The sequence below is a fragment of the Tamandua tetradactyla genome, chromosome 7 (genome assembly GCF_023851605.1).
Source record: "Tamandua tetradactyla isolate mTamTet1 chromosome 7, mTamTet1.pri, whole genome shotgun sequence".
NCBI lineage: Eukaryota > Metazoa > Chordata > Mammalia > Pilosa > Myrmecophagidae > Tamandua > Tamandua tetradactyla.
Window position 1 is genome coordinate 31,918,891 of NC_135333.1, and position 128,838 is coordinate 32,047,728.

At 49.9% G+C, this 128,838-nt stretch overlaps 2 protein-coding genes, 1 long non-coding RNA gene and 1 pseudogene across 6 annotated transcripts; 2 read left to right on the forward strand and 2 right to left on the reverse strand.

The window, feature by feature from the left end:
* Positions 1–2,066: 2,066 nt before the first annotated feature.
* Positions 2,067–9,674, reverse strand: LOC143691003 (uncharacterized). The gene is made up of 3 exons (XR_013179308.1): positions 9,226–9,674; positions 6,431–6,472; positions 2,067–3,721 (listed from the first exon to the last, which is right to left on the reverse strand). It is a non-coding gene; the product is annotated as an uncharacterized LOC143691003 (long non-coding RNA).
* Positions 9,295–50,256, forward strand: TAB1 (TGF-beta activated kinase 1 (MAP3K7) binding protein 1). 3 transcript variants are annotated; one of them, XM_077168869.1, is made up of 11 exons: positions 9,298–9,451; positions 34,304–34,440; positions 34,819–34,972; positions 36,065–36,151; positions 36,704–36,842; positions 37,904–38,017; positions 38,669–38,780; positions 41,126–41,270; positions 42,735–42,957; positions 44,846–45,008; positions 46,688–50,256. In XM_077168869.1, the coding sequence occupies exons 1-11, from the start codon at positions 9,419–9,421 to the stop codon at positions 46,893–46,895; spliced, it is 1,515 nt and encodes a 504-aa protein (XP_077024984.1). In that variant the 5' UTR covers positions 9,298–9,418; the 3' UTR covers positions 46,896–50,256. The 3 variants fall into 3 exon arrangements, with proteins under 3 accessions (XP_077024986.1, XP_077024984.1, XP_077024985.1); XM_077168870.1 differs by lacking the exon at positions 9,298–9,451 and adding an exon at positions 9,674–9,924; XM_077168871.1 differs by lacking the exons at positions 44,846–45,008; positions 46,688–50,256 and adding an exon at positions 43,341–44,836 and having other exon boundaries at positions 9,295–9,451.
* Positions 50,257–57,037: 6,781 nt separating this feature from the next.
* LOC143690406 (general transcription factor IIH subunit 1 pseudogene) lies at positions 57,038–63,250 on the reverse strand (annotated as a pseudogene).
* Positions 63,251–75,578: 12,328 nt separating this feature from the next.
* Positions 75,579–108,318, forward strand: MGAT3 (beta-1,4-mannosyl-glycoprotein 4-beta-N-acetylglucosaminyltransferase). 2 transcript variants are annotated; one of them, XM_077168878.1, is made up of 2 exons: positions 75,579–75,782; positions 103,783–108,318. In XM_077168878.1, the coding sequence occupies exons 1-2, from the start codon at positions 75,673–75,675 to the stop codon at positions 105,386–105,388; spliced, it is 1,716 nt and encodes a 571-aa protein (XP_077024993.1). In that variant the 5' UTR covers positions 75,579–75,672; the 3' UTR covers positions 105,389–108,318. The 2 variants fall into 2 exon arrangements, with proteins under 2 accessions (XP_077024993.1, XP_077024992.1); XM_077168877.1 differs by lacking the exon at positions 75,579–75,782 and adding an exon at positions 100,815–101,833.
* The last annotated feature ends 20,520 nt before the right edge of the window (positions 108,319–128,838 follow it).

The following is a 128,838-nucleotide window of genomic DNA, read 5'->3' on the forward strand; positions in this document are numbered from 1 at the left end:
GAGTCTCTTTTTTTTTAAAATTGAGAAATCTTCACACAGAGACAGTCCATGCATGGTGTATAATCAATGGTTCACAATATCATCACATAGTTGTGTATTCATCACCATGATCATTTTTAGAATATTAGCATCACTCCAGAAAAGAAATAAAAAGAAGAAAACCTCATACATCCCATGCCCCTTACCTCTCACTGATCACTAGTATCTCAAGCTCCCTCATATTATTTATTTATTATCCCTATTTTTTACTTATCTGTCCATATGCTGAATAAAAGGAGCATCAGACACCAGGTTTTCCCAATCACATGGTCACATTGTAAAAGTTATGTCTTTATACAATCATCTTCACGAATCAAGGCTACTGGAACACAGCTCAACGGTTTCAGGTACTTCCCTCCAGACACTCTAACACACCATAAACTAAAAAGGGATATTTATACAATCCGTAAGAATAACCTCCAGGATAACCACTTGACTATGAAATGCCTCAGCCACTGAAACTTTATTTTTTCTCATTTCTTTTCCCCCTTTTGGTCAAGAAGTGTTTGTCAATCCCATGATGCTGGGTCCTGGCTCATCCCAGGAGTCCTTAGACCCCTCAGTTTCTGCAGTTAAGATCTCCTCCTGCTGATCAGCCAAGGCCTACTAACATTATGGAAGATTATTTCCTTTACTTGAGGTCAAGTGATTGTAGATGCTGGTGCCATCCATGAAATACTTCTAGAGAGAGACATATAGGCCAGAGTTTGACCAAACAACTCGACACTATAACCGTGCCAGATTGATGTGTAGAATTAACCATCATAGCACCATCATGGAGGGGTGCTCTCCTGCTTTCTGGATGTGTGACCTTGGGCAACTGAACTTACCTCTCTGGGCTTCAGTCTTCAAGGCTGTAAAATAAGGATGGTGTGTATAATTGAGGTTCCTACAGAGGTTGTGTCACCCCTGGGCCGATCCCAGCTAGTGGCTGAGCACCGGATGCTAATGCAGGCCAGTCCCTGTGAGATACAGGACTCCTTTAACAAGGGGCTTTGGCTTGAGGACCCCCACCTCCACCCCAATACCAGCAATACCATGGGAGACTTCCTCGAAACTGTACCCTCCGTTATTCCAGTCTCTTGCACAGAGGTCAGACCCACATGGTAGGTTGACGACACTCTCACTTTCTCTGGCTCCCCCTCCTTTTCCCTTCACAGGTGTCTTCCTTAGAAATCTTGTCTTATTGTCTACTTCCAAAAGAACCTGAACTAAACCAGGGACAATAGTAGCACCTTCCACACAGGGTGGCTTTGAGAACCATACCTATAAGGTAATATGTGCAAAGTTCTTAGAATCGTGCCTGACACTCAGTCAGCGTTGAATACATTTCATTCATTCAAAAAGCACTTATTTAGTGCCAGCTGTGTGATGAACACTGGGGTTGCAGAGCTGAGTAAAACCTAATTCTTGCAGATGTGGCCTCTCTCTCTCTAAGCCCAACTCTGCGAGGAAAATTGTTGCTCTCCCCACTATGTGGTACAAGCTATTCAGGGATGAAAATCTACCTGAAAATATTGGATGTGACTCCCAGGGATGAGTCTGGCCCTAGCACCACGAGGTCAACACACCTTCTCTGGGTCTCCTAGATCAGTACTGGTGCTTATTGGGCTGTTTTGCTATGGCCTTGTTCCTTGCTTGTTTCCCCACTGGCCTGTGAGCTCCCTGAAGACAGGGACTGTGCCTGACACCTATAATTTAAATTTTTTATTATGAAAATGTTCAAGCATACACAAAAAGAGAAAGGATGGCACAATGAGACCCTATCTAACCTTACAGAATGCTAAACAACCACTGCCTCACAGATTTTGTCCCATTGGCTCTCCTTCTTTTCTTTTTTCTTATTTTCCTTTGCTAAAGTATTGTAAAGCAAATCCTTCCCTCCCCCTTTATATTTCAGTGTGTGTCTCTAAAAAAAAAAAATCAACAATTTTTAAATGAAAATGAATGATTGATCATTGCAGAACTATTATAACCCTCCCCCAAACTGGAAATAAATGTGCCAACTATTTGAAAATGATGGTTTATTCAGTCAAAGGAATTTAATGCATCCATTATAATGATCAACATGAAGACCACAAGGCCACAGGCAAAATCCTCGCGATCAGGAACAAACCAAAAGGTGAAGGGCATGGTCCAGGGTGGCCCCCGTGCTCTCATTTGACAATCAGTCAAAATGTCCACACGGGTTTCAGTCCAGACAAGGGGGCAGGAAGGAAGGTGAGAATAAGTGTGGTGGGATGATGGGCAAAGCCTTTACTCTCCTTCCAAAATATTCTCATGTGTCCTTACGCTATCTTTCCAAGCCCAAGTCTGCAAACCTGAGCTGCTGCTGCGGCTGTCCGAAGAGGCTGAGCAAAGGATTGATTGGAATCTGCTGGCTTCCAGCGGAAGCAGGCTGGGGGCGGGGAAAGCCTATGGCAGACCTTATCGGGAGTGTTTTATGACTGGGGGCGGCTACGGCCTTCCCTGCAAAGTCCTTTTCAGTTCCCAGAAGGTGGCCTGACCCTCAGCCGTGGCACTGGAGGGCTGTTTATTCTCTCTGGCGTCTGGGGTTTGGAAAGGTCACCGGGTGGTGGAAGCAGAGTTAGCTGGCGTCCGTCCGTCCATGTGCATACCCCGCGGTTGGATCCGGCCCTCATCCACGCCCATCCGGACCCCCGCGATGGAGCTGGGGATCACTCTGCCTGTTTAAACAGTCAATGAGATCGGCGTCCTGATGTCTTTGTTCCTTTGGTAGAAGCATGTCTTGGACAGACTGCAAACCCCAATGTGACCCACAGTTGTCCTGGGGGAAATCAGGATCCGTCTTACAGCTTGGTTTCCAAGCACACCATCCCGGGAGAACGAGCAGACTTCCTTATATCCACCCCCATCCGCTGGCAGCTCAGAGTCCCCAAACAGGAGGCGCTGACTTTAACGCTTTTTTTCCCAAGTGCTGTGCTGAGTCTAGTACCTTCCCCTCTCCTTGCTTCCTGGAAAACCAGACTTGAGGAATTCTGGAAGAAGGGCCCCCACGGTACATTGTTTGGGGGTGTGGGAGTGGCAGTTAGGCATGGACAGAGCATTGGACGGGAGTCGGAAAGCTGTAGGCCCAGCTCCCCTTAAATAGTTTGGGGACCTTGGAACTGCCCAGGCCTCAATTTCCGCATCCACTGATGTGTCCATTCATCTCTGAATCAACCGATTTGATGCCACAAACATTTACTGAGGGATGTCTGAGGGATGGGTGGGCATGTGAAACCAGACCCAGAGCCAAACTGCAGCAGTTCCTGCCCTCAGGCTGAGCTATGAAGGACCTTGTGGGGTCTGCTTACCTCACAGGGTTGCCAGGAATTGCCTTGAAGTCAAGGTCCAAAGCCTGACATCAGTTTGTTGGGTGATTTGTTGAACTAGAGTTTCCTGCCTTATAAATAAGAATAATTTCTTATTCTTATTTGCAAAATTGAAGGAGAAATAAATAAGGATATGGATGAAAAGGCATCCAGCAAACTGCCCGGCATACAGTAGGTACTCAATATATGTTTATTAAATCTTCTAAAACATTAGTGCCCACCACAGTTCAGGTCTTTCTATCACATTGCATTTAATCCTTGCAGGAATCATGCCAGGTAGCTTATCACTCCCATTACACAGAGGACGACACTGAGGCTCAGGGAGGGGAGGTAGCTTGTTCAAGGTCCTGCAAGTAATAGGTCACAGAGTGGGATTAAAATGAAAGTGTGTTGGGTTCTAAGTCTTTCTAGAATCTCTCTAGATTCTCCCTCAAAGGTGGACAAATCACCTGCCCTTTTCCTCCTTCCCTCTTTATGACACTGCAGACTCTTGGTAGCTGCCTATTATCTATTCCCCACTCCTTTAGTAACAGAATCTGTTTGTAGTTGGGCACATTGCAGCTCAGTCCAAAGCCTACATTTCCTGGCCTCACTTGCAGCTAGATGTGGCCATGGAGCTAAGTCCTAACCAGTGAGATGTAAGTGGAAGCATGATTGGAATCTTCTGAGGTCTCCTTAAAGGAGAAGGAAGAGCAATCAAAATGGTGGAGTAAGAGACTTCAGGGCTCCATGACTTCCACAGAAGCTCTGAACAACCAGCAAGAACTGGCTAAAACATCTTTCTCAAAGCTCTGGGAAGGAGTTAAAAGGGCCAGTGCAGAATCAAGAAAAAGTTCACTTAAAAGTTGTAGCGGGTGGGCCACGGTGGCTCAGCAGGCAAGAATGCTTGCCTGCCATGCCAGAGGACCTGGTTCGATTCCTGGTGCCTGCCCATGTCAAAAAAAAAAAAAAGTTGTAGCATCCTGTGGCGCCCTGGCTGGCCCCTGCTGTTATTCCCTCACCGGCCTGGTTCAGAGCTGGCCTGTGCTCCCGTGCAGATCCCTGGTCCTGGTTCTGGAGGGAGCAGAGTAATCCTTGTGCACATACTGGGAGCATGGATGTCTGGCCCAATCTGTCTGGTGGTGGCCTGAGGAACTCGCCCAGAACTTGGCTTGCATGCAGAAGGCAGCTAGCTATCAGAACTCTTTAATGGGATGGGAGTCGCATGGCTGCCTGGGGCAAATGGTTGCTGACTGTAGGATACACTGTGAAGTGGCCAGGACTATGGGGAAACTGTCTCCTAGGGAAGAGGGGACAATCCTATCTATGTAAATAAAGGAACGCCTTGTATGACCAAGATAAAAAACCATCCTTAGAAGGAATTGAGGTGAAGGGTACCCTATCCTGAGTTATTCTCTAAATTCCTTGTATAGATAAGCTCTGAAGGAGAGTACTCTCACAGCTCAATCTGCAAAGACAGGGAAAGGTGGGGTTTTTCCCTTTCTTCCTTTTTTCTAAGTTCTGAGCACTCAAGGAAAGCTCTGTCATAACACTTGCTGGATTCAAACGTAAGAAACAGACTCCTCACAGTCTAAATTCCAGGGATAGCACATTAAAATATCAAAAGGTCTGTATTTCAACAAAAGATTACCAAACTTGCAAAGAAACTGAGAACAATGCTCAGGCAGAGGATTAAAGCATTAGAAACTGTTGATGACAAGGATGAGATCTGGGACATACCCAACAAAGACTTTTAAAAAATGGTCCTAACATCGGTGGCTAAGAGAGATCAAATACAGTCAAGAGGCTATACTGGAGGCTACTCTTATGCAAGTTTCAGTTAGATAGTGCAAATTGGCATGGTTTGCTAAACCCCAATCAACATCACTCTTGTTGACTCTTAAGAACACCTAGGGCTTGGACCAAGAATCTATAAATGTTTCATGCGCTAGGTTTGCCTTTCTGGAACATATAATTCCCAGGGGGTTCCTAGGTCAGCTAAATCCTGAAACTCAGAAGGACCAGCCTCTCCAAGATTAGCAATTAATTTCATCCCCATATCTTTTAGTGTTGACATCCCTTCTCAACATGGAAAAGTTAGAATGGGCATTGCCCAAAGATCCCTATATATTGAGAGAAGGATTAAAGAAGGAGAAGGTATAACAGAAGAAATGGGATTTAACAAACAAGTATGGCTGCTGAATTACTATATTAATATTCCTTCTAGCCTCCAGTGTTTTGGAGCAGTTAGAAGAAAAAAATCTGAGATAGTGGAATGGTAGCCCATGCCAAACTCTGGGATCTGTTCTGTAACTACTTGTTGACATGTGCTTCGAAAATTATTGCTTTTTTTCTTTCTTTGCTTTGTATATATATTTTTTTCAATAAAAAAAGTTTAAAAAAATGGCCCTATATATGCTCAAAGAGCTAAAGGAAACATGGACAAAGGAAATCAGGAAGATGATAGATGAACACAAAGAGAATATAAATAGGAAGATGGAAATTATGAAAAGGAGCCAAACAGAGCTGAAGACCATAGTAACAAATTAAAAATTGCCTAGAGGGCTTCCATAGCTGATTGGAGCTGGCAGAAGAATGAATCAGCAAACCTGAAGATAAGACAATTGAAAGCATCCAGTCTGAGGAGCAAAAAGAACAAAGAACAAAAAGTGAACAGAGCCTGAGGAAGATGTGGGACACCATCAAGTTGCCATTATATGCTTTGTGGGAGTCCCAGAAGGAAAAGAAAGGGACAGAGAGAATATTCAAAGAAATAAAAGTTGAAAAAATCCCACATTAAATGGAAAAAATGAATATACACATCCAAGACATTTAGTGAACTCCAAATGGGTTAAACCTAAAAAGACCTACACTGTTCCAAATTATCAAATGTTAAAAATAGAGAATTCCGCAATTCTGATTTCTCATTGGAAACCATGGAGGCAGAAGGCAGTGGGAGGACATACTTAACGTGCTAAAAGCAAAAAAACTGCCAACCAAGAATTCTATATCCAGCAAAACTATCTTTCAAAAATGAGGAAGAGGGTGCGTGGATGGTTCAGTGGTAGAATGCTCACCTTCCACGCAGGAGACCTGGCTTTGATTCCTGGATCATGCACCTATAGGGAAAAAAAATTAGGAAGAGATTAAGACATTGCAAGATAAACAAAAGCTGAAGGAATTGGTCAGCACTAGATCAGTCCTACAAGAAATATTAAGAGGAGTTCTGCAGGTTGAAAGGAAAAGACACTGCATAATAGGCTGAAGCCACATGAACAAATAAAGATCACTGGTAAATTTAATGACATGGGTATATATAAATACCAGTACTATTATATTTTTAAATTTGTAACTACATTTTTAATTCCTACAGGATTTAAAAGGGAAATGTATAAAATGTAATACTAAATAAATGGTTTTGGATTCGTAACATATAAATATGTATATGGGGGAATGGAGGGCTATAGGAACATAATTTATGTGTGTTACTGAAGTTGGGTTGGTATCAAATCAAAAGTGGTTGTTATAGATTTAGGATGTCAAATTTAAGTTCCATGGTGACCGCAAAGAAAATATCAGAGAACATGCAAACACAGAGACAGAAAGTAGAATGCAGGTTATCAGGGGTGGGAGGGCAGGGGCAATGGGGAGTTAAGGAAAAATTATTTCAGGTTTTCTGTTTGGGGTAAAGGGAAAGTTTTAGTAATGGGTGGTGACAAAGGTTCTGCCATAGTGTGAATGTGATTACTCCACTGAATAATAAGCCTGGGAGGGGTTGGGATGGGAAGATTTATGTTTTATATATCTTTCCACAATTAAAACAAAAGAAAGAGAAATTAAAGAGAAAATGACAATTAAATGCAACACATGATATTGGATGGGATCTAAGAATAGAGGAGAAAAGACCCAAAAGGACATTATTGAGACATAAGAAAAATTAGAATATAGAATGTAAGCTTCATATCAATGTTAAATTCCTTGAACTTGATAACTGCACTTAAGGTGATTACGTAAGTATCCTTGTTTGTAGGAAATATACATGGGAGTGTTTTGGTTCAAGGAGTACCATGTGTACAACCTATTCTCAAATATTCAGAAGATAAATAGATAACAGATAGGATATAAAACAAAAGTAGCAAAATATTAAAATTGGTGTATCTATGCATCTGGGGGCTAGGGGTATGTTGGAATTCTCTATATGGGGTTTGTATTATTTTTGCAACTGTCCTGTATGTTTGAAATTATTTAAAATATTCTTTAAAGTTTTTTAAAAAGGGAAGGGAGAGGTGATGCTTGCACATAAATATTTGTTTAATTAAAAAGTCCATGACTGAGCATGGACAAAATGGCTGGAGCCCTAGCAGCTATTTTAGGCCATGTGATGCTACATTGGTAGGACAGTGAGATGAGCCACCACCACAGCCCTGGATTGCCTCCCACTCTTTCTCGCTTCTAAATCATCAACTCTTCTCTATTAAGCCTTTTCTTTAGCATTTAAATAGGCTCAAGTTTCTCCAAATGTAAAAGAAAATCTCTCCCTCCATTCCCTGTCCCCTTCCCATGTCCTCCTTCTCTGACTCTTCTTCACCTTTCACCAATTGGGAAGAATCACCTGTTCTGAAGGTTTCCACATCTCTATTTCTCAGCCATTCCTTGACTCACTGTTTTGGGGCTTCTGTCCTACCATTCTGCGTGAATTGCCTGGGCCAAGGTATTCTGCACTGCTAAATTTAATTGATTTTTTTTTTCAGTTCTCTTCTAACTAGGTCTCTCAAAAGCAGGGCCTCCCTGGACACTCCTCACCTTGGCTTTAGTGTCACCTTATGCTCTCCCTAGCTTACTGGCCGCTTGCTCTCTGTTGTCTTTGCCAGCTGAGCCTCTGCTCTGAGCTCTTGTCCTCTCTATCCAATGATTGACTTGACTTCTCTACCTGCGTGTCTCAAAAGCACTTCAAATTCGACATGTCCAAAATGAACTCATGTTCATTACCTTCTTCCTTCCCCCAAACCTAGCTGCTCTTGCAAGGAATCTGGGAGACACCTTTGAAACATCTCTTCCCATGACTACCCACAACCAATCCATCTTTAGGCCCTTACAATTTCATCTCCTAAATAAAATCCACTCACTGCCGTCAGCCAATTCAAACTTCTAACATTTCTCACCTAGAACTCTTACAACAGTCCTCTACTTGGGTCTTCCTGCTTTGCTTCCAATCAACCCCCCTAAAAATCCATTTGTACACAGTAGTCAAGGGATCTTTCTACCAATGGGATCTTGTCACTGTCTTGCTTAGAAGTTGTCAATGACTTCCTCATGTCTTCTGGGTAAAAAGCCAAACTCTCGCCTGGAGCCTGCAATGGTCACGGCTTGACTACCACCCCTTCATCTCACCCTCCTACACCTCCGTTCTCACCCCACACATTCTGGCAACTCCTTTCCTTGGAGCTTTTGTACTCGCTGTCCCATCTGCCTGGTCGGCCCTTCCCTGTTGCCAGTTAAAGCCTATTCCTCCCTCAGAATTCAGCTCAAGCGGGACTTCCGCAGACTGGATCCTCGTCAATACTCCCACGCTGCTACCCATAAACTTCTTCCAAATTCTTTAGCACCATTTGAAATGCTAGCTCCTTGAGGGTTTGTCTTTCGCGGTGCGGTCATCCAATGAGTATTTGCTGAATGAATGAATGAACTCCTGCTCTTCATCCCCGCCCCCCCGCCCCCTACTCCTGTCTCATTGCGTTCATAAAGAATCCTAATCCGGGGCTTTAGGAATCCCACCTGAAAGGCGTTCTGGAGAAAGTGAGCAAATAAAGATGGGCGAGAGGCAATCACTTAAGGTAAGTGACCATCTTTGCTACATGTTATCTCCCTTTACCTCTCAGAGAGAAAAGGTGGAAGAGCGCGCCTGCGTATACGCCCCTCTGCAGTCCCGTCCCACTTCGGCCGTGAGGTGGCGCTGGGCGCATGCTCCTGGCAGCGCGGTCCTCCACGCCTCCTGCAGGCCACTCTAGCCGCCTATTTCGCCTGCTCTGCCGGGAAGCTGGCGCGTCCGCGGGGGTCCCTCCAAGATGGCGGCGCAGAGGAGGAGCTTGCTGCAGAGTGTGAGGAACCGATCCGCTCTCCGGGCCGAGGGTTGGGAGCCCGGGAGGGGGCCTTTCCGGTCCAGGAGCGTCTCCTCTCCGCTTTTGGACCGCCTCCCTCTCCCGGGCATGTTATCGCCGCCTTCCTCTCTCCCAGGGCTAGCCCCCCTCACTCTTGAGGTCGGGGGTACGCGTTGCGTGCGCGACCCCGTTCGGCGAAGGGAGTCCCGCGCCTGCGCGCTGCTGGCCGGGAGGTTGGGGTGAGGGGGTGTTCCGGGCTTCCCGGTCCCAGCGTCCCCTAGCGTCAAGGGTGCCGGGCTCCTCACTGCGGGGCGTCGAGGGTGGAAGCGTTCTCCCAGCCCGAAGAGAAAGTCCGGGTCGTGAGGCCACCCCGGCACAGAGTAGTTGTGCAATGACAATAATGCCAGCAGCACCCACTCATAAACTGCTTACTGTACTCCAAGCAGTGTGCTAATTGCTTCATGTTTGAAAATGTAAGTTTCATAACAGCCCCATGGAATTAGTGCTGTTCTTCCTGCTTTACAGATGAGGAAACTGAGGCACAGAGAGTTGGTCATTTCCCCAAAGCCACTTGGCTGATAGGTGGCAGAGGCAGGATTCAGTTGATTGCAGAAGCCCTTCTTATCCTCTAGGCTAGACTGAAGGAATGACTGGGATAGTGGCAACCTGGCTTCTAGTCCTGGCTCTGACTTATTGTATCCTTCCGTCTCAGTTTCTTTATCTGGAAGGTAGCATGGATGAGATTCCCATCTGGACACCCATGGGTTTGGTACTGATTTTGCCTCAAGCCCCTGCATCCTCCTAACATGCGTGCACAAATAGGTGCACACGTGTCCGCACCACAGACCTATTTTGACCTATCAGAGTTGAGCCCTGAACTCCTGGGTCCTCTCAGCTGTGGCACTCTTGTAATTGCTTCTGGATTTGTCTGCTTCCGGTACTAGAAAGTGAACTTGAAGACCGGGACTTGTGGTCTCTTGCTTATCATCATGTCATTAGGACCCCATTATGTGCCAGGCACGCAATAAATATAATGATTAAAGCATTTGTAGCCAGGCCCAGTGCCAAGCTTTGGCCTTAGAGATGCATTAACACTCCCCTCCCCCCACCCCGGAAGGAATTGAGGGTGGGGTGACCTTCACTACTGTATACTGAGAATTCATGTAGACTGTCTGGAAGCAGTCTTGAAGTTGCTCCCCCAGGAAACCTCCCCAGGTCTCCCTGGTGGGGATAATGCTCTTCTCCTCCACAGTCCTATATTTTACTGCTGCTCCAGTTGGTAAGTTAGGCCTGGCATCTTCTACTTTGTAACCTCCTGGAGAGTAGGGGCCCCTTATGAATGTTCCCATTGTAATAAGCATTCCCAAAATGCATGCTGGATTGTAGTGTTAAGAGAATGGTTTATAACTGATAAATTCTGCAGGCTGGCTTGGATTTGCTAGGAGAGAGTGGCTGTCTGGGTTGTACAGACGAGGTTGGCTGCCAGCTTCTGTCCCCTCTAGGCATGATGGAGACCAAGGGCCTTGGGTTAGATAGAAGGCACGCTTTATTAGCTCTGGAATGTATTTCTGGGGGTGGTTGTAGAATCTTTCCTGGTGCTTTTTAAAGATAGACTAGTTAACTTTAAATATTTGTCAGGGTGATGAAAGCAAGGGGGTGTCAGGGATGTCCACACAAGGCCCCTTCTACCCTCTTTTACTCTGATGATGAGCAGCTCATCTCTGCTGTCCACAGAGGAGAGGGCCAGGTGGAAGATGGGGCTGCTTACCTGCCCTCATGTTGTCCTGAATCTGTGCCTGGAGATCTGAAGGTGGAGTAAGATCAAGTGTCGACCTTCACCATATTCCTAGTCCAGCTTGGGAGAAGGAGCCAAATGCTGCTGAGACAGTGTGTTAGGTTCTCTGGTGTCAGTGTGAACATGTGTTGGGAGTCCTGCAGAGGCAGCAGAAAACTTTAAAGTCTTTAAAGGAGGGTGGGAGTTTTCCAGGCAGAGGAAAAGGGAGACATTCCAAGAGGATAGTACTACATGTTTTTGTGCTGAGGGGCTGAGATGTGGCCTAGTTTGACCAGGTCAGAGTGGGCTTGCAGGAAGGGCAGGGCTTGTGGGAATGGCAGGGGAGTTGCTGTCAGAGGGCTGGAAGAGTGTACGGAACCAGGTAGCAGAGTATCTGGTATCATGGAATGTGGTCCTGAGGAATTTCACCTTTCATTCCCAGCTAGTGTGGCACTTCAGAAGGTCTTTGAGCTGAGTGTGCTGTGAATAAGTGAGAACATACTATTCATTCCTCCAGCATCACTGAGCACTGTTATGTGCAGGCACTGCAGAGATGCAAAAGACACTACCCTCAAGGAACTTTCTAGAATGTAGACAACAAACGGTGAACCAATATAGCTCTTATATGATAAGAGAATATCTACAACAGTGTAACATCAAGAGGTGCCGTGAGGATTCAGAGAATGGTGGAGGGGCCATTTTGGACAGGGATGACCCGATGAAGTAGCAGAAGCAAGCCTAATGGATATGGGGGGTGTTCCTGCCTGAGGAAGCAGGGGGTGCAAAGGCCTGTCTGTTTGGAGGCCACAGGGCTAGAGTGGAGGGTGTTGAAGGGTGGGAGTGGGTAGTGGTAGGAAGATCCTAGGGAGCTGGGGGCCATATTGGGCCTTGCGGGTCCTGATAAGGACTTTGGGTTCCATTTTAAGTATAATGCAAAGGTCTTGGGTGGTTTTGAGTGGTTTTGAGCCGGGTCTAAATGTGATCTAACTTTGATTGGAGAAAGACCCCTCTGTTGAAAATAGATATTCGAGAAGTGAGGCTGGGAGACCAGGGCCTGCAGGGGGGCCTTTACTAGTTGTCCAGGTTCAGGATGGTGGTGGCTTGGCCCTGGGTGGAGACAAGAGTGTTGAGAAGTATCACATTCTGGCTGAATTTTGGAGGAAGGGCTGATCTAATATGCTGATGGTAGGATATGGGTGCAAGACAGAGAAAGAGAAGTCAAGAAGAACTACAAGGTTTGGGATTGAACAACAGTAGTACCATTTACTAAGCGGGGAAACCCTGGAGGGAGGAGAACATTGGGGCAGGAACTGATCTTTTCTTTTTTTCCTTTGACATTTCTTAAGCAAACATATCTGTAAAATCACGGGTGTTAGGTATATATTTTTTCTATTGGGCATTAAAATAAATAAATGGCCATTAAAATAAAAATGTCACTAGGCCATCACCTACAGCCATCTCATACACCGTCAGTAATGTCCAGCTGTTTGCACATATTAGTGTTCCACAATTATTAATGACCCCTTCAGAACATTTTAAAACTCTCTTTATGATGAAAACAGAAAGAACCTTTGATTAAAACCCTAATGGGAGGCTCTCCACTCCTCCCAGTTTGACAGACAGCGTCATCTTTTTGTGCTGTGCCAGCCACATCACTGAGACATGATGGTGAAGGTTGGAATAAATGGATTTGGCCATGTTGAGTCCCTGCTCACCAGGGTTGCTATAAACTCTGACAAAGCACAGATTATTGCCCTCAGTGATCCCTTCATTGACCTCAACTACATGGTCTGCATGTTCCAGTATGATTCCACCCATGGCAACTTCAAGGGCACCATCAAGGCTGAGAATAGGAAACTTGTCATCAATAAGACTTCTCACTTCTCAGAACAAGATCCCGCCAACATCAAATGAGGTGATGCTGGTGCTGAATATGTTGTGGTGTCCGCTGGTGTCTTCACAACTCTGGAGAAGGCTGAGGCACACTTGAAAGATGGTGCCAAAAGAGTCATCATCTCTGTCCCTTTGGCTGATACCCCCGTGTTTGTGATGGACATTGTATTAGTTTTTAAGCTGCCAGCATGCAATATACCAGAAATGGAGCGGCCTTTAAAAAAAGAATTTAATGTTACAAGTTTACAGTTCTAAGACTATAAAGATGTCCAGACTAAGGTGTCCAGGAAAAGATACCTTGGCTCAAAAAAGGCTGATGGGTCTGGAGCACCTCAGCTGTGAAGACATGTGGCTAGCATCTTCTGGTCCCTTGCTCCTGGGCTCCATCGCTTTCAGCCTCTGTTCCTGTGGGAATTTCACATTTTGCTTCTCTGGGGCTGGCTTTCATCTCTTAGCTTCCTTTGGTTTGTGTGGTTCTGCTGGAGAACAAGGTGATGTCTGCTGGGCTCCAAGCATCTCCAGACATCCATGTCTCTGTTCTGAACTCTCCTTAAAATGTTTACTCTTTTAAAGGGTACTGGCAAACTAATCAAGGCCCACCTGGAATGGGTAACTACTTCAAAGCTTTAAAAAAAAAAAAAGGTCACACTTAACAGTTTTCACACCACGTCTTTGTGGAGATATTTATTTAATCAAAAATTCCTACCCTACAATATTGAATCAGGATTTTTTTTTAAAAACTGCTACCCACAAGATTGGATTAGGATTAAGACATGGCTTCTGTGGGATACAGAGTATTTTCAAACCAGCACAGATATGAACCATGAGAAATATGACAACTCCCTCATGATCTTCAGCAGTGCTTCCTGCACCACCAACTACCTGGTCCCCTTTGCCAAGGTCATCTGTGACAACTTTGGAGGGACTTAGGACCACTGTCCACAGCATCACTGCCACCCAGAAGACTGTGGATGGCCTCTCTAGGAAGATGTCATGTGATGGCGATGGGGCTGCTCAGAACGTCATCCCTGTGTCTGTGGATGCTGCCAAGATGGTGGGCAAGGTCATCCTGGGCCTGAATGGGAAGCTCATTGGCTATGACTTTTTGTGTCCTCACCTCCAATGTGTCCATCTTATATCTAATCTGCCATCTGAAGAAAGTGATCAAATATGATGATACCAAGAAAGTGGTGAAGCAGGCATCAAAGGGCCCCCTAAAAGACATCCTAGGTTACTCTTAAGAACCTAGTTCTTAAGAGTAACTTAAGACTTTAACAGTGTGTGACTTTAACAGTGTCACCCACTCTTCCACCTCTGATGCTGGGGTTAACATTGCCCACAACGACCACTTTGTCAAGCTCATTTCCTGGTATGACAGAGAAGTTGGCTACAGAAACAGGGTGGTGGACTCCTTCAAGGAGTAAGAGCACCTGGACCACCAGCCCCAACAGCAGCATGAGAGGATGAGAGAGGCAGCCAGCTGCTGGGGAGTCCTAGCTCCAACTCGATCCCCTGACACAGAATCATCCATCCTCTGCAACTTCCATCCCGGATCCCTGAGGAAGGGGAGGGACCCAGACAGCTTGACCTTGTCATGTACCATCAATAAAGTATAGTGTACCCAGCCACAAACAAACAAACACTAGTGGGAGAAGTGGGGCAGGGAGTGGAGTTGGTCCCAGAGAAGCAGAGAAGGAAAAGTGGGTCATCCCAAAAGACAGCGATAGCAGGAGGCATGGGGTGTTTGAAGTTCCTGAGAGAGAAAGAACTGCTGTCCCCCACCCTGAGCCATCTGCCTGGGGGCGTTTTTCTCCCTTTCTGAGCTTCCTTTTTGCCTCTAAGGAATTAGGGTGCTTTTGTGACAACAACACTGAGCCTTTTCATACTATAATTTGATATTCAAGCTGTGGCCTGAACTTGGAACTATGCTTTGTCCAGTTGCGCCCAGGAGTTTGAGTTGAGCCTTTATGGAGGTTTTTATGGACTATTTTTTGCGTGACGCGGTCGCATATGCCTATGAAGGGCTAATGTTTATTGCATGGGTGGACACAAGGTGTTTGTAAAGTTTTCAGTGGGTTAAATACAATTGGATCACTAAAGAAACTTTTTATACCAAAATAGAAATTTGGGAAACACAAAAATCCAGTGAAAATTAGGTTTTTTGATGCTGTTTTCTTTCTTTTTTATATTTTTCCATTAAAAGTCTTGGGAGAAATTAATTTTTAACTCACCAAAGAATTGAAGTCCTCCGTGTTCACTGTTGTATGTGTTTAGAACAAGTCTGTGATGAGGCTGTGCCAAGCGTGAGACTCCCCCTTCTCAGCTTCTCTGCAGACTCAAGTTCCTGGCGGGCCTGGTATTTGTGGGTGTGGGAGAAAGTATGCATCATTGTGTGTGCAGGGGTGGAGAGGTGGGTGGTTTGCGTGAATAGAAAATACATGACCTTTCCGAAAATTGCTCAGAAATGTGGAGGAAGGAAGCTGGAGACTTGACAGTCTGGTCGTTTTAATAGAGGCAGCAGTGGATGCTAAAGAGGGAGAGGAGTGGAAGAATACGACAGGCGTGCTCCCAGCCCCAGCAGCATGAGAGTGATTTCCAGTCTACTGCCAAAGCCACTCTTTCAGTCCCACACTGGTCACTGGCAGAACCTTCTGGAATTCTCCAGCCATGTGTTTTTCTGTTGTTGCTTTTTAAAACATATTTTTATTAAAAATAAATAAATACATATTTTTATTTAAGAAGACAAAACACTTAGAATCACCAAAAATGGATATTAGTTAGCTTATCCATAGTCATATTTAAATGAATATCTATATAATCATTATAAAGCCTGTTTGTACGATATGTTTCATAAACCAATTTGAAATTAAAGCAAGGAAGGAAAAAATCTAGAGATACAAATAGATATCAGAGTTTCTTAAATTCTAAATAGTAAACACTATCTTAAATACCATTGATTATCAAAACTGCACGTTCTCAAAATATCAAGTAGAAAGTTACTATAAATATCGACTTTGCTATAGTAATGTCTATATTACTAAACATATTCAAATTTTTGATTTCAGGACTTTATTTTATTTGATATTACTATAGCTGCCTATAGTTTTTTGTTTGTTTGTTTTTTTACCTTTTTTATTGTAAAATAAGTGTATATACAAAGCAAAGAAAAAAATCAGTTATTTTTCAAAGCCCACTTCAACAAGCAGCTACAGAACAGGTCCTGTATTTTAACATCTCTGAATTCTGTGTATTACAAGTTAATTACCAGTGAGTTTTCTTTCTTAGTTGTATATAAAATAATGATGTTTTATAATTAATGGATCCAATGACTACTTTTCTCATTTACCTATAGAAGGCTCTTCAGTGGAGAGCCCTGCCTGAAACGCAGTCCCCACAGCACCTCAGAAATTGATTTAAGAAGACATGGCTCACATAATGAGCTGCTCACCTTCACTGACTATAAAGGAGATGCAAATTAAGATGAATTAAGATGACGGTGAGATATCACCTCATACCTTTAAGAATGGCTACTATTAAACAAACACAACTGAAAAGTGAATAACCGCGCTTTGTAACAGTGCGTTTTATTTAATGTCCCTTTTAGCACATCTCATAGCCGCCTCATTCTGTGTGTTCCAGACTCTGGGCCCCTTCCCTGAGCAATCCGTGCACACTGGGCACCCCACTCACTGGCCATTAACCATGTGGCCTTGAGCCGTTAACTACATTATTGCGCTGATTCTCAGGTACATGTTTTCTGGTATGTTCTTAACACCTTTCTGATACTTGTTTTATTCTTTTTTTTTCCCTGATACTTGTTCATCTCCTTTTTAAACAGAGAACAGAGCTTCCATCTCCTCCTAGAGCAGGCAATAGGTTCAGCTAGAATTGAATAACTATGTTTTGTTTTTATTTTTAATTATCTTTTAGACATGGCAAATACTGGTTTTCTTATAATACTGAACTATTTTATATTCATAATGAAATCGTTTGAATAAAAGATAATGTGGTGATTTAAAGAAATAAGAGGAAATAAATAATTGAAAATGGTGAGTGAATGATTGAGATTTGGGGAAAATGGGGCTTAAACACATATTCACGTTCAGCAGAGTCTTTGGAAAAGGGGATAGGATTTGGAAAGACGAGGCCATGTCTCACTGTGGATACTTTTAATATACTATTTGGGTAATTTTTTTCTTTTTTGTCCTTTATTTTAATAGCAAGCCAAGACACCTTGGCTAGGAACTTGATCTTTAAAGAGTGCCATTGTAAAATAAATTGAACTTTGCTCAGCAGGGTGCATGTGTAAAAATAGTTGGTTTATTTTAACGCGTTTGCTTGTCTCTGTGACCGTACAGGTGGTGTCAGCCTCTTCATTTGAGGGCCCCAAAATACATTTGTCTTCTCAAATAGGCCAGTCCTTTGGGGTAGGTGTTATTTCTCTCCTGTGTTTGGTGTGGGTACATCTTGCCAGAAGTGGGTTATTTTCCCATGCTTTTTGTTCTGGTCACAATTTTTTAGAAATAGGAGACTATATAGAAGGCCTTATCTGTACAAGATAGACAGCTGAGTGAGATTGTTTGTCTGTCAAAGGGCAAGACTCAAAATCATGTCACCAGGCTGGAAGGCTGGGGTGAAAGCAATAAGATGTAATCCAACCAATAGCAGTTTAGGTTAAAAAAATTCCTCACAGAAGTATGGATGGGGGAGACTGTCTCGATAAAAGCTCACAGGAAAAAGACCTTTGATTTTAGTTGAGAGTAAGAAGGAATTTTCACATGGAGGCTAGGCACCCTACTGTTATTTGACTATATAAAGGCTATTTATTTTATTTATTTTTAAATTTTTATTTATACAATGTACAAGCACATACATTTTTAACATAAAACATTCCATACATGCTGTACAATCAGTGGCTCACAATATCATCACATAGTTGTATATTCATCATCTTGATCACTTTTAGAACATTTGCATCATTCCAAAAAAGACATAAGAAAAAAGAAAAAACTCATACATACCATACCCCTTACCCCTCCCTCTCATTGACCACTAGTATTTCCATCTATCCAATATATATATATTTTAATTTTAACATTTGTTCCTCCTATTATTCATTTATTTTTAATTCATGTGTTTTGCTCATCTGTCCATACCGTAGACAGAAGGAGCATTAGACACAAGGTTTTCACAATCACACAGTCACATTGTGAAAGCTATATCATTATACAGTCATCTTCAAGAAACATGGCTACTGGAACACAGCTCTAGTTTCAGGCACTTCCCTCTAGCTTTATATGCCTTAATCTGAAAAGGAGATATCTATATAATGTGTAAGAATAACCTCTAGGGTTATAACCTCTCGACTCTGTTTGAGATCTCTCAGCCAGATACTTAATTTTGTTTCATTTCTCTCTTCCCCCTTTTGGTCAAAAAGGTTATCTCAATCCCTTGATGCCGAGTCCCAGCTCATTCTAGGATTTCTGTCCCACATTGCCAGGGAGGTTTACACCCCTGGGAGACATGTCCCACATAAACAGGGAGAGGGCACTGAGTTTGTTTGCTGTATTGGCTGAAACAGAGATAGGCCACATCTGAGCAACAAAAGAGGTTCTCTGGAGGTGACTCTTAGGCCTAATTTTAAGTAGGCTTAGTCTATCCTTTGCGGGGATAAGTTTCATGTGAATGAACCCCAAGACTGAGGGCTCGGCCTATTGATTTGGCTGTCCCTAATGCTTGTGAGAATATCAGGAGTTCTCCAAATGGGGAAGTTGAATTTTCCTGCTTTTTCATCATTCCTCCAAGGGGACTTTACAAATACATTTTTATTCACTGTTCAAATCACTCTGGGATTTATTGGGACATCCTTCTGGTCAAACCTACAAAATCTCATGCCCTATACAAGGTTCCATGTACTTATGGTGTTCAATTAAACTGTCCATATAAGTTATATTAGGAAATTCACTAGTCTAAATATAAATTTTGTGCCAAATAAACATTTTTTGCTTTGGTCTCACACATAAGTTAAAATTTTAAAATGTGAATTACTATGTAATTTCAATATCCTGCAATATTGACATTTCTTTCTTCTTCCTCATGCAGAAACATTTTTTTAATTTGTACATTTAGTCATTATCATTGTACACTCTAGGCATTCCTAGATTATACCATCTCAGTCTTTATCGTCTTTCTTTCCTTCCAGTTTCGTTTACTCCCCCTAGCCGTCCTCCATCATTCTCACATTCAGCTTCATTCGGTGTACTAACATTATTGTACTGCAATTAGAAAGTATTGTGCTATCCATTTATGAATGTTGACTGTCAGTCCTCTTGCACAGTATGTATCCCTTCAGCTCCAATTACCCAGTATCTACTATATTTCTATCTCCTGATGGCCTCTGTTCTTAACTGAAATTCTCCGAGTTCATTCATTAATGTTAGTTCATATCAGTGAGACCATACAGTATTTGTCCTTTTGTTTCTGGCTAATCTCACTCAGCATAATGTCCTCAAGGTCCATCCACGTTGTTACATGACTTTATTCTGTCTTACAGCTGTGTAATATTCCATTGTATGTATATACCACAGCTTGTTTAGCCACTCGTCTGTTGGTGGACATTTGGGCTGATTCCATTTTTTTGCAGTTGTAAATAATGCAGGTATAAACATTGGTGTGCAAATGTCGATTTGTATCCTTGCCCTCATGTCCTCTGAATAGATACCTAGCGGTGGTATTGCCAGATCATATGGCAGTTCTATACTTAGCTTCCTGAGGAACCACCAAACTGCCTTCCACAGCGGTTGTACCATTTTATATTCCTACCAACAGTGGATAAGTGTGCCTTTTTCTCTACATGCTCTCTGGCACTTGTCATTTTCTGTTTTATTGATAATGGCCATTCTGGTGGGTGTGAGATGATATCTCATTGTGGTTTTGATTTGCATTTCCCTAATAGCCAGGGACATTGAGCATCTTTTCGTGTGCCTTTTAGCCATTTGTATTTCCTTTTCTGAGAAGTGTCTGTTCATGTCTTTTGCCCATTTTGTAATTAGGTGGTTTGTCTTTTTGTTGTTGAGTTGAACAATCTCTTTAAATATTCTGAATACTAGACCCTTATCTGATATATTGTTCCCAAATATTGACTCCCATTGTATAGGCTGTCTTTTTACTTTCTTGACAAAGTTCTTTGATGCACAAAAGTGTTTAATTTGAGGAATCCCCATTTGTCTATTTCTTTCTTCTATGCACGTGCTTTGGGTGTAAGATCTAGGAAACTACCTCCTATTATAAGATTTATAAGATATTTCCCTACATTTTCTTCTAAAATTTTATGGTTTTAGATCTAATGTTTAGGTCTTTGATCCATTTTGAGTTCATTTTTGTATAGGGTGTGGGATACAGGTCCTCTTTCATTCTTTTGCATGTGGATATCCAGTTTTCCAAGCACAATTTATTGAAGAGACTGTTCTGTCCCGGGTGAGTTGGCTTGATTGCCTTATCAAAGATCAATTGTCCATAGATGAGAGGGTCTCTATCTGAACACTCTATTCGATTCCACTGGTCGATATAGCTATCTTTATGCCAATACCATGTTGTTTTGACTACTGTAGCTTTGTAATACGTCTTAAAGTCAGGTAGTGTGAGACCTCTGACTTCATTTTTCTTTCTCAGGATATTTTTAGCTATTTGGGGCACCCTGCCCTTCCAGATAAATTTGACTATTGGTTTTTCTATTTCTGAAATGTAAGTTTTTGGGATTTTAATTGGTGTTGCATTGAATCTATAAATCAGTTTAGGTAAAATTGACATCTTAACTATATTTAGTCTTCCAATCCATGAACACAGTGTGCCCTTCAATTTATTTAGGTCTTCTGTGATTTCTTTTATCAATTTGTTATAGTTTTCTTTCTATGGGTCTTTTGTATCCTTAGTTAAATTTGTTCCTAAATATTTTATCTTTTGGTTGCAATTGTAAAAGGAATTTTTTTTCTTGATTTCCCCTTCAGATTGCTCATTTCTAGTGTATAGAAACAGTACAGATTTTTGAGTGTTAATCTTGTAACTTGCCACTTTGCCATACTCATTTATTAACTCTAGTAGTTTTGCTGTGGATTTTTCAGGGTTTTCAACATACAATATCATATCATCTGCAAACAGTGAGAGTTTTACTTCTTCCTTTCCAATTTTGATGCCTTGTATTTCTTTTTCTTTTCTAAGAAATGTTGAATAACAATGGTGATAGTGGACATCCTTGTCTTGTTCCTGATCTTAGGGGGAAATTTTTCAGTTTTTCCCCAATGAGGATGATTTTAGCTGTGGGTTTTTCATATATTCCCTTTATTATGTTGAGGAAGTTCCCTTGTATTCCTATCCTTTGAAGTGTTTTCAGCAAGAAAGGATGTTAAATTTTGTCAAATGCCTTTTCTGTATCAGTCGAGATGATCATGTGCTTTTTCTGCTTTGATTTGTTGATATGGTGTATAACAGTAAGTGATTTTCTTATGTTGAACCATCCTTGCATACCTAGAATGAATCCTATTTGGTCATGGTGTATAATTCTTTTAATGTGCCACTGGATTCATTTTGCAGGAATTTTGTTGAGGATTTTTGCATCTGTATTCATTACAGAGAATGGTCTGTAATTTTCTTTTCTTGTAGTATCTTTGTCTGGCTTTGGTATGAGGGTGAGTTAGGTAGCCTTCCCTGCTCTTCAATTTTTTTGAAGAGTTTGAGCAGGATTGGTACTAATTCTTTCTTGAATGCTTGGTAGAATTCACATGTGAAGCCATCTGGTCCTGGACTTTTCTTTTTGGGGGAGCTTCTTAATGACTAATTCAATTTCTTTACTTGTGATTGGTTTATTGAGGTCGTCTATTTCTTCTTGAGTCGGTGTTGGTTGTTCATGCCTTTCTAGGAAGTTGTCCATTTCATCTATGTTGTCTAGTTTGTTAGCATAAAGTTGTTCATAGTATCCTCTCATTACCTCCTTTATTTCTGTGGGGTCAGTGGTTATGTCTCCTCTACCATTTCTGATTTTATTTATTTGCATCCTCTCTCTTCTTCTTTTTTTTTTAACTTTTTAAAATTTATAGTATAATATATATGCAAAGCAAAAACAGAAAAAAGCAGTAGTTTTCAAAACACTCTTCAGTAAGTAGTTACAGGACAGATCCCAGAGTTTGTCATGGGCTACCATACCATCATCTCAGGTTTTTCCTTCTAGCTGCTCCAGAACATTGGAGACTAGAAGGAACAAATATTTTTTTCTCCCCTCTCCCCAGGGTTTATTGTTGTTGCTGTTTATTGTTATTATTTATGTAGTGACTTTATGAACAAGTTGTATAAAATCTGTATTCTTTGTAATGTGCAGCCACTGAGAAGTCTCTGCTCGGTTAGCTTAGTGGTCAGCTAATGATTGGATTTCCTTAAAGATCTAGAGCTAATAAAACCTCCCAGTCTTTGTTGAAGGTCTCTGTGTATATGTTAGGGTAAACCATCAAGTCTCAGCCAGACAGTTGACAATTCCTCCTTAGCCTTCAACTGTAGGTTATGCAGAAGCTCAAAGTCTACTACAGGTGAGAATTTAGGACTTTCTCATGTCTTTCCTGTGCATATGCACAACCTAGAAAGAATAAATATTTTTTAATCGTCACTTTTTTCCTTTTCTGTGAAAAATAACATATACACAAAAAAAAGCAATAAATTTCAAAGCACAGCATAACAATTAGTTGTGGAACAGATTTCAGAGTTTGGTATGGGTTACAATGCCACAGTTTTAGGTTTTTACCTCTAGCTGCTCTAAGATACTGGAGACTAAAAGAAATATCGATATAATGATTCAGCAATCATACTCTTTGATAAACCCCTATTCTCTGTATAATTTCACCATCACCTTTGATCTTTGTCTCACTTTTTAGGGGTATATGGGCTATGCCCATTCCAACTTTTTCATGTTGGAAGGGCTGTCAATAATAAGGGGTAGGGAAATGGGACTAGCTGATATTCTGGAGAGGCTGGCCTCTCTAGATTTCAGGGTTTATCTGGTCCAGGGATCCATCTGGAGGTTGTAGGTTTCTGGGAAGTTTCCGTAGTGCATGGAACCTTTGTAGAACCTTACATATTGGCCTAGGTATTCTCTCTTCTTTTTGTCAACCTTGCTAAGGGTCCATCAATCTTACTGATTTTCTCATAGAATCAACTTCTGGTTTTGTTGATTTTCCTGATTGTTTTCATTACTCAATTTCATTTATTTCTGCTCTAATCTTCATTATTTATTTCTTTTTGTGTGCTTTGGCATTAGTTTACTATCCTTTCTCTAGTTCTCCCTATTGATTTTTTGTTGTTGATTTTATATTCTACTACTGTTCAGATTTCTTTTATTGTTTTAGTTGTTTTATTTTTATTTTTAATTTTGAAATAATTTCAAGCTTACAGAACAGTTGCAAAAATAATACAAAACCCATCAGAGAGCTGCAACATACCTCCATGTAGATAACCCAGATCCACCACCTTTTAACGTTGTAGTACATTTACCGTATGATTCTGTCCATGTATCTATGTCTGTCTGTCTGTATAGCTATCTTCTAAACATTTGAGAGTAGACTGTATACATTACACTCCTTGAACACTTAGTAATTCCATGTTCAATTCCTATGAACAAGAATATTCACTTGTGTAGCCACCTTAAATAGTTATCAGCTTCAAGAAATCTAACATTGATTTAAAGCTTTTTGTCTATATTACAATTTTTTCCTATGTCCCAATAATATCCTTTTAGGCCTTTTGTTCTCCATTATTAGATCCAGTCCACAACTGGATGACCTGGTAACCTGTAATCTACTTTCTGTCTCTATGAGATTGCATATTCTAGCTATTTCAGATAAGTGGAATCTGCAATAACTGTCCATTTGTGTCTGACTTATATCACTCAGTGTGGTGTCTTCAAGATTCATCCATGTAGCAGCATGTGTCAAAACTTAATTTCTTTTCAAGGCTGAATAATATTTCATTATATGTACATACCACAATTTGTTTATCTGTTCATCTGATGATGGACATTTAGGTCACTTCCACCTATTGGCTGCTGTGAATAATGCTACTGTGAGCATTGGTGTACAAAAATCTGTTCAGGTCCCTGATTTCATTTCTCCTGTGTATATACCTAAAAGTGGGATTTCTGGGTATATAGTTGTTCTATTGAAGTAGTTTTATCATTGATTCTTAGGGCTTTCCAGTCCTGACAGCTGTGAAGAGAGACAGCTGAATTTCTTACCCAAATCATGTGGTCTCCTTCTTTTCTCTTGTCTAATTGCATTGGCTAACAACTCCAGTTCAGTATTAAGTAATGGAGATAGTGGACATCCTTGCCATATTTCTAATCTCAGTGGGAATGCCTTTTGTGTATCCCTACTAAAGATGCTAGCATTAGGGCTGAAGTATACATATGATAGCAATGTTAAGAAAGCATCCATCAATTTCTGTTTTCCTGAGTAGTTTTTATCAGGAATAGACAGACTTTCTTTACATGAAGAATAGAACTGAAGTCCAGTTGACCTGAACACCAGTTATGTTCATTGTAGTAAACAAAATAAAATAGTATACTTCCAGTATCACTAATTCGCCATTATGAAAATCGGATTTCAAAACACCCTTAACTTTGTAGAAGTATCCAGACACTAGTCAGAAGTGCTTTATGAAGAACAAGGCACTTGTTAAGTAGATTGACTGCTGTCTTACACACAGGCTTTCTAATTTGGGAGAGTTGATCTCCCCACATTGGCCACATAAGGCTTCAGCCGTCCAGATAGCATCAGCCCACTCATGATAACAGCATTGTGGGGTCCTATCATGAAATTTTCAAGATAGAATTGTTCTTGTGCTGTCATACACTGAAATGGCAAGTATCCCAGTCACTTACTAGAGTTTATTTACTTCTTTCCTTGCTTGTGAAAACTGTTTCACTAGTCTTTTTAATAATTGTATCTCTCAATGGCAAGTAGGCTCATTCATTGCTTGAATAATATTTATTTTTTGCTGGAAAGATTCAAATACAAAGCCTGTCTATTGCTTATGAGAGTTAGATAATGGCATAGGAAGCATTATGATTGCAGTATCGATTACAAGTTTTGTATTGTGGGTGACAAACTCATATTTTGTGTCTCATGTTAAAGGATGATTTCAGTCCATCTTAATCTAATTTTTAATCACATGCAGGATTCTAAAAAGTATAAATTTTTTTCTGCCCCACACTTAAAACAGCTGTAGCACTTTGGGGTGCTGAACATTGATCCTTGGCCCATCTTTTCAGGAGGAGGGCATGGGATACTTCTGATTTGGGGAGGTGCTTAATTTTATGCTTAATCTTAAGTTTAATTTTATTCCAGTTGGAGGCAGAAAACAGACCTTAGAAAAAGGAGTTTCTCTTGGGAGTTTATTTGCCAGGTCATTGGAAACCTCTGTGAGGTCCCTGGTGATGGAGGTATACTAGCCAGATCTAAGACAAAAGTGATGATTGGCAACAAATCAGTTCCTCAAAACATAATTAATTCCTTGGTAATTACCTCTTCACCATGGCCTCAAAGGCTTACATGATCCCCCCTTATATACATACCTAGATACATACATGGACATGGTAGTGAGCCACTTTCCCTTGTGAGCATGGCAGAGAGGCCATACTGTTCTCTTGTGCTTCCTTAAATCGAACACGCCTTTTTTCTCCCTGATGGCCTTTGCTTGCCCAGAAAGCTCCTGCATCCTTTTTTTAGAGTGGTCATTACTCAGTAGTCATTGGGGGCATGGCTTGCAGATCATATCCCCAGAGAGGCCTGCTTTTTTGCCCACCTCATCTGAAAGGGCCTGCCCCATTGCTCTCTGTCTCATTACTTTTTGTGGTATCCCTGTCTGAAATTGCTTGTTTATTTATTGGATTACATGTTTAAAGTCTCTCTGCCCCCCAGGAAAGAGGCTTCAAACAAGGACCTTCTCTGTTTTTCTGTGCTGTGTCCCTAGGACCTAGAATAATACTGACCTGCTGTAAATGCTTGGTAGATATTTGCCAAATGAATGTATATATTAATTGAATATTCTGCAGTTGTATAATATCACATGAGGAGTCCAAAGACAGATTTGCATTTGTGTTGAGAGACATTTGCTTTGCTTTAAAATGGGGCATGTTAAGATTAGAGCTAGAAACAATTTTGTCTTACTGTGTGAAACAGTTTTTCTTTGCCATTGCTTAACCTGAAAGTCATTGTCTGAAAAGGCATTCATAGGAATTTCAGCTTTTATTGCTGTTTCTTTTCTGTTAGTAGTTTTCAGTTATACCTGTTTTCAAAGGCAGTTAGTAGGCATTAGTTGCTTTTCAGGCCTTGTAGTAAAATTGTATGAATGAAAAAATAAATTCTACAGATAAGATCTAAATAAGTAGACATACCATCTTGATGGATTGGAAGATTCACTGTAGTGCAGATATCAGTTCTCCCCAAATTGATTGAGAGATTCAAAACAATTATAATCAAAATCCCAGAAATAATTTGTGGACACAGGTGAGCTGATCCACAAAGAAACTAGAATAGCCAAAACAGTTTTGGAAAAGAGAATAAGGTTGGCAAAATCACATTACCTGGTTTTAAGATAGTGTGGAATTTGTTGAGGAATAGATGCATTGATCAGTGGAGTCAGAGACTCCAGAAAGAGACCCTCACAAATATGGCCAGGTAATTTTGGACAGACAAGCAAAGGTAATTCAATTGAGAAAGGAAATGTTTTTTCACAAATGGTGTTGAAACAATTGCACATCCAGGTACAAAAAATAAAATAAAATAAAAAAGAGCATTGACCTGCATCTCTTACCTTATACAAAATTTTGCTCAGAATGTATCACAAGTCTAAATGTAAAATGCAAAACTGTAAAACTTTTAGGAGATATTTGTCCTTAGGCCTAAAGTAAAAATTTAGAAGATCTTTGTCCTTAGGCCTAAAGTAAGTCTCTTGTAGACAGCATTTGGGTGGGTCCTGTTTTTTAATCCATTCTGCCAGTCTATGTCTATGTCTTTTGATTGGGGAGTTTAATCCATTAACATTTAATGTTATTACAATAAAGGCAGTACTTCTACCATTTTGTCTTTTGGATTTTATGTCATACCTTTTTTTTTTTCTTCCTCTTTTTACCTTTACCGATAGTCTTCATTTCTACACTCTACTCCAGACCTCTCTCTCCTTTCTTTTCCTGTCTGCCTATAGTCCTCCCTTTAGTATTTCTTGTAGAGCTAATCTGCTTAGTCACAAGTTCTCTCAGTGACTATTTGTCTGAAAATATTTTAAACTCCCTCTCATTTTGAAGGACAGTTTTGCATGGCAAAGGATTTTTGGTTGGCAATTTTTCTCTTTCAGAATCTTAAATATATCATACTACTGTCTTCTCACCTCCATGGTTTCTGCTGAGAAATCAGCACATAGTCTTATCAAGCTTCCCTTGTATGTGATAGGTTCTTTTCTCTTACTGCCTTCAGAATTTCCTCTGTCTTTGACATTTGACAGCCTGATTAGTAAGTGTCTCAGGATAGGTCTATTTGGATCTATTCTGTTTAGGGTACGCTGCACTTCTTGGATCTGTAATTTTATGTTTTTCATAAGAGATGGGAAATTTTCAGTAATTATTTCCTCCATTAGTCTTTCTGACCCTTTTCCCTTCTTTTTTCTTTCTGGGACACCCATAACACGTATATTCATGTGTTTTGTATTTTCATTCAATTATCTGAGCACTTGCTCATATTTTTCCATTTCTTACCCTATCTATTCTTTTGTGTATAGGATTTCTGGTGTCCTGTCATTTACGTCACTAGTCCTTTCTTCTGCCTCTTCAAATCTGTTGTTGGTCTCCATTGTTTTTTGTTGTTTGTTTGTTTGTTTTTTCATCTCTTATATTGTGCCTTTCATTCCATCAGTTCTGCCATTTGTTTATTCAACCCTTTGAGTTCTTCTTTATGGTTACCCAGTGTCTTCTTTATATCCTTCATCTTTTTTTTTTTTTTGCCATGTCTTCCCTCAACTAATTTATTTAATTTTTTATGTGATTTTTTATGCCTGTTCAAACATCCTTAATTAGTTGTTTCAACTCCTGTATCTCATTTGGTTTGTTCCTTTGACTAGGCCATATCTTCAATTTTCCTAGTGTGACTCATTATTTTTTTGCTGATGTCTAGGCATTTGATTTCCTTAATTAGTTTATTCTGGGGTTGTTTTCACTCTTTACCTAGGGTTTTGTTGTTGGTTGGCTTTGTTCTCTATCTGTTCTTTAACATTCAGTTCAACTTATTCTAGACCTCTAGCATAGCTTCTGTTTAGCTGATCAGAATTTTTCAGCTCTTTTTTTATGGTTCTTGCCCTGCCTGTATGGAACCTTTTTTTAAGGATTATCTCTTCAGATGTGATTGACCCCAATCAGATTTTCCCAGACTAGCAGGCCCATGTTTAAGGAAGATGGTGTAATTACTATCATGTTTCCCTGAGGGTGAGTCCAGCATGTTGTCAGACTTTCCTGTGAAGCCTCTAGACTCTGCACTTTTCCTATCCTGCCCATCAGGTGGTGCTTGTCAGCTTACAGCTCCCCACCAGTATAAAGTGATGAGGTACCTTTAATTCTCAGCAGCCTCTTCCTGCCAAGTGTGTGGTTGAGACAGAGGCTGAGATAGAAGAAGGGCTTAGGTTGCTTCTGTTTTCCAGGCCCTGGGGCCTGAATTCCATGAAGGAGGGCCACCACCTGAGCTAGGGTCTGCATCTCTTTTCTTGGGGAAGATATACCCATTAGGGAATTATCTCCTCCACTTGATTTATTAGTCTGTCTCAGACTTATCTTAACTTAGCCCTTGCATGGGTTCCACTGGCAGTTGAGAATGCCTGGGGCTTTCTCCAAAGAGCTACCTGGAATAGTTTAAAATAAAAGAATAAAAGAAATCCCTTTTCAGAGTCAGTCCCCAGCCCCTATTACTCTGAGCTCTGCCAACTTCAAAATCCTCCATCTTTATTCTATTTTATTCTATTTCACTTTATTTATATTTTTCTTGTCATCCTTGCCTCCTCTCTGCCAGGGTTAAAATCGCAATTGGAGCTTGGCTGAGCCATCTCCCCTTGCTACCAGTAGAAACTACTTAAAGATGTACTCTTTAGCGAATTATCCCTATTCACCTGACTAATTACTTTGTCTTTTTGACATGCTTTAATTGTGCCCATGCCTGGAACAGTGCTGATTCCTGAGGATGCCTGCAGTTCTATCTAATGGGCTGTTAAGAAGTTAAAAAAAAAAAAAGAAAGAAAGAAAGAAATAAAGGCTTTCATAGCCAGATCCCCGCCCCCCGGGTTTGCCAGTCAAGAGCTAGAGTTGGTACATGCCTCTGTGTGCCCCCTTTTCTTGGGGCCCAGCCCTTTTCCAGTATTTTGTGCTGTCCAACTCAAAGAACCTCTGTTGTTTTGTTTTTTCACCCTCAGCCCCGCCCCCTCTCTGCTGGCATGAGAACTCTTGGTTCCTTTAGTGCTTACTCCAGGTTTATCTGTGCTCAGGGCCTGTTTTCAGCAGTCCAGATTTGTTAATTCCACAACTGGACTTTGGTTGAGCTACCTTCCTTGTTCCTAGTACGGTCTCTTTCTTTTTCCCTGGGGATACCAGCCTGATGTGCCTGTGGGGAAGGGACACTGGCCTTCACAGTTTCGGAGACTTTGAGTTCTGTGTGGGATATCAACTTTTCTACCCATTCCAGACAGGTATACAATGTGTGTCTGATCACTGAAGTCCCCCCAACAGTTGTAGTTCCTGGCTATTTGCTAACTGCCCTTGAGGACAAACTAAATTCCATACCTCACTATGCCATCTTGCCCCACCTTGAGAAGATTTTTGTGACCTGGAGCTGACCAGAGAGTTCTTGGACATGATACCAAAAGCATGAAACACATGAAAGGAAAAATTGATAGAATGAAATTCCTCAAAATTAAAAACTTTTTCTCTGCAAAAACACCATTAAGAGAATGAAAAGACAAGCCACAGTCCAGGAGAAATATTTACAAATTACATATCTAACACAGAACTTTAATTGAGAATAAGTTAAGTAACTCTCAAAATTCAACAGTAAGAAAAAAAAACAACCTGATTTTAAAAGGGGTATGAGACTTAGACACTTACCACAGAGGATATATGGATGGAATTAAGCACATGAAAAATGCTCAACATCATTAGCCAATAGGGAAATGGAATTAAAGCCACAGTAAGATATCAATACACATCTATTAGATTGGCTAAAATTAAAAAAAAAAAAAAAGATAATGCCATTGTTCATGGGCATGCAATGTAGTACATTCACTCTGAAAAACAGATTGATAGTTTCTTACAAAGTTAAGCCTACATTTATCATCTGACCCAGCAGTCCCACTTCTAGGTAATTTACCTTAGAGAAATGAAAAGTTATGTTCACACAAAATTCTATACGTGAATGTTTATAGAGCTGGATTCCTAATTGTCAAAAACTGGAAAGAGCCCAAATGTCCTCCCATGGATGAACAGATAAGCAAATTACTACAGTCGCACAGTGGCATACTATTCTTTGATAGGGAGAAACATGCTCCTGATGCACACAATAACATGGGTAGATCTCCAGGATAATGCTAAATGAAAGAAGCCAGACTCAACAGGTTATATACTGTGTAATTTCATTTATAGGACATTCTCGAAAAGACAAAATTGTAGTGATGGAGAACAGGTCAGTAGTTGCCAGTGTTTAGGAGTGGGAGAAGGTGTGCTTCCCAAGGGGCAGAAGAGGGAGGTTTTTGGGGGTGATGAGACTTTCATATCCTGGGTGTGCTGGGGATTACACGAATTTATGTGTTAAAATCCATAGACATGCACACCAAAAACACAGTCATTTTTACTATCTGTTAATTTAAAAAGAAAAACAAACTCCCACACCTTGCTGAAGTTGCTTTATGGTGCAAAGCACAGAACTAAAGTTCTAAAATAGATGACGGCAGCATAAAAGCAATTAGAATTAAAAAAAAATCTATAAAGAAAGTCACTACCTGTCGGAATGTAAATAAACCAGAGATGAAATTTGCCACAAAAACTAACCACAGGCTTTTTACATATCTGATTGCAGAAACCTGTTGAAGTAGTTTCCATATCCTTTTTTTGAAGGCTGTTACTGCTAACCTGAAATAAATTGTGCCCAGTATTCTTGCTTGTTTAATATTTCAATAAGGCTTTTAATCTAAGTTTTAATTATTTTTCTTGAAATTGAGTTTTGATTCTCCCAATTACTTTAGTCTGCTTTAGTTTGATATTCCTTCCCTTGAGTGCTCACCTGGGTGGTCCTGGGATGCCCCCTGTGGTTCCCGGGGCTGGTGCAGTGTGGGGAGGCTTTCAGTGAGAGGCAGGAGTTCCCACCTGGGCCTTGTATCAAAGTCATTTCTGACTTAAAAAAAAAAAATAGAAATGCTCAGGGTATGTATACCCCAAGCAGATTCAGGAAATTCAGAATCAGAGTGTATGGGCTGCAGTTTGGGCACTCGTGTGTATATATGTGTGTATTTTTTAAGCTCCACAGCAATTATGCTCAACAGCTTGGTTTGAGAACCTGTGGGGTAGGATAGGAGCCAAGCACACAGGAAGGAGTGACGGAGGGTATACATGAAGGCTGTCACTCAAGCCCAGGAAGGGTCTTCCTGAAGGAAGACTTCCTGGAGGTGATGGCTTGAGCCCGAGTCCCAAAGACTAGGGAGAATTGCTAGGCTGGAAGCAGGAGGGAGTGCCACATAGCGGGAAAGGGCAAGATGGACAGGGTACAAGCATTCAGTACTAAGGGAGGAGACCATGGAAGGGTGCAGATGGGAGAGGATACCCAAGCAAAGGGGGTCAGGTGGTGGAGGCCCCAGATGCTGGAGAGAGTGACTGAAGCTGCACCTGGTAAGTCAGAGTATCTCAAGTCCTGATCCTGGGCCACCTGAATTGGAGTCACTTGAGAGGAGTAGCCTAAAATCCCAATACCCTGGGCCCCACTGTGGACATGTGGGACAGAAATTCTGAGTGTGGAGCCTAGAAATGTGCAATTTTAGCTCAAGGAATTCCTAAGAATTCCTTCTTACTCAGAAGTCTGGGAATCCCTGCTGGGGAGGTGAGGAGCTGTGAGAGAGCTTTAGATGAAGAGCTGGATCATGTGCATATGTTTTGCTTGTGTTTCATAGCATGTCTCACCAGTGGAGACCACGTCTGAGGCTTGCATTTGGAAGGTCTGTAGTGTTTTTCACAGGCTTGCTGAGCGTATCAATTTCCTAGCTGCTAAAACAAATACAGTAAATGGAATAGCTTAATGACAGGAATTTATTGGCTCATGGTTTCAGTGGCTAGAAGGCTTGCTTCCTCCTTGGATGGGTATTTCCTGGCTGGCCAGCAATCATGGGATGACTTGCTTTTTCTGTCACATAGCAGTGCACATGGTGGCGTCTTCACCTTTCTTTTCCTGGTTCCATTGACTTCCAGCTGCTGGCTGCACCCGTGTCCATTTTCCTTTGCTTATAAGGACTTCAGCCATATTGGATTAAGACTCACCCTCATTTAGTTTGGGCACACCTTAACTAATACCATCTTCAAAGATTATGTTTACAAGTGGATTTACACCTACAGGATCGGAGATTGGGTCCTGAACATGTCTTTTGTGGGGGACATGATTCAATCCCCAACACCGGGGAACACACCATAAAAACATACAAACCCATCAACAGATGAAAGGATGAACAAAATATGGTACTTACACATAATGGAATGTTTTTCAGCCATAAGAAGGAATGAAGTTCTGAGACATTGCAACATTAAAGAACCATGAAAACATTATGCTCAGTGAAATAAGCAAGATACGTAAGAACAAGAATTGTACGATATCATTAAAAGAGATGGCCAAAGAAGCAAATTTGCAGAGATAGGAAACAGATTAGAGGTTGGGGCAGGGGGCCTGGGCATGGGTGTTTGTAAAAATTTTAAAAATGTAAAGAAAAATGTATCCTCTAAAACTAATTCAGAGGCGAACTACAAAATTGGTAGGTATTTTTCTTCATTCCTTTTCATTTGAGAATAGAGATTCTCTGTTACACAGATAAAAGAAGAAAGCTCAAGAATCACAAAGGAACTGCTTCAGTGGCACAGGGAGACATTTGATAGAATCAGGGCAGGTCAGTGAAGACAGGAGACCAGGGCTGAGACACTCGGAAGGTTTGTGTTATCTGTGTCTTTTTGTCTTTGACGCTGGTAACAGCAGAGTGGTCCCTGGTGGGAAGGTTATAATTTCCCTAGCTGTGGCACACTGGTTTATGTTTGCAAAAATGATTTGGAAATCGTTATTGCAAGATTCAGAGAATTCTTATTAAGAATTTCAGAAGTTAAGTCCCCATAATGTTGGACTTGGGGAAATAAAAAATTACCATGTGATGGTGAGAAATTTGGTTCATTTTCGAAAACATGATAAATTGAAGAGATTGTGGGCATTGCCTCATGTGACTTTAAATTGATTAGTTTGCAGATGGAGCTGCATTTGAGGTCATTCAAAGGGGTTGATTGTGGGGGCTCAGCCCTCTGCTGCTTGTTCAGTGTTGCCAGGCTGCCCCGGCAGCTTCCCCTTACCTTCTCCTGCTACCTCTCTGACAGCCCCAGGGAAGGGGCTGCATGGGGGCTCTGAGCTACTCAGTAGTAGTTCTGAGGTACTTAGGACCTCAGAGAAACTTAAAACAAGCTCAAGAGGGCCTACTCAGAGCCCAGACCTCGAAGGGCATCAGATGGCATCTTGAATGTTAGTTTGGACCTCTGATATATTTTAGGAATCTCTTTCATTGTGTTATTTGTTTAAATAGGAAGATCCCAAAATGAGCAATATCTGGCTGACAGGAGTCCTAGCTTGCAAGAATTCTTACAGAAATGGCCACTAGCTCACCTTGGTCCACCCATCTTATCACTCTTTCTACATAAAACAAAACAATAAATGTACAGACCCAGTTATTTGTTCATACAGGTGTCATTATTTCCAAGAACAAAATGACATCCTCTGCATGAGGCTCAGGGCCTGCTAAGATTTTGTTGGAGAAGAAAAAGAAGGGGAGGTGGGATCCTGCTGGGAGTGGAAGGTTGCATCTCACAGTTTCCTGCTTTCCTTTCTCAGGAGCAGCAACCAAGCTGGACAGATGACCTGCCACTCTGCCACCTCTCTGGGGTTGGCTCAGCCTCCAACCGCAGCTACTCTGCTGATGGCAAGGGCACTGAGAGCCACCCGCCAGAGGACAGCTGGCTCAAGTTCAGGTGACAGTGCCAGCAGTGCTGTACTGGGTACAAGAAGTCAGTTTGCGAGCAAGAAGAGGCACCTGTTTTGCAGCTATTTCACATGGGGCCTGTCTGTTAGATGCGGCTCATGTATTGGTGGCCTTTACTTTTCCGTTCCACATCCATGCTTCAGACCAGCCAAGGGACTGCTGCCATTGAGGGGCAGGGGCCACCCAGAGGGTCATGGCTGGAGTAGAACCGTGGTCAAAGTGGGGGAACCCAAGCAGGCACCTGGAGCTGCAGCTGCTTCATCTTTGTCTCTCCCCAGTCCTCCCTTTATCCCCCTCTACCCAGGAGCTAGTGCCTTCCATGAGCTGCTAGTCTCAGGCCTCCTCCCACCCTCTTCTTCTCTGTCAGGAGTGAGAACAACTGCTTCCTCTATGGCGTCTTCAATGGCTATGACGGCAACCGGGTGACCAACTTTGTGACCCAGCGGCTGTCCGCAGAGCTGCTGCTGGGCCAGCTCAATGCTGAGCACACGGAGGCTGACGTGCGGCGGGTGTTAATGCAGGTAATGGCGCTGGGGCTGCCAGTGACAGCCTCTGGAACATCCCCTAGAATGCGGGTCTGTTCCTACCAGCTCCTTTACTTCCACAGAGGGCTATTGCCAGGAGCAGCTCCCATTGACAGGGGCTCCCCAATTTCCAGGAGCCCAGGACAGAGCATTGAGTAGCAGTCCTTCCCCATGATTTGGCAGGGACTCTGGAGGAGATGCTCCCATTGGAAGGAGGAGTTTAGGGACATGACCTTGGACAGAGGTGCACAGTTGGAGGGAGGCTAAGCATTGATCAGAACGAGGCAATTGGAAACAATCCTTTCCTTCTGGTGTGGTTGCCAAAAACATCCCTGGGCATTAGGTAAAAGGCTGGTGCCCTTGAGTTCCAGTTATGTGTTTCTGCTGGTTGCTTGTTTTTTTGCCTCTAATATCTCCTTTTGGAAGCACATCTGGAGACTCCTAATTTTATGTAAGGAGGGTTTCTGTGCCATGGTTCTCAGCATGTCAGACATACCAGGTAGGAGGTGTCACCTTGACCAGAGTTGAGAAGCCAACAGAGGACTTAGTAATAATATTTGTTATTATTAAGCCAGTGGCCGTAGTAATAATATCTGTTAGCGCTGATTTAGCACTTACTTTAAGTCAAGGATGGTGCCGAGTGCTCCAGGTGGGGTGCCTGTCCATCCTCTTGACATGTCTTATTTCTGCTTTACAAGTGAGGAGACTGAGGTCACATTTGGCAGGTGGCAGAGCTGAAGTTCACCCCAGACGGTCTGATTCCAAGCCTGTGTTCTTAATCTCTGTGCGGGCACCTGCTTCTCAGATCACTCTGCAGTGCTACCTGTGGAATGTGTGCATGTGCACACACATGTACACTCACACCCTTCCCTTGGGACTGAGTGTCTTTGTCAAAGAAGTTGATCTGAAGGAAGTAGCTGTACCCTAAAGTGCTGTGTGTGCAGCAGGACTAACGTGTGAAAAGTCCCCATCATCTCAGGACTTAAAGGAAATCCAGGTTGTTGCTATTTATAGGGGATGGTTTAGCATCCAGTGACAGTAGGTGTTTTGAACCAGCCTTTGCCCCGATGCCTTTCTCTGCCCCTCCAGGCCTTTGATGTGGTGGAAAGGAGCTTTCTGGAGTCCATCGATGATGCACTGGCTGAAAAGGCGAGCCTCCAGTCCCAGCTGCCAGAGGTAATCTTCCAGCCTACATCCTGTGAGAAGTAAGTCAAGGCCCAGGTTGACCAGAAGCAAGAACTCATCTACCATGTCACTCCCAGACCATGGATGCAGCTGACCCAGGTGGCTAGAGATAGGGAACAGTTCCTGACAGGATGACACTGTTGGGCAGCGAGGGGTTTGCCTTCTGAGGGTCTCTCTCCTGCTGTTGGCAGCTTTACTCTGAGGTGCAGCATTGGGTGGGCATGAGAAAAGTCTTCCCAGGTCAATCCTCTGACCTTAATCAGTCTCCAGCCTTGTCATCTTTACTTGCTCACATCCCTCATAGCACTGTAAAGCCCACCTCTGTGTTTTGGTCCCCACAGCACAAGCCTGGTTCATCTTTGGCTTGCATGGAAAGAATCCTGCCCTGAGTTTTCAATGAGTGGCTTCTGTCCTTGCTGTGCCATGGCTTGTCTGTTTCCCCTCCAGGCCTTCAGATCCTGGCTCCTTAAGGGAGGGAGTGGGCTGGTAAAATGGCACCCACAGCCCTGTCCTGCTCTTACTCACTCTGATGATGGGTTGTAGGGTGTCCCTCAGCACCAGCTGCCTCCTCAGTATCAGAAGATCCTTGAGAGACTCAAAACGTTGGAGAGGGAGATTGCAGGAGGAGCCATGGCTGTCGTGGCAGTCCTTCACAACAGCAAGCTCTATGTCGCCAATGTTGGTGAGCCACCCTCTTGTCCCAGGGTGGGTACGTGGGGGGGCCGGGGGAGAAGAAGGTAAATCTGCAGGCTTGGGGCATTCTTGGGGGTAATCTGCTTCCCAGGAAGATCCAAAATCCCCTGAGGTCATTTAGATATTCTCTCCTCAATTCTATCGTAATGAACAGTGCAAGCTGGAGGGAAATTCTGAAGCGAGAGAGAAAGAGCACAGGATAGCAGGCAGGCTTCCAGGAGTTTAGTCCCACTCTGTCCCAAACTGGCTATGGGGCCTTAGGTGAATGGTGTCCCTCTCTGGATGGGCCTCAGTGACTCTATCTTCTGGGAAAGATGGGCCTGGCCATGGAAGACCCACTTGGTATCCCCATGAAGAGTGGTGAGATGAGACTGGGCTTGAGATGGAGGGTGAGGGGCCATAGAGGTTTTGATTTGTGTCAAAGTAGAGCCATCTAGGAAATAGAGAAGCCTGGATAGGGACCTCGTGAGCAACTTTGTGGAGACCAAGCTGATGATTTCCCTCCCTCTCTTCCTTCATTGTAGAAAAATGTCAAAAATATAAAATAATGAAGTGAATAGTATTTAATGAACTCCTATTTACCCATCACCCAGCCCCCAAATTATCAATTTGCGGCCCACACACTCTCTTTGTCTCTGCATTATTTTGAAGCAAATCCCAGACATTGGGCGGGCAATGGGGGCACAGTGACAGAGTTCTCACCTGCCGTGCTGGAGACCTGGGTTCGATTCCCAGTGCCTGCCCATGTAAAAGAAAAAAAAAATCCCAGACATTACATCAAATATTTCGGTATGTATCTCTCTCGAGAAAAGGTCTCTTACTGAAATCGTAATCATAATCCTATTATCACACTTCGAAGGTCAAACCTAATTCCTTGATATCATCAGCTGTCCTGAATGGAGACTTTCACCCCAGTGGTCTAAGCCTGTTTTCTTTGCCCTTTTCAAATCTCCACATCTGAGATGCTTGCCTTTTCTCTCTCTATCTATTCATCATGTCCTGTTTTTCCTTAAACTTAGTCTGTCCTCAGCTGCTTAAATTCTGCTGCAGGTACAAACCGAGCCCTTCTGTGCAAATCCACGGTGGACGGATTACAGGTGATGCAGCTGAATGTGGACCATACAACGGAGAATGAGGATGAGCTCTTCCGCCTTTCGCAGCTGGGTGAGTGGGCTGGGGGCCAGTATGCATGGGAAGGCTCCACCCTGGGGGCTCGCCCCTCCCCTCTGTTGGTGACTGTAGAGGTGTGTAGTGAGGGGGTGACGACCCTAGCTCTGGGACCAGTCTGTCTGGGGGCGAATCCCAACTGTACCAGCGACTAGTTGGTAACTTTTGGAACTTGAGTTTTCTTTGTCTCAGCTGACTCATCAGCATATTGTGAGGATTGAAAGAGTTAATAGGTATAAAATGCTTGAAAGAGTACTTGGCTTATAAGACTGAGCAGAGGACAGAGATGTCAGGAGATTCCAGTCACTACTTTAGCCACTCTCCAACCTCTTCCCAGAGTGCTCTGGGGCAGGTTGTGGAGCAGAGAGCAGCACTGATGAGGCTGCTGTGTGACAAGGCAGAGGGCTGTCATGGGCAGTGCTGCACGTGGAGGAGGGCTCTGCATGGGGTTGGGTTCTGAGTGAGGAAGGGCTGGCAAAACAGGGCTGAAGTCCTTGGGGACTTTCAGGTTAGCTGCTCTCCAAGGCACCCATGGGTCCCTTTGTTTCCTATTCAGGACACCCTTGTTGCCTTTTCGTGGATGTGTCCCTGTCCCCTTCTTTTTGTTCATATGAACATGGGATTACTGAGCTGCTTTCCCTCTGCTAGGTTTGGATGCGGGAAAGATCAAGCAAGTGGGAATCATCTGTGGGCAGGAGAGTACCAGGCGCATCGGGGATTACAAGGTCAAATATGGCTACACTGACATTGAACTCCTCAGGTAGGTGGCAGGCCAGTGCTGTCCCCTCTCCCTACCTTCACCCCTCCCTCCCTGCCCTGTCCAGTTTGTTTGGAAGACCAGAGGGCCTGGGTCAGAAGCAGAGCCTAGGCTCCAGGGGCAAGACATGCTGTTGAAGTTGAGAGCCCAAGGAGACTCTTCCTCCCGGAGAGATTGGTGTGGGGGCAGGTCCTGAACCCTGCAAGCCAGGAGCTGGATCCTGAAGGGCCGAGCCAGCAAGGGGTGAAATTAGGGAGCCGGGCTAGAGCCAGGGACAGCCCCTGGTGCCATAGGGCCTCGCAGGAAAAACCAGAGCCCATGTGAGCCTGCCCGGTACGGATGGACCAAAGGCCTGTTGGTCCGTTCTGTCCATGGATCGGGCCAGGGCAGAGGTGTGAGAAAAATTTCACATTTCCCTACCAGGCAAGTTTCCCTTCTTAGTGTCAGCAGTGATAGAAACAGTAATAATGATTGTGAACCTTTATTGTGGCAAGCCCAAGCCAAGCTCTTTACGTAAATTATTTTATCAGTTCCCATTTTGGCCCTGTGAAGTGGTGCTGTCCGTGGGAGGAATTGAAGTCATGGAGACCTTACAGACCCTGCACTGGCCTCAGGACTCGCGATGACCAGGGCAGGCCCTGAACCCAGGTGGCCTAAATTTGTAGTATGTGTTCTTAACTGCTCGCTCATCCAAGTGTGGGAATACTGGCTGGGAAAATAGGCATGTCTGTGTGTGTGATGCCGATCAGGACATGCGATGTCACCACTGGAACCACGGGGTCATGCCAGCAACTTCTTCATCGACACCAGGCCTCCCGTTTCAGAAAGCACACATTCAAATGCTTTACCTGCGCAAGATTTAAGCAATAGAGTTTTGGAACCGTTTGTGTCTAATTTGTAAGGTTTGGTTTGTTTTATTGGAAAGTACCTCTATGTGGTTGAAAACGATTCAAACAATGCCAAGAGTATACAGTGAAAAGTAAGCCTTTCTCCCACCCCAAGCCAGGATTCCCTCCCCAGAGGCTACTAGTTTCTTGTGTATCCTGCCCCCAGATTTCTGTGCACAAGCACATCTGTCTAAGTGTGTATGAGTGGGTGCCATCCTTGTCAGAACATGCACTAGATGCTGCCAGACACTGCCCTGGGTTCTGTTCCTCCCTTTTTTAATTAAAGATGCCCCGTCCTCTGTAACCATGCCCTTCTGATTCAGGCCGGCGTCGTTCTTGATAGAATTCTAGCCAAGCCTACTGGTGGATAAGCGGGATGTTTGCAGAACCTGTGCTTCTAAACTCTGTGGCTCAGAATGCCCTGGAATCCCTGCCTTTGTGCACATGTATATGTGTTAGAAACATTTGATGTTTAGTGTCTGTCAATACCACATCAGTAAATGGTCCATGTGCAGGTAGAGGATGTGTTTAGGGGTCTGAATTGGCTTGGATACCTGTTTTGGAGGAGACCAAGCGATAGCAAGAGAGTGGGCTTTTCATGGTTTGCCATTTCCCAAGAAACATCATTCCTGTTAACACTAAAGAGCACCAAGAGCTCTGAGACTACAAAAGTTTCAGTACTAAATTTACTTTCCTGAAACTTATAACCTCCAGAAGGTTTCTAGGCCAGGTAAATCCTGAAACCCAGAGGGGCCAGCCTCACCAAGAGCATCAACTAATTCTATCCCCTCTCCTGTATTGTTGGCACCCCTTTCAACATGAAAAAGTTAGAATGGGCATAGCCCAAAGGCCCGTATGGATTGAGAGTAGGATCAAAGTAGAAGGAGGAGTTATAACAGAGAAGCTAGAATTAACAAATGAGTATGATTACTGAATCATTATAATGATATTTCTTTTAGCTTCCAGTGTCTGGGAGCAGCTAGAAGGAAAAGCCTGAAAATTCATACCAAATTTTGAAATCTGTTCTTTAATTACTTGTTAAAATGTACTTTGAAAATTATTGCTCTTTTTTTGTATAGATATTATATTCCACAATAAATTAAAAAAAAAAAAAAAGAGGAGTGGGCTTTTAAAAGATGACCCCTCCCTCTTGCTGTCCTGCCTCTCTCTCTGCCACCACACTGGGTACAGGAAATAGGGAATGGGTCCAGAATGGGACATTTCACTGGTGCTGTCCTGACCAAGCTCCCTACCAGCTTTTTCTGGTCTTCTGAGTTTTATTTGAGTAGCTGCCCTCAGAAGACACATCCCTTTCTCTGATTTTCTCTTCCGTGATTTCTTTTCTTGTCAGGTGGTATGTTTTACTTTACATTCTGGGTGTAGAGTCTTCCCCTCAGTACAATACAAATGCACCGAGGAATGGTTCCAAGCAAAATTTTCCCCTCCACTCTTTTCCCATAGTGCTGCCAAGTCCAAACCAATCATTGCGGAGCCAGAAATCCACGGCGGACATCCACTGGACGGCGTTACTGGCTTCCTCGTGCTGATGTCCGAGGGGCTGTACAAGGCCCTGGAAGCAGCCCATGGGCCTGGACAGGCCAATCAGGTGAGCTGGGCCAGGAGGGAGAGCTGCGGCAGGGGGATGTGTACCCCCTGGGGTCTCATCCTGGCCCGTCCTCCCATTCAGCTCTAAAGCACTCAAGGATGCGGATCTCTGCTTCTCAGATGCCAGCATCTTCACCAGCATCTTCTCTGGGGTCAAAGCTGGGGGGAAGTAAAGGCCCAGAGCTCTGAAAATGCCCATCTTTCCAGACAGCTTTGCTCTATCTAGGCTTGAAGCTGCATTAGTTCCCAGGGCCCTAGGGCAAGTTGGAAGTGAATTTTCAAGGGCACAGCATTGCTCTTAAAACTGCCAGGAAGGAGTGTTATTGATACATAGAGCACTGTCTGTGCTGTCCACCAGGCACCTCAGTCCCTGCTCTAAGCTGCAAGTAATCTACAGTTTGTCCTCATCTCTAAGATGGGATAACAACATCTGCCTCTGTGGGGTGGTCGTACGATAAACATAGTCCTTAGCCAACGGAAGCTACGCCTTTTCCTCCTGTTAACCTGTTACCCATTCAGCACCAAAACGTGACTTGGCAGCAGTCGTGAGGGTGATTTGAACAGGTCACTGCCCTTACCTGACCTGGAATTGATGGTCCCTGAGAGTCAGATTGTGCTCCTCCTTCTGCCTGTAACTCTTCTGGGAAGATAACTTTCTTATTTGTTCTTTTTAAGATTATTAGGAACATGTCTTTCCCTTAATATCTATATCCAAGGTTTTTCACCTGTTTCATGTTATTCCTTCCAGTAGTCTTGTAACTTAGAGGGGGGCAGGGGCTTACTTCTGTGTAGTGTTAGGGATTGTGGGGGCCCACAGAGTCCAGGGACTTGCCTGAGGTGACATAGCTGGTTAGTGACAAAGCAGAGCCCCCCAGGGCTGCCCCTGCCCTCCTCCCTCCTAGAGGCGGCAACAAGCCAGCATGTAGAGGACATCGTGTTTGTGCTTTGGATCTGGTCATCAGTGTGATTCTTTTTTTGGTCTTCGCAATAGAAAATATCCAGTGGCCTTCTACTAGGTTCTAGAATATACTGAACGGTGGGTTTCTCTAAGGTTAGGGCCCCTGTCTTCATTCCTGTGTCACCAATTCTGGACAAAGTGCCTGGCACGTCATAGTCTACAATAAGTTTGCTCCAGAAAAGAGAAGTTAATGACTAATTTTCACTGGGCTTTTTGGTCTACATCCATTGTGTTACTTAATCCCCTTAATAACCTAGTGAGGTGGATATTATCCCCATTTTAGAGATAAAGAAGCCAACAATCATAGAGGTCAAAAGGCCATCTAGCTTTTCAAATGAGAAAAGTTCTAGAAGGATTACCCTGAATACCTTGAAAAGATCAGATTGCAGTCTTGGCTGGCAAGGACTTCCTTCACCTGCTTGGCTGGTGACCCCAAAGCATCCTGATTTAGAGCTCTGGAATTGTGACCCTCACCAGTTTTTTACTGTCTTCCACCCCACCCCCCAGGAAATCGCTGCAATGATTGACACTGAGTTTGCCAAGCAGACCTCCCTGGATGCTGTGGCCCAGGCTGTGGTGGACCGGGTGAAGCGTATCCACGGTGACACCTTTGCCAGTGGAGGGGAACGTGCCAAGTTCTGCCCACGGCATGAGGACATGACCCTGCTTGTGAGGAACTTTGGCTACCCACTTGGTGAAATGAGCCAGCCTGCATCGGCCCCAGTTCCAGGTATGTGTGCTGCATGGACAGTCAGCCACCTGCCAACTCCATCTGGGGCCTAAGGCCAGTGGGCCTTGCTGTCTGGAATGGAAATGGAGTTGGAAGCCTGGTTTAAGTGGTTCTAACCTAGGCTCTGACTTTTTTTCTTATATTAATCCTTGTAGTTTTATTTAGGTTTGATATTAACAAGTGTGCCAGGGAGAGAGCCTGCAGAAAAGGGTGAAGCCCATGGACTCAGGGGCATCCCAGATGCCTGAAGAGGGGGCATGTCCTCTCCTCTCTCTTCAAATCTCCCCATCTAAAGAGTTTTAGGGAGAGATGTCAGTAGGGGAGGGGGCTGGTCCCAGGCTCTGACTTCAAGCCTCTCTGAACTGTGTTTTCTTTGCCTGTAGAATGCTCCGGCCATGTCTGGAAGCCCAGAGTTCGTGCAGGACCTCTTTTTGGGGTCATGACACCATGCAGTGGGGAGGGTGGCTGCCACTCCCCAAGGCCTTCTGTGTGCTGGACACTTCACCTGCCTGCATCATTGCTTTAAATCCTCAAGACAGTGGTGCCCCAATTGTGCAGAAGAGGAAACTGACTCAAGGAAGGGACTATAAAATGGGATAGCTGCTGTAGAGAACAGTCTGGTGGTTCCTCAAAAGGTTGAGCACACTTCCCACATGACCCAGCAGTCCCACTCCTAGGTCTAGACCCAAATAATTGAAAGTAGGGACTCAAACACACTCTGCCATTAGCTGTGGCATTATTCACAACAGCCAAAAGATAGAGGCAGCTAAGTGCCCCTTATCAGGTGAACAGATAAATTGTGGTCTGTACACACAATGGAATATTGTTCAGTCTTAAAAAGGAATGAGGTTCTATAGGTGTTACAACATGGACAAACCTGCAAAACATTATGCTTGGGGGTGGTGCGATGGTTGCTCAGTGGCAGAATTCTCACCTGCCATGCTGAGACCCAGGTTCAATTCCTAGTGACTGCTCACGCAAAAAAAAACAATAACATTATGCTTGGTGAAGTAAGCCAGCTCATATATGGTTCCACGTAGATGAAGTAGCTAGAATAAGCAAATTCATAAAAGACGGAAAGTAGATTAGAAGTTACTATCTGGGGAGGGGGTTGGGAATTATTGCTTAATTGGGGTGACTGTGAAAAGTTATGGACGTAGATAGTGGTGATGGTAGCACAACTGTGTAATTAATGTAATTAATCCACCGAATTATACTCATAAAAGGGGTTAAAATGGCAAATTTTATGTTATCTATCTTTAACACAATAAAAAAAAGAAGAAAGGACCCTGGACAAGTTTAAGGCATCTGGACAAACAGTTGGCCCCAGAGCCTGGGCCGTGCAGGGGTTGGGGGGTTCAAGGGATGAGAGATTTTACTTTCTACTTTTTTGTTCTTAAATCACATGGCTTGGGAAGAGAGGTGATTGTCCTCTCTGCACCCTCCCAGTGCTGCCTGGGGTTAAGACTGTCCATTCCTGAGGGCTGTGTTTCCTTTTCCTTTTTTAAATAAGTTGAAGCACCCTGAGATGGATTTTGTTCTTCCATAGACACCCGAGTTACCAGAGTGTCTCTCCCTTCTTGTTATTGTAACCATATTTTTATTGAACCAACCTCAACTAGGAGCAAATTTAGCCCCTTGGATTAAAGGGGCTGTGGCAAGCCGGGCAGTAACTCTCGTTGAGGCAGCTCAAGCACTCGATTCCATTACTGCTCTGCGCACCAGGGGTGCTTTCCTGATGGAAGGAGGCCCCTGCCCAGCCTGGAAGAGTTTCCACCAAGGATCCTACTGAACTGTCCCAAAAGGCAAAGGGCATAGGGGGTGAGGCAAGGCCCCCAACTCCCTTCTCAGTCCCTCGCCAGAAGCCCAGCTCATTCTGTCCCCCTAGCTACAGGAGGCCGTGTCTACCCCGTGTCCGTGCCTTACTCGAGTGCCCAGAGCACCAGCAAGACCAGTGTGACGCTGTCCCTCGTCATGCCCTCCCAGGGCCAGATGGTCAACGGAGCCCACAGTGCATCCACCTTGGATGAAGCCACGCCCACCCTCACCAAGTAAGCCCCAGCCTCCACCCCCAGCCACTTTCGGGACAATTCTGTTCCATGGTGTGTCCCAGGTACAGAAATGGTCACGTGGCCTAGTCCTGCAGCTGAGAATCTCTGTGAGCTGCCCTGGGATCTTGTAGCTCTCAATTCCCCAGCTCTGTTCCAGGGGGAGACTTAGGCAAGAACAGTCAGGACTCCTGGGTCTAGAAGCTCATGAAGCTGGGCCTGGGGACAGGTGGAGGCTGGCAGGGAAGGCAAGGCAGGGTTCCTATGCAGTCCGCCAATGTGGACAAAGCCTCCTGCTGATATTTTCTCGAGGGTCCCACAGAATAGCTTTCATTGCCTGGAAAGATTGTTATTACTCTGTTCTCCCATTTTGGAGTGTGTGATGTGGGGCAGCCTCCCCTGTGGTGCCTGTGCTGGGGGAGATCATTTGGGCCTGTACCGGCTTGTCAGAGCCTTGCGCTTTCTGCCTAAAAATGTCCTCCACTGTTGGCTTTGACATGAGTTCTCTAGTTTAAGACAAGGGATGGGGAGGGTAGAGGCCCCAGGGGTCTGAATTCTGGGATAGAGCAGATAGGCCCCCTCCCAGCTGCAGACCTGCCGGACAGGTCTGGTTTCTACCCTGCCCCCTTCCCTTCTCTGGAATGTGTACCCCCACCCCCACTCCAGGGGACCAGGATCTGGTTTCCACATTCCAGCCCTGTGCCCTACACAGAATAATAGAGCTGCCACACCCAGCCGGCTCAGAGGGCGGGGCTGAGTGTGCCGAGGGGCCCACAGAATGCAGCCAATGGGAAGGGCTGGCTGGGAGGTTGTGTCCTGGCTTTCTTCTCCCTTACCAGGGGGCCCTCCTTTCTCCCTGCCCCCATGCCTTAGCTGGTGCCGCTGCCTGCCCCAGGTGGAGGGGCTTCCTGGCATCTCCAGCCAGGGGTGGTATTTCCTCAGCCTTGTGAGGCTGCCCAGAGGGAGCCACCCAGCTGTGTCCACCAAGGCAGAGGGTGACACAAGTCCCAGGCAAGGTAGGGAACTAGCCTTTAACTGCCTGGGCCTTAAGCAGCCTTTGTCCCACCAGCCAGCAGCAGAGCAGCAGCCCCATGTGGGCCGGGCCCTGCCCTAGGTGCTGGGCTGTCCTGGGTGTTTGTAGGGCACTGAGCTGACACGGAGCCCAGCTGTGAATTGGGTGTCCAGGAGCTCTGGGAACATGGATGCCAGTCCCCCCCAGCCCGGGGGAGAGCCATGGGGGAATGGAGCAAGGAAAGTTTGCTGGGAGAAGAGGCCTTGCCTGCCTGTGATAAGAGGGCTCTGGATTAGAAAGGATTGGGAGAGACTGGAATGGATGACCTTGAGCCCAGCGCTGTCCAGTGAAAGGTTCTGTGATTACAGAAATGTTCTGTACCTGTGCAGCCCCACATGGTCACAACTAGCCATATGTTGCCATTCAGCCCTTGAACTAAGCTTTCTGTTTTATTTAATTTTAATTCATTTAAATAGCCACATATGGCTGGCTCTTAAAAAATATATTTGACTTTCTTCTGCCCTTAAGAACATTTCTGACTGGGCCCACTTTTGTTGTTACCTTTGCCAGAAGTGCCTGTGGCCGAAAGGTCTGGGTCAGAGACAGGCTGGCAGAGGCCAAGGTCTCCTCACGCCAGCTGCCCCTGACTGACCGTGTTTCATTCCTGCAGCCAGAGCCCGACCGTGACCCTGCAGTCTACCAACACTCACACCCAGAGCAGCAGCTCCAGCTCGGACGGGGGCCTCTTCCGCTCGCGGCCGGCCCACTCCCTCCCGCCTGGCGAAGATGGCCGTGTTGAACCCTATGTGGACTTTGCTGAGTTTTACCGCCTCTGGAGTGTGGACCATGGCGAGCAGAGTGTGATGACAGCTCCATAGCCTCTGCCAGGCAGTACAGCCTTTCCAGGGCTAGCTCAAGCAAGGCCTTGCATGGGGGTGAGGGGATGAGGGACTCAGCTCTGGGCAGGTGGGGCTTTTTGCCTTTTCCTGATAGTAAAGCCTCCAGGCCTCAGCCTGCACCAAACTGTTGTCCTGAGGCTCTCGGTGCTGAACAGAATATTCTCTCTCGAGGGCGTAAGTGCAGATGTATTGTATACCTTGTATGTACCTTGCACAGGAATCTGGAGACTCCTCCCCCCGTGGGCAGCATCAGCCAGAACCGTTGCCTTCTCCCAGAAGGCAGCATGGGAGGCCAAAGCTGTGTGCCAGACCCTGAGCGTACAAAGAGGTTCTCCTGTGGACCCCACAGGCCCAGCAGGCATTGCTTTCTCAAGCCCCCCCCCGCCCCCTCCTCAGCCTCTTCCCCTGGAGGGAAGCAGAGCCGCTTCCAGTGCCCCCACTCCCCACTGGATAGTGGCTCCCCCTTCTCCAGCCTCTCAGCCCCATGCTTCTCCATCTAGAGTACAGCTAGTGAGGCCTGCTCCTTCGAAGCCGGCCCCACCCCTGGGTCTCACCGCTTGGTCTACCTGAGTTGCTTCCAGTGGTAAACTTTAGGGAGACCAGTAAGGCGTCAGGGGGCCTGGGATACAGCAGAGGGGGCAGGTTAAGTAAAGGAATCAAGCTATGGGGACTGAGGAACTGGTCCAGGAGAAGCACTGACTCTCAAAAGAGAAACGGGCTGGGGTGACAAGGCTTCTGCGAGATGGGAGTACGGGCAGGGAGCTACAGAGGAGGTAAGGATTTGCCCAAGCCTGAATCAGGCTGAGTGGTTCCAGCTTTGCTTTTTCCTTCTTGGTGCTGGGGAGGGCCACAGGTTGGGGGATAAATGATCTTAAACAGATGTGACTCTTTGCTGGCTCCAAAATAACTAGCCAAAGGTGGTTAGCCAGGCTGTGGGGCTCATTGGAAAGAGAGAGCAGTAAAAAGGGTTCAGAGGAAAGGCTCCTTGAACCCAGCTGCTATGGGAGGCTTGGGTTTTAGGGAACAGCATGACTCTACAGACACTGAGGAAGCAGTGAGTCAACCTGGCCCTGAGTGAGGCCATTGCACACATGTTCTCTGCCTTCAGGGGTGGGGGGCGATGGGCACCAGGGCTGCCAGCCAGAATTGCCATGCCCCTTTTCAGAGGAGGTGGGACCAGAGAGACTTGGAGCTTGCCCAGGTCACACTGTCAGTGAAGCCAGAACTTGAAGCCTTAGCCTTTCTTGCCAGTGTCCACAGCCCCTCTTTTTCCTGCCTCTGCTGCCCAGCTCCCAGACTCCCTGCCCCATGGTGCCCCAGAAGCAGCTTGCTAGGGACTTGGCCTGCTGCCAAGCCACCTCTGGTGCACTTGGCTTCTGATAAATGGTGAGTTCCAAAGCCTTTGCTCACTTGTGCTTCACAGATATGTTTTTCTGCAACAGAGCTGGGTCCCAGGACAGTACCGGAGAGGCCAGGGTTACTGAGGAAGCTGCAGCATAAGCAGAAAAAACAGGCCTCTGCAAAGGGCCCTAAGCCGCCTCTACTCTAAAACCATCTCTTCTGCAGGGGAGCGTTTAAGGCACAGTCACAAAGACTCCAGAACAAAGGGAATCCTCTTCTAAGAACATTTCTGATGCTGTTAGGTCGCTAGAATTAGAATCACTTTTTTAATGCAGTAAAGAAATAATGAATGTTGGCCTCAGACTTTGTAGTTTCAGTCGTACATTTACTCTGTCTCATGTAACTGGCAGTGGCCTGGGGCAGGGGGGCAGGAGCAGAGGTGCTGCCTCCTGATATGCAGCTGAGTCTGGTGGCCCAGAGTGCTCAGATAATGAGGGTCACCAGGCTGGTGAGTGGCAGAGCTGGGATTCTACGCCAGCCTCTGGCTGTACTCGCAGCCCCAGGGCAGGATGGGAGGAGTTATTTGGCGGCCCTCCAGAGGGTGACAGTGTTCCCAGCAGGCCTGGTGGGCAGGGGCGGGGCTTTCGGGCCCTCATCGTGTTGCTGAGGCCCATGGAGTGAATCCAGGTCCTTGGTGTGCAAGGAGTGGTGCCACTGGTCACCAGAACAGTCCCCGCCCAATCACCAGCCAACACTTAGGGTGTTCTATTGCTTCATTTTGGTGAAGAAGATCCTATAAACCCTATCTGCAAAGTGCGTCTTCCTGCTTTCTAAGATTTAAGAGTTCATGTCTCTAGCAAGAAGGTCACTAGTAAAACTGAAGCCCCGTGTCTGCTTGGACAGAAGCCAAGCTTGGTATTTTGGGTCATGTGTCTGAGGGTCTGCTGGAAAGGGGCTCCCTGCAGAGGGACTCTTCTCCCAGAACTTCCTTTCAAGATCTGTCTGACCTGTGAGCACATTCCTTTCTCTGGCTTCCCCAGCCAGATTACTGCTGGCCCCTAGCACTTCTGGGGCCATTGCTTCAACCTACCCACCCTCTGGGAGAATAGTAAACTCACCCATTTCTCAGAAGAATAACAGACTCAGTGAAGTTCTGGCATAGTCCTGGTCATATGGCCACCATCAACCTCTAGACCTCCAGCTTCCCAGGACCCGCTTCATCTTGGGGTGGGAGTGGGGGGCACTATCCTTTTAGCCTGTGTGCCCTGTGGTCTTCGTGGCCCTTAAGCTCTACTTGAACCTGTTTGCTGTGCACAGATGGAGGTGAGAGGGACACTGCTCCGCCCCAGGTTTCCTGTGGTAGAGTGAGGTATGCGTGCAGAGAGCTCGAGGGTCTGTTTTAGGACTTAGGAATGGGCCAGGGGACAAAAGGGAAAGAACCAACACAGCCAGGCAGAGCTGCCACAGCCCTCTGCACCCATTTCCCAGGTGCTGTCTAACAAGGTGGGCAGGCGGTTCTAACTCTGGGCTGAGGGGGGCCCCTCTGGCTTTAACCACCTCATCAGGGCCAGCACTCCTCTTCTCTCTCAAACTTGATCAGCCCTGCCACTTGTGTCTGCCTGTGCCTTGAAGACACCTGTCTGGGGTATCTGGGGAGAGCACCTGAACCTGCTGCTTGCATGGTTGGTTCCTTCTCGTAATTCAAATCAGCATGAATGTCTCGTTCTTAGGCCTGTCCTGTGCTGCCTCCCCACATCCCGCCACCCCCCCACTCCCCCCCACCCCCCGCCTGCTGCCACATCCTGCCACATCACCCTGCTTGTTTTTCTTTGTCCCACTGCGGGACCTTTCTCATTCAGTTACCTGAGCCATAAAGTTGCCTTGTGAGAGCAGGGCCGGGCCTGGTTCTTCTGGAGCCCAGCTCCAAAGTTGGTGCTGGGCCCATAGTGGTCCCTCCCTTGCGTGCTGAGAGGACAAATAAATAGCTGTGTGACTTGAACTTTCGTGGTGCTGAACCTTTGTTTCTGTCTATAAATCAAGGATATGACAGCCTTAACAGTCAGATTGCCCCCGTGCCTGAGGGGCCACTCCTCTAAGAGGTAAGAATTCCACCTGCCCTGCACGTTTCGGGCACATTGACTCCCACCCCTCCCTTCTCACCACCTGCACCCCTCCACAGCCTGGGGCTCACGCCTAGCAGGTTCTCATTCAGCACTGATGGGAGCTTCTTCTTGGAGCCAGCTCTGGGGGGTGGTCCTCCTTCTCAGGCGAGGTGCAGATGGGCAACTGGGGTACCGCCCAGTCTCCCAGAGGTTTCCTCCACTGAGAACGTCTTTCCTGGACCCTCTATTTTGAATTCAAACAAGGACACCGATTGCTGCCAGTCGTGATGGCTCAGCATGAGCACGCACTTTGTTCCCACGCAGAAGTGACATCAACCCACAGCAAATGCAGGCACTTGACATTTCTAGGAGCCTGGGCGGCCTCGTGGATGACAGAGGCGGCTCTGGCAGCAGCTTTGAGAAACAAGCATGCAGGTTCAGGGACTCCTATCCCTGCTTCCAAAGAGCCCTGGGCAGGGCAGGTTGAGGGTAGGGGACTCCCCAGGCTGTATGAACCAACTGTTTAACCAGCCCCTCTTGCCCTTGTTTTTCAGAGTCCCAGAGAGCTCCAGGGTAGGGGCAGAGATGGGCCTTAGAGCCCCCACCAGGGCCTCGGCCAACCAGGTTTCCACCCCAACCCTCATGATTACACTTCTGCACTCATCGCTTGTGCAAAACCATCCGTGGTCCAGGCACTGCTGAGCTCAAGAACCTTCCATGCCTGCAGTGTTGGAGTCACTTGTGAGCTTGCTCATTGCTCTCTTCCCTGCTGCAAGAGCCCCTCACTCCTCCCCAGGCCTCACCTGGCTGCACGCCTCAGCATCTCCATAGCCCCAGGGACAGCACCTGGGAGGTGTGAGAAATGTCAGAACAGCAGACAGGAATTGCCCAGAGCAGAGTTTCTGGAACTTTTCTACAGGAAATATTCCCACCCTACAGAAAACTACCCTTACCCACTGTGCTCAGAGCTTTTGGGCTTGTAAGAAATTAGATGTCTCATAATTATGTTGAATCTGTAGGTGAATTTCCAGTTAAACTCACAATACTCCTGTGTCTCTAAGTATTTTTTTTCCAAAAATAACCTTTTGAATTACCTTATTATCAAGTAAATTGATACTTCAGGAAGAGCAACTCCTGTGTTCCTTGCAGCTCCACCACCCGCCTGCCCTTGCCAGTCCCCACGTGCTACCTGGCCAGGATCTGTGCCTGAAGGTTCACTGGATCCTATTGTTAAACCCCATTCCACAGGTGAGAAATAAGGTACAGGCGGGTTAAGTGTTACCAGTAACAATTTATTGTTGATGTTGATGGTTTGTCCAATGGAAGAGGAATAAGATGCAGGCTGAATGGTCCTGAGGGACGACGAGGAGCTTGGGTAGATCCAGCTAAGTATCAGAAAAAAATTTCTAATAATGAGAGTTGTTGCATGTTGGGAGGGGCTACTTGGGAGAGGAAGGGACCCTCCCACCAGCATGGGTGTGAGCAGAGTCAGCAAGGGGTGGGGACAGTTGAGGTGTGGAGCTCCAGCCTGGCTGCACATCGGTCTAGGCTGGGGACAAGGGTTGGGACTAGGGGAGGCTTAAACTTACAGAGTCCTTGGCCCGACCCCAGACTCACAAACCAGGGCCTCCATAGGGGGCCCCGGAACATGGACTCTAACAAGCCCCAGCCAACGGGTTGCCTGGCCCACCCACAGGCTTCTGGGTCCCCCCAGCCATGTGCCTTTCTCGATTTAGTGCTTCTGTAAGTCCTACCTTTGGGTGCCTTCAGTGGCCCTGGGCAAGGCCCACACATCTCTCTGGTCTGTCTCCTCTTCTCCAAATGAAGGTGCACAGCTCAGCTTTTTGTGGAAAAACAACTACCGTTTAATGAGCTCTAACTATGTGCTGGACATACACCTGGCACGTAACATTTCATGGTTGACGACTCAGCGAGGAACAGGTATCAGTAACAGCATTATGGAGATGAGGAAGCAGAGACTCAGAGAGGTTAAGCAAGTTGCCCAGGATCACCTAGGAGCTGGGTTTGAGCTCCGGACTTTTCTGTACATACTGTGATGCTTTTTCATAAATTCCAGAGGCCCTTGCAGTCTCAAGAGGTGATTTGGCTGCCGTCTCTCCATGTCAGTTTAACCAGCTCGAACATCCTTGTTCCCCAGTATGGGAAGGGAGTTTCCACTCTAAGGGACCCTCAGATCATACTGGGTTTTTGTTACCTGGGTCTCGCTTGTCCAATCCCATCCCTGCACTGGAACCCCCAACTCCCCTGCAGATGGTGCAGAGCCTGCCCTGGTGCAGACAGACTAAGGACAGAGGCCTGTGAGCTGTGGGGCCGCAGGTCTGAATTGGGGCCGCTCAGCCTCCCACAGGCTGGACCAGTGTCCTGACCATGGCATCTCGGGACTGTGATCCAAGAGGGTGAAGGCAGAAGCTGCAAGGTCTCTTGAGGTCCAGCCTCAGTTGCACAATGTGCTGTCCCTTCCCCTGCATTCCGTGTTCCACCTCTGCACAGAAGGGGCAGCCTGTGGCAGGGGTCACTTTGTGGCCATGTGACAATCTACACCAGATGCCTTGTTTCTCATCTGGCTTCATGCTTGCACATGTGTGCACATGCACACACCCCTTCTCCTGCTTCTCTCACCAGCCCTTCGCAGTGGCCATTGCTGGCTCCTCTCCCTCAAGCTTACTGTCTTGTGTTATACATACTTCTGGGGTGTCTTCAGACACACCTAGGGGTCCCCAAATCTTAACTGTAACTCTGAGCACCAACTACCTCCTAGGCATTTCTGTGTGGATGTCCCACAGGTACTAACACCCACCTACAGACCTGTGCCATTAGGTCCCCGCAGTGTCTGGCCAGAGGCTCAGGTCCTCCTCACCTTTCCCTGACCCTCCTCCCCCCAGCATCCTCCTTGGGTTTCTGTCCCTGGGCAGGAGCTACCCTCCTCCATCCCCATATCCCTCCCTGCACACCAGCCCCTCCACTCCCCTGCTGACCGCCCTGTGGGCTGCTGCTCTTACCCCCTTGTCCCCACCCTCCCCACCCCCTACATCTACCAGCTCTAAGAGGGACTGGATTTCCCATCTGGGACTTTGTCCTCCTGGCCCCACGGTTTAAATACCCCTTACCTGCTTCACCTGGCAGGTGCCAGTTTGTCACTCCAGACGGTCCTGGGCGGTCACCTCCTCCCTGAAGCTTCTTGATCCCCCTTCCCTATCCACAATAGCCTAGGCAGGTCCCCTCAGAGCTCTTAGGACATGTCCCATCTGTTTCATCCCTTCCTGACAGGGGACTCCTTGAGAGTTGGGGGAGGGCGCATGGGGAGTTTCGTTCCTACCTAGGTGTGTAACCAGCACCCAAGACAGGGCCGGGCATGAGCAGCGGCCTAAGGAGGACAGAGACTGAATGGAACCTCCCAGCTGCCTCCCCTTCTCCCTGTCCCTCCTGTTCAAGTTCAGTTACAGGGTCTTTACTGTACACAGCCCAGGACACCAAGGAGGGAAAGAGGAATCAGCCACAAACTTGCCCTGGAGGAGCTCATAGGGATCAGGGGACCCTTAACCCAGACTTGGGGGCTCCTGGACAGCTGCCTGGAGGAGGGGATGAGGCCAGGGTTCTCCTTGAGGGAAAAGTTGGAGGTAGTTGGGCAAAGAAGGAGGGGAAGGGAGCTCTGGGCAGCCAGGGAGGCATGAACACAGGGCTGGGGTGAGGGCAGCAGGGGTGGGGGGCCATGGGGTCAGGCCATCCTGAGTAGTGCATACTTTCTCACAAGGTCCCACGGGCCTGGGAAACAGTGATTTTAGCTGGGAGCAAGGGACCGGGCTGAAGGGTCAGTGGAGGGGTGAGGATGGGCCCCAGAGAAAGTCCTGGGAAATGATAGGCTAACAAGAAGTTTCCAGAACTCTGGCCGCAGCTGGGAAGGGGTTTGGAGGTGACAGGCCTTTCAGGTCGTGACTGTGCAGTGGACCCACCACCCTGTCCTGCCCAGCCCCCACTCTGAACGCTCCTCCAGCCAGAGCAGGCTCCCCCACCCCCACCCAGCTGCTGGGAGAGGGCCAGAAGTCCGCCCCACTGCTGGGAGCCTGCTGCACACCGTGGGAACCACCGCGCCTTCTGAACCCAGCTCAGCATCAGCTCCCTCTCCAGGGGAGCCTCCCCTGGGCTCCTTGGCTCCTGTGAGCTCAGAGGACTCACGTGCAGGCCTTGGGGTCCCAGCACAGGGCAGCATTGGCTCTGAGTCGTGTGGGCCCAGCTGGTCCAAGGGAAAGGGATCCCACCTTCCACCCAGAGCAGCCAGGAACTCAAGAAAATGGGAGGCTCTGGGTGTGGGGTAAGGATGCCTGTGACTCTCCTGGTCTCTTGCTCTGTTAGAAATATTAAAAACTATCTCTTACAACTTCATTGGTATAAGGAGGAAAATATGAATATTCTATATTAAAACATTCTCCCTGAACTAAAAGTTCATGTTTGTTTTTTCTGATTTAAAAGGACGGGTGGTGGGTAGTTGGAAATACTAGTGGTCAGTGAGAGGGAGAGGTAAGGGGTATTGTATGTATGAGTTTTTTCTTTTTATTTCTCTTTCTAGAGTGATGCAAATGTTCTAAGAAATGATCGTGGTAATGAATATACAACTGTGATGATATTGTGAGCCATTGATTGCACACCAAGTATGAAATGTTCATATGTTAAGAATGTTTGTGTTTATATATTGTTTTGTCTTGTCAATAAAAATATTAAAAAAAAAAAACAAGGATGGCTGGTGAACAGGGAAGTAGCCTCTTAGTGGGGTGGCCTACAATCGGGGGTCCAGTGCCAGGTGAACACCACGCACCCCTCGGCTCGCAGACCCAGGCAGGAGGTAAGGACGGTTGAAGAAGAGGAGACCCAGGCAGGAGATGAGAGCAGACAAATGGCCCTGAACTTTCCGACCCTTCTTATCTCTGGGCCTTGGCCTGGGCCGTACCTTCTTCCCTTTTTTCTCAGCCAGCAGCAAAGCATGCTGAGCCCTGGCCCGGTGCCAGCCCCCAGCCAGGGGAACCGCCGTCTGAAGGGAGGTAAATGAGCACCTGGAACTCAAACCAGAATGGGTCCTGAGACTGAGGCCGAAGGCGGGAGCCCTTGGGCTGACTGAGTCTGGGAAGCTGCCCTAGAGCAGTGTGGACTTGGCCCCAGGGCCCCGGGCTTCGCAGAGGATGTGGCCTTCTTGTCCTTACAGCTTCAGGTAAAGGATGGCAGATAAAATGCATGCATCGAATTCTCTGCCCCTCCTGAGCCCCTGTTAAGACTACAGAAAGGGCTTTCTTTTCTAAGGGATAAACCCCCAAAGATGGGGGGAGCAGGGCAGTAGTTTTGAAGCTGCACAGTAGACGTATAAAGGGCAGCTGGTTCACAGACCAGAAAAGCCACATCATGGGTTTGCAGGGGGGACCGCTGAGTCCCCCTCTGGGATTGACCCCAGAAAAGCCACCAAGGGCTCAACCCAAGCTGGCAGCACCCAATGGGGGTCTTGGGGGTTGGGTTGGGGGCGCTGAATAAAGTACAGCCAGATCCCCAGACGACCCTGGAAGGGTCTCTCTGGAGCATCCCATCCTCCTAAATCCTAAAATTGCCATCTGGGGCAGGGCCTCGTGTAGATTGAATCATGCCCCTTCCTCAACGCCTGGTTCTTAATCTTTAAACATTTTTTTAAATGAAAAATCTTATTTCTCCTACAGAGGTGAAAATAAGTACGATTTCTTACATTGCTCACTCGTTTAAGATTTTTAAACTCTTAAACGTGCAACTTCCTCTTTTCAAAGCACATGCCATCTTTTACAAAAAAATCTTAGCAATGTACATTTGCACTCAAAAAACAAACAGACATGAAGCACCATTGTCTTCTGACATAAAAACCCCACCTGACTTTCTGCAGCCATGTTTCCTCTTTACCATGTAGGGACCACAAACCACAAATATTCAGTGCAATATTTATTTATTTGTTTCTGTAGAGACCACAGAACCAAAGATGTCTCCTGCCTACAGCTGTTTCCTGACTGCCGAGCACAGTCTCCCTCTGCTTTATTTTAAAGTCGTTTTTTTTTTTTCCTGATGTAATGTTTTTTTTGCTGATGTGAGGTACAAGGAGAATTCAGTAAAACTTGAGGACCCAAGCGGAGGATGGAGAAGAAATACTTAAGGCCCACCCTGGGTCAAACTTAGGACAAAAAAAAGACAGGAAAAAACCCTCAGATTTTATCAGTGCGCCCTTTAAAAAAGGCGCACTTTTGTTGTTTTTAAATTTCTGGAAGCTGCTTGATGTGAATCAAGAGCAGTTCCTGAGTAATTGAAGTCAACAGTGTCTTTAAAATATAAATATATATATTTGCAATTTAGCTTATATTGGTCCTGCCTTAATTTACCTCCCCAGTCTCTAGTTTAATCCCACTTCCTGTCTTCTTCTCATTTCGCAATGTGCAAGTACCATATGCACTCTTCAAAAGAGTCCACATGACGCAGATGTTTCTTGTAATTTTAAGAAACTTCTGTGTGATGACCTGCACTTCTGTCAGGCCAGGTCCCCAGAATTCCTGCAGGTCACAGCTCTCTCAAATGCACAAAACCTGTGACAAGTCACAGACACCTCATGTTTTCTTCATCCGACACCATGACTGCCACGGGGGGTGGGGACCCGCAAGCTGTCTAGAGCTTCCCTTCTGAGTGACTTGCCAAGTTTGTGCTTAAATACTGGCTTCGAGCTTTTTCTTGGAATGGTCAGAGCTTTGTCACTTGGAGCCGTTCCAAATTACTTCCCATCCTCACCACCCTTTCTTCTAGGAATGGTGTATTAACAGGAAAACAGGACCAGAGGCGCCGGAAAAGTGCTCCAAGAGTCACAAGCGAGGGTCTGCGTGCAGACTGAATGCCGTCTGGCACCACCGGGTTTATCTACATCCCTCCCAGCGTAGGTGCCCCTGGGGGCGACGGGGCTGTGACGGCACGACTGCTGCACTACTTAACTGGGGTGTCCAAGCTTCCATTTCTTGTCTAAGGCTTTGAAAACGAGGGTGAACGTCCTGACGCACTGTGTACTGCTGGTTTCGGGTTGGAGATGGGCCGTGAACACACTTCTCTGACTTTGTGGGGTTTAGTGCAGTCGTTTCTGCGACATCATTTTTCCCCCACATCTTCCGAGTCAATGGGCTCTCGTTCCTTGGCCCTTTAGACTGCTGGTGGAAAGCTGTCTGCGTCCCTGAATCCCCGCCAGTGCTGCTGGGCCCACAGTGCGCTCATTTTGTGTTTCTCCTTTCCTGAGCCCTGCTGCCAGCCCCGGGATGCGACGCCGGCAGGGCTGCTACTCCGCTGTGTGGGTTTAGAAGAATCGGAAGGAGAAGGCAGAGAGGAAATGCCACTGCCCTCATCTTCCAGAGCTTCCGACTGACCTCTCAAAGCTGTCAGATCTACCAGTGGGCTTTTCACTCCTAGTGAGACCGTTGTTTTAACCCTTTTTAAAAAATCTATTTCGACAATCTGCAAAGAGGTCCTTTGACCCTGTATTCAGGTCCCTGTGAAAATAATGGGGCTGGGAAAAACGTGTCCAACTCCTTTTCTGTTATGTTGCGGGAGCATTTTCCGCATATTGCTTTTTCTTTTTTTTTAGATGAGCATTTTTTTTCTTTATTTAAAGAATCATCGAACAATTTTTTGAAAAAGTAATATATTTACATGGTACAAAATTTAAAGGGTACAAAAGGGCTCACAGGGAAAATTCTCTCTTCTACTCTTCTCTCTCATCCGCTCAATTTCCTTCTCTGTAGGCATTAAATATCAGCAGTTTCTTATGAATCCTCTTGGAGAGTATCTTTGAATGAGCAAGCAACATACACGTCTCAATGCATATACACGTATATACATACAGGTTCCCCTTTCTTTACACAGATGGTAGTATATTGAACACTACTCTTTACATGCTTTGTCCTCCTCTCTCCCCTCTTAATAGTTTTTAGATACTGCCTATGGTAGTTGGATTCAGTTGTCAACTTGGCTAGGTGAAGGCACCTAGTTCTGTTGCTGTGGGCATGAGCCAATAGCATGTGAACCTCATCTGTTGCTCATTACATCTGCAGTCGGCTGGGAGGCGTGCCTGCTGCAATGAATGATGTTTGACTTAATTGGCTGGTGCTTAAATGAGAGAGCTCAACATAGCACAGCCCAAGCAGCTTAGCATATCTCATCTCAGCACTCGCAGCTCAGCCTAGGCCTTTGGAGATGCAGAAAGAAATAACCCCTGGGAAAGTTGTTGGAACCCAGAGGCCTGGAGAGAAGGCCAGCAGAGATCACCCTGTGCCTTCCCAAGTAAGAAAGAACCTCAGTTGAAAGTTAGCTGCCTTTCCTCTGAAGAACTAATGAAATAAATCCTCTTTTTTTAAAAGCCAATCCGCCTCTGGTGTGTTGTATTCCAGCAGGTAGCAAACTAGAACACTGCCAATCAGTTTTGTGAAGTGTTTGTACCAATTTACACTCCCACCAGCAATATTTGCGATTGCATGTCTTTACCTATTGTTCTAGTTTGCTAGCTGCCAGAATGCAACACACCAGAGATGGATTGGCTTTTAATACAAGGAGATTTATTTTGTTGGTTCTTCAGAGGAAAGGCAGCTAACTTTCCACTGAGGTTCTTTCTTACGTGGAAGGCACAAGATAGTCTCTGCTGGTCTTCTCTCCAGGCCCCTGGGTTCCAACAACTTTCCCCTGGGTGACTTCTTTCTGCATTTCCAAAGGCCTGGGCTGAGCTGCTAGTGCTGAGATGAGGAATGCTGAGCTGCTTAGCAGTGCTACATTGCGATCTCTCATTTAAGCACCAGCCAATTAAGTCAAACGTCACTCATTGCAGCAGACACGCCTCCTAGCTGACTGCAGATGTAATTAGCAACAGATGAGGTTCAAGTACCATTGGCTTATGTCCGCAGCAACAAGACTAGGTATGCTCACCTGGCCAAGTTGACAACTGAATCTAACTAACACATCTATTCATTTATTTATCTGAATTACTATTGACTCACAGATTCCTATTTTACATTTTATTCAGTGGGTTGTAACCCAGTACCCTACCATCTATCTATCTACTTTTTCTTTACTGTACACATTTTTTGCATTCCAAACAAAACATAATCATTGTAAAGCCTGTGTTTGTACTGCATATTTCATTTTTACCGTTGGGAAGGTCCTAACCTAATGATATCAGAGGTTAAATGATATCTCAGACCATTACAACCATCTCTTTAAGGCCGGGCACCAGCCAGAAATGCAGCAGAAATGCCACCAGCCTGCTGGTGATTGGATGTGGATGAGCTTTCTGTCACATTCACAAGGAAAGGACTGGCCAGGAATTCCTCAGCGCAGACCACTTGATTCACAAGGTTTTTATAGAGCTGGGACAAAGCAGGATCTAGCAGCATTCTGTGTTTCTCTTCCAGCTCTTAATTTGCTTTCCTCTTGACTTGGGGCAGCAGCCTCTGAGGAAGGCTCTCCACCGCATCTCACTCTTTCACTGCTGTGCTTTCATCGGAAAAATGGGAGGTATTTGTGTCTCCTGCATGCAGGACCAGCTGAAGTTGCATTTTAGCTTCTCCTTCTGGATTGATTTTCTGGCCTTCTTTGCCATCAGCTAAACGTCTTCAGATGAAGTTGCCATGAGATCTAGAAGGTGCAGGCGGGAGCTGCCACCCTGGGCAGGGAGTTATTAACGGGCTGGCCAGGTCAAGTCCCACTGCACTTCTTAGAGCTGCTGCCGGAAGGGGCCAAAACCCAGTGACTGCAGCCGCCACCTCCATTGCCAGTTACTGGGCGTCTCAGACGCCTCGCTGGCTGCAAGGGCTCTCCAGGTGCTTAATCTTAATCCGCGTTCCTGTGGGTGTCCTGTTTGTAAATAGGACCGTTTGAAGATGTTATGAGTTTAGATGTAGCCCACTGAATCAGGATGGTTCCTATCCATATTCCCTGAAGTCTTAATGAAGAGAAGGTCACCAGGAGAAGCCAAAAGTCAGCCAAAACCGGAAGAGGGGACACAAGGAGAGCGAGATGGCCATGTGGTGGGAGGCGGAAATGCCAGCCAAGGAGCCCCAAGGGTTGTGGCAAACCAAAGCCAGAATGCAACAGGTTTCAGACAGAAAGCACGGCCCCACCAACACCGTGACTTTGGACTTGCAGTTTCTGAAACCGTGAAACAATAAATTCCTATTGTCTAAGCCCCCACTGTGTGGTGTTTGTCATAGCAGCTGGGTGAACCAACATGGGGGTCCCCAGCAAGTGCCTCCCATATCTCCCTTCAGTGAAGTTCAAGCGACTGTCCTAACAGCCCCCAGGAACCAGCTGACTCTGACAATGTGTATCTAGAACTTAGATTAATAGAATAAGGCAAATGTTAAATAAACAAGAACCAGCCCAAGGCTTCCTCCTCTAAGAAGCCTTCCAGGCGGTCCCAGGAAGCTCCTTTAGACTCTGGGAGACCAGGATTAACCTTCTAGAATTAATAGTCCCACAGAAAGATAACATGAACAACATATGTCATTCTAGATTCTCTGGTAGCCGTGTTTTTAAAAGCATAAAGAAAAAAGTGAAATTATTTTTAATGCTATAATTTTTATTTAGCCCAATATAGCCAAAGTATTATCATTACCACATGTAATCAATAGAAAAACTGTTGAGATATTTAAAGTTCTGTTTTTGCACTATTTTGTCCATCCAGCACATCTCACTTCAAGACTGGCCACAGTTCCAAGGCTTTGTGGTCACACATGGCTCGTGGCCGCCAGACTGGACTGGGCAGTCCTGGAGTCTCTAAACAGAACCTGAAAAGTATGTCCTTTAACCCCAGACTTCATGCATTGAATTGAGATTTCTTCAAATGAGATATACAAGTGGATGATAAGGACACGAAAAGATGCTCGACATCATTAGCTGTTAAGGAAATGCCAGTCAAAACTACCATGAGATCCCATTTCACACCCACATAGAATGGAAAACAAAAAGTATATGAGAAATGGTACGTTATTGATGAGAACGTAAAATGGTGCAGTCACTGTGGAAAGCTATGTGGTGTTTCCTCAAAAAGTTAAATATAGAAATACCAATGATCCAGCAATACTTCTAGGCATGTACCCAAAGAAAATGAAAATAGGGTCTCAAGCAGATACCTGTACACCAGTGTTTATAGCAGCATTTTCACAAGAGCCAAAAAAAGGTGGGAGCAACCAGTGTCCCCCCCACAGCTGAATGGATAAATAAGATGTGGTATATATACACAATGGAATATTATCCAACCATAAAAAAGAATGAAGCAGTAATTGATGCTACAATATGGATGGACTCCGAAAACATTATGCTGAGTGGCATAAGCCAGACACAAAACAACCAAATAGTATGATTCCACTAAAACGAAATATCTAGAAAAAGCAAATTCATAGAGGCAGAAAGAAGATTAGAATTTACCAAGCCCCAGGGGGGAGGGAACGGAGAGTTAATGCATGATGGGTACAGAGTTCCTGTCTGTCTGGGGTGATGAAAAAATTTTAGTAACAGAAGGAAGGGGGTGATGGTAACTCAACATCGCAAAAGCAATTAATATCACAGAATGGTATACTTAAAAATGGTTAAAATGGTATATTTGATGTCATATTTGTGTTACCACAAGAAAAAGTTTTAAAAATTAGTGGGCTGTAAATCTATGAATTATTGGACCATGCACCCGCCCCTCCCCCCCAAAAATGTAATTGGATATAATCCTTTCTAGGATCATCTGAATAATTACCTTAAAAATAAGTCCTACCCCCTGATGTGACTGTGTTTGGGTTGACTAGAGCATTGAGGCGTTTAATAGTTGCTAGCTAATGAGAAAAGATGGAGGTGGGGGGTCCTTAGTGCCCAGCTAAGGCTGCGGTGCCCAGGGGTGGGGCGTGGGGGGACACTTGCTGTCCCAGCCAGCGCCTCACAGGGTGGGGGGTGGACAGAAGAAGGAGCAGGGAGAACCACCGAGGCAAGGCTCGGCCACCCCGCCGTGTCAGCCCCACCCGAGGGAGCCAGCTCTGGGAGGCCGCCTTGTCTGTGGGGAGAGCCGCCAGGTCCCTTCCTATTGCCAATTTGAATTTTTATTGGCTTTGCTATATTCTTTATATTTGTTTTGTAAATTTGCTTTGGTTTTAATGTCGGAGGCAAACATGCCCGCAGAGGTTTAGACACGCTCCAAGTCTGTGCATATTTAAGAAACCCTATAATACAAATGATTTAAAACAACCCCAGGACTCGTGAGAAATTTTTTTCTTTAAAAGCACATCCACGTGTTACTACTTGGTTTTGAGAAATGCTGTGGCTTGGCTTCTGGGTCTGTCTCCCTGGAGGCCAGGTCATCTCCGTGTTCTCCCTGGGCTGGCCCTGGATTGTTTCGTGGGTGAGTGAGTGATTGAGTACACGAATGAGTACAAGGGTAGAGGAGGGGGTGGGGAGGAGACTTGGGGAAGACTGGGCAGCAGGGGTGGGGGTGCGACCTGGGCAGGGAGCGGGGAGCAGAAGTTTGGGGAATGGAGATGGGGAGATGGGTCGGGGGACGGAGACGCCACGCCTGAGTGATGTGCCAGCCAAGGTGGCAGCTGTGTCCTTGCATCCTCTGGCAGGGGCCTTCTCTTCATGCTCGCCCTGCCCCTCCTGAGGTGTCTCTTCTTCGTTAGCACCCACCAGCCAGGAGCCTCCAGATTTCTGGCTCCAGGCCAGACTTTCAGTGGCTTTCCAGAGGCCCTGGCACTTCCGGAGCCTCTCCTGGCCTGCTCTGAACTCCTCCCACCTGCTCCTGCCCCCAGCTTTCCCATTGGACACCTGGGGGTCAGCCCGGATCCCTCCCTCCTCCTGGGCCCCACGTTCCATCAGGCACTGAGTCCTGCTCACTTTGCTTCCTCAATGTGATGCCACCCAAGCTCCTGTCTCCAGCCCCACTGCACTGCCTGGTCCCAGCCACCGTGTCCTCTCCAGCCACCGCAGCCCCTCCGGTGACCTCCCCACTGCCGTCCTGCCCCATCCTACCTGTCTTCCATGCAACAGGCATCCACTCGTTCGTCCTGAGTGCCCAGTGACACAAAGTGACAAACGGGAGACCTAGTAGATCACACAGCAGCAAGTACTTGGAGGAGGACAGAAAGGGCTCGGGGGAGGGAGGGTAGGAGAGGGGCGTCTGCCAGCTGCCCTGTGCCCCAGACCCCCTCCCAGATGCCCACTGCAGTCAGCCCCTCAGTTTCTCAGGTCCGGCCTCCCGGGAGGGAGGAGAGCAGGGTCTGCATGCAGCCCGGGCCAGCCCCTGGTGCTCTAGTGGGGGCAGCAGAGAAAGCTCAGAAATCTGGAGGCTCTTGGCTGGTGGGTGCTAACGAAGAGACATCTCAGGAGGAGCAAGGCGAGTGTGGAGAGAAGGTCCCTGCCAGAGGATGCAAGGGACACAGCTTGCGTGGTCTCTGGTTCCCCCACTTTCTCACTTTCAGGGAGGGCCTCCGGGACCCAGGCCTCTGACGCCATGTGGCCATCACAGTACCCGTAACTTGGCTGCAGCCGGGTGGCTTTCCCTTGGGGCTTCTCCCATGGTCTGCGGGAACCAGCACTGGGAAGCCTCCTGGGAGGCCGGACAGGCAGCCCCTCTTCCACCTGTTCCGGGCCTGGCCACACTGCCATCCCGCTGCTGTCTGCAAGCACAACTGCACCAGGCCGGCACCCGCTGCCATCACATCTCCCCGGGGGCCGGCGCTCCAGGAAACAGGTGGCCCTCCCACGGCCTCAGGGGTCTCTGCTGAGTGACCCTGGGTGCCTCCTCCTGCCCTCAGGACCCATGTGCCAACAGGCCAGCAGCACAGGAGGGAGCCTGGTTTCCCAAGAGGCAGGGCTGGCCGCCGTTGCCTGGGGCAGCCCTGGGGACAGCAGGAGTCCCAAGGCCGGAAAATGGTCCCGGGCTCAAGGTGCTGCCCAGCCACTGACTAGCTCTGGGCCTTCCTGCCTCTCTGAGCCTCAGTGTCTACATCCATCAAGTGGACATGGCCTCCCTCCGTGGTGGGAGGAACGGCTCCTGGGAGGGGCTCAGAGAAAACCGGCTTCTTCTGGGAAAGAGCATTTTGGTCTCTTTTTTCATTGCTGATCATCCTGAAGAGCTGCGGCCACAGGAAGTGGGGAGCTGGAGGGTGAGTTGGGGCTGTCTTGCCTCCTCCTTCAGCCTGGAAGCGGAGGGCTGGGTGGGATTTGGGGGCTTGGCTCTACCTTTTTCCGGGTGTGGGGCATGAGGGGGCCCCCTCAACTCCCCAGGTGGGGAGCCAGCCAGGGAAGGGGTATCACCCGGTAGGCTGGAGATGCCACAGGCTGGGGTCCCCCGGGGGCAGCCCCAGGTCCTGGCCTCTATGAACCCCAGGCAGTAACTCAACGCTGAGGGCAAAAGCTCCTGGGCTGCGCAGGCAGCCTGGCGCCCACCCAGCCTCCTTCCTGCCGCCGAGATGACCTGGGTTGGGGGGCCCGGGACGGTGGAGGGGGGAACACGGGGCTGGCAGGGGACAGCAAGCAGGGCCGGTGTCCAGGCCAGACAGGAAGGCGTTCGCTGGCGGGAGGTCCTCAGAGGACAGGACATCAGCAGGAGGGGTTGGGGGTGGGGAGAGGCTGGCCATAGAGGTCAGCAGGGACCCCCAACTGGGGCGACAGACACTTTTGGACAGGGGCAGTGCTGGCCAGATTGGGAATCCCGACCCTTTGTCCACCCCCCGAACAACCACTCTGCTAACTTAACACCCACCTGCTGGCAGGAAGCAGCCTTAGGCGCGCCTCTTCCTCAGGTTCGACCCCATTGCACAAGCCCCTCCTTGGTGGAAATTTGGTCCCAGGGTCCCACGGGGGTGGGCCAAGCTCCCCAGTTTCTGGCACTTTCTCAAACAGGAGAGCCGGAAACGAGCTGGTGGGAGCCGGGGAAGGAATGCAGCGCCAAGCAGAGGGGGGAGAGCACGGCCAGAGGCCCCTCTTCTGCTGTGTGGCCTGGGATGGGGGAAGAGCCTGGACAGGTCTAGAGGACGTCCCTGGCTGGTGAAGTTGCCGTCCTGCCCCCACCCCCACCCCGGGACAGCAAGGCCGCTGCTATTTAAGCCAAGAACTTCAACACCCATAAGTGTGGCTCCAAGGGTGCACAGCCAGGCAGCGGGGGTTTGGTGGGGCCTGCAGAGTTACGGGGGTGGACAGGCCCGTGCTGCCCCTTAAATTAGCCTCAGCTGGTGGCCACTGACTCATCTTTATGTTTCCCGGAGCAGGAAAGGAGGGGGTGCGATGGAAGGAGAACGGCTGTGGAGCCGACCGACCTGCCAGCTCCACTTGGACCAGCTCCCTGAGCTTGGGGACAGCTCTGGGCCTCCCTGAACTTCAACCCTTCTTCTGCCAATGGGGCACACATCATCCGCCTTGCAGTTGGTGGGAGGTCTCACAACCAGGCTCCTGTGCAGACCTGGCACGTGCTAGGTGTCCCTGCAGGGACAGGGACCTTGTTTGAATCCTGGAGTCTCTAGGGGGAGGTCTGGAGACTTTGCCCAGCTGGGAAGGGGTCTGCCTGGCCCAAAGCCCGGGAGCCAGAAATGTTTTGGCTGAGATGGCAATGTTCTGCCCCAACTCTTTCCAACTCAGCCAGCTGGGTGGAAAGCAGTGAGCACCACGGCAAGAAGAGTGTCCTGCCCTGGGCTGCGGCTAGGGCCCCCGAGACCCTCCAGGGAGCCTGGAGTGGCCAAGTCTCCACCCTCTGATGGTACTGAAAGTGGTGTCCGTTCCTCCAGCAGCGTCCTGGGCCAGGCCCCGCTTGCCCACACGTACTCACTCTGCACCCTCGCCCCTCACCACAGCTGATGCCTGATGCTGTTGTTATCCCTGCTTCAGGGGAAACTGAGTCCTGGAGAAAGTTAGGTTACTTACTGAGGCTACCCAGTGGAAGCAGGATTTGAACTGAGTCTGGCTGTGATTTTGCGATCCCAAGAGTTCAGGAAATTCACGATGTGCAGTATAAGGGTTTTCTATTGTTGAGCAACAAACCACTCCAAAACTCAGCGCCTTGAGACAACAGCCAAGGTGGGCATGTGCTCACGTTTCTGCAATTTGGGCAGCACTCGGCAGGAACCGCTTGTCTCTGGTGCCTGCAGCTGGCCTCGGTGGCTGGACTGGCCTCACCCCATGTCTGGCACCTCGGAGTGCTGGTTGGCTATTGCAGCTGGGGGCTGCCAGGGTCCCTCTTCTCCCTTCCAGCTCTCCACGGCTTCCCTCTCTGCAGTAGGGTGATCAGACTTCCTTACCTGGCCTCTAGTTTCCAAACTGATGGAAATGCAAGCTGCAAGGCCTCTCAAGTCCCTTCCACTTTGTTCTTTGGCCACAGCAAATCATGGTCTAGTCCAGATTCAAGGGGATGGAAGGGGACCCTTTTCCTATGGGAGGCATGCATGGCAAGGTCCAGGTAGGGGGAGGAATGCTGGTGGTATGGGTGCAGACAGACTTCTGTCCACAGATTCCCACCCTTGGAAGGTACCGCCTGCCTACTGTCAGGCTCCTGTGTGGCCAGGGGCGGGAGAGCTGATGGTGACCCTGGGAGTGCTGAGGAAGCTTGGGGGCCCAGCTGGAGTGGGCCTGGAAGGATGGTCTGTGTGGACCAAAGGCCTCAGAACCCATTTCTTTTAGGCCTCTGGGTCTTTCCCTCCCTAGACCCCAGATACCCTGCTCCCTGCCCCCTCCCAAGGGAGGGTTTGCCTGTCCCCAGTGGAGAATGAGGCCGAGCCTGCTTGTCCGGCTGGTGACAACACCCTCTGGCCCTGCCTTAGCTTGGCTGGGGGGTGCCAGATTGGCCCGAGCAGTGCAGAAGCACTTGCCCCTGGCCTGCCCTATCTGGGCCTTCCCAAGAGCACCCCATCCCAGCACCACTCCAGCATCTCGGGTTTGGAGAAAATGCTTGGCCCCTAGATAATGATGTTCACTGGGGTGAAGGGGATCAGAGAGGAGGCCAGGGGTGATGGCTTCTGAGAGCTGCACAGACTCTGGAGTTAAATCCCACTTCTGCCCCTCCCAAGCTGTGTGATCTTGGGAAAGTTACTTAACCTCTCTGTGTTTCGGTTTCCCAATCTGAAAAGTGGGGGGAAAGAGAACCACACGTGATCACCCTGTGAAGACCTGTCAAAGTACTTTACATTCATTAACCCATTTGGTCCTCCCAACAACCCTTTGAGGTGGGTTCTATTCTTACATTCACTTCTTCAGAATGCTTCACCCCTGCATCTGGTGGGTGCTTGGGCCCTGGGACCCTTGGGGGTTCCACCAGGACAGGGGTCTGTGCAGAAGAGACACCTTGCCTCTGGCACCTTCCCTCAGGCTGGGGACCAGGGGAGGAGAGGGAGGCACAGATAAGTCAAGGAAATGACTTGATGTCAAGCAGTTAGACAGTGAGTCAGGATGTGAGCCCAGGTGGCCTCCGTCTGTCCTCTTAGCCTCTCCACCCCTGGGCAGAGGGAGGGGTGGGGTCACACTGGCAGGCTGGAGGCCATGGGACAGTCAGACCCCTGGGGCTCAGCCGGTCCCACTGTGCCCTACTGCCTGGTCTCTGCCAAGTCCTCCTGTCTCCCGGGCCTGCTCCTTCAAGGAATTCTCCAGGCCCAGCCCCTCACTGCACAGGGGACTTTCGCGGGTCAAGGCATATGGGTCATTCTAGAACACAGGCTCTCTCACACCTTTCATCTGTCAGCCTCCTCCCAGGAGGGTTCAGACCAGTGGACCCCAGAAAGTCTGGACCCTTTGGGCCCCTGGTCCCCAGCCTGAGGGAAGGTGCCAGAGGCAAGGTGTCTCTTCTGCACAGACCCCTGTCCTGGTGGAACCCCAAGGGTCCCAGGGCCCAAGTGTCCACCAGACGCAGGGGTCAGGCATTCTAAAGGGTGGCGTGCAGCCATAGGCTTCGCCCCTGCTTGAGTATCAGGGTTCTAGGGTCCTATGCTAGCAGTTTCCTCCATTTCAGGGCAGAGGCCAACCCTTCTCTGAGCTCCAATAGCTTCACTGGTGAAATATGGGGTGGGTTGCAACTCAGCGGCCTCCAACCCTCTGTTTCAGTCTCCTCATTGCTTAAGTGAACACCATGCAATGGCTCAGCTTCTCCAACGGGAATTCGTTAGCTCACGGTTTTGAGGCTATAAGTCTAAATCAAGGTGTCGTCAAGGTGATGCTTTCTTCCGGAAGACTGGTGTCCTGGGGCTACGGCTGGTGATCCTTGGTCCCGAGCTCCTGTGTCACATAGCAGTGCACATGGTGGCCTCTCCTGGCCTCTCCCTTCTCTTCCAGGTTTCCTTGACTTCCAGCTTTTGGCTGCTCCCTGTGGCTTCCTCTCTCTCTCTCTGTGGCCTTCCCTATACGGCTTCCAGTAACAGGATTAAGACCTATCATGGGCCACACCTCATCTAAGTCACCTCATCAAAAGCTCCCATTTACAGGGGTTCACACCCACAGGAATGGATTGTCAGAACATGTTTTTCTGGGGTACGGAGCTCCAAGCCACCACGCCCTTCCAACTGGGAGATTCCGTAGCCCTAAACTCTCAGAGGGGAGAAACTGCCGGGGCTGTGATCACCCAGTGACAAGAGACAGCTCTTCGCATGTTCAGAGCTTTGCAGGTCTCTGTTCATTCAATCCTCACAACCCTTGGAAGCAGACAGCATTTTACAGATGAGCAAATTGAGGCCCAGAGACATTAGAGGACTGGCCCAAAGCCACATGAGCAGCAGGCAGCAATGGCAGGATCTGAACCTGGCCTTCTAAGTCTTAATGTCCTTCTCTGCGATCCTATGCCAGAATTTTTTTTCGAGTGCTCGAGCCTTTCCAAACACCAACTCCCCAGACTTCATGTAGCAGCTCTCGGGAGGAGGGCAGCAGCTGCCAGAGCACTTACCGCAAAAGCAGGCTGCATTAACAGGAGGATAGATGGGAGGTGAGCATCCCTGTGTGAGTGTCTTTGCAGATCAGGCCTCACCCAAGGGGCGGGGGGGGGGGGGGGGGGGGACAGGAAAGTGGCCCAAGGAGAACAGCTGCAATGGAAAGGTCCGGAAACCATGTCATAAGAGGAGGCGTTAAAGAACCTAGAAGGAGAAGTGGTAGGAGAAGACTTTCGCCAAGTTTCAGAAGGCCTGCGGTGCCAAGGATGAAACTCGCTTGCTCTGGCCAGTTCCAGGTGGTGGGTTCTAGGATTTCTAACAGCCAAAGCTGTTCTCCCAACCAAAAGAGTTGCCTTGGGAGAGAGTGAGCACTGCGTCACAGGAGGCATGTAAGCCAAGCCGTCCATCCTCCTGTTGGAGGAGCTGCAGGGGATAGCAGGGCCACAGGAGGTAACCTGAAGTTATCTTCAGGTGTGTGGCCCCGTCCAGCCACATTTGGGCAGCTCAAGCAGCCTCAGGGTTTGCCTGGGTTGAAGGTCAGTGGTTGGGGCTCGGGAGTCACCTTGGCCCGCAGGTGGGGAACTGGCCCCATGGTCTTGTTCGGCGGCGGACCCCAGATTTCGTGGGAGAATTGCTCTGTTCTTCCTGTTCTACCCGTGGGACTGGCTCCAGCTGGTCAACCCAGACTTTAATGTGGTTCCCACCAGCACCCTGGTTTGTTTGTGTCTTTTGTCTTTAAAAGGACCAGAGAAGCTGGTGGCCCAAAGGAATCCCAGGGCTCATGACAGGCCACCTCTGGGCTCGTGGCTTTCAGACTCAGAGACACGAAGGCAGACTAGACCGTCCAGAGGTCACGTCCCTGACACCCCACCCCCGGCCTCAGGGCTGCCGAGTGAGAACTTGGCCCTGCAGCTGTGAGGACGGAGCCTTGCCCCATGGGCCCTCAGGAGCTGACACTGCGGCGGAGGGGCTGACTGTGAGTCAGCATTGCCAGGCATGGGCCCCCCACCCCCACCCCATTTATGGATAGGATTTCAAGGCACCATTGCCAAAGCCAATGCAGGGGGTGTCGGTAGGGACATGGAACCGGGAGGAGGGAGAAGGGGTCTGGGTGAGCTTGTCACCAGCTCAACTGGGTCTCACTGTCCCCAGCCCTGCCTTTCTGGCAGCGACCTGCGGGATGTCGCCATATAGGAAACACCCTGGCAGCACTTCGTGGGTGCAGGGGGTGTGCTCTGTGTGTGTGCACGCAGGGTGTGTTGTGGGCCTCTGTATACAAGGCTTATGTGTACCTGTGAGAGGGAGCCTGTGTCCCACGGGTGGGGGTTTCTTGTAGGTGCACAAGCCAGCGGCTGGGGGCGGGCTCTGTGGTGGGCACCCAAGGCCTGGGGCTGCAAGGAGGTCTGTGCACACGGGCATGGGGGCGTCCATACCTCTTCTCCGAGGGCCCCCAGGTGAGAAGGAGCCCATTAGGGCGTCCGGTATGACTCAGCCGGTTTTCCTCGAGGATCCAGCCTCTGAGTGTCACTCCAGCAGGCTACCCTCCGCGGGTATTCAAGGGCTGCAGTGGGTGTCCCCTGCTCAGCTTCCGCCTGGTGACTTGGACCCACTCCTCAGCATCTGTGACATCCTTGGCGCTCATAGGGGGTCCTCAGTCTGAATTATCTCCCTCCACTTGCTGAACTCTGAGAATCCCCTTCCCTAAATATATCTGGCACTTTCTATCCTGCCTGCCTTCCCTTAAGCTGCTCCTCAGCCAGGAGGTGCTCTCCCCTCCCTTTCTGTTTGCATCCGATCTGCCCCACCTTCCAGGCTGCTTCTGTCTCCTGGACCCCAGGTGCACTGTGCCTCTGCCCCTCTGTTGTCTTGTCTTCCCTTCCTCCCCTCACTGGCCCAGCCTCTCCCGGGGGCAGGGACATGTCTCATTCATCTCCATCTCTCTCTCCAGCAACTTGGAGCCCAGAGCCTGGCATACAGTAGGTGCTCGGTAAGTGAAGCTGGATGAATCTAACTCACCCACCAGGCACTCACCCTCCTCCCTTTCTGCAAAGCAGGGAGAGGACCCCCTGGGCAGAGAGCCGGGAGGGGCCTGGGCCCTGGTGGCCACAGGCTGGCTCGGGGTCCCAGGCCTGGGTCTGTCCTGTGTAGACTAGCCAGTCTCCCCCTCTTGCTGTGCCTCAGTTTCCTTACTCGGGGATCCAACCGGTGAGGCATGTGGGGGCTGCCCAAGGCAGGTGATGTGGGCAGGAGGCAGAGCAGCCTCCTGAGTTTTCCCTCAGTGGTTGTTCAGGGCCCAGCTAGGCTGGCAGCTTGCGGTTACTGGAACAAAAGACGATTTGCATCCAGGGTCACATCCATTTGCAACCGCATGCCAACCTTGGCCCTAGGGGGGAGACTCCTCCCATTTTAAGGTCTTCCCTTGCCTGGAGGGCTGGCCCTTCTCTGGGCTCCCTCTAGTCCTCCTCTCGCCCAGCAGCGGGCACTCACAGGTGAGAGCTGGCCCCCAAACACACACACACGGAGGTCAGGGAAAGCGTTGTCTGGGACTCTTTCCTAATCAACAATATTCGCTGAACACCTCAGTGCACCCGGCTGCGCCAGGAGCTAGAGGCACAGAGGCAGGGGACAGGATCAGGACCCTACCCTGGGAGCGTTCACGTCCTGGTGGGGGAGACGGGCAAAACAAAAACAAAAACAAGAAACGTAATGAGTGAGTGACTTTCCAGGCCTAGCCCCTGGAGGGAATCGGGGCAGCCCGGGGTCGGGGTGGGACCATCTGGGTTGGGTTCCTGAAGGATTAGCTTTTCTGGAAGGTTGTCTGGGCAGAAGGACCAATATATGCCAAGGTGTGAAGATGAGAAAAGTGGGAGAAACTGAAAACATTTCGGAAGGGCTCAGTCATGAATGAATGAATAGATGAATGAATGGAGTGCCTATGGGGGGGTGGGGGTGGGGGAGGGCGCTGAAGCAGATGACCTCACTCAGCAGGTGATGGAAGGACAGGGTCTCAACGTGGGTGGACCCTCAGGTGCCACCCCGGGCTGCTTTCGTACCTACTCATCCTTCCCCCATTTGCGGGAAGCTGCTTCCACCCCCTCCTGCAGGTGATTGCCAAGGCTTCGGAGCCAGTATCTTGCCCTCCCTTCCCCCTTGGCTGGGTGCCTTGGAAGGGCTGATGCTCGCCCTTGGGGTGGGTCAGGAGATGCCCACCTGGAGCTCCAGGATCCGCCTGGACGGCCAGGGGAGTGGGGCAGGGTTCCTGCATGGGCCAGACAGGGCAGCAGCTGCCCAGGGGAAAACAGACCCAGTGATTATACCCACAGCCAAATGGGCCCCAGATGAAAGGGGAATGCAGGGCTGTAAGGGGACACCTGCCCTGGGGCACGCTAATCTTGTATCTGGGCTTCTCCCAGCTTCTACAGCCTCCTGATCGGCAGCCTGGCCCCCAGAGGAGGGTGTGGGGAAGGAGGACCACCTGGGGCGCTCGGGCCTTCACCCACCTACCCTGTGGGTGGCCAGGGGGTGGGACACAAAGTGAGGAGGGGGAGGTAAAGGGTGGAGAGGTCCAGATCCCATGAATCTCACTGGTGGCCTTTGTGCCCATTTCATGGGCAAGGAAACAGGGACTTAGGGTGGGAGGTGACTGGGCCCCATGGCAGAGCTGAGGTAGAAGCCTGGTCCTTGCCACACTGTGAGCAGCTCTACACCTGCTGAGCACCTAGGGTGTCCCAGGCCACGAGCGGGGAGTGGGGACCTGGGGGCTCCTGGCGCCCCAGGGCCTGGGCTGGAAGGCGGGGAGTGGGGCCCGGTGGGGGCACGGGCTTACATCTGGTGGGCAGGGGCCCAACATGGGGCACCCAGAGGTGGGCTTCTGTACAGGCCCCAACCAAGGCTGTCTCCCCGCGGCCTCCCAAGAAGCTTGGGAATCTGGAGAGGTCGGGAAAACAATGACCTGAGCTGGGGGAGGATGGAGAACAGGCAAGCAGGGCCCCAGAGGCTTCCTGACCCCAGTCCAACTCGGGCGGAACAGGGGCTATCTCCAATCTTGCTCCAGTGGGGGTTTGTCTGCCTCCCTGGTGTGTGGTATCTGGGGGGGGAGGGTGCCCACATGTGGGTGGGGGGACCCGGGTGAGGGGGTGCAGGGTACATCTCACCAAAGTAGGGCCTTGGATATATTTACCCAAAGCGGCCAGTTTTAGGTAGGTGAAAATAAACAATCACTGTTTTTTTAATAAGTAATATGCACAGCTGCATTCATTAATTCATTCACTCATTCATTCACTTTTTTTTTTTCCTGCAAATATTTATTGAGGGTCTCCTGTGCCCAGGCTATGAACTCAGTGCTGGGGAGGTGGGGAGGTGGTGGCAATGTACAGCCCCCACCCTCCGGTGCAGTAATGGTGCCACTTAAGCCAGACTGGACACCAGAGGAGGTGCAAGGAGGGCAGCTGACACAGGGACCCACTGCTTGGGTCCCTTCAAGCAGTGTTATGAGGGAGGCATCATCCCCATTGAAAGGTGAGGAAGCAGGTGAAGCCACTGGGCCACGAAGCCTTCTTGGAGGGAAGCCACCAGGCCACACGACCCTCCCTGCATGTCCTTCCCTCCCACACCACCACAAGTGGGGCTGGGGGCTCAGGGATGGACTAACACAATTGTCTTACACTTGGTTAAAAATAAAAAACAATAGGAAGGCCAGGTGTAAGTGTAATGGGTGGTTTTGTAGGTCACATACACACAAATGCCTTCGTGTCAAAGGAGCTGCATCAGAAAACACATCTTAAGGGCAAGCTGCTTACTTACAGGGGAGCTGGCAGGCCAGGTCCTAGGGCTGGGAGGTTTACTTTCCATGAGACAGTAAAATTTCCTGCAGTACTTTTTCAAATTTGCACTGTGTGCAGCTCTTATCTAGTCACCCAAGTTAATTAAAAAATTTAAAGGACAAAAAGGCACGTTTATGGCTCGGCCCTCAATCCAGACCTGCAGAGCTCTGGGGTTGGGGGTGGAGCTTGCTGGAGATGGGTGCCATGATCACCCACGCCACCCTGGCCGTGCTGGCTAGGGGTGTGATGGGCCAGAAAGGCCTCGGCCCCGCTGCTTCCGGTTGCTGCTACCTTGCGCACGTCGTCCCACCCTGTCCTCTCATCTGGGTGCTGTGCAAATGGAGACAGGTGATATTTTGTACCTGACCTGGTGCTTGGAGGCCAGTGTGGAGATTTCTGTGGACTAAATCCAGTGGGGGAAGCCATATGGAAACAATCATTCTCTCCTGGGAAGAGGGAGGCCCAAGGAACTGAGTGGGCAGGGGAGAGAGAGCCAAGTCACCATCTCTCTGAGGTGTCCCTTTGGCCATGGGCAGGAGTCCCTGGGCAGAGAGCACAGAGTGCACAGGTCTGGAGAGGTGAGGATGGGCTGATGTGAGCAGCAGTGACAATTCAGGCAGAAGGCGGGAAGAGAAGGGGCACAGTCAGCAGGAAAGACAGCTGGGGGAGAGGGGGAGGCTAACGTTTTAGGGGACAGGATAGGGTTGGGGGTGGGGAAATGATGGGCACCTGCACAGGTGAGTCATGATGTGAGACAAAAGGACTCAGGGAAGTGCTGAGCAGAGGTCAGCCAATTAGGGGCCGGCGTGTGAGCCAGGAGTTGTTTTTACGCTTTCAAATAGCTTGAAAAGAACCCAAACAAGAATAATGTCTCCTGACACGTGAAACTGATAGGAAATTCAAATTCTAGTGTCTATAAATAAAGTTTTATTGGAACACAGCCATGCTCATTCCTTTACATATTGTTGATTCTACGCTGGAATGGTGGGATCGAGAAGAGCAGCAGGGACCGTATGGTCCATGAAGCCTAAAATATTTACTATCTGGCCCTTACAGAAAAAAGTTTGCCTGCCCTTGGCTTAGAGGGAGCCACCAGGGAGGGGTGGGTGGAGGATGGAGGAGAGGGCAGACCATGGCACCAGGGCTTCCTCTGCGTCCTGTCCAGGTGTTTAATTTAGGACAAGGGCAAGTGGGAGCCACTGAGGTTTCAGGCAGGAGAGGGGTCTACTCAGTGGATGTTGGAGAAGGATCACTTGGCTGCTTGGCAAGGATGAGGGTAGGCAAAAAGTACCTGGGGCAGGAAGACCAGCCCCAGGCCCCTCTGGAGATCCAGCAAAGGCCAGAGGGCCTGCCCTGGGGAGGAGTGGGAGAGTGGAGGGTGGGGAGTGGGAGGCATTGGCTGGGATCTGGCCTGGGAGGCGTTTCCCTGCCTGCCTTGCACCTTGGCACAGAGGGGGCGCATGACCCCTGCCGCTGCATACCTACACGTGGGCGGAAGTGACTGTTAGACGACCGGAGCAGAACCACTGGAAGGGCTGCAAGTGCCGAGGAGCGCCTCCGAACCTCCGGCGGCATGGACCCCAGGGAGGATCCCAGCGAGAAGGGCGCGAGCAGCCAGGGTGCGGAATGGCGGCTCCTCTGGAAGCAGGTGGCGGCCAAGTGGAAGGAGAGGAGCCTCCAGAGGTGAGCAGGTCCAGCTGCACCCCCCGGTGCCCTCTGAGTCGGGTGGGGGTGGGTCACCCCCGGCACCACAACCAGACCCGGAAGAGAACTCGCCGGCGTCTTTGGGCACGTGGATTTGGGGTAAGAGGGGGTGGAAGGGCTCGGATGTGGGAAGGTCCTCAGGCACGTGCCCTGCGTAGACTACAGGCCCGTGTATACCTCAGTCCCACACAGACCTGTGTAGACACCGTAGCAGGCCCAGCAACGTGCACGCGCCCCTACAAGACCAGGCCTTGGCCCATGGTCCCAGCTCCGGGTCCGCACAATTGCAGTCACCGGCAAAGGTGTCCGCCCCACAGTGCAGACCTGGGGGGCTCTCCGTAGTCTCTGAGGGGCGTATGCAGTCCAGTTCTGGGGGCCCACTGCCCGGACCCACGCACACATGCAACGCAGATTTGCCCCTCCAGGTACACACCGGAAGGGGCCCAGGTGCACGCTGCCAGCCCCACGGACCCATGCACACTGCTCAGCCCAGACACGCACACGCAGAAGCGGACACGCGGGCCTAGGCACACACCGGAACCCAGACACACACACACACACACACACACACACGCACGCACGCGCGCGCACACACACACGCACACACACATATACGCTCTGACCGCCCCGACCCCCGCCCCGCCTCCCATCCATACACACCACCGCACAGGCGCACGCACGGTCCCAGGCAGGGCGCGCGCGCACACACGCACGCACACACACACACACACACACACACACACACACATTTGATCGCACACGCGGGAGGCGCAGAGCGGCGGCGGCCGGAGACTGCGGTCCGAGGAGCCCCGGGCCCGGCGCAGCGAGCGGAGCCCCGGCCGGCGGGGGAGGGGCGGGGGCTGCGGTGGGGGCGGGAGCCGGCACCTCGGCGCGCCACCCCCGGGCACCCGTCCGCTCGCCGGGCCCGCGGGGCGGAGTGCAGGGGGTGGGGGCGGGAGCGGGGCCGGGCCGGAGCCGCGCCGCCTGCGATGCCGGGCGCCCGCCGCCGCCGCCGGAGCCCGGGATGGGGCGAGAGGCTGCGGCGGACGCCAGCATCTCCCCGCCGGGGGCCCCGGGGGCCGCGGAGCCGCCGCCGCCGCTGCTGCCGCCGCTGCTGAGACCCGGCGGGCGATGGGTGAGTTGACCCTGGGCGTCCTGGGGGACCCGCGCCGCAGCCCCCTCCATCCCCGCGCTCCCGGCCCTCCGCCTCCATCTCCGCGCCTCCTCCTCCGGGGTCGCTGCGCCCCCCACCCCCAACACGGCTCCTACAGCCCTCCCCCCCCGAGCGTGACCTTCGGGGACGGGGGTGGGGACCCCGGGGGGTGGGAAATGCCTGTGCGCTTCTTGTGGGGTGGGGGGCGGGATGCAGAGGAGGCTGCTCAGCTCTGACTCCCCCTCCCCCAACGCGGCTGCTCAGCCGAGCTTTCTCTGGCCCCGGAGGGCAGAATCTCTTCCCTTCAAGACCCCCTTCCCCGGGCCGGGCGGGGGGCTTCCCCCATGCGCGGGGCCCGAGCCTTGCTTTGTGCGCTGCGCTGCGCCCCCCACCAAACCTCCGGCGCCGCGCGGGGCTGGGGGCAGGAGGCTGGGGGCAGGAGGCGCCAGCCTTCCCTCCGACTCCCACCCCCTTCCGCCCGACCCGGGTCTGCTGCGCCCGAGGCCCAGACACTGTCGGGGTGCTGGGCGGGGGCAGGGACCCGAGCTGCTGCTCCCCTGGGGACCTGCCGGAGGCTGAGTGCGGAGGGGGCCCCCAACCTTCTCCTGTGGGGGCCTCCCGCTCTTCCCACCTCACTGCCCAGGGCCGGGGAGGGAACCTGGCTGGGGGAGGGTGCTATAAATATCTGCAAATAGTGAGTTCTGGAACGGGGGTGGGGAGCCGGGCCCGGGTACTGGGGGTGGTGGTGCCTGAGCTGGGGTGCCATGAGGAACAGAAATGGGTCCCAGCCGTCCCTGGTGGCCTGAGGTGGGTGATTCTACCCGCCAGGCCCATGCTCAGTAGGGGTGTGGGCAGGCGTGTGCCCCGAGTTGGGGTTCTTCTATGGGTGCCCAGAAATGGGCGGCCTCCCCGCTATAACAGAGCTCTTCTTTGAAATCCTGTCCGGCTCTGCCTGGATGGGGGTGTTGAGGGCACTGGTGTGTCACTTCCTGGGCACTTACTACAGGCCTGGGCACCCGGCCGAGCCTGGTGATGGAGGGCAGAGTAGGACAAGGCCCCCCAACCAGAGGAGCTGGCCGTGCCCGGCCTCTGTTAAGGCTGCCAGCGGCTAAGGAGATAGGCCCAGGGTCCTAGAGAAGTTTGAAAGAGGGGCTCCCAGCCCCAGGTGGTGATAGAACTTTCTGGAAGATATGGTAACAGGAGACTGGGAGAGTTGACCAGGTGGGGTGAGGTGGGAAGGGTGTACTGGGAAGGAGGAATAGTATGAGCCAAAGCTCAAAGGGGAGAGGTGCCCGGTGTGCCATCTGGTGGGGTGTAGGCAAGTCCTGTGAGTGACAAGAGTGAGCACTGAGATGAGAGGGAACAGGTTGGAGAGAGAAGGGCCAGGTGGAGGCGAGGTGGCTGGTTAGGAGCCGTGGCAGGCAGGGAGAGATGCCATTTGGCCTGAACATCCCCCCCAACCCCAGCCACACACACACTTCTGAGAGGCTGCCCGGGACCTCTAACGTGCTCAGGGCTGCTTGTGACACATTCCTGAGACTTTTTACTGTGGCAGCTGGACCACCTCTGGCCAGTCAGCTTTCTGTGCCTCAGTTTCCACATCTGTCCAATGGGGAGAAAACCCTGTGTTGCTGTGAAGAGGCTCTCTGAGGAGATGCATGTGGAGTGCCTGGCACCTCGGAAGGACTCACAAGTCGCCGGCTGCTGCGTCAGTGTTAACACCTGTGAAATAGGATGTCCGTTGCCAGCTGGCAGGCAGGCTGGCTTCACCCAGCCGTGGCAAGGTCTGCAGGGAGAGCTGTGTGTCCGTGTCCTCGCGCTGCGCTAGGAGGAGAGGCGAGGAGAGGAGCTGTGCTGGAGGCAGGCAGCCTCCCCTTGGCCCTGTGGCACCCAGTGCCTCCTGACTCCCAGCCGGGGCCTTCAGGGGACCCTGCCTCTTTGTTCCCTGAGCTGCATGATGCCTCCCCTCCCCCAACCAGTTCTGGCCCTCCACACAGAGACCAGGGCTCCCTTCCAGAAGGTTCTTCGGACATCCAGGCCCCAAGGTTGGGACCTGGTGTCCAAGATGATACAGGCCTTGCCCGTGAGAGATTAGAATCTACTTGGGCACCCTGCACCACGGGACAGGGGTCTGGTCGCAGTAATCGCACCGTGAGATATTCAGGTGCAGAAGTCAGCAGGGACTCCCGTCCAGTGGCCTGGGTTCAAGTTATTCAGGCCCTGCCACTTCTTACTGTGTGACTGTGAGCACATGACTCTGCCTCTCTGTGCCTTAGTTTCCTCGTCTCTAAAATGGGGGTGACCGGCCATTGCCACAGAGGGTTGTTAGAAGATAACCACTAAGTGCCCACTGTTGCTGTTTGAGCAGCTCACTGCCATTTCCGGTGGGCATCCCTGCCTCCTCGAGGACCCCGCAGCCCGTCCCTGCGGACGCATCCCTGCTCTTCTCCCCGACTGTTTGTGAGTTTCATGGGCAGAGACCTGCCTTCTGTATCTACTGCCCAATCAGGGGGGCGATGGTGTGCTGGTATCTGACTGTCTGAAAAAGAAAAAAATCCCACAGGAGTAGCCGTAGCCCATTGCCAAGGTATAAATCCTCCCAGCGGGCTGATTCCAGGCCTCAAATGCCTAAATGATGGCCTCGCAGCAGAAGCTGGTATATACCAGGCATTCAGTAGCAGCTTAATAAATGATGGTGGAACAAGGAGGAAAGGCCAGCCCCAAAGGCGGTCCATCGGATAGACCTGGGGAGCTGCCAGGGGATGCTGTCCGGGGAGAGGTGATGGGGGGCCCGAGGGCCAAGGTGAGGGGCCACACCCAGTAACCTTCCATCCTTCCCACCCCAGGGCCCACCCCAGCCCCCAGCCCCCCAGGCCCTCCTCCCACTTGTAGAGTGGAATGGAGTGGAATGGGATTGGAGAGCTTGTGGTGTCCTCCCTCTCTGGTGCCCTCCACACCGCTGACCCTACCTCGTTTCTGTGCCAGCCACTCCTTGCTGGGCCTCTGCTCAGCCTGCCCGGCAAAGACTTCACCCCTTCGCTGGCCTTAGGGCCCTGCACAGAATGGCCCAGCCTCAGACCCTAAGCTTTAGCCTCGCAGAGGCCCCACCCTCAAATGCTATTCCTTTGCTCACGCTTTTCCCTCTGCCTGGCTGCCTTTTCTCTGACACCCACTGAAAGCCTTGTTCATGCACTGCCTTCTCCAGGATGCCAGCCCTCCACTCCAAACCAGACAGACCTGCCTTGGCCTGAGCCCAAGCCTGCCCACTGCCCACCCTTAAAAAATATGAACAGCCAACATTTTATTGTCCCGAGAGAGTCCTCCTTTGACAGGTGGGAAAACTGAGGCACGGTTTTGGGTTAGTGCCGACCCATCCTTCACCTCTTGGCTTGACCATCCCTGGCTCAGGGGAGCCCCTGTGAGACTCCAGAGGGCGTGCCTACTTTGCAGTGTACTTGTTAACTGCGGTTTTCTGTGATGGTCCCACAAAACCCCCATGAACTAATGGATGAGGGAATGAATGAGTGGTTCTCAGCCTAGGGGAGCAGCTCTGCTGTTCTGCCCATTCCTTCCCTTCCCCACCCCAGAGGGTGGCCTCTGGCCTCAGGAGGATGGGCACAGGTGCCCTGCTCCCAGAAGGGGAAACTGAGGCTGTGGGAGGGGTTGAGGACGGCCTATGGGCTGGAAGCAGGCCTGGTGAAAGGTCCTGGGGATGCTCCTGTGGTCTAGAGAGAGGTTGACCTGGGGGCCTCAAGGCCTTGCCCATAATCCAGGAAGTGAACAGGGTCCCAAAATACATTTCCTTGCACCACCTGAAATGGAAATTCCCATCAGCATCCTTATTTTCAGCTTTTCTATTGAAAAAAAGAGAGAGAACAATAGAAATCATTCACACAACTAATGACTCTGTTATTTTATGAACTTAGAGCTTATTTTTTTGGCTTCAGACTTTGGTTCCCACTGAAGTGGGAATCCCCTGGGAAGGGAGCCGGAGCCTGTGCAGACACTGGGGCCTCCTCGGGGCCTGCCCTCCTGCTGCCGTCTCGGGGCAGGCTCGGAACTTCCCAGAAGAAGCAGCCCAGAGCCGGAGTCTGGGCAAGGGAGGGCAGCCAGAGGCGAGCTCTGGGCTTCTGGCCGGACGAGGCCGCGGTGGACGGTTTCCAGGCTCTTCCTGCCGTCCCTGACCTCTGAGCCATCCTCTTCAGCTGCTCTTTATCGAGCACTTACTATGTGCCGGGCGCCAGGCCAACCACTTTCATGCATTATCCCGGTGACTCCTTGCAACTTCCTCCAGCCAGGTACTATTATTATCCCCACTTGGCAGTTGGAGGGTGCCTGGGGTTGGTGAAGTGGCAGGGCTGGGATGGCGTCCAGCCCGTGGGACTGACGGGGCTGTCCCTCGAGACCTGCTGCTCTCCCCACACCCCCACCCCAGGCTCCCAGAGTGCATGCTCCCCGCTCAGGCTGGGATGCCCAGGACTGTCTCACGCCGGCCTCCTGGCAGGCTTCCTCCAGGCCACCCTCCCTGGCGGCCCCCCTGCCGCTCCCCTCTTCCCTGTCATCCCTGGCCCTATTCCTTGGAGGCCCTGCTCAGCTTCACCTGGGCAGTGTGGGGAGAGCACAGATTTCCCAGGCCAACCCCCCAACCCCCACCCCCAGCCCTGCTGAGTGGGAGGCCCACCCACGAGAGGGCTGAAAAACTAGTTTTAAAAACTCTGCCCTGGGGATTTAGGGGCCTCTGGATTCTTAAGAATTTCGGCCTGCCCCACAGGTTTTATGAGACGTCCGGGTCCCCACGCGCCAGCCCCTGTCTGCATTCCCCACCCCTGCCCCCGTCCACTCCCCCATCTCTTCACACACCAGGGTGTCCCCACAGCTGTTATCCCAACACCTGCCGCTGGTTCCTCCGAAAGTGGGTCCCAGGCTGGACCCTCCCCACTCCTTGGGTCCTTCCTCCTCCCCAAAGCTTGCTTAACACTTGGGGCAGCTCTCTCAGGGTGCACCCTCCCCTTGCCACCCAGGGCCTGGCCCACGGTGGGGCGAATCGTGTTGGGTGAACAGTGGTGGCTGCCGCAAGAGAGGAACAGCAGGGAGGGCAGCCGAGGACGGGAGGGGAGGCCTGGGCCACGGGCCTGGCACACATCAGGCCTTGGCATGGCACAGCGCCTGGCACATCGCAGGCATTCGAAAAATAGTCTTTAAATATTTGTTGAATGGTGCCACACTGGAGCATGACAGCGGCTTCCAGCAGCCCCACGGCTGAGCTGGTGGAGGTGGAAGGGTGGGGAGGTGACGAGGATGGCCAGCCATCAGTAATATTTGTGGCATGGATGGCAACTGGTGCTTTCTCACATGACCTCGTTTCAGTTTCTCAGGAACTCTGGGACACAGGTCTCATTTCACAGTGTGGAAACTGAGTTCCTGACAGGGGAAGGGATCTGCCTGAGCCCCACAGCCTGGAGGCCGCTGCGTGGTGACAGAGCCTGTCTGATGGACGAATGGACGGGCGGGTCTGGGCTTGTGCATGACCATTTGCAGAGCCCTTCACATGCATTATCTCACCTCATTCTCACGGGGGCCCAGGGGATCTGGCCTTGAGTTCCACCTGTGTCCTGGGTCCGAGCATGGCATCTGGGGGCAGGTGGTAGAGGAGAGCTCCCCCACCTGGGCTGATGGGAGGAGTGCATGAGCCCACATGACCGGGGGCCCCCCCGGCATGCCGGGTAGCGGGGTCAGGTTGTGGGGCAGGGCCCTACCATTGCCCTTGGCCCCGTTTGGAATGTGTATTTCTATCATGGCCCCCGGAGCATCTGGACAGTCTTCCATCTTTCAGCAGAGGCCTGGAGAGCTTGGGTGGTTCGCCAGGGTTGCACCCTGCATGCCCAGGGGAGTTGGAGCTGGCTCTGGGCCAGCCTGGGTGGGCGGGTTGGTGGTGCAGGACAACCTCTGTTAGTGTCATTAGAAGGAAATGCAACAAGGGGGACTGGCCGGGCAGTGGGACATACCCCAACAGGCACCCAGGCCAACCCCTGTCCCATGCTCAGGGACCAGTTGTCTCAGGTCGGCCCTGGGGCCGGGCAGAAAGGTTAGGGCCCCGTGTGAGCTTGGGTGAGGCCCTACACCTGCCGCTGGGGGATATGACTGATGCCATCCGTAGTCCCGCCTCAGGCACTCGCACATGCAGAGGGGGTAGATGGGCCCCCAGCCTCAGGTCCTTTGCAGGTGCTGTAGCACCATCTGCAATGCCCATCCCCTCCTCTCTTCCTGGCTGGTGCCGGTTCCTCTTCCTGGAGACCCCTCCAGGAAGCCGTGGCTGGCCCCCACCCCAGGGGCAGGCCAAAGCTGGTCCCCAGTGACGGCTCATTAGGGCATTGCTGGAGAATTCTGTCTCCCCATGGACGGTGAGAACCTTGGGGATGGGGTAGGTCTGGTGCTTCTGGTCATCCTCACGACCTGATCATCACAGAGGCCTGGCAGGAAATGCCCGCGGAGTGAAGAGAGGGCCAGTCGGGATTGGGTGGTGCCTCTGCTGGGTGGGTCACCAGGACCAGCCTCAGGGGTTTGCTTTATTCTTCCTCATTGTCTCAATGCAAAGGGAGAGATGGGGAAGAAAGACTGGGGAGCTCTGGAAGGTACAGCCCAGCCCTAGTGACTGCCACCTCAGCCTAGGGAGGGGCCGGACTGGGGAGCCTCAAGGCCACGTGCCCAGCTGAGCCCCCCATTTCAGGAGGGGCATCGAGGCCCAGGGGCACTTGGGATTTGGGAGCATGACCCAGGCTCCTCTTTGTGGCCTGAAGGAGGAGCGTCCGGGCTGCAGGGCTCTGCCGTACGACCCCCCCCCACCCCCCCGCCTTTCCCCCATCCCCAGGCTAGCGCTTTTCTCACCAGGATCCAGGTCAGGTCTGGGGGAGGGGGAAGAGCCGAGGAGGGCAAAGTCTCAGGGGTTCCAGTCTATGCTCATTTGAGGAAAAATGCCCCAAAGGTAGCAGGAAATCCACCTCAATGGTTCCTTCCAGCAGAAAGGTGCACTACAAGTAAAAAGGCTGTGAGAACTTAGGGTAGATGTCAGCCGAGGGCTGGTGCATGGTGGACGATGCCCTGTTTCTCACACTCTGCTTTTCGAATTGTCCAGAATGCATGAGAAACTTTATAGCTGGAGAAATGAAGTAAGTTACCATCCAGAGGACAGAGGGAAGAACAGGGGCCCTGAGGACAGCCAGCTCCCCCCACCACCGCCCCGTCCTGGGGCCACTCCCTCGTGTGCAGGCCAGGTGTGGGGTCTCCCCCAGCGGGAACTGCCTGGTGCTTGGCACATCCTGCCAACTGGGTGCACCTGCCGCAAACAGCCTGCATTCGTCACCTCCCTGGAATTGGGTCAAGTGGGAGCCCAGGCCTGGGATAGCTGGGGTACAGCCACCTGACGATTCCATCCCACCACCTCCTTCCCACGACGCGGCCCCGGCCTCTGCTTCTCCTTCCCTGGGCCCCCCAAGCCTGGGGAAGCACTGCCTTCCTCTGGATCTGGTTCCTGCCTTCTACCCGTGGCCTTTTGCTGGGCTCGGCCTTCCCGCTCCCCCTAGCCACTGCCCACATAGCCACTGAAAGAGGGAGCAGGTGGCTGGAGAACGCTGGCCTGGCTAGAGAGCCTGTGGTGCAGGGCTTACGGGGAGATGAGTACTTGGGGATCAGAGGCTAGAGCGTGGCCCTAGAAAGGAGAACCTCTAGATGCAGACCAGAGAAGCTGGAATAGGGAACGTGGGGGTGGGCGTCAAGTAGCAGACCTCTTAGCATGCGGGCCTTTCGAACACAGAGCACACACAGCAAGCTTCAGTCCAGGCCCTCAGTGGTCAGTGGGGAAACTGAGGCGCAGCCGTGGACATGCACACGGTAGCTGCTGAGCAGGCTGGGCTGCACGCTTGGACAAGTTGCTCCCCTCTCCGGACCTTGATTTTCTCATCTGTGAAACGGGGCTGCCATGAGGACGAAATGACATGAGACAACATTGTGGGTGCTCACAGCCCCCCAGGAAGTCAGTGCTAGCTGAGGCGGGGCTCACACGGGTTCTGCAACCATTCAGGGGTTGGCTGTGGGTGGGCTCCCCCAGAAGGGGCCGGGCACCTGGTCACTCCCAGGCCTCCATTGGCACCCCCAGTCGCCCCGAGACTGAGCATGTCACTCAAATGTTCATTCGTCTGGACAGTTTGTTCACTGAGCATTTTCCATGGGGTTATGGGTGCTGTGGGGGGTGAAACTGTGGAGGGGGGGGCTGTGTCTCTAGAAGGGAAGGTCTACACTGCCCAGCCATGCCCCCTGCCCCGCGAGAGACAAACCAAACCTTGAAGCCGAAGGCAGCTGCCTGCGGTCTGCACCACGATCTCTCCCCAGGCTTGGCTCTGCTGCAGCAGAAAGGCGTCAGGGGCAGGCAGGGATGGACGGAGGGCAGCGGGGGGGGTGAGGAAAGAGAAAGTGTTCATTGTTCCAGTTTCGCTGCCCAGGTGCTGGGGTTGGCAGAGCCAGTGGCTGTGCACCTGCTCTGCCAGGTGGTACACTGGATGCCTAGACTCGCAGATGGCGGGAGGGACACTGCCACCCCCGCCACCTCCCCAGGACCCCTCAGGTCCCCTTGAGCCTCCCCTTTTATGTCGAAGCCAACAGGCCCAGAAGGGGAGGGACTTGCCTGGGGTCCCAGGGCTCGTTGAGGCAGAGCCTCAGCCCTCCCTGTGCTCGGCAGCTGCCCGCTGGGCACCTCCCAGAGAGCTGGCAGCAGGGGCGGCGGGGAGGGCCCTGACCACCTTCCCTCGTGGCCGTCTCTTCGCGTCCTCCCTCCTGGGCCATGCAGCTGCTCACTTACTGCTCTTTACCTTCCACCAGCACTGCCCGCTGGGGGGTTCGGGAGGGCCCCTTGGAATTCCCTTGGATGAGCCTCTCTGGGGGAGGCTGGGACGAGCCCCAGGCCGCACGGCAGTAGGACGAGAATCTAGGGTCACTGTTCTGTGCCCCAGTCAGGCCTGAGGCCCTGGCAGCATCTGACTAGAAGGCCCGAGGGTGGGCTGCCCATCCGAGTCGCACCCTGAGCTGCGGGCCGGGGACCCAGCCTGTGGGGTCAGGAGCTCCGGGGCCGGGCCAGGCGCCAGGGGTGTGACAGTGGGGTCTTTCCACCGGCCAGGATCAGGGGGGCCTCTGGGAGGAAGTGCTGCTCAGGGGAGCTCTCCAGAGACAGACGTGGGGGGCGGGGGCAGGCCTGAGATTACCCAGAACCCCCCGAGCCCCATTAGAGAACCTGAGCGCCATGGACGGGGCCTGGGCAGGACTTGGTCCTGGCAGCTGGGTGGGACAGCGTCCAATGGGGCTTTTCCTTGGTTCCTGGAGACTTCCCAGCCGGAAGTTCTGCGGTCGTCCAGGGGAGCGTGGGTGGGCTGAGGGAAAGGGTTAGAGAGCCCTGGAGGCAGCGGGACAGATGGACGTGGGAGTCAGGGAGAGGGGATGCCCGAAAGCTGCAGTGCCAGGCAGGCTCATGAGTTGGGAATGGCCCTTTGAGAGGGGTCTTTGAGCCTCGTTGGCAGTGCAGGGGGCTCTGCTGCGCGAGCTTCCCCAGGTGGGATTTGAACCAGGTCTGGTGGGCTCGTGCCCCTGCCCGCTGCCCTCCCTGCTGCCCACATCAACCCCACCGCGCCAGCCATGGCTGCCCAGGTGTATGCACCCCCTGCTGTCCCCGGGAGCACCACCCACCTACCCCGCCCCAGGTGCGCCAGGGGAGGCAGGGACCCAGCAGAGCTTCTCCAGCTGTCGCTCGATGCCGTCGCCTGCCCCTAGAAGGCCCTGCGAGTTCAGGGGTGGGGACCGGGTGCTGCCCTCTTCCCTCAGCCTTGGGCCCCCTGGGCTGGAGATGGTGCTGGGGCTTCCACTCTGAAGTGGCCCTTTGTATATTGTCCCTGGAGGATGGACAGGCCCACGTGGGAGGGGAACTGTCACCACCGGGGCTGCCAGGACAGGATGGCGCTGATCTCAGCAGGCCCAGGCCGCGGCGGCAGGGAAGGGCGCCCTGTCCAGCATGGGTTGGTGCCAGCCAGGCCTGCTGCCCTGGTCACCCCCAAACCAGATGATGAGGCTCACTCAGCGTCTGTCGCCTGCCCTCCCCAGTGTCTGGACTATTCCATCCTTCAGCCGCTGCTTGTGGGGCGCCTGTTCCCAGGGGTGGGGATCCACGGGGCTGAGGTCCAGGGCCACCTGCTCTGCTCTTGTTGACATTCTGGGCGAGGTGGGTTATAACCGCAAACAAGAAGACCTTATGCTCGGAAGTGATGAGCACTAGAGAGAGGATGACGGCTGAGGGGAGGGCGGCGCTGAGCCAGTATCCGAAGGACAAGTTGGTGACCGGCATGTGGACATCACAGGGACGAGCGCTCCGAGTGGCTCAGGGACCCGCGGATGGGACTGAGCGTGGGGTGGGGGTAGGGGACACAGGGGCAGAGTGGACAAGGGAGGTGGGTGGGTGAGGACGCAGGGGGCATGCTGGGCAGGGCCCCTGGGTGTGGAGAGGAGTGTGGATGGGTTCAGCGTGTCGCGAGGGCAGGAAGGAGCCTTGGCGGTCACCCAGGTGGCTGCAGCCATCTCCCAGGGGGCCAGCGCGGACCAAGGTGGCCATGGAGGAGGAGGAGGGGGGTCAGGTCCTCGTGCATTTGTTTGTTTGTTTAAATTTTATGGTGTGTAACAGAGATAAGTAACATACATTTTCCCATTTTAACCCCTAGTAATCACTCTTCTGCTCTGTCTCTATAAATTTGTTTATTCTGAGTGTTTCATATGCTCAGTGAGATCATGCAATATTGGTCCTTTTGTGCCTGGCTTGCTTCACTTCACACGATGTCCTCAAGGGCCAGCCATGTGGTTGTGTGTCCCAGCCCTTCACTTCTGTTTATGTCTGAATAATACTCTATTGCGTGTATGTAGCACATTTTTGTTTATCTGTTCGTCGGTTGATGGACAGTTGGGTGGCTTGCACCTTTTGGCTCTTGTGAATAGTGCTGCTATGACATTAGTGTACAAATACCCGCTTGAGTTCTTGCTTTCGTTTCTCCTGGGTCTGTACCTGGGAGCGGGTCCGTGCAGTACTGGGTTGCGCAGTAATAAAAATACTGCGTGTAATATTTTGAGTTGCCTGTGAGCCGTTTTCCCTGCATGTGCTTTGGAGGGAGTGGCCATCGACCTGGCAGCCCCCAGCCAGGCAGGTGGTGGGGCCCTGTGGAGAGGTGCCCCTGGACCCCACCTTGGGAGCACAGAGGAGCAGTCTGTCGAGGCCTTTCGGACGGCACCCCATGTCATGCTCACGTGGTAGGGGGCTGGTATGGTCCCACCTTGCATTTGGGGACATTGAGGCTCAGGGATGTTTAAATAATCTGCTCGAGGCCACACAGGGGGTCGGGAGGGGCAGGGCAGGGTCCCTTTTGACTCTAGACTCGGGGATCTACTTCCCCTTAGCAACCCTCCACCCCCCATACTGGAGGACATCTCGCCCAGCGCTGGGCCAGAAGCGAGTTTCCTTTCTCATTGAGGCAGAAAGTTCTCAGGTTTCTGATGTCTGTGAGCTGGTGATGGCCCCCATTCCCAGACCACTGCAAGTCCCCAGGACAAAGCAGCCAGTGCCCCTCTGCCTCTGGGCCTCTCTTTGTTCCCCCAACTGGGTGGGAACTGTGGGCATTACCACCTCCATTCTGCAGGTGTGGAAACTGAGGCAGGGCAGATCTGGTGTGGAGCCAGGCCCCTGGACTTGCCCCCACCTACTCTTGCACCCGGCAGGGCAGGGAGGGCTGGTAACTTGGGTCTAGAAGGCCAAATGCTAGGGGGTGGGCAGCAGGCCACGTCTCTGGAGGCATTAGTGCCCCACTGGCCTCTGGCTTCACATAGACTGTAAACAGTAAGCCAGGACAGGGTTTTTTGTCAGAGGATGAGCGACATGTGCCTGTTTATGAATTGGGAAAAGCCAGTTTCTTCTTCCTCCAATCAGAAGTTCTGTTACTATTAATTATCTGCCCAGTTAATAAATGCAAGGTTCTGGCTGCCATCTCAGCTGTACAACCCAGCTGGCCTCTCCCTGATTGCTGACAGCACCCTTTGCAGCTCCTCCTAGCTGCCCCCCAGCCTTGTTTGGGATTTGGTTTCCACTGGGGATGGGGGGCGGTTTATTTCTGAGTCCCACCTCAGACTCCACCCGTGTGCATTGAAAATGCTGAGACCGGGTGGTCCAGTTGGAGACTGGTTTCTCAGCCCCACCCAGGTGAAGGGCAGAGCTGGCACCTGGTAGCAGGGCTGTGCCCCACACAGCCACCTCTGTGGCAGGTCCCAGTGGGGCAAGGCAAGGGTGGGCAGTGATGACTGGAGGGGTCCAAGGGCTTCCTCCAAGGGGATGGAAGGGGCCATTGTGGCAGGGCAGTTTGTCAGGTGACACCCTGAACCTCAGTCTCTTCATCTGTGAAGGAGAGATGGGAGACTGGCATGAGGACAGACTGAGACCACTCTCCCTGTTGTCTCCCTACTGGACAGTTACTGGTAGGTGGGGGGTGGTCCCAGCACAGGGGTGCTTGGCATCTCCCAGTTGTGGATGTGGCTGGACCCAGGCAGGCCAGGGTCAGATGCCAGCAAACACGCAGGAGCCCCCAAATGCCAGTGTCATGGCAGGGGGCCTCCCTCACTGTCTCTGAGGTCCATGAGAGCAGGTCCAGGGGGAAATAACAGGGAGGGGGAGAGTGGGGGTGAAAAGAACAGTCCAGGGGGGATGGGCAGGGGCTGTAGGATAGCTGGGTCCCACCTTGTTGGGAGGCTCGGGGCAGGGGTCAGAGGTCAAAGTGAGGCCTCTGAGGGGCTGCAGGCCCCTGGAGTCCAGGTGCTACCTCGGAGTTTTCTGACTGTTTAGAGCATCAGACCCTCCTTAAGCTCCTCAACATTGGCTGGGGTCCAGGGTGATCTGCTCCTCTGGGAGTTGGCGGGAGACAGGAAGTGCTGCTCTGAGGTTTCTAGCCCTGAATCTTTGGGGTACCCTGGAGTTTGTGAAAAATGGTTTTTAAATCACCATTGTCCATTCTCACAGACCAGCTGCCCAGGGGGGCTCATGCAGTTACAGGCAGGTGTGAGGGGGGTCAGGGTGGCCCCCAGGCCATCAGTAGGATCAGGCCAGGCATCAGCAGGCTGGAGGGTACAGCTCCTGGGGCTCATGGCTGGGGCCCATCCATGGGGGTCAACTGCCAGATCCAGGGAAGCACAGAGATCCCACTACAGGTCATGACAGGGCAGCAGCCAGACCTGGTCCTGAAATCCCGAGCAAGGAGCCCCAGAGGCCATGGGAGGGCATGGGTCCTGCTTCGGCTGCCAGCCAGGTGTGAGTCCCAGGCCCGACCCCTCGACTTTCTGCAGCCCTTCTCCCCGGTCTTTGTGCAAATGAATGAAGTCAGGCTTGTGGCACGCAGCACCCAGCACCAGGATCCCTCCGTGAACACCAGCTGCGATGGAGAAGGTGATGGCAGTGCTCCCCGCTGCACCCCAGGCCCAGGGCCCGAGAGGAAGAGGGGTCTGCTCTCAGCACCTGCCCTGAGGCCAGCACCCCGTGGTGCTCCCCCCTCCACGGCCTGCCTTGGCTTCCCTGGTTCCCTCCCTGGGTGCTGAGGGGACGTGGACCATTCCTGTGGGTTAGGCCTCTCCATGCTGCACTGGTGAGTGCATGTCTGAGGGAGTCAGAGCCCCAAGGCCCCACCAGGGGGACATTCATCCGGTCACCTGTGCCCCCACCCTGTGTCAGGGCCGACATGGAGGAGACCTGGCCTTGGAGGAGCCCTGAGCGTCAGTCAGGCCTGTTTGCTGTGTGTCCTCAGCCAGGTCACTCCCCTCTCTGGGCCTCGGTCTCCTCTCCTGCAGAGTGAGCGGCTGGATTCCAAGCATGGGTTTCCAGACATTTTAGTGTGAACTCTTTTTTTTAAGTGAAATCTGATGAACCCCAATATGTAAAATAAAAAGCTGAGCACTTCTTGATATTCTTTTTTTGGCAGATCCCCGGGCTTCGTCCATTTCCTCTGCCCCCCTTCACTCCACCTCATCCTCTGGCCCTGGGAGCACCAGGCAGGAAGTTCCTGGGAACCTGGTTTGGGAACAGCTGTTCTCATGACCCACCCCCACCCCAATCCTCCCCTCAGGGCATCTCTGTGCCTAGAACCCTCCCCACTGCCCCCCTGCCACCGGCCCACCAGGAGTTCCTGCTTGGTCCTCACCTGCCCAGGCTTCTCGCTGCCCCCTCATCCTTCCCAGAACCCTTGAGCCCCATGTGCCCCTCACCAAATGCTCACTTACCTGGCATCCGCCCCCATGTGCCAGGGATGGGCACAGCACGTGCCTCCCCACCGCCCTGTGACGGAAGAGGCTCTGTTCTGTCCCCATTTTACTGAGGGGGAAACTGAGACCCGGAAGATGGAGACCCGTGCCTAGGCCCTCCCGGCTAGGAAGCGCGTGAGCTGGGCTTCCACCCCTGGCCGCGGGGTCTGAGTGCGGCCTCCTGCTCCCCGCGCGCCTCCAGCCACCGGCTGTACCTTCGGCCCGGCCGGAGCGTGTGGTTTTCTCCGCTGCGGTGGGTTCCTGCCGGCCTCCCCGCACCTGCTTCTCCTCCTCTATCACGTCCCTCCTCTTCCCCCTGGGTCCTGCTGCAGCCTCCCTTCCTTCTGCCACCTCCGGGCCTGTGTCCCCAGCCACACTCCAGCCCTGCTTGTCACTCACCTAATGCTCCAGGGCCCGGATGCCAGGAGGCCCCCGAGCCTGCGTCCCTTCCTCCCCGCATCTCCGCCTCTTAGCACCCTCCCGCGGGCACCACCCTGTGCCCACTCCTTGCCAGGTGCCTGCCGCCTCCCCCTCCCCCTGGCCTGTTCCCCCAGGCTGCACGCCCCTGGCCGTCCCCTTGCCCCTGCTCACAAGCCCTACCGCCCTGACGTGCGGCCCCCCTCGGCTTGCCCTGCGGCCCCCTCCACATCTGCCCCACCCCGCTCAGTCTGTCTGGTGCGGTAGCTACTAGTACATGTTGCTATTTATATTAAAAGGAAATATATCATGGTGCATTGGAGTGGCAGGAGGGAAGTACCTGAAACGGTTGAGCTGGGTTCCAGGAGCCTCGATTCTTGAAGACGGTTGTATAACGATAGAGCTTTTACAGCGTGACTGTGTGATTGTGTAAAGCTTGTGTCTGATTCTCCTTTTATCCAGGGTATAGACAGATGAGTAAAAAAACAAAACAAGCAAAGAATGTAAAATAAGTAAATAATAAAGGGAGATGAAGAGTGAAAATTGGGTAGATTAAAATACTGTGGGTCAATGAGAGGGAGGAGTAAGGGGTATGGGATGTATGAGATCTATGCTCTTCTTTTTATTTCTTTTTCTGGAGTGATGCAAATGTTCTAAAAATGATCATGGTGAAGAATACACAGCTAGGTGATGATACTGTGAGCCATTGATCGTATGATATGGTTGGACTGTGTATGTGTGAATATTTCTCCATAAAAATATATATGTTAATGTTTTAAAAGGAAATATAATTATGAATTTAGTTCCCTGGTGGCCCCAGTCCATTTCAAGTGCTCAGCAGCCACAGAGGCTCGCGGCTGCTGTGTTAGATGGAGCTGAGGTCAGGCGGAGCCTCCCTTCCTGGCACAGGCCCCTGTGCTCCGGGGGGCTCTGCTGAGGCCGGCCACCCCTCCCCACCCTTAAGCGCATCCTTCAGGTTCTGGCTTACAAAGGTGGGCAGGGGAATGCTCTTCAAGTTACTTTACCCTCTGAGCCTCAGGCTCCTCATCTGTAAAGTGGGTATAACCAACTCCCACCTCCGAGAGGGGCCACGTGGGTCAGCCAATGTGTGAAGCCCCCAGCTGATGCCAGGCACTGCTAGGCACGCACTAAGGGCTGGGCAAGACGGGGCAGGCGTGGGAGGCTCGGCCACACGGCAGCGAGCCGCATTCCTGGGCAGTGGAAGCCACCGGAGGTTTCTGGGCTGGTGCCGGAAGATGACGGATGTGTTAAGCTTCCAGCGCCACCCGAAAGCACATTCTGCGATGGTAGAAATGTTCTATATCCGTGCTGTCCACAGGCCTCTGGGGACCAGCTGCTGATGCCCCCGGTGAGCCAATGGCCCTTATAGGAAGGGGAGGAAGCCCCAGGGAGCCGGGGCGGGTCCAGCTTTGGGAACCAGCTTTCCCAGACATGTGCCAGCCACTCTGTGGGAAAGTTCTCCGGCAGCCACAGGGGGCTGGGATCTGGCGGAGCAGAGCAGGGAGGGGGTTGGAGGAAGTAGAGGGCCAGAGCAGATGGGGGGGCTGGTTGTGGATGGGGCTCACCATAGAGAGGGCCCCTGGGGCGGGCCTTGCAGTGAGTCTCATGTGGAGGGGCCTCCAGGAGGATGTGACGAGCTGGGGGTCTGACTGTGGGACCCAGGTTCCTGTGCCAGCGGAACTTGGGTTCTGCTGCGCTGGGCACCCGGCTGGCCCAAGACTTGGCTCCCAGCCTAGCTCTGCCTCTCCTCCCTGAACCTCAGTTCCCTGGTCCCTGGAAGGGCTCTGCCTGGCCCCTGGGAAAGATGGGGTCCTTGGCGGTTCTGGCCCTCAAACTCACTGTCTCCCGGGGGTGCTGGGAACAGAGCTCCTGGGGCCTCGGGGGGGGTGCACCAGACTCTCCTCTGCCAGGCTGTGCATGTATAGGCTGGCCCAGAGCCCCCAAGTCTGCAGTCCCTCTGGGCCCCAGGTCTATCAACAGATAAAGGATGCTGGGGAGTGCCAGGCCCCCCCAAGCTGTGTGTGGTTGATTGAGTAGCTTAACTTCTCAAGGCTTCCCTTTCCCCATCTACAAAATGGGGACACATCTGCCTGCCTCCCGGCTGGCACCCCGAATCGGCCCCTGATTTCTCTACATGCCTCATAGCGGCAGTCACTGACAGATGTCCACCAGTGGCCTGGGTGACACATTTCCGGGCAGTACCCTCCCCCGCCCCCCTGCTGTTTGGGCTTTTGACCCTCTTGGAGCCCTGCCTGATAGATATTAATTGGAGTGGATGAAAGGATGGGAGAGCTGAAGGAGTAAAAACAGGTTGTCTCTTGCATCTTGCCAGAATTCTGGGATCTGCTGCGTTCCGTAGCCACCTCCTCTCCCGTCAGCACTCCCTGCGGGGCCATGGAACCTCAGGGTGGAAGGGCCCTTATTTGGTGGAGCTGCTGACTTGCTCTGCTTGGCCCCAGGGAAGGAGCTGGAACCAGTAGTGGAAGCTCCAGGGAGGCTGGTTTAGCTCAACAGAAGGAAGAATTCTAGCAGCCCAAAGGGCTTGGAATGGGCCGCGCTAAGTATTGGACACGTAAAGGCCATTGGGCACTTAGGGGCACTGGCATGAGGCGAAGGTTTGGACAGTAGTGTTACTGGACCCTGGAAGTGGAATTTGGACCTCATCAAGGCTCCAGATTCTCCCGTTTGGGTCTCAAGTCCTTGAAGGCTGATGAGCCTGAGAATTGCCCCCTCGGGTAGTAAGTGCCGGCCAGTGGCAAGCAGCCCCTAATGGGCACAATTGTTTACCAAAGTGGACCGGAAACAAGGCCCCGCAGGTTCAGCCAATCATCCTCTGCAATTGGCAAGAAACCTGAGCAGAAGGAAGGAAAGAAACGGGCATTTATCCAGGCCTACAAACTGCCAGGCTCTGACCCCATAGTTCCTCCAGGCCTCCTGGGCAGGGCGTGTCATCATTTTCAGTCTGAGAAAACTGAGGCTCAGAGAGGCCAAATAGCTTGCCCAAGGGCACACAGCCAGTAAGTCACAGCACTGGATCCAAACCAAATAACTCCTGATTCCCAGTACCAATAGAGGCCATTGCTTCTTGAGCACCTGCTGTATGCCTAAGCACAATTCCTAGCCTTTTGCATAGGTTCATTCATTTCACTCCCCCAACAACCCTATGAGACAGGAACTCAAACCTCCATTTTACAGGGAGGGGATCCTGAGGCTCAGGGAGGTGGAGTAACTTTCCCAAGGTCAAAGCCAGCGTCCAGGCCCAGGTTAGTGTCACCACTGCCCTCCTCTGCCCAGAACCTCTGGACACAGCAGGGTTGGCTGCAGAGTTGCCGCCTCCTGCCTTCCTTTCAGAGATGGGGAGAGCCTCAGGTCATGTGGGGACAGACTGGGCTGGAGTAAAAGACAGTCCAGGGAGGCAGACATCAGCTCAAAGTCTAGATGCCTTGCTAAGGTGGAGCTACCTTTGGGAGTGGAGGTGAGCGTTCATCCCTGAAGATGCTGCCCAGGACAGGGGCAGGCTGGGCGGCCCCCAGTATACCTCCTAGGGAGAGTCTGCTACTCCATTCCCAGGAAGCTCTGAATACCTACTGGGTGCTGCATACCCACATAGGCAGGTAGACTCATGTCCCCATTTAAGGAGTAGAGTACCCGGTGGCTATCTCAGAGCCGAGGACACCCAGGGATCAGGCATCATGAGGGCACTGAGGCAGATGGGGAAGGGCTGGCAGAGTATGGGGCGGGTAGGGGCTGCGGCCATGAGCCGTCAGAATCACCAGGGAGGCTGGTGGGGGTGGGGGCTGAGCCAGGCGAGGGCTCCCCAGGGCCGGGCTAGGACCCTGGTCAGCGCAGGCATGCTCAGGACCACGGAGAGCTCCGCGGGAGTCTCCCATCACCCTGTTGACAGCTGTCAGCGCGTCCGCGCCCTGGGAGGCTGCTGGCCACTTGGCAGACACTGCGATCACAGCCTGCGGCTCCCAGGGGGCTCCCCTCTTCTCTCCAGCCGGAAGCTTGAGCCGTGACCCTGAGGTCATGGGGTTTGGACTCATCCAAGGAAAAAGGGCACAAGGAGGAAAAGGGAGAAAGGGGGAGAGGAGAAGTACGGAGAGCAGGGAAGGGAGGAAGAAAATTTGTCCTGCTGGCACCTTCCAGGGCATGGCCATGACCTTGAGTCAGGTCCACAGGGGTCCTGAGGTGGGCTTGCCTGCGCACCTGGGACAGCCTCAATTCCACATGATTATTTGGCTGCCTGGAAGCACCCGGTCCACCCCCTTGGACCTCTGGGGCCGGTTGCAACTCATGGAGTGTTTGGCATCTGGTGGCAGGGAGACTCTGGGTGGACTCTTAGAGAGCTCCGAGGAAGCTCTTCCGCCCCTTCCCTAGCAGCCGCAGGAAGCCTGGCGCCGTTTCCCAGCCCACCCCCGCTCCTGGCAGGCTCTAGTTTTGCTCTGGCACCCCCTGCCCCCCTTGCCGACTCCTGTGCTTTGCTCCTTCCTGCTCTGAGACAGGGCTGATGCCTACTGGCACCTGCCAGGGGGCTACTCCCAGCCTTTGCTTCTGCTGTGTACCCCCGTCCCCCACTTGAAGGCTCTCCCTCTGTTCTGCAATTGTCGGAGCTAATGCTTATTGAGTGCTTACTATGTGCCAGACACTTTACATGGGTTCATTTGTTGAACCCTCATTTTATAGACAAGGAAATGGAGGCACACAAAAGTTATTAATCTGCCCAAGACACAGATAGGGAATGGCAGAGTCGGGATTTGAACTGCGGTCTGGCTCCAGAGTCTGCACGTGGAAGTGACAGTGAGCATGTGTGGCGGCCAGGGCTGAGCACCTGCTGTGTAAAGCTCCGTCCCCGGGACCTCGCAGTCCAGCTAGGAAGACAGACATCAGGGGAGACCAGCCCAGTGTGACAAGTTTTAGGAAAGGGGCAGGGTGGGGGGCCAGGGTTCTGGCTCCGTCTCTGATTTGGTATCTCCTAGGAAGCGGGCAGGGCAAGGATAATGGTGTTCATTTTATAGATGGGGAAGCTGAGCCCCAGAGAGGCCGAGTGACCTACTGAGGTTTACAGGAGTAGATGCAAACCCTAAGGCGTGACTCCCAGCGTAGTGCTCCTTGCAGGGAATCAGGGGGAGCCACGCCGGAAGTTTAAGGAGGAGTCTTGGCCAGGCTGGGATCTGGGACCTCCCAAGGGTTGGGAGGCTCAGGGTGGATGTAGCCCGAGATGGAGGTGCTTGGTTTCAGGAGAGGAGGAGCCTAGTTCAGAGCAGGCACTCTAGAAATTTGGAGAATTCGACTGAACTAGTAAAGGCCTAGGTTTGGCCCCAGAGCTGCCTGAGATCACGTCTCAGCAGCAGGAGGGCCCCACAGAGGGTCCTTGACCTCAGAGCTGCCTATCTGGAGCTCAGAGGGCATGGGTCCAGATCAAGGGAGGCCCCGTCCCTCCCATGCCCTCCAGGACCTGGGTTTCTGGAGCAGCTCAAGCAAGTGCCTCCTGGGAAGTAGGAGGAGGGGGCAGCTGGGCTGGACAGTCACCACCCCCCCCCCCCCAGCTCCTACTCCCAGGGTGTGCAGGGGGGCCACAGACCCAAAGCCTTGCCCACCCCCCAGCCCCATCCATCCTGTGAAGCCTCTAGACAGAGTATCCTACAAAAAAGACGTAAGATTTGGATCTGGAATCTGAGGTTATTGTCCAAGCTCTGCCATTAGCCAGCTGTGTGACCTTGGCCACGTCCCCCACTCTCTCAGCTGCAGTGCTCGTGTCTATAGGAGGAGAAGCTGTGGTCAGGGCAAGGACCCAGCAGAGACAGATGGCCTGGCCTGAAATCCCAGCTCTGCCCTTTACCATCTGCAGAAGACTCAGGGAAGGAAGGCTGTGCAGGCCTCCTCCAGCCCACTTAAAGACTCCTCCATCCTTCCAGTTTTGGGGACCACTGGTTTTGATTCCTTGCTCATGCTTCACATCCAGGCCATCAGCAGATCCCACTGGCTCTCCCTTCAGAGTGGATTCAGAATCTGACCATTTCCTGCAACCCACACCTGGCCAAAGCAACCCCCCTCCCCCATCTCTCACCTGGACAATGCCGCAGCCTCCTCCCCAGCTTCCGACTCTGTCCTTGATGCCAGCAGCCTGTGCTCCACACAGCAACCAAAGTGATCCTAAGTCCAGGCACATCGCTCTTCTCTCGGCATCCTCTAGTGAAACCTACGTTTCCAGCCATGGCCCTGCCCTGCGTGACCTGGGCTCGTCTGTCTCCCTCTGGTCTCCCCTGCCAAACTGTACTCCACTCTCTGCAGACACACCCCGGCTGGGCAGTGGCCATTCCTGCCACCTAAAACGCTCTTCCCTGTGCCCTCACCTGCCTCAAGCCTCTGCTCCAATGTCACCTCCTCTGTGAGGCCTGCCCTGACCTCCCCACCTAACACTGAACCCCACCCCCCACCCTTTACCCTGCTTTGTTTTTCAGAGCACAACTCTTTCTAACATACAGAATCATTCTACTGGCTTCTTTTTGGTTTATTGTGGTGTGTTTGCCCCGTCAACCCTAGTGCAAGCCCCATAAAGCAGGGATTTTTGTCCATCTTGTCTCCTCTGTATTCCCAGGGCTGTGTCTGCACACAGTAGGTTCTCAGGAAATAGCTGCTAAGTGAATGAGTGATGTGGGGTAAGTGACTGTCCTGTGGCATGCCGTGTGGCTCAAAGGCGACGTTGGCCATTGGTGGACTCTTCCTGGGGTCCCTGTCATCCCACTGGTTTGGACTTTGGCACATGGAGGGGTTCAGGGCCCGTCACTGCTCCAAGAGAATCGAGTATGACCCTTAGGAATTGTGTGGTGCTGAGCAAATTACCTGGTCTCTGTGGCCTCAGTCTGCTCATCTGTAGAATGGGGATGATGAGGGGACCTGCCTCGGGTTGGGGACTGAATGGGGGGCTGCGCGGACTGTGGTGAGCCTCGGGTAAGCGTCGCGAGCGTCAGCCTTATGGTCAGGCCTGGAGGGGTCGCGCCTCGAGGGAGGTTTGCAGTGAGGGCAGGAGCACTGCCAGCCGGGCCCTGCTTGGTTCCCTGGCTTGAACCCAAAGCCAGGCCACCTGTACTAGGGAGGGACATGGTGTCCTCTGTAGTGGGGGGTGGGGGGTAACAACAAGAGGACAGCGCTGGCTCAAGTCCCAACTCGGCCACCTTTTTTTTTTTTAATATCTTTTTGTTGTGGTAAAAAATATTAACATAAAATTTACCATTTAACCATTTTAAAAAGTACAATTTAGTGGCATTAAGTACATTTACAATGATATGTAATCATTACTACTGTCTATTTCCAAAACATTTTCATCATCCAGAATTCAACTCTGTACCCAATAAGCACTAACTCCCTCTTCTCCCCTCCTCCCAGCCCCTGGTCTCCTCTAATGTACTTAAAAAAAAAAGATTTCTTTTTATTGTATAATATAACATTTATACAAAGCAAAGAAAGAAAAAAGCAGTTGTTTTCAAAGCACTCTTCAGCAAGTAGTTACAGGACAGACCCCAGTTTGTCATAGGCTGCCATGCCATCCTCTCAGATTTTTCCTTCTAGCTGCTCCAGCACATTGGAGGTTAGAAGGAATACGTACTTTTCAATCATCACAACTGAATATTGTGTGTGTGTGAAAAATGGTGTATATACAAAAAAGCAATATATTTCAAAGCACAGCACAACAATTAGTTGTAGAACAGATTTAAGAGTTTGGTATGGGTTACAATTCCACAATTTAAGGTTTTTACTTCTAGCTGCTCTAAGGTACTGGAGAATAAAAAAAAACTATCAATATACTGATTCAGCACTCATACTCATTTATTAAACCCTACCTTCTCTGTGTGACTCTACCATCACCTTTGATCTTTCTATCCCACTCTAAGGGTGTTTGGGCTATGGGCATTCTAACTTTCACGTTGGAAGGGGCTGTCGATAATATGAGGTAGGGAAAGGGAACTAGTTGATGTGCTGGAGAGGCGGGGCCCTCTAGGTTTCAGGACTTATCTTGTCCAGGGACCCATCTGGAGGCTGTAGGTTTCTGAAAAGTTACCCTAGTGTATGGAACCCTTGTGGAATCTTATATAATGCCCTAGGTGTTCTTTAGGATTGGCTGGAATGGTTTTGGTTGGGGTTTGGCAAGTTATGATAGGTAGCAATGTCTAACTGAAGCTTGCTTAAGAGTGACCTCCAGGGTAGCGTGTCGACTCTATTTGAACTCTCTCTGCCACTGATACCTTATTTTGTTACACTTCTTTTCCCCCTTTTTGTCAGGGTGGAATTGTTGATCCCACAGTGTCAGGACCAGACTCATCACTGGGAATCATCTCCCACATCTCCAGGGAGATTTTCACCCCTGGATGTCATGTCCCACAAAGGGGGGACGGGAATGATTTCATTTACAGAGTTGGTAGCCTACTTTCTGTCTCTATGGATTTGCCTGTTCTAAATACCTCACCTAAGTGCAGTCATACATTATTTGAACTTTGGCGCCTGGCTTCTTTCATTTATCATCATGTTTTCAAGATTTATCCATGTATCAGAACCATAATATTCCATAGTATGGATTTCCACGTGTTGTTTATTTATCCATCACCCATAGGTGGGCACTTAAGCAGCTTCCCCCTTTTGGCTACTGTGAACAGTTCCACGCTGAACAACGACATACACGCATCTGTTGAGTCCCTGTTTTCAGTTCTTTTGGGTCTGCCACCCTCTGAATGTGTGATCTGAGGAAAGTTCTTGTCATCTGGTTGAGTCTCAGCTTCCTCATCTGTAAACAACGAAGCTACAGTGACCTCCTGTGGTGGCTGAGATACTTAAATGGAAGCCTTATTTGTTTATCCCAATGCTTTTTCGTTTTTTCTGTTTCCTATTTGTATGCTGCCTTGTTCAAAAATGTACTTGAAGCATTTGCCAAAATATGTGAAGATACAATACAGGCAGAGTTCTTGCCTGCCATGCTGGAGACCCGGGTTTGATTCCTGGTGCCTGCCCATACAAAAAAAAAAAAAAAAAAAAATTCAAAAGATAAAATAAAAAGGAATCAGGCAGAGAATAACAGTTGGAAAAAGACATGCAGCTGTGAGTGAAGATGTTCCAGGAAATGCACCATGTGAGCAATACTTTGCTTGCCTCAGGCCAACCACTTGTGGGTTCTGAGCCTCCTAGCAGCCCAAGTGATGAGGGAAACCTGCTCAGTTCCCTGACTTTCAGCAGCAGTCCTCTACAGCTGTTCTCTGAAGACATAGCAGTGGAGCATAGCCCAGCATCATGTAACGAGATCCTGGAAACCAGCCTGGGCAATGAACCCATGGGGCAGCTGGGTCACTATGACCTTGGTGGGGCCACTGAGGCCCCTTTGCAACAAGCAGGGTGTTCTCTTGCCTTTCCTGGTTTCTCTGACCTTGCTCAGGCCTTTGTCCACTATTACCAGGGTGTTTAGTCTGAGTGGCAGTCCCAGGCGCTGCCTTCCAACAGCCACAGGCTAGTGATGGAGACGAAGCGAGTTCTGGTCAACAAGGGCTGGGGTTGAAATGTGCCCCTCAGAACCAGGCCCAGAGAGAGCCTGCCAGAGGACCTGGGCTGCTTTGCCAGGTCCTGGAACCCTGTGGTTGGGTCGCTCTGGAGGCTTGTGCCATGTTACCTTGTGCTTGATCTCTTCTCATGGAATGACCTCCTACGTGCCCGCTTTTATCAGGCTTGACCCTTTGCCCCTCTGCTCACCCTGCTGAGCTGGTTTTGATTTGCCCGTGCAGGGCCGGAATCCATCTTGGAGCCCAGAAGACCCACTGAAAAAAAGTTATCAAGTAGCAATCTCTCCTTCCCTTGCTCTCAAAAGGCAATGGACACCAGCCCCACCTCTGCCCTGGGGACCGCTGATGCTGACATTTAGCAGAGGTCAGGTCCCTACCCCTGATTGTCCTGTCTGCGGTCAGCAGGCTCCAGGAGGCAGGCATTTCAACTGGAGGGGGCAGGACATTCCAGACCTAACACTCCGATGGCACGCCACCCTGACCAGCAGGATCGGTGACTCTCCTGCTACTCATGAGCTTGCTCAGGACACCTCAACAAGGTGAGGCTGTGAAAGACGGAACTGGAGCTGAGCCCTCCCACCTCATGGCCCAGCAGTCACTGTGGACAGGTCCCCTAGGCCCTGGTTTCCTCCTCTATAAAATGAAGGCATTGGATGAGATGGTCCTTAAAATGTACACTAGAGCGAACATTTCATGAAAATTACGTTGGGGGCTTCCAGCCTTGAGTGCCAGAAGGAATAAAAGTGTATTAAGTACCTACTGCATGCTCACCAGGAACTCTGCTTGGCTGTCGAACCATTAAACTCACTCAGTCTGCCACAGCTGTGTACCCATTTCACAGATGGAAAAATTAAGGTTCAGAGAGGTGAGAGGCCTGTTGCCACTGGCCCTCCCTATGCTTTGTCTTTGGTCAGATGGGTCTAATCTCCTAGCCTGCTTGCCCCACTCCTGGGCTAAGTGTGGGGTTAGTTAATAGGAATGTGCCAATGTCAGCTTCTTAGTTGTGACAGATGTACCCTGGTGATGTAAGATGTTAGTGGGGAAAACTGGGTGAGGGGTGTACAGAACTCTGGGTACACTCTGTGTAACTTTTCTGGAAAACAACAAATATTCTAAAAGTAAAAGTTAATTTAAGTCTAAAAAAGAAGACACAAGAATCTCCATTCTACCTTGTGTGTAATAACCATAAACGAACTGATAAACTATAAATACGCGAATAGAGAAAGGCTAGATAAGGCATGACATTCAAAATAACTGATGGTTTGAAGCATGTTCTTAAAGCTAATCCATTTCTGCGGGTGTGGACCCCATTTTAAGTAGGATCTTCTGGTAAGTACAGTCTTACCTTAAGTTAAGAAGAGACACACCTCATTCAGGGTGGGTCTTAATCCTTTAACCGGAATTCTTGATAAGAGAATCAAGTCAGACAAAGAGAAAAAGCCACAGGAGCAGAACGAGAAAGCGAAGGAAGCAGGAGACTGGAAGCAACTAAACCCGGAAGAGAGGGGAAAGACAGACAAACGCCATGTACCTTTCTAAGTGACAGAGGAGTCCAGGATCACCTGTTTTTGGAAAGAGGACATTACCGGATAAGGCCTGGATTTGGACATTACTCTCAGACTCGAAACTGTAAGCTTGTAAACTACTAAATCTGCACTGGTAAAGCCAACCCATTTCACAGTATCTGCATTTTGGCAGCCAACAGACTAAAACAATAGCCATGGATATTTAGGTGGGCTTTCAAATGAAATGGGAGGTTGTTTCTACTGTTAAGAAATATCTCTTTTATTCTATCATTGGTTGAGGAAAACAAATGGGTTGGACTTCGTGTCCAATATGACAATATTTATATAAGGTATCAGACCAAGAATAGAAATATGTTAATGAGATATACACGTATATACCCACATATTTGAAAATGTGTATAAAGCCAGCACTACTAACCTCAAACGGATAACATTTTTGATGCCTGGGGATGTTTAGTGTAGAGGATGGGGTAATGAAGGGTGATCTTGACTTAATTTTACTCTTTAAACATGTTAGAATTAAATGTGTTCCATGGAGTGAGAACTGCATTTTTTTTTCAATGAAAAATTATTCAGAAAATCTGCCAATATGGCCACAAAAATTAGAAATAAACAGTACAAGAACAGTACCCTGCGGTGGTTTGGAGAAGGGGCCTCTTCCTTGGGGCCTGTAAGCTGCCTCCAGGGGCTGAGTTGCGCTTTTCCCAGGATGCACTGAGTTGCTGGAGCAGCCCCCAGGTGAAGGAGGGATAACCTGGCTGTCTCTGGGCTGTGGGAGCAAGGGGTGCGGTCCTAGCTGGGCCTGGAGAGGTGTTTCCTTGATGCTGGGTTTTCTAGGGGTACTTGGTGCAGCAAGTCAAATCTGCAGCCTTGACTCCCCGGGGTAGGACCTCAGGCCCCTCCTTGGGAGAAGGGCCTCAGGTCCCCCTGGCTCAGGTCTGCTCTCTCCCTCTTTCCCGCAGGATGAAGATGAGACGCTACAAGCTCTTTCTCATGTTTTGTATGGCCGGCCTGTGCCTCATCTCCTTCCTGCACTTCTTTAAGACCCTGTCCTACGTCACCTTCCCCCGCGAACTGGCCTCCCTCAGCCCAAACCTCGTGTCCAGCTTCTTCTGGAACAATGCCCCCGTCACGCCCCAGGTCAGCCCGGAGCCGGGTGGCCCCGACCTGCTGCGTACCCCACTCTATTCCCACTCGCCCCTGCTCCAACCGCTGTCACCCAGCAAGGCCACCGAGGAGCTCCACCGGGTGGACTTCGTGCTGCCCGAGGACACGACCGAGTATTTTGTCCGCACCAAAGCTGGGGCCGTGTGCTTCAAACCCGGCACCAAGACGCTGGAGAAGCCCCCATCGGGGCGGCCGGAGGAGAAGCCCGAGGCGGGGGACGGTGCGTCTGCCAGGGGCCCCGCGCGCCACCTGCTGAACGCCCGGGAGCGCCCGGGGGGCCGGGGCCCGCGACGCAAGTGGGTGGAGTGCGTGTGCCTGCCCGGCTGGCACGGGCCCAGCTGCGGGGTGCCCACCGTGGTGCAATACTCCAACCTGCCCACCAAGGAGCGCCTGGTGCCGCGGGAGGTGCCGCGACGGGTCATCAACGCCATTAACATCAACCACGAGTTCGACCTCCTGGACGTGCGCTTCCACGAGCTGGGCGACGTGGTGGACGCCTTCGTGGTGTGCGAGTCCAACTTCACCGCCTACGGCGAGCCGCGGCCGCTCAAGTTCCGCGAGATGCTGACCAACGGCACCTTCGAGTACATCCGCCACAAGGTGCTCTACGTCTTCCTGGACCACTTCCCGCCGGGCGGCCGGCAGGACGGCTGGATTGCCGACGACTATCTGCGCACCTTCCTGACGCAGGACGGCGTCTCGCGCCTGCGCAACCTGCGGCCCGATGACGTCTTCATCATCGACGACGCCGACGAGATCCCCGCGCGCGACGGCGTCCTCTTCCTCAAGCTCTACGACGGCTGGACGGAGCCCTTCGCCTTCCACATGCGCAAGTCGCTCTACGGCTTCTTCTGGAAGCAGCCGGGCACCCTGGAGGTGGTGTCGGGCTGCACGGTGGACATGCTGCAGACGGTGTACGGGCTGGATGGTATCCGCCTGCGGCGCCGCCAGTACTACACCATGCCCAACTTCCGCCAGTACGAGAACCGCACGGGCCACATCTTGGTGCAGTGGGCGCTGGGCAGCCCCCTGCACTTTGCCGGCTGGCACTGCTCCTGGTGCTTCACCCCCGAGGGGATCTATTTCAAGCTCGTGTCCGCCCAGAACGGCGACTTCCCCCGCTGGGGGGACTACGAGGACAAACGGGACCTCAACTACATCCGGGGTTTGATCCGCACCGGGGGTTGGTTCGATGGCACGCAGCAGGAGTACCCGCCCGCCGACCCCAGCGAGCACATGTACGCCCCCAAGTACCTCCTCAAGAACTACAACCAGTTCCGCTACCTGCTGGACAACCCCTACCAGGAGCCCAGGAGCACCGCGGAGGGCCGGCGGCGGAACAGGGACCCCGATGACCGGCCGCCGCTGGCCAAGGGCAGATTGGATGTGGTGGAAGGCTAAGGTTGCATGATCTAGGGCCAGTGGCCGCTGACCCTCCTGCCGCCTTGCCTGGTTCTTGAGAGGAGACAGGGAATGGAGGAGAGGGACAGGGGTCTTCCCTCCTCTAGCCCTTGTGAATCAGGGGTCAGGCCATTATGCTTGGAGGACAGGCCCAGATGTCTGCTCGGCCCTTTTGCCTGCCAAGAGGTTTACCTGGGAGGTGCCAATGGAGAGGATGTGATGGTTACTGGATAGCAGGAAGGGTGGGTGGAAGTGTGGGAATGCTGGATATCATGGCAGATGTAGGGCCTCCTGGCCTGCAGGGGAGAAGCCAACCATTTGCGTCAGGGCTCTCTGGACCTGCAGTGGGAAAGGAGGTCCCTTTATTGCAGATAGATTACTCTATCTGTAAATAGAAGCACTCAGGTGCAGGAGGAGGAGGCAACACTAAGGTGGGAGGGGGTGGAAAGCAGCATGGAGCTGGGAGGCAGTGCAGATGGATGCTGGGTGGGAGGGAGAAGAACACTCCCCACCCCCACCCAGGGCACAGGAGGCTGGGAGCACCCTGCCCCCAAGCCCAGCTCTGCTCTCCCCAGTCCCTCACCAGCTGATGTAGGCCTGGGGAGTCTTTCTTTTGGTTCTCAGACCTGACCTTGACTTTCTTTATTACTTTTATGTTGTTCTCCTTGTAGGCTATTCACTTAATCCATGCCAAGGCCAGAAATCCAGTTTTCAGGGTGGGGCAGGAGCTGGAGGCTGGATGCACAGCCAGCGCAGTAGGTCAGGCCACAGGGTAGGGGCAGAGGACGAGGCTGACAGGTCTCTGCATGTTTTACCCTCTCCCTCTCCATCACTTCTTCCCACCCAAACCCACAGCTCCAGCTCCCCACTGCCTCAGGTGGAATCACCTTTGTGTCCCTTCTTGGGACTGGCTAGGGGCCAGCTACATGGCTGCCCTGGACCCAGAAAGGGACATTGAGGCCAGTTGTATGTCATCTCAGTCCTCTTCGTTTGCTGTCTGGGGGCAGGAAGTATATTTGTTAGGGGTAGATTCTAAGCTGCTGTAATTAAGAAATCCCTAAACATAGTGCTTGAAAGACAGAAGCTATTTCTAATTTAACTGTCTAGAAGAGATGATCTGGAGCTAGTAGGGCAACTTCGCTTTCTTTCATACACATGTGCCAGTTCTTGATACAGGATGGCTGCTCCAGCTTCCACCATCATGTGCAGGTCCAAGCCAGGGGGAAGCAGGGAAAGCACACACCCTTTCCTTTGAAGGACAGGGCACAGTCTGACTGCATTCCCTTGGTGGGGCTTAGACACATGGCCACAAGTAGCTGCAAGGGAAGCTGGGAAATGTAGTCCTCATCTTTCCCACTTCAGCTTTGCTAAAGGAAGGAGAGAATATGGTGGGAGAGAAGACAGAAAAAAGCTGGAAATGACTGTTTCCATCCTCGGGGCCTGTCCTTGTTCAGACCTTCTGGAACAACTTGATCCTGCTTCCTCTCCCCTTACTGTGCCAGCCCAAGGCTTGATGTGGCAAGAGCCAGCAGTTGTGTGAAAAGGGTAAGATGTCCCCCTCTTCCCTGGGCCCCTCAGATGCTTACCCAGTGTCGGTGGTGTGCAGCGTCAGCCTGTAGGATGGTCTGTGTGTGCGTGCGTGTATATTTATGGGCATGGCTGCATGCTTGGTGTGGATTTGTACATGTCTGTATCGATGTGTCCCTGTAAATAGAGGCTTGTGCGTGGATGTCAGAGTTGGTTCAGGGGTCCCCTTCCCCAAAGCCTGGAGCCTATGGCCACCTCCTCCAGCACCTCAGAATAGCTGAGGCAGAAATGCTGTTAGGGAACCTGGAAAGCGAGGCTAGAGGAAATGCAAGGTCTGTCCGTCTCTGTCAGTCTTTCAGTCCAAGAATCCTCATGCTGTCCCCAGGCCCTCGTCTCCCCACCCACGTCGTGCCATCCAGCGGAGGCCTTATCCAGGTTTTATTGGAGTTGCCCTGCTGGGCCAGGAGAGGAGGGTGTCTCCCTGCTGCAGCCCTGCCTGGGGAGCTGCACAGCGCCAGTGGGAAGTGGGGAGCTGGCTGAGCCGAGCAGCCTTTGGTAGGCAGGCATGAAGCAGGCTGGGGGGCTCTATTGCCCCCACTTTCCCTCCTGTCCGGGGGACGCCCCCTGAAGGAATTTTCCACTGGAGTGACAGCGACCCCCTGCTCTGGTTCCTTTTGGGACTGAAAGGAGGCTCAGGGGGTCGGGGTCAGGCCAGGCCAGCCCTCTCCACCCCACCCCCGACTGTCTCTCTGCCCAGCACTGGATGGGCTGCCTTGAAGGGGCTCCCTCCCCCGCCTGCCACCACCCCTGCTCCTCAGACCCTCAGCTACTGTGCTGACTCCCTCCCCTGGGCTCAGGGGCAGGGGAAAGAAGGGAGAAGCCTGGCCAGCAGGTGACAGGGCAGCTGTGGGGGCAGGGGGGAGGGCAGGGAGTAGTTCACTTATAATCACATCATACACTGGGAATGAGGGGGGCCAGAGGAGTCCTGGGCCTCTCCCCCCCAACAGCTGTGAATGTGGGCTCCTGGCCACCACTGGTACCCTGGCCATGTCCAGGTTTCTTCCCTCGGGAGAAACCTGGACATCCACATCCAGGGAGGCCATCTGGTACGGTGCCACCCACTGTCCAGGCCGAGTCCATCCCCGGGGACCAGCGTTGGAGAGTTTTGGGGACAAAGGTCACAGTGGGCATGGGAGGGAGGAGGCAGGATTTGCCCAAGCAGAAGGCAGGGCCCTGGGAAATGTATAATTTCATAACACCAAGAATGATAATAGTAATATTTTTTTTGTAAGGAAGAATCAAAATGTACATTCTGAAATCATTTTCTCTGTAAATGGTTGGATTTCATTTCACCCTTAAAGGGATGCTTAAAGGAGAAGATAATATTAATAATAAAAACAGCTACAAAGTCTGAAGGGCGTGCCTGTGTGGTCAGTTTAGGGGTTTTCTGGGGCAAGCTGGCAGCTTGGATCTTGCTGAAAAGGGAGCTGGGGTAGGATGAGGGGAGAGGTACCTTCTGGCTCCAAGAACTGGTGACACCCACCCCTCGAGGTGGGGGTCCCAGAGGAAAGCAGTGGTCTCCCCCATTCTGTCCCTACTCTTGGATGGTCCTCCTTCTGTCATGTCAGTGCCAAGGCCGAGTGGCCTGTTGGTGGCAGAGCGTGGAGGTACTTGGGGTGGGGACTGAATTCCCCCAGGCTTGAGGGGCCATGGAGTAGATGTGGATACCCAGCATTGCCAGGAGAGGGCGACAGAGACCCACCTACTGTTGAAGGTCAAGCCTGCAACCCTTAAATCTGTTCTAGGGTGAATCATCCTCATCAGCATCAAATGTTTAACCATGATTTAAATCAAACTCTGGGCTGCAGGCTCTCCCTCCCCATCATTCTTGATCTACAAATGTGAAAGTGGGGCTTAGACACGTTCAATGAGGCAGTGAATGGCAGTGTCAGAATCTGCCTGACACCTGAAGCTGAGTTCCTAAGTGCCAAACTGCACTCCCTCTACCAGCATCCTTGCACTGGGGGAGAAAGATGAGGGGAGTGGCAAGGGAGGGGGAGGGAGAAGAGGACGGGCTGGTGGTGGGAGCTGGATTCAAGCCTCCAAGTTCTCAACCAAGCCACGCTCAGCACCGAGTCAGGGGACACTGGCTGGGGATGGTGCACAGACAGGTAGGTTCAACCTCAGAAAGATGGGTGAGGACCTATGCTGCATTATCAGAGCCCAGGAAATTGGGTCAGATCCTACTGTCTCCCTCATCTGGCCATCCGGGAAAGTCTCGGTGGCCTCAGAGGGGACACTTAAAGGCTCCCAGACTCTGTCTTCTGTACATAAAAATGGAGTGTAGGAGGCTTTACTGCACCAGCTCTTAATGAGGATAAAGTGAAATAAAAATGCTTTCCAACCTGTAAAGCTCCATCCAGATGGGAGGATTGAGGGTAGCGATGATGAATGGTCAACATCAATTATTAAAATACCTCTGGGGTTGCTTCCCAGAGTGGGGCTTGAGCTATGAGCTGTCAAAAGCCTAAGGATGCTGAGGGCCCATGAGCCCAGGACCTTACTGGAAGCTCCCACCCATGCACCCAAATCTTAGAACACCCACAAATCTCCATTAAGTTTCAACAAAATGAAAGGCCCTCTCCAGCCAGCAGCCTTGGCTCCTGGCCTGCTGTTCTGGTGAATTCCTAGAGACTCAGTTATTAGCAGGAAACAAACTTTTAAATTAAAATAGTTCTTTTAGTTTACCCTATCAATTATTTATTGCTATTGAACAAACCATCCCAAAACTAAGTGGCATAAAACAACTGTTTGCTCACAGTTCCACTGCCCAGCAGAGGGTGAGCATCTGCTCTTTTAGGCCTGACCTGGGGTGATGGGTCAATGACAAAAGAAGGGATAATGCACAAAGGAATGAGCCTGTCAGCCAGTCAACAGTCACGCACCAGATATGAGGGAGTGGCAGACAGCGACCATAGGAGGGCCTCCCCACCCCACAGATCCACTGAGATGAGGTGCTGAGCAGGGCCTCACATCACCAAAGCGGTCTGCTGCCAGAAATACATTGCCTTGATCTAATCCCAAGGAAACATCACACAAACCCAAATTCAGAGGTACAATCTGCAAAAAAAAAATGGCCTCCTTCATGTGTATCCCAATTGCCTGCAACCCTGTCATTCTCCAGCATTTACTAGAAAAAGCCCAACTCTGGATCAGTCATCACAAACCACCCGTAAAGCACATCTCCTAATGTGTATGAGTCCATCAGGGACCAGGACTCCACAACCAAGTCCAACCTAATCTTCGTTCCAGTCTCAGGAGCTAAAGAAATGCATATTGCTTTAAGCCACTGAACTGTAGAGTTATTTGTTACACAGCATAATTGTGGACATAGATGATTGATATAGTTTGCCTTCAATTAAAGATGAAGAGGCCAACACAGACTGGTAAAATAAGGAATTTATTGACTTGCTAATGATGAAGGTCCAGGGTAATGATGGCTTCCGGTACTGCCATGAAATAGAGGTCATGTTCAGCAGGATTTAGCAATCTTTGTGGCTCAGCTCAGCTCTGCCAATTTGTGTTGTCCCTATTCTCAGATGGGTTTTCTCCTCATGCCTGCAAGATGGCTGCTGTAGCTCCAGGCCTTATACCATCTCAGCTTCACACTCAGTACAGAAGAAATGGAGCTCCTTGCCCTCCAAATCCTGGGCCTGTATCTCACTAACTTGAATTAAGTCATAAGCCCATCCCTGAGCCAGTCAGTGAGGTTGGAAGGAGGGTAGGGTGGGATATGCTAATCAATTTAAACCAATCAGAGCCCATCCTGTATTGGCAGAAGAAGGACAGCTCTCCAAAAGAAATGTCACCATCAGCATAATTTCAGCTGGACCCTTAGTGCCTCCATCATGCCTTTCACCAGCCCATGGTCAACTCCCCTTCTGGATCTTCATCTGCAAAATGGGGGTCCTCGTTGGACAGTTCTCTTGAAGTGGTTGTGAGGATGCTCAGAGTTTGGGACAGCCTGGAGCACTGTGAGAACTTCTTAAATGCAAGTCATCATCATTACCACTTCCTCGCCCTCCATCTCCGTCTCCATCTCCATCTCCGTCTCCATCTCCGTCTCCAGGCTCCCTTGACCTCTGTGACTTATCTGTCTCTTGGATCTCCTTGACTCCTCCTCCTCTCTGATGTTCCTTCTTGCTCACCTTCCTGGGCTCCTTTTTCCCTCTGCACCCCATTCAATAAGGGCCCTCTCCAGGGTTTGGTCCTGGCCCACTGCCCTGCCTATGGTTCCTGATTCTCACCGAGGTGGGGCTGGCTCCACCTCTCCAGAGTCCTCTCTCCTGAGCTTCCAGCCCAGGGATTCAGCTGTCTGTTGGATGACCCCCAAAGTGTCATGGGCATTTCAAACACCATAGAACCAAAAGAACTCAGCTTCCCCCAAGGCTCCTCTCCCTCTTCTGTTCTCTACATCTCACTGATGACACCTCTTCTGGGTTGAACTGTATACTCCCCCATAACTTGTGCCCGAGTGGAGCCTGTGAATATGACCTTTTTTGGAAGAAGGGTCTTTGCAGATGTCATCAAGTTAACTTGAGCTCATACTGGATTAGAGTTGGCACTAAATCTACTATGACTGGTGTCTTTATAAAAAGAGAGAAATTTGGGCACAGAGACACACGATGCCATGTGACAGTGGAGGCAGAGATTGGATTGATAGATCTACAAGCCAAGGAGTGGCAAGGATGGCAGGTAACCACCAGAAGCTAGGAGAGAGGCATGGAACAGATTCTTCCTCAGGGCCTCCAGAAGGAACCAATCTTGCTTACACCTTGGTTTTGTACTTCTGACCTTTTAGAACTCTGAGAGGATAAGGTTTTGTTTTAAGGTTTTTGTTCCTATGTTCTAGTGTCCTAGGAAATGAATGCAGCATCTCATCTGTTCCATCACAGCAGCTGGAAACCAGGGAGTCATCCTGAAATCCCCCCTAAGTGTAGCCACTGGGCACTATTATAACAACTTGGGGTCTGAATCGCAGATTCCCACTCTCAAATCACGTGACCCTGGGCCTTTAAGGTAGGACAGCAATTCCTACCTTAAAGCGTTGGTTGTTGTGGCTATTAAATGATGCAGGTAAAGAAGTTAGTGCTTCATGGGCACTCTGTAAATGCTAGCTGCAGTGGATTCTTGCAGGTGCTTTTCCCAGTCTCTCTTCCTCCCAGAATTTCTTAATATTTTGCATTTTAGTAGAATTGACTTCCCATCCCCACTTCGCATCAGCTCCAGAGGTAGCACTGAATGGCTAAGCCGGGTGGCACATCCCACTCCCTGGTCAGGGTGATTGCTTCAGGAATGGATAAGGGGCCCTATTCAGGCTAGTTTTGGAGAAGTAGAAACTGCTGGAAGCTCCTGGGAAAGATGCTCCTCTCTTTTCTTTAGGAATGATGAAAAAAGTCTCTCTCTTGCCCTGGGGAAAGAAGCGGGAGGTGCAGCCCATGTAGCATAGAGCTGGTTGCTGCATCAAACCTCACCTGACAACCACCCTCTTAGGACTCTTCAATCACGTGAGCCCATAAATTCCCTTTTGTTAAAGATGGTTTGAGTTGGTTTTTCTGCTACCTAACAACCCAAAGAAAACTCTCCTCTGAGACTTTCTGTGTACTGTTCTTTGGGCCCAGAAACTTCTGCCACAATTTTGCATCTAACTCTTGCTCACTCTTTGGGTTCTTTGGGAAGCCTTCCTGTACAACTGTTTCCCCCACCTGGGATGGGTGCCGATCCTCTGGGCTCACATTAGACCTTTGGCATCTCCAGCATTGCCTTTCCTGCATGGTCTCATAATTGTCTGCTTTTGTGTTTGTCTCCCTCTCTTGGGAGCACACATTTTCTGGCACAACTCCACAGCTATTTGTGGAGTGAATGACTAAACAAATGAACACAGTTAGTAAATGGAGGCACTGGGCTTCGAACCCAGGATTGTTTCATATGCTATCCAATACCCCATACTTCCCTGATATTCTGCTCTCCAAATGCCTGCTCTGCCAGCCAGAGGGCTGGGGTTCTGTCTCATAAACCAATTGCCCATCTGAGGGCAGTAGGGGCTCTCTGGCCCCAACTTCCTCCCTTCAGGGCCCTGCCCACAGCATTGGCTGACCCCCGGTATCATCCCCCATCCCGGCCCATACTTGTCACTTCTGTTGACTGTCAGCTTGAGCCAGCCCCATGGCTTCATTTGATCTCCTGACCTGTACTGCCTTTCTGAAGACCCAGCAAGTCTCATACCAGGCCCTGCTAGGATACTCTGCCTTCTGGCGGGTCATGGACAACAGGGCCAGACCTCATCCATGTGATTGTCCATCATGTATTCAAATATCATGGGATATGCTGATCAATTTAAACCAATTAAGTATTCAAATACAACCATCAAGAGGTTGTAGTTGAGGAGAAGACACAGAATTTTTGAGATTTGCAGGAAGGAGAGATTTCTTAATTCAGCTATTCATTCCAGTTCATCAAGACCATTTCCTGGGTCAGAATGCTACGAAGAGGGGCACTCAATTTTATAAAGCTCTTAAAGGGTTAGCTTGATCCCCAGCACTTAAAGCAATCTGATTAGGATGTTGAAAGGCAGTTTTGTGTTTCACAATCACATTTAGCTCCCAGGAGGCTACCAGGCTAATGCGGTTAGGCACATAACACTTGTTTCACCACAGGACAACTCATCCTTCTGCTGTACTACCCACCAACCCTACCAGCCATGTCTGTGCCACCCCTTTGCCAACATTTGACTTCCAATGCAATCCTACACTCAATGGCCAACTTCCTGCTGTTGCCAAGCTCTGAAGGAGATAGAGAAATGAGCAAAATACATTTTCTGCCTTCGAGGAGTTCAGAATTAATTGGGAATAGGCCAAGTTTTCTTGATCCTGGCTCTACTGACATTGAGGGCTGATAATTCTTTATTGCGGGAGCTCTCTTGTGTATTGTCGGGTGTGTTCTTACCTAAGTCCCCAGCACTCAGCCCAGGGCCCAACAGTGCTCACTAAATACTCGTTGAATTGTATTGATGTGATGGCACAAAACTCACCCTTCCTTTTCTTTTTCTTTTTTTTTAAAAACATAACAACATACAAACACGAACATTCTTTTTTTTAAAACTTTTTTTATTAATAAAAAAATTAACAAACAAAACATTTAGATATCATTCCATTCTACATGTACAATCAGTAATTCTTAATATCATCACATAGTTGCATAGTCATCATTTCTTAGTACATTTGCATCGATTTAGAAAAAGAAATAAAAAGACAACAGAAAAAGAAATAAAATGATAATTGAGAAAAAAAAGACTATACATACCATACCCCTTACCCCTCGCTTTCATTTACCACTATTTCAAACTGAATTTATTTTAACATTTGTTCCCCCTATTATTTATTTTTATTCCATATGTTCTACTCTTCTGTTGATAGAGTAGCTAAAGGGAGCATCAGACATAAGGTTTCACATTCACAGAGTCTCATTGTGAAAGCTATATCATTGTTCAATCATCATCAAGAAACATGGCTACTGGAACACAGCACTACATTTTCAGGCAATTCCCTTCAGCCTCTCCACTACATCTTGAACAACAAAGTGATATCTACTTAATGCGTAAGAATAACCTCCAGGATAACCTCTTGACTCTGTTTGGAATCTCTCAGCCATTGACACTTTGTCTCATTTTACTCTTCCCCCTTTTGGTCGAGAAGTTTCTCTCAATCCCTTAATGTTAATTCTCAGTTCATTCTAGGGTTTTTCTCAGTCCCTTGATGCTGAGTCTCAGCTCATCCCAGGATCTCTGTCCCACGTTGCCAGGAAGGTCCACACCCCTGGGAGTCATGTCCCACGCAGAGAGGGGGAGGGTGGTGAGACTGCTCATCGCAAACACGAACATTCTTACCATATGGTCATTTCATTCTTGGTATATAATCAATAACTCACAATATCATCACATAGTTGTATATTCATCACTATGATCATTTCTTAGAACATTTGCATCAATTCAGAAAAAGAAATAAAAAGAAAAAGAAAAAAAACTCATATGTACCATACCCCTTACCCCTCCCTCTCATTGACTGTTGGTATTTCCATCTACCCAATATATTTTAGCCTTTGTTTCCCCTATTTTTTTTCTATACCCCTTATCACTCCCTTTCATTGATCACTAGCATTTCAATCTACTAAATTTATTTTAACATTTGTTCCTCCTATTATTTATTTATTTTTAATCCATATATCTTACTCATTTGTCCATACCATAGAAAAAGGAGCATCAGACACAAGGTTTTCACAATCACCCAGTCACACGTCAAAAGCTTTATCATGACTTCCGGAGAAGATGGCGGCTTAGTAAGATGCGTGGGTCTTAGTTCCTCCTCCAGAAAAGCAACTAAGAAACAGAAACAATACGAAACAGCTCCCGGAGTCACGACAGAGACCAAAAAGACAGCGTACCCCATTCTGGAACAGCTGAACGGGCAGGGAGAATCTGCTGCGGTGAGATACCCGAGGTGCGCGCGTTTTCCCGGCCGGGTCGGCTGGCGACTGGGGTCCCCTCCACACACGTGGCTCCCCGGTCTGACTGGGAACGTTGGATAGCGGGGCCCTCCCGTCACGCTTGGCCTTTTGGGCCAGCTGGGCAATTAGGACCGGCACTCTCCCAAGCCGCGGCGGCCAGCGACCCCCACCTCCACGCCCGGTTTCCCGGGCCGACAGCCGTGCAGACAGACGAGCGCCATGAGCGCCACCTACTGGGCAGGAAAAGAAAAACAGAGCCCAGAGATTTCACAGAAAAACGTTTCAACCAGCCAGGTCCCACACCCAGGGAAATCTGATCAAATGCCCAGACACCAGCAGAAAATAATGGATGACGCTCGGAAAATTGAAGATATGGCCCAGTCAAAGGAACAAACCAATAGTTCAAATGAGATACAGGAGCTGAGACAACTAATGCTGAATATACGAACAGAAATGGAAAAATTCTTCAAAAACCAAATCAATAAATTGAGGGAGGACATGAAGAAGACATGGGCTGAACAAAAAGAAGAAATAGAAAATCTGAAAAAACAAATCACAGAAATTATGGGAGTGAAGGACAAAGAAGAAAAAATGGAAAAAACAATGGATACCTACAATGGTAGATCTAAAGAGACAGAAGCTACAATTAGTGAACTGGAGGATGGAACATCTGAATTCCAAAAAGAAACAGAAACTATAGGGAAAAGAATGGAAAAACTTGAGCAGGGGATCAGGGAACTGAATGACAATATGAAGCGCACAAATATACGTGTTGTGGGTGTCCCAGAAGGAGAAGAGAAGGGAAAAGGAGGAGAAAAACTAATGGAAGAAATTATCACTGAAAATTTCCCAACTCTTATGAAAGACCTAAATTTACAGATCCAAGAAGTGCAGCGCACCCCAAAGAGAATAGACCCAAATAGACGTTCTCCAAGACACTTACTAGTTAGAATGTCAGAGGTCAAAGAGAAAGAGAGGATCTTGAAAGCAGCAAGAGAAAAACAATCTGTCACATACAAGGGAAACCCAATAAGACTATGTGTAGATTTCTCAGCAGAAACCATGGAAGCTAGAAGACAGTGGGATGATATATTTAAATTACTAAAAGAGAAAAACTGCCAACCAAGACTCCTATATCCAGCAAAATTGTCCTTCAAAAATGAAGGAGAAATTAAAACATTTATAGACAAAAAGTCACTGAGAGAATTTGTGACCAAGAGACCAGCTCTGCAAGAAATACTAAAGGGAGCACTAGAGTCAGATATGAAAAGACAGAAGAGAGAGGTATGGAGTAAAGTGTAGAAAGAAGGAAAATCAGATATGATATATATAATACAAAAGCCAAAATGGTAGAGGAAAATATTATCCAAACAGTAATAATACTAAAAGTTAATGGAGTGAATTTCCCAATCAAAAGACATAGAATGACAGAATGGATTACGACCCAGCAATACCACTGCTAGGTATCTACTCAAGGGACTTAAGGGCAAAGACACAGACGGACATTTGCACACCAGTGTTTATAGCAGCATTATCTACAATTGCAAAGAGATGGAAACAGCCAAAATGTTCATCAACAGAAGAGTGGCTAAACAAACTGTGGCGTATACCTACGATGGAATATTATGCAGCTTTAAGACAGACTAAACTTATGAAGCATGTAATAACATGGATGGACCTAGAGAACATTATGCTGAGTGAGTCTAGCCCAAAACTAAAGGACAAATACTGTAAGGTCCCACTGATGTGAACCGACATTCGAGAATCAGCTTGGAATATATCATTGGTAACAGAGACCAGCAGGAGTTAGAAACAGGGTAAGATAATGGGCAATTGGAGCTGAAGGGATACAGACTGTGCAACAGGACTAGATACAAAAACTCAAAAATGGACAGCACAATAACACCTAAGTGTAATGTAACTAGGTTGGAATACTGAATGAAGCTGCACCTGAAATATGGTTTTTTGTTTGTTTGTGTGTTTGTATCTTTTGTTTTTGTTTTTTTTCTTTTTCCTTTTTATATATATATATATTATTAGTATTATTATTTTAATTCTCTTCTCTATATTAACATTCTATATTTTTTTCTGCTGTTTTGCTAGTTCTTTTCCTAAATCGATGCAAATGTACTAAGAAATGATGATCATACATCTATGTGATGATACTAAGAATTACTGAGTGCATTTGTAGAATGGAATGATTTCTAAATGTTGTGTTAATTTCTTTTCTTTTTTTTGATTAATAAAAAAATTAAAAAAAAAAAAGCTTTATCATTATACAATCATCTTCAAGAAACATGGCTACTGGAACACAGCTCTACAGTTTCAGGCACTTCCCTCCAGCCTCTCCAATATATCTTAATCTAAAAACGGATATTCATATAATGCATAAGAATAACCTCCAGGGTAACCTCTCGACTGTGTTTGAAATCTCTCAGCCATTGACACTTTATTTTGTCTCATTTCTCTCTTCCCCCTTTTGGTCTAGAAGGTTTTCTCAATCCTTTGATGCTGAGTCCCTTCTCATTTTAGGATTTCTCTCCCACGTTGCCAGGGAGGTTTACACCCTGGGAGTCATGCCCCTTGTAGAGAGGGGGAGCGCAATGTAACTCACCCTTCTTTGGAAGGCTGTCTCCCAGGCCTCTAGCATGAGTTATTTTCAGTAGGAGTGGGCCCACTAGCTTCCCCCAAACAGTAGGGCCACAAGGACCCCACACTTTGTGGGCCCAGGACAGCCACCTTCCTTAATCTGGGTTCACCTGCCTCCTCCCCCTCCCTGAGGGTAGAGCCCCATGCACTCATGTATCAGTGGGAGGCTTTGCTGGGTGGTGCTGTCAGCACCCTTAGAAGTTACTGACCACAGTTCAAGGAATGGTTCCACGTTGTGCCTCACTGATCTGATAAGAGGGCCCCCAGGCCTGCACCCTGCTGGTCACTCTACTGGCTGGGGGTTTCCTTCTCTGATCATCTGACATGAGAAGGCCTTTGGAACACTGGCTTTTCCATTGTGGAACCAAATGGTGTTTGGAGAGGGTTCCTCCTATTTTCCAGCCCATGTCAGGCTGTGGAATTGCCAAAACAATCCAGGAAAGAAAGACCATTTTGCCAGCATGGGGGCATCAGTGGGTCAAGTTCTGAGTCAAAGCACCAAGGAAAAGACCAAGAGTAACATGTGCAAACTTCACACCCATCACATCTAAAGCCACTCTCAGGGGCTTCCCAAACTCTGTTCATCCTCTATGAATATTTCGTCTTAACACTGATGTTGCCCGGATCCTGTCTGGAAATGCAGAAGTCATCCCTCATTCTTCCTTTTCCCTCTTCCAATCGCAATCTGTCCAATCCATTCTCCAAGCAAGTTCACCATCAGCCCATAAGGGGCCTTTGTGCAAATTTAGAAAAGTTCCCCTTACTCCATACAATTTACTTCCATTTGTGGGAAAATTGCTGTATTGTACAATTTTGTTAGAATGAGACACTTGACCGCCATCTGCTGAAAGACTGTCATGAGTAACACATAAATCCATAGGGTCTCTGACGTGAAAGGTGCCCCTTGGATGTGGCACCTTGTGCAGTGCACAACACGAACAACCGCACTTAGTGGTCTTGCCTCTGCATTTTGGAGTAGAGATCTGCCTCTAACATTTCCCACTTGTAAAATAGTCTAGGCCTCCCTATCACCTACAGTGCCAAGTTAAAGCTCCTGACTTAACTCTTGGCAATCCCTGCTTCCCTAAGCAGCCACATGTGGTGTCATGCTACCTTACCCCATCTACCTGGACTGGAGTACACCATCCTGAGGATAGCTAAGATCCTTGTAAGCTGGGAAGTGCTACCCTGATGTTGGGCCTGGCTTGAAGAAGTGAGCGGGGCCAATCAGTGGAGGCTGAGGCAGCTGGTGGTACAGGGGACAGATGGAGCAGGTGCAGAGAGAAGTGGCTGTTAGAGAGACTGGCTCTTCAGGATCTGGTTCCCATGGATCCTTCAAACCACCTGACCGGAGCTGGCCTGAGTGGAGCTCTGACTGAGAAAACTCAAAGTAGCCATATTAGAGCTGTGACTTGGAGTGGCACACTGACCCAAGAACCAGCAGAGTCGAAGACGTCACAATATTCTGAAGAAAGGTCCTCAAACACACACAGGAATTTAGTATATATTGAAGGTGGCATTTTAAGGCATCAGGGGAAAGAAGGATTATTTCATAAATATTGGACAACCATTTAGAAAATAGACTAACTTCTGTTCCTACCTCACTCCTTACCCAAAATTGAATTTTAGGTGAATATGCCAGAGATATAGTTTTTAAAAATGAATCTATGTAAGTATGGAAAAACCATACAGATTTATTAAATGATCCAATAGTGGGGAAGGCCTTTCTAAGGATGAAGCAAAATCCAACAGACATAAATGAGGAGACTGGCAATTTCAATTTCTATTGTAAGAAATTAGACATTTCTTATAATTAGACATTTGCATGAAAAAATACCAAAAACAATATTAAAGGGCAAACAATAAGGAATAAGTTGGTTTTAAAATTGTGAAACATATGACAAAAGTCTAATTTCATTAATATGTAAAGAACCCCTACCAACCAATAAGAAGGCCAATAACCATTAGAAAATATGGACAAAAGAAATGACAGCTCACAGAAAAAGAAATAATGGCACCCAAAATTTGAAAAGATGTAAGCCTCACTTATAATAGAAATGAACTTTGAAACCATAAAATATCCTTTTTCCTCTTTCAGATTACAAAGATTAAAAACGGTGTGAATATACAGATGACCAATATGCATGAGAAAAGATGCTCATCAGCATGAGTCATAAGGGAAATGTAAATCAAATCCATGTGATACCACTTCATACCTGCTAAATGGCTATCGTTAAAAAAATGGAAAATAATAAGTGCTGACAAGAATTCAGAACTCTTGTACATTGTAGGTGGAAAAGTTTGGCAGTTCTTTAGAAAGGAGAACATAGAATTACCGCATGACCTAGCAATTCCACTTTCTCTGTATATACCCCAAATAGATGAAAATAGGGACTTAGAGAGAAGCAGCTGTTAGAGAGACACCAATCTTCACAGCAGCATTATTCACAATATCCAAAATGTGGAAGCAACCTAAGGGCCCATCAGCTTGCAAATGATGAGCAAAATGTGGTGTAAACACACAATGGAATATTATTCAGCCGTAAAAAGGACTGAAGTTCTGATACATGCAACAACATGGATGAATCACGAAGACACCATGGTGCACAAAATAAGCCAGACATTAATGGACAAATATTGTATGAATCCACTTATATGAAATACTTGGAATTTGCAAATTTGTACAGGTAGAAAGTAGATTACAGGTATGAGGGGCTAGAGAATGGGAATGGGGAGTTATGGCTTAATGGATACATAGTTTCTGTTTGGGGTGATGAAAAAGTTTTGGTAATGGATGGTGATGATGGCAGCACAATACTGTGAATGTAATGAACACTATCGCATTGTACACCTGCAAGAGGTTAAAATGGGAATTAAAAAAATGTTTAAACTTTTTTTATTGTATAACATACATACAAAGCAAAGAAAAAAGATGCAATAGTTTTCAAAGCACTCTTCAACAAGTAGTTACATATCACAGAGTTTGTCATGAGCTACCATACCATCCTCTCAGACTTTTCCTTCTAGCTGCTCCAGAATATAGGAGGCTAGAAGGAATAAATGTTCTTTATCATTACAATTGACTTTTTTTTCTTTTTTGTGGAAAATAACATATATACAAAATAGCAAAATATTTCAAAGCACAGCACCACAGTTAGTTGTAGAACAGATTTCAGAATTTGGTATGGGTTACAATTCCACAATTTTAGGTTTTTACTTCTAGTTGCTCTAAGATACTGGAGCCTAAAGAAATAATATCAATGAATGACTCAGCAATCATATTCGTTTGTTAAACCCTAACTTCTCTGTATAACTCCACCATCACCTTTGATCTTTCTATCCCGCTCTTTAGGGGTGTTTGGACAGTGGCCATTCTTAACTTTTTCATCTTGGAAGGGGCTGTTGATATTGGGTAGGGAGATGGAACTAGCTGATGTTCTGGAGAGGTTGGGCCCTCTAGTTTCAGGACTTATCTGGTTCAGGGGTCCATCTGGAGGTTGCAGGTTTTTGGAAAGTTACCCTAGTGCGTGGAACCTTTGTAGAATCTTATATAATACCCTAGCTGTTCTTTAAGATTAAAATGGGAAATTTTGTGTAGTTTATATGTTACCGCAATACAAAATTTCTTTAAAGAAGTGTTGATTCCCGGCCCATGCACCTTCCCATCACACACACACACACACACACACACACACACACACAACAAGTGTGTGGGGAAATGGCCTCTTTCACATATTGTTGTTGGTCTAGAAAATTGTCTAACTTCTTGGACAATAATTTGGCAATATCTATTTTTAAGAACTCATGTAATGTACATGCACACACATGCATGCAACACATACTTTGAACTAGAAATTTCACTTCTATACATTTATCATACAGATATGATGCCACATATGCCAAGGAAGTAATTCCTAGTAATCCATTATGGCACTGCCAGAAAGAGCCAAATATTGGAAATAAACTAAACATTCATCACTACAAATAAACTTTGGTAAAGTCATAAAATAGAATACTATGCAGGTATAGAAAACGTTTAAAGTACAGATGCTCTTTATGTACTTCTAGAAAACTCCAAACCTGAAGAGGCTGCAGAGGGCATGGGCACGGAGAATCCAGGGTGGAGTGCCAATGGGGCTAGAGAGAGTGAATCATCTAACAAACAAAATACACCTCCTGCATTATGTGTTCCACCAGGGAACACTTTCTCCTGAACAATCAATAGGGTGCTTGTATCCTATTGCCACTAGAAAATCTTATAGCTGGTCACATTTCCATCTTTGCTTTGGTTGTCAGGAAGCTCAGCCCTGGCAAGGGCAGTGCATCCAATAGGCTGCATTTTTTAGAATTAAATTAGTGAAACACTCTACTCTTCCACATAGCAGCCAAAGCATAAGTTGATCCCAATGTCTCCATCTTTCAAAGTCCTCCTGTGGCTTTCCAGGGCTTTTAGACATCATGGTTCTCTAAGTCCCCACCTGAGGTGGTAGCTGCCCACCCCACCAAGCTTCACTCACATCTCTGTCCCTGTATCGCTGGCTTTCATGCACCACTACCCACACCCGCCCCCCACCTCTCCCTTCAGCTCCATGATCTCACCTTGCACCCTTCACTGTAGGCAACTTCTTTCTTTGGGGTCAGGTCAGAGGCCCTTGCTCCATAGTCTCTCTGCTTCCTGATCCTTTTTGTACTTATATGTTCAGTTCTCCAATGATTCAACTAATCTCATTTTTAACAGCTTTATATATTATTTTATTGTAAAAACCTAACATACAAACATACGGACGTTCTTGACATACATTCATTCCATACATGGTGTACACTCAGTGACTCACAATATCATCACATAGTTGTGTAGTCATCATGATCACTTTTTTAAACATTTGCATCACTCCAGAAAAAGAAATAAAAAAGAAAAAACTGGCTTCCAGGTCAAGATGGCAGCTTAACAACGTGCGCATTTTAGTTCGTCCTCCAGAACAACTACTAAATAACCAGAAACAGTACAGAACAGCTCCTAGGGCCACGTCAGTGACCAGACACACAGCGTACCCCAGTCTGGACCAGCTGGACCAGCTGTAAGCACCCCCCTGGACCGTGAGTTCCCAAAGCTGTGGCGGCCAGCGCCCCTCCCCCACAGGCTGCTTCCCAGACGGGAAAGGAAAGGACTTTACCAGCAGTAGGGACTGGGCACAATCAAACGCCAATTGTGGAACTAATTAACAAATTCTGACTACTAAAAATAGGCCCCCAGCTTAGGTGAACCTGACTGAAAGGTTTAGGAGGCAAAAGGGTGAGAAAGAAGAAAGGTACACCAGGAAATTTAGAGCGGGGGGGGGGGGGGTATTTCTGTGCTCCCGGGCAGAACTCACCAAACCCAAGATGGAGGGAGGTGAGTGCACGCATGGGCTTTGGCACAGGCAGCTTTTAAGGATGGAGGTCAGGTGACGTCCAGAAGGGGCAGTTCATTAGTTCCAGAAGTCAGGCTGGGAGGGGTGACACAGCCTTCACAGCTCCAGTTGCAGTGCCTTTCCCCATTTCCCCAATGTAACATTCCAGCCTTTTTGTGATAATAGGGTGCCGAGATCTTTCTGGCTACTTCCTGCTGTAATGGGGTGGTGTGGGGTTATAGGCGGGAACAGTCATGGCCAGGGGAGTGGGGAGGCTGGCTGTAGGAATCTGGTGAGGAAGGCAGGTGATGATAATGATGCAGGAGCATTTGGTTGACTGCTACCTGGGATAGTTCCTTCATGTGTGAGGCCCCAGGTTTGATCCCCGGCACTTCTACCATGAGGAGGCAGGGAGCTGACTCGTTGATGTAATAGCAGCATTCCTCTTATAGGAATATACACGTTTTTCCTTTTTCAGCTGTCAGCAGGTCTAAGGCCCGTCGATTTTGAAGAGTTAGGTGGGCTAGTGTGATGAGTTGGCGATGTAGAGAGGAGAGGGATTCTGATGTCGATTCCAGGGCTACCTGTAGTCAAGTTTCGAAGTTTTGAGAGGTTAAAATACCATGTCCCAGTGCCCCTCCTGCTGCAGCTGAGGCTGCGACTGAAGCAGTTAGGCTGATGCCTACTAGGATAGGAAGAAAGGCAGCCGTTTTTGAGCGAGGAGAGGGCAGTAGCCAAGTTAGTTCAGACTCCCCATAGAGGGTCAATTGAGGAACAATAGTTACCAGGAAGCATGGTCCTGGGGCAGTGGAGTTAAGGCACTTGGTGAGAGTTCCATTACACCAGAAATATTGTCCTTTGGGGGCATGGGTGGTGCTGTGGATAGTGACATTAGTTTGGCACTTGCTATGATGTTTTGTTTGAGGGTTTTTTTTATCCAGTGTAGTGAGGCTCTTAATTTGGCAAGAAGATCTTGTCCTATTAGCGGGCTGGGGCAAGAAGGCATTACTAAGAAAGAATGTATAATGGGGTACCCGTCTATTAAACATGTAAGTGGTCCAGTAGTTAAGGGGCGTGAAGGACGACCGTCTATGCCCATAACCGTGACCTGGGAAGGAAGGAGTTGACCTGAGTAAGAGGGGAGGACGGAAAAGGTAACCCCTGTGTCCATTAAAATGGAGGTGGACTTACCCGTTACCTTGATTGTTACCCTGGGCTCGACGAGGGTGATTGAGGTCACTGAGGCCGGGCATCGTCAGTCGTTGGTGGCCAGGCCCAGGACAGCTAGCCGTGGGTTAGGGGTTGGAAGGACGGCCCCTCCATGGCCGGGCGCCAGTTACTTTTCCAGTGTCCCTTTGTACCACAGAGAGGGCATGGTCCATTGGGCAGTCAAGGATTGGGGACTGGCAGGACCAGTGTCCATCAAGGCCACATTTGAAGCACTTTCCTGGTGGTGGATTAGTCGTAGCCGGCTTCTTCTCCATTGAAGTGGGCCGCAGAGCCGCAATCAGGGATTGGGTTTGTAAATTCGCCTTTCAGCGGTTCCGGGATTCCTTTATCTGCCCTCTCCAGTTCATCACGAGTATTAAAAATTTTAAAGGCCGTGTTTACCAGGTCACGGATAGGGGCCTGAGGGCCTTCCTCAATTTTTCTAAGTTAACGCCTTATATCTGGAGCCAAATGGGATTTAAAGTGTGTGACTAACACGGTTTTACCAGCCTCCGAGTCGGGGTCTAGGCGGGTATATTGGGAGAGAGCTTCTGTGAGCCGGTGTAGAAAAGCGGCCGGGTTTTCATCAGGACCCTGGGTAATTTCCCTTAGCTTAGGGAGGTTTACTACTTTATGCGAAGCTTTCTACATGCCGGCTATGAGGCACGTAAGCATTTTGTCCCGTCTAGTCCGCCCGTTCCTCCCCGCTGGAGTGTCCACCTGATATTCCCAGCCTGGCTCTTGGTCTGGCGCAGCCTCGGCCCCTACCGCCATGGTGTGGTCGGTTATATGCACCTGGTTAGCATGAGCCCTGGCTGCACTGAAAATGCGGTCCATTTCATCTGTAGTGAGGGAAGAAGAGCAGAGTACGTGAATGTCATGCCAGGTTAAATTGTAGGCATTAGCTAGATATTGAAATTCCTTAGCATAGGCGGTCGGGTCGTTGGAGAATGAACCTAGCCATTTCTCAATATTAGAGAGGTCAGCTAGGGAGAAAGTGGTGTGTACTCAAACCCCTCAGGTCCTGCAACTTCCCGTAGTGGACAGTAAAGAGTCCTGTGAGCGGGTATGAGAGCTTATAGATGAGGAGGGCAAGGCTGTTGAGGACAGTGGGGGACTGGATGGAGATGGAAGGGGAGGATAAGATGGTGGCTGGAATGCTGCCGGAGCAGGGGTAGAAGAGGAGGGTAAGATGGCGGCTAGAGCGCCACCAGCGGAGGAGGAAGAGAAAGGCAAGATGGTGGCGGGAGTGCCGCCTGTGCAGAAGGGGAGAGAGGAGGGCAAGATGGCGGCTGGGACGTCACTGGAACAGAAGGAGGAAGAGAAGGAGAAGATGGCAACTGAGATGCCGCCGAAGCAGAAGAGGGGAGGGAAAGGCAAGATGGCGACTGGAGCGCCGCTGGAGGGAGGGGAGGGTAGGGCGAGGGAGAGGAGGATACAAAGGGAGGGGCGGGAGCACAGAAGGAAAAAAGCCTGGACATAAGGAATTTCGGCCCATTTGTCGTTCCTCTGACAAAAGTTGCGGAGGTTCGTAAGGATATTAAAATTGAAAGTCCCATCCTCAGGCCCATGAGAGAGGACCTGCTGCCCATACTGCCGGGTCTGAAAGGAGAAAGGACTGGCCCAGGGGGTGTCGGCGTCCCAACGCTCTGAGAGAGTCCTCGGAGCGCTTACGAGCCGGGGCTCGTCTCCCCAGGGGACGTCTCAGCCTGGTTTGAGGCCCTTTCAGGTCCTGGACCTGAATTTGGGAGGGAAACGAGAAGCGGGGCGTCCCCACAGCTTTTCGAGTCCTGGAAAAAGGGTATGAGGTTTGCGGGCATCCCTGTTCACCTCAGCCCTTGGAAGAGAACCTGACGTGAATTCACATCACGATTTTCAGAGGGTAACTAATGGACAGGCTCTCTCGGAACCATGAGCCCCGGCAGTAGGGCTAGGAGGGGAGGGACTTACCCAGTCTGTGGTGGATGCAGCGGCGGGCCGAAGGATCCCTTGTCACTGGCCATGTGGAGGAAGGAGGAGAGAGGAAGCCAGGGCGCCCTGGCTAGGAGGGCGGCACCCGTGCTCCTCTCCCGGGTTTCCGGCACCAGATGAAAGGTTTAGGAGGCAAAAGGGTGAGAAAGAAGAAAGGTACACCAGGAAATTTAAAGTGGGGGGGGGGGGGCGGTATTTCTGCGCTCCCGGGCAGAACTCACCAAACCCGAGATGAAGGGAGGTAAGTGCGCGCATGGGCTTTGGCACAGACAGCTTTTAAGGATGGAGGTCAGGTGATGTCCGGAAGGGGCAGTTCATTAGTTCCAAAAGTCAGGTTGGGAGGGGTGACACAGCCTCCGCAGCTCCAGTTGCAGTGCCTTTCCCCATTCCCCCGACCTAACACTGATCAAAGCGGAGGTTGCCCATTTTTGCCCTGGCGCCAAGGGGGCAGGACTGACAGAAAAGGGGGGGAAAAAAAAGAAGGAAACAGGTTTTGTGGTTGTGTATCTACAAAGGCTTGACTGCCTCTGGATACAGTGGCAGGACTTTTCAGGCTGCAATTGCCCCAGGCATAGGCAGAAGTGAGCTCTTTTGGGGGCTTGTCTGGAGCCTGTGCCTTCCCCAGGGGAGGACTGAAGCCCAACTCAGGTGGAATCCCTCCATCAAGGAATTCAGACCCCAGGGCTTGGTAATTTGAAGCCATTAAAACCAGCCTACAACCTCTCCTGTGTCTCCACCATGCCCCCAGCAGGGAGAGTCTGCCAAAGTTAAAGGTACCGCATCATCTTATGCTGGTGGGACCTGCAGTCAGACAAGCACCACACACAGGGCAGGATAAGAAAAACAGAGTCCAGAGACTTCACAGGAAAGTCTTTTAACCTACTGGGTCTCACCCTCAGGGAAAACTGATGCAGGTGACTTTTTCCTCCTGATAGGAGGCCAGTTTGGTCTGGGAAAATCTGGCTGGGGTCTATAATATCTAAGTAGACCCTCCTAAGTGTGTGTGTGTGGGGGGGAAGGGCACCACACAAGCAGGGCAAGAAACAAAAAAACAAGAACTGAAAAATTCTCCTCTCTTAGACAAAACTTAAGCTAAAGGTCTAGATAAAGCTGAATGGAATGTCAAAGAACAGATAGACAACAAATTCATCCAGCAAGAAAACCCTAGGTAAAAGAAGTGAAAAACCCTAGGTAAAAGAAGTGAAAGCAATCTCCAGAATAAACTAGTTAAGGTAATCAAATGCCTAGACGCCAGCAAAAAATAACAAATCACACTAGGAAAATTGAAGATATGGCCCAGTCAAAGGAACAAGCCAACAATTCAAACGACATACAGGAGCTGAAACAATTAATTCAGAATGTACGAACAGACATGGAAAACCTCATCAAAAACCAAATCAATGAATTGAGGGAGGATATAAAGAAGGCAAGGAAAGAACAAAAAGAAGAAACTGAAAGTCTGAAAAAACAAATCCCAGAACTTATGGGAATGAAAGACACAGTAGAAGAGATGAAAAAAACAATGGAAACCTACAATGGTAGATTTCGAGAGACAGAGCAAAGGATTTCTAAACTGGAGGATGGAACATCTGAAATCCGACAAGAAACAGAAACTATAGGGAAAAAATGGAAAAATATGAGCAGAGACTCAGGGAATTGAAAGACAATACGAAGCGCACGAATATACGTTTTGTGGGTGTCCCAGGAGAAGAGAAGGGAAAAGGAGGAGAAAAACTAATGGAGGAAATTATCACTGAAAATTTCCCAACTCTTATGAAAGACTTAAAATTACAGATCCAAGAAGTGCAGCGTACCCCAAAGAGAATAGATCCAAATAGACAATCTCCAAGACATTTAATAATCAGAATGTCAGAGGTCAAAGAGAAAGAGAGGATCTTGAAAGCAGCAAGAGAAAAGCAATCCATCACATACAAGGGAAGCCCAATAAGACTATGTGCAGATCTTTCAGCAGAAACCATGGAGGCAAGAAGACAATGGGATAATATTTTTAAATTATTAAAAGAGAAAAACTTCCAACCAAGAATTCTATATCCAGCAAAATTGTCCTTCAAAAATGAGGGAGAAATCAAAACATGTTCAGACAAAATATCACTGAGAGAATTTGTGACCAAGAGACCAGCT

What these genes read in the sequence shown, in the direction of transcription:
- TAB1 (XM_077168869.1), top strand. Translation starts at nt 9,419, where the DNA reads ATGGCGGCGCAGAGGAGGAGCTTGCTGCAGAGT. An exon ending in CTTCCGCCTTTCGCAGCTGG is followed by an intron (nt 38,018 to 38,668) that starts GTGAGTGGGCTG and finishes TCCCTCTGCTAG; the next exon opens with GTTTGGATGCGGGAAAGATC. An exon ending in ACTGACATTGAACTCCTCAG is followed by an intron (nt 38,781 to 41,125) that starts GTAGGTGGCAGG and finishes CTTTTCCCATAG; the next exon opens with TGCTGCCAAGTCCAAACCAA.
- MGAT3 (XM_077168877.1), top strand. Translation starts at nt 101,640, where the DNA reads ATGCTGACATTTAGCAGAGGTCAGGTCCCTACCCCTGATTGTCCTGTC. An exon ending in GCTCAGGACACCTCAACAAG is followed by an intron (nt 101,834 to 103,782) that starts GTGAGGCTGTGA and finishes TCTTTCCCGCAG; the next exon opens with GATGAAGATGAGACGCTACA.